Here is a 122,500-nt window from a genome sequence, read left to right as displayed (position 1 = left end):
TCATATATCTTTATTCTCACCTGTAATGCCAATCTTCCTACTCTATTAGCGTCTCCATACTTCCTAACGTCTTTCATCCTATATTCTTGTTTTGTATCTGTTTTTCTTATGGTGAGACTACGGTCTCTCTCTCTCTCTCTCTCTCTCTCTCTCTCTCTCTCTCTCTCTCTCTCTCTCTCTCTCTCTCTTTAAGGGTCAATCTCTAATGCATTTATACTCTTATCGTTTCAATCCTTCTATTTCTAACAATCCCCTTAATTTGTCTATTGTTTTTTATATAACAATAACTAAACTTCTGAGGATTGGTGTTAAGTTCTTCCATACTACGGCACTTGCTTAAGGCTTTCACTTCTTTATATCTGTTATTACTGGAGGAAATAAGTTAAGCCAGTAACATATATCAGGGCTTCTATTCTGATGTTTTTTATAATGGTTATCAACTTTCCACATTTGGGCCAAAATTTGTACCCTGTCCTACATTTCCTTCAGTCCTAATTTCCTCAACACAGCTGACTGGACTATTAATTGTAACTTTGTCCTTCACATTTAATTTGCATATCAATTGGGCACCATCTGTACTTATCTGCCATTTTACCCTGTTCTTTAATACAATCCTTCAAGCTTAACTTATTGAAACCCTTTTTAAGGTATTCCAAAATCAAAATAAAGTGTAGGCCCCTAATTAATTATTATAGTCAATTACAGTGTTTAGTATCATAGTATGATTTGCTATTGGATCTATACCCGCCATCCCTTGTCACTGAAATAGACTAACCATATCGCTAATATCATTCATAATTTTTACTAGTCGTAATTTCTCAAACATCTCACTCGAATCGCAATAAACAGTCTTCTTCTGTTGTGTATATCTAATCTGATCCCTTCAGAATTGTCCACCAATAATACAGTATTTCAATTCATCCCATTTATCTGGTAACATCTCATTTGTCTTTTATTTGATTTATAATTTCTCTAACGTCATTTTTAAGTTGGGCCAAGATTTTCAACATTTTGTAGCTCATCTCTTGTCCTTCTCTCGTATTCCTATTTCTCGGGAATTGAATTATTATATCTTCATAATTTATAATTTTTTGTTTACTCTTTTTCATCATCCAATTCGACATCAAATAATTAATTTTTTTTTTCACCTTGTTCTCCAATATTTGTTTTTATCTATTTCCAACTTAAATCTGTATGATGATATTCAAATTCTTTCCAAAATCTCAACATCTTTATTTCTGATGGAAATCAAAGTACTGTACAAGCATTATGTCCGGGTATATATATTTTTTAAAGTCCTAGAAGGCTGCTCCTTTCACTCCACCTTTTCTTTTGATCTCATCTACGGTCTTCATTGTCTTATTTGCATTTTAACATATTTTTATAATAAATTATATTTAATTTTTATGGTCTTTTTTCCTTTTTTTTTATCTTAATTGATATTCTTACTCTTTTTAAATATCTTACTGAATTTCTTATTTATCCTATTAACTTTATCTTGCCGTATATTATACTTCTATTTTACAGTTCAGCTACCTTGAATGATTATGAAAAATTCTGCAGCATCAGACTCCTCTTTAAACCTTTTCAAATCAGAATCCTTTTTTTCTAGAAGTTTTATTCCAGCTGTGACCAAGTTGTCGAATAATCTTCCCAATCAGGTAGTTGAATCAGTGGAACTTCAAACGCTAAAATTTGCAGCAAATGTGTTTATGTCTGTCTTTATAGTTTATATATATGAAAGATCTGTTATAATGTTGTTACTGTTCTTAAAGTATTGTGTTTTAACTGCTCATTACTCCTCTTGTAGTTTATTTAGTTCCTTTCCACATTGGGCTATTTTTTCCCTGTTGGAGCCCTCGGGCTTACAGCATCCTGCTTTTCCAACTAAATTTGTAGCTCAGTTAATAATAATGATAATAATAATAATAATAATAATAATAATAATAATAATAATAATAATAATAATAGGGTGTTACTAGTCATTACAGACGGTCCATCATCTTTCTTTTGAGTCCGTAATTTATGATTGTCAGCATCCATTTTTTACTTCTTGCCCCTTTCCCATATATTTTTCACTTTTTTTACAATTTCTAATATACTTTTCACGTCTTGTCCATTTTCCAATGTACATTTTCCCTTCTTGTCCATTTTCCCATATACTTTTCTTGAGTAGTAGTAGTAGTAGTAGTAGTAGTAGTAGTAGTAGTAGTAGTAGTAGTAATTTTAATGAGGCCCCTAGAAATTTGTTGTTAAGTTCATTACCTCCGCCAACGAAGTTGAAAGGAGGTTATGTTTTCGCTCCTATTTGTGATTGTAATTTTTGTGCGTGTTTGTTTAATCGTAGAGTAATGAAATTTGCAGGGATTGACTGTTATGTAAAAAGCAGGACATGACTAAATTTTGGAAGGTCAAAGTTACGGTCAAGCAAAATGTCCAATTCACGTAATCAGCCATAAGTTTGGACATCGTTGTCACAGAGACTTCAAACTTGATTCATATTTGAGTATGAAAATACACGCCAATTAATACATGTTGAGGTCAAAGGTCAAGGTCATGGTCAAGAAATCAGCTGCCGCGGCAGAGGTCTGCTCTCTATTGAGTGCCCCTCCAATTAAGCGAACCATTGTCTCTTTTGACCCTGTCTTATTCTCTTCCTTGCTGTCTTAGTATATATAAGTAACTTGTTAAATCTAATCAAATAAAACTCCGCCAGACTATGGTTTACTATAGGTTGATGAAAATATTTTCCTTTAAATATGCGGAAATAAAAAGCAACAGGAATCAGACGTGTGTACCAACGCGTTTCTGTGGTTACTAGAAACGTACGAAGCCCACCTCGGTGAGACCGTGAGTATATAAACAGACTCTGGCAACAAACTGTTGTATACTCACAGTCTCCTTGGTCACTCTCAGCCATCAGCTAAAAGGTAAAGCATTACTTTCGTTAAGGAAGCAAAATATGATTAATTAAGTGTTGTTTCTAAGTGCTCCCAACTAGTGACTTAAGTGTAATCATAGGTATGTGCATTAACATGTTTTAAGTGTTATCGTTCAGTGTTTTGTTATAATCTGGTCAGCGGATATGAAAACGTCTCATAATGGTGAATCATATTTATAGAATAGGATCAGTTGAGGGTCTGTGATTAAAAAATACAACTTGTTTAAATTCAACTTATACTGGGTTTAGATTTGACGTCGTAAGACGAAGGAGGTGCTAACTTTATTAATCTATTATTTCATTATATTAGGTTCATGATTGACGCTTTGCTATGGGACTTTAGGTTCTTCTGTATTGTACTTTTCCCTAGTCTCATGTGTTCCGTTAATTCATCTTATGTCTTCCCCATTTTCAATACATAGTCCAGCTCTTATTTTTTTACTCGAAATTAGTATACTTACTGCTGCATGTCGCTTTTGTCTTCATACTACTGTTGCAGTTCGAACATTCAGTTTTCTATTTTAAACTCTGAGCCAGTGATGAAAGAAGTTGTTGCAAATTAGGCCTATATACATTTTCACATTAACAACACCTACATTTTCCTGTATATTTCCTCATAGTTTGATTTGAGTATTATTTCCTGCGCTGAATTCTGTCAGAGATACATATGTATTGTTGTCTACATAGGCTATTCATCTTCGACCTGCCCTTTCTATTTTTAGTAGTTCCTTTATTGATCTAAATCTAGCTCTTACTTGCACTGAGTTATTAGTGGCCATCGTTTCACTACATATTCCCACCGGTCCAGAAGTATCTTTTTCATAATTTATTTTTTTATTCCAAATAGAGTACTATCTATGTATTTTCAATCTCTATTTACGCTTCCTTCCTTCCATCCATCCATTTGTTCAACCTCTTTACTTTGACTTCATATAGTAACTGCCATGGGCGTAGGATTAAAGGGGGGGGGGGGGGGTGAGTGTTGGCGGTTGCTATAGGGACCCTCCTCCCACTTATTGCCGAAATTTTATTTTTTTACCTTTTACTTCAGAAAAGATTAAAAGATAATAAACTGCATAAATTTAATAACTCAGAAAAGATTCAAACATTTTAAATTACATAAATTTAGTAACTCACTCTTCATAAGAATTATCCTTCAAAATCAATTTCTCCAATAGAAGGGTTTTGTTTACGTTCATTTCCATGGTAAAGTATGGCATTATTCTATATATATATATATATATATATATATATGTGTGTGTGTGTGTGTGTGTGTATTTATATATATTCATATATATATATATATATATATATATATATATATATATATATATATATATTTCTAAGCTCGTGAATCCATCATCTTCTCTCCCTTCCCTTGCTCAGTTTGTAATCTCTAGAGATCCATTCTGTTATTCTAATAGTCCATATATCATCTAACAATATCGTTATATGTCCTGCTCACGACCATTTCTTTCTCTTACATGCTGTTAAAATATCCTCTACTTTGATTTATTCTCGAATCCATGCTGCTCTTTTTCTGTCTCCTAGATGTATTCCCATCATTACTCTTTCTATAGCTGAGTTGTAACTACCTTATGTTCTAAGTTAGTAGACTTTAAGTTTCTGATGCATAAGTTAATACTGGTATGACCATCTAATTGAATTATTTTGTTTTTAGAGAAAGTGGAATTTTACTTTCCATAATCTCTTTTTGTTTACCAGCAACTCTCAATTCCATGATAATCCATCATTTAATTTCGGTCTTATGTCCATGGGAAACCCTCAGTGTATGTCCTAAGTACGTATATTCATTAACAATCTATCGGTTCGTCCTTAACACTTTTTGTTGTCTGCGTTTTCATTGAACATTATCTTAGTTTTACTCTTCTTCAGTTTCAGTCCTACATTTTTGCTTTCTCTATTCAAATTTTTACCATCTTTTTCAATTCCTCCCATGATTCACTAAATAGAACTAAATCATCTGCAAATCTCAAGTTGTTAAGGTATTCCAAATAATGTCAATTCCTACAATTTCTCAATCTATATTCCTAAAAATCTAGAAACTCTGTGAATTATTAAGGAGAGATAGGGTCTCTTTGTCGAACTCTTCTCAACTGGGATTTTTCTCTAAATTTATATATTTTTAGGATTGCTTAACTATCCATAGAGACATCTTCAAGTGTTCTAGCATAAGAAGTATCTATTATTCGTCTTTGAAGTGCTTTCATTACTGTTGAAGTTTTGACAGAATCAAAAGCTTTCTCATAGTCTTTAAATGCCTTACATAGTGATTTTGTCGTACTCGGTTGATTTTTTCATTAGATGGTTAATGTACTCTCTTGGTTGATTGAAGTCTACTTTCTTTCCTTTTTGTCTAATATGATCTTGGTAAAAATTCATATATTACTGAGATTAAACTTATTTGGCGGTAATTTTTCAGGTCTGTTGTGTGTCTCTTTTTTTTAATTAATAAAATTAGATTTTTCCAAGATGAAAATATAGAGCAGTATTGCAAACATTTTGTGTAAAGTTCGGCGAGATTTAGTATTGTGTAATATTCTCCATTTATTATTAAATCATGTGTTAGGCTTTCTTCTGCTTTGTATGTTTTCATTTCTTTTATTTTCTTATTTTTTTTTTTTTTACTTTCGGTACCGGTGTTTCATTATTTCTATTAGAAAAGATTTTTTTTTTATAGCACTGTTGTATATTAGTGTATAGAAATCCTATACCATTTTGTTTCACTCAAGCTCTTGTTATAACTATTTTCATCCGTTAAAGCAAATATCTTGGCACTCTGTTCCAAGTCTTCTTTTCATTAACTTGATCTTTCTTCCTCTCTTTAGTTTTTCGTCTCATTCTGCTTGCAAATGTCTTGTGTTTTTTGTTTGTTTATGTTTCTAGATAATTCTGCCAATTCTACTTTATCTCATTTGGGTTTTACCCTCATCTCCAGTCTACTTTATTAGATTTTTGTTGGTTTTTGGCAACTATCCTTTTTCTTGTTAAAAAAACTTTTCTAGCTATCTCTTGGACTGATTCAAATACCAATTTTGTTAAATTACTATTAATTTCTTATCTATTTTCTTTCATCTTGGTATGTAGCTAGGAGCACCTATTTTGTATTCCTAAACTAAACTCGTCATGTTTTTGTTTTATTACTGGATTATTTATTTTCGTTCTTTCTTTCTTTCCTCAGATCTACACAAATTTTGCTTCTTACAATTCTATGGTCACTTGAATTTAATTTTTTTTAGCACTTGTAAATCTTTAAGTAGATTATTTTTTTTACACTGATAATAAGATTTATATCGTTTTTCGTTTCTTCGTATAGTTGGTTTCTCCATGTCTATTTTATATAATAAAACGTAAGTAAAAACATAGTACAATTCAGAAATTGAAAGCCCTAACTTCGTCGATATTGGGATTGAGTTTATAGCAAAGGATAAACATCATTAGTGTGTTTTTGGTAAATTCATCAGGTATGCCTACCGGTATTTCATTATAGTCCAAATATTTTATTTTGTTGTTGCTACAAGCTGCTCTCAAATGCCAGGAAATCGCATCTAAAGGTGTTTCCTCGTAAAAGATTTCTGGGGTAGGACCACCAGACCAACCCCGTCAGTACCTTTCCAAACTTTATGCCCCCCCCCCCCCGAAAAAAAAAACGCTCTTATGCCTCTGACTGCTCCTTATGTTCTGTATGGAAACTGAATGGCCTTCCGGCCCCTAGTTTTTGGTTTGGTGGCTCAGAATCAGAAATCCTATCACCATCATTCTTTCGTAGAAGAATGCTTATGCTATTCCGTAACAGAACTGATTATTATTATTATTATTATTATTATTATTATTATTATTATTATTATTATTATTATTATTATTATTATTATTATTATTTGCTAAGGTGCAACCCTAATTGGAAAAGCAGGAAAAGCAGGATGCTATAAGCCCAGGGGCTCCAACATGGAAAGTAGCCCAGTGAGGATAGGATACAAGGAAAATACAAAATATTTTAAGAACAGTAACAACATTATTATAAATATTTCCTTTATAAACTATAAAAAACTTGAAAAAAAAAACAATAGGAAGGTAAATAAGATAGAATAGTGTGGTCGAGTGTACCCTCAAGTAAGAGAACTCTAACCAATGACAGTGGAAGACCATGGTACAGAGGCTATGGCACAACCCAAAACTAGAATCAGAAATATTATTATTATTATTATTATTATTATTATTTTCCTAGTAGGAAAAGCAGGATGCTATAAGCCCAGGGGCCCCAGCATGGAAAATAGCCTAGTGAGGAAAGGAAATAAGGAAAAATAAACTATTTTAAGAATAGTAACAACATCAAAATAAATATTTCCTGTATAAACTATAAAAACTTTAACAAAACAAAAGGAAGAGAAGCTAGATAGAACAGTGTGCCCGAGTGTACCCCCAAGCAAGAGAACTCTTTCGTAGAAGAATTCTTATGCTATTCAGTAACAGAACTGATTATATAACAATATTCTCACAATGATAGCATGTTACTTATTATATCACGCATTATTTCCATCTTTTCCTTTTAAATGCAATCCCTTCATTTTCTAAGTTGATGAATCAAGAAGTGATATTCTATTCCTTATTACTTTAATTCCATGTCATGCGTTTTGTTTTGCATATTATCTTAATAGCACTATGCCGCACTTTGCTCTTATCTATTAGGAATTTAATATTTTGGTTTTTCCTCATGTTAATTATCGGCGAGGAATGTACAGTAGGATAGACAAAATCAATAATGACCTTGGGAAATTCGCAGAATTTCCATAAACAATTTTGCAAGCTTCCCTGTGTCATTATTGATTTTGTCTATCATACATACAAATATTTTAGAATCCTGAGCAATTGTAGTTTGTGGTATAATTTCAATATGTTTTCATCATTTCTTTTAATATTTTATTTCCAAGTAATAGTTTCTTATTGAAGTTTGATGCTGTCACCAATAAAATTTTAATTTTGTTATTTAAACTCATATTCTACACACTTGTAAAATAGAGGCCTTTTGCGTCAATAATTGTTGGAGGAGATGATGATGATGATGATGATTGTAAAATGAAACTATCTCCTATTCTACTGTAAAACTGTCATGGTAATCCTTATCTTCATTCGTTCTCAATAGTTTTCAGTTCCCTCTTTATCGTCATCATAAGTAATCTATATGATATACTTAATGAATTTATATGTCAAATTTTTTGCCCTTAGTGTTTATTTTCCTTTTTTTTTTTTTTTTTTTTTATAATAGTAAGGTTCATTGGTGCTTAACAGAATTCACGTAGGCAATTTGTCACAGCTGATTTCTCTGCTTTCAGTGTTTATAGGCATTTCTTGATTTCCAAGTTAATTTGTGCTTTCAACCTAGGGCTTATTTTCCTCAGTGTTTTCATAAGCTAAAAGTGCCAATATATACCTCCAGAGATGTTACATCCTGCTATATCCATCCTCGTAGTTTGTCATCCAACTCTGCCATCTTATTTCTTTGTTCAAACTTCTTTTATACGTTCACGTCTTTGTCTTTTTATTATTATTATTATTATTATTATTATTATTATTATTATTATTATTATTATTATTATTATAATTATTATTATTATTATTATTATTATTATTATTATTATCATAGTCCCAATGCATGGTTCACATGTACAGTAGTACGAGTATATTGATTTATTTGCCATTAACTTCTTTTATACTTGGATTATTTCCTTTTTCATAGTAGAATTTCATAAAATTTTTAACAGTTTTTGGCTTTTCGTTATATACATATTTTTCCAGTTTTCATTCTTATGAAAATTTCAGATTGTTTATGCATATTTCCTTCTTTACTCCTATTAAGTGTATTTTAATTCTCTTAATTACCCATCACTTTTCTGCCTGTTTCAGTTCCTCCCTATCCTCTTTTAATCTTGGTAAGGGTAGAAGAGACTCTTTAGCTATGGCAAGCAGCTCTTCTAGGAGAAGGACACTCCAAAATCACACCATTGTTTTCTTGACTTTGGTAGTGCCATAGCCTCTGTACCATGGTCTCCCACTGTCTTGGGTTAGAGTTCTCTTGCTTCAGGGTACACTCGGGCACACTATTCTATCTCGTTTCTCTTCCTTTTGCTTTGTTAAAGTTTTCATAGTTTATATAGGAAATATTTATTTAAATGTCATTGTTCTTAAAATATATTATTTTTCCTTGTTTCCTTTCCTCACTGGGCTATTTTCCCTGTTGGGGCCCCTGGGCTTATAGCATCTTGCTTTTCCAACTAGGGTTGTAGCTTAGAAGTAATAATAATGATCATATCATTATTCACCCAAAGTTGTTCCTATAATTTTGATTCATATAGTATCTTCCTCTTCTATATCTTCAATAACTTCACAATGTTTTTCAATCTCCATTTTAGAATCTATTATGTTAATCCATACATCTCCTTCAATTATATATTTAATTATATATTTTTTTCTTCAAACTCTTTACACCTGGTCTTTAGTCTCTCGCTACTTACCCTCTCTCTCTGAAAATGGGCGCGTTCGATTTTACAGTTTTTTCTCGATTTTATATCTAGAGTGAATAGATTTTATAGATGTAATTGACAATTACATAATCAATTCCAACTTTCTGTTGTATTCATCAACTCTTTTGTTTCTATTATTATTATTATTATTATTATTATTATTATTATTATTATTATTATTATTATTATTATTATTATTATTATTATTATTATTATCATTAGCCGAGCTACAATCCTATTTGGAAAAGCTGGATGCTATAAGCTAGAGGGCTCCAACGAGGAAAAATAGGCCAGTGAGGAACGGAAATAGATAAAGGAATAAACTACTAAAGAGGTAATGAACAATTAATATAAGTTATTTTAAGAACAGTAACAACATTAAAATACATCTTTCATATATAAACTATAAAAAGAGACTTACGTCAGCCTGTTCAACTTAAAAACATTCGATGCAAGTTTGAACTTCAGAATTTCCAACGATTCAACTGCCTGATTAGGAAGATCATTCCACAGCTTGGTCGCAACTGGAATAAAACTTCTAGAATACTGTGTAGTATTGAGTCTCATGACGGAGAAGGCATAACTGTTAGAGATTACTGCATACCTAGTATTACGAGCAGGATAGTGCTGTCTGGGAAGATTCGGTAAAAAAAAAAAAGGATAGATTCAGTCTCATTGTCCCATGTTACCCTAATATTCCTTAGATATTCCACCTCTACTTCATTATTATCTCTGTTTAAATCTTATCTTTATTTCGGTTTAAAGGGAATTAATCTTATTACCCCTATACTTTTTATCTCAAATCCTCTATATTCAGTAAACTGAATTTTAAATTTTCCTCCTCTATTATTGGTTTGACGTTTTTTTTACACACACACACACACACACACACACACACACACACACACACACACACACACCCCATGGTACCTGTAACTTCTTTTCGCACTGGCTTGCTTCTCCATTCTATAGTAACCTCTCAGGTTCTCTCTTTGCTTGTTGAATATGGTGTATTGAAAATTTTTCTTATTCGTCTGTAACTTGAGTAACTGATATTTTCGGCTTTTCGCAGTTTTGTCTGAATTTCCTCTTGTAGTGTCTATATCCTACTGTATTCTCTTATTTATATTCCTAAAATCTAAACTCTTCTTTTTATATCCCCTCTTTGCCCACCGTCTCTATTTTTATTCCATGCTTTCCTCCACAATATAAATTTCTAAGTAGTTTTTCCTTTTTAATATTTTTCATTTGCGTTTCTTATCTCCTCCATTAGTCATATCTGATGTCCTTTACGTGCATTGGTGTTTTTTTTCTACGTTTGTTGCTCATATTTCAGCCCAATTTATACCACAGCTTACTTTGCCATATCTATCTTACTCATTTATATGTAATTCAACTCCTTTGGTTGTTTATATACTACCTTCTTATATTTTGATGTACCTGTGTGCCCTCTCCTCCACTACATAGCTTATACTTAAAGCTTTCAATGTGGAACTGTTATTCGCAGTAGTTGCACGCAACCCTAAGTTTGTTTGTTAGTTCATATTCATATGATATGCAAACATATATCCTTTTTTTTAGGGAAATGGTTGTACCAGTAGAAATACCAAAAGATAATCTAGAACCAAATGCGGCACCTTCCGTCGAACCAGAGGAAAGAGGAACGATGATGCACAAATCTGCAAATACTTTAAAGCAGCAGAATGCCCCCAATGTTCAAAAGGAGAATCAGAATGCCCCCAATGTTCAAAAGAAGAATCAGAATGCCCCCAATGTTCAAAAGAAGAAGCAGAATGCAAACGAGACCACAAAAGGAAGTAAGATGAAGGGTTTGACGCCGTATCAAGGAAGCCGCCGCGCCTGCGGGATGTTCTATTGCGAAAAATGCAAAAAAGGCTGGTTCTCCGCCAATTCTTGGGCAGATTGCTACCAGAATTGTAAAGGATGCAACGGGGAGATTTACCCTTACGCGCAAGTAAGCTGCTGTAGATTTTTTCGAAGGTTTCTATCCCTTGCTTCTGTGAGTTTGAATTGAATTTGTGTAACTGTCTAGATTGCTTTGTGCAGGTTTTTATTTCTGTGTTATTTTAAGTTTCTATCAATAAGTCATACATTTATTTGCAGTTGATGGAGGCTTGTGTTTTTGAGTTTTGCAGGATTATGCAGGTTTAAATTTTCCAGTTATGTGGGGTTGTAAAATGAGCTTTATAAAGCCTTTTGATTAATCCTTCTGGTTGATAAAGGTTTATGTCCGTTACTGGAGGTTTCTATTTCAGATAGAATTTGAGCTATGTGCAGCTCACTGTTTCAACAACACTGCTATTTAGAATCATCTGTTGCACTAATACTCAAATTAGATTCGTCCTATGAAGAAGTCTGAACTTTCCATCTTCGTCTCAGTAGGGTAATATGTAATATTCATTGAGGGGCATTTGTCATTTGATGGGTCAACTTTAGACAATAGGATATTTCCCATTCAATTGACATTAACTTGGTATTGCTTGAACGTAATTTTCCTATTCGCCTTGGCATATTTGTGCATGTTTTGCATTAAATCTTGAGGAGTAATGAGAAATTTTCTAAGTTAATTGAATTTATGAAATGATGAAATAAGGGAACATATATAGTATGTACAGTTGGCTACATTAATTCCGGTACACTTTGCTGGAAAATATGGAGACAGCTAACGGCTGCAATTTATAGTAGGTAACTATGTGTTTAACAAAAGAGAATCTGTCGGCAACACTGCCTGTAAAATGAGTTGTTGAGGTTGTAAATAGATGGTCAAAATTGTTTTTTTTTTCTATCAATTTCACGAAGTGCTGTAAAACAAATAATAATTTTCTATACAGAACTTCGTAAAATGAATGAAAATGCTTTTGATCACACGATTACATCGGCGACTTTGTTTTACAGGCAACGTTGCCAACAGTTTCTCTTTTGCTAAACACAAAGTTGCTTTCTACAATGCACGGCTGTCAGATGTCTCTTTAGCATCCTACGAAATGTATCGGAATTAATGAAGCCAACTGTACGCATTAAAGTATGCGTATGCATAAGTGATTGACATCTGTTATAACAATGTTCTTGGTGGGACACTCCTCGGTAATTTGTCTGTTATCAAAATTAAGAATGTATCAGCATTTTTATTATAAAACGTTAATAATTTACAACAGATTCATATTCCCGCTATGATTACTATTCGGTGTGTGTATACATCTGAATGACTAATTACTTCCGTTCAATATTAGCGACCTCTTACTTATCGTAACGAAGGTCCAGTAATACTCGAGCAAATTTCAAGTCGAGCCAAGTTAAGAAATTCAATCACTTTAGATGATGTTATTATATAAACTTCTTTAATTGGTAAATGCTAATTAGAGAAAAGGGATGTATTAGATGCATCACTAAATTTTCCTTGTCTGTTTTTCCCATAAAGTGGTCTAGTTTTTAGAGATATTTTTGTTGCATAGCGTGAGAGATTGATTGTGCTTTTGTGGACTTCACTAATCGAAATAACGCAAATTTTATGATATAATCTGTGATACTGGAAGTTTCTAAACAGAGTAATGACAACTTAGTGAGATGGCTTTGCATGGCAGTAATACTTGCAAATACTACTCGGCTGTCAATGTGCAAAAAAAAAAAAAAAAATCTCGTTTAAGGAGGCTGGTGCCTGAAGAATTAAGGTTTATATAGAGAGGGTAATTTGAAATATGAGTATTTGTTTTATTTTAGTATGAAATATAATCATTTATTCTTATTAATCAAGGATTATTTAATTTAGAATTTCATATATATTCCACCCTCGTCTTCTCATTGTCAGGTAAATGTTGATTCAGGTTTTGTCTATGAATGATTTTATTAATACTCTAAAAAAGTTTAAGCTAAATAAAAGTTTGAGTAGGATGATAGAATATACTGATAAATTACTATAGTTAAAAGCAAATGAAACTGATTTCTCAAAATCTGTTATCCGAAAATTAACGGTTAAATTTCTCCGGTTTACCTTCATTGTAATGCAATTTCAGTTTCCACCCGAGGTATCCGGAGGGGCAAGAAGGAACGTTCCCCCTCATCCACAGGACATGTGTCAAAAGTGCAAGCAGCTACGCCGCTCTTGTGTAAACCTTTACCAAAGTGACGTTTTCCCGGAAAGAGAGGAATGAGGATCGCAAGGAAGAACACTTTCTTCTCAGCACAAGAAGGAAAATACTTTACTGCCGTCATTTGAATTGTGTATAAAAAAAAAAAAAGGTTGCTTATTATGTTAATACAAGTGTGCGCGGACCTTCAAAAATGATGGCTAAATATTTAGATAGATATGCACACACACACACACACACAGATTCAGCACTTCCTATCCTCTCCCCCTTTCCTCTTGGGGTACCCTGTCTCTCCTCGGGTAGGGGAGCGCTACCCGAGGGACGGGGAGAGACCGAGTATTTATACGTCTGGTAATGCCGCTTTGCGTGACGGGCAATATATATATATATATATATATATATATATATATATATATATATATATATATATATATATATATTTAGCCAGGCACTTGCTCTTTATTACATAGGGAAAGTGTATGGCAGTTCATGACATTTACACGTTTACTGTGTGAATTTATGATGTTCCAAACATCCTACTTGAAGAGAGTGAGGTTTTTATTTCCTGCGTTATAGGAAATCCCACGATTGCAGTTTCTTATTACTTCAGCATTAATTATCCAGACACTGTTACCGATGACACAAGACTCATTAATGGAGCACGATGCCCATGAATGTAAACTTAAGATCTATATACAAAGTACTTTTTACTTTATATTTCTAAGCACACGTTTGATTTCTCTGTATAATGCCTATAAATAATCAATACTCAAATATATCAATGATGTTTGATAAAAAAAAAATTGTTTTTTTGAGTTTGTGAAATTGTCTTTCTAGAGTTCCATACACATGTTAATCTCTTACTAAAACGGATACAATTTTATTTAATCGAATGTGCCCTTTGAAGAAATACAGTTCGTTGGTTTTATTTAGAAATAGAGGACGTTGTTTTGTTACAATTAGTAGTCCACCAAATTGTTCAGACTGTTTTCTGTATATTCAATTTTTTCTTTAAATGCATATCTATATAAGTTTACAAATGTAAAGCCAGTTTATTTATACATGAAAATAAAATATTTTTCTACGTAATGTGGTCTTTTAATAATACTAGATGCCTGTCATTGTGAATAGCCTAACTCGGGCTAGGTCATCTTGAACATAAAGTACGTTACTTAGAAAAGATTGAATTAAAGATGATAGCGGAAGAGTTAGTGACGACAGTGCACCTCATGGGGTGGGGTGTAAAACTAGGATAATTTCCGTTGGAATATTAAATGCCAGAAAGAAATGAGCAATAAGAGGTTTTGAGAATAAATATTAAACCTGAAAACATATTTTAACAAGAAAGCTTCATTCATTATAAAAAGGAAGTGAGAGATGTGCAAATGATGAATAGCATAGTGATAGAATAAGATCTCTCTGGAGGGCCACTGCACAGCCTTGGTCATGCATTCATTTTGCTAAAACGAAAAGACGACGAGCAGTAGAAATTACTCCACCTGAAAAAATGAACCATGACAATTCCTACTAGCTTTGTCAGACAAGAAACTTGAGGAAAATGAAGGAGATCGAATCAAAGAAATTGAAAGAGCTACAGTGATGTCTCATGAAAGGTGTGTTTGATTGATTGATTAGGAGTTATCTGGGATCACCTGAAGATAAGCGACCCCAGATAGTTCTGAAGATAATGGACCCCAACTCCACTCACTTGAAGAAGAGAGATCCTGATTTTCTTCACCTGAATATAAGCGACCCCAACTTATTGATGTCTCCAATTTTTTCCACCTGAAGATAAGCGACCCCAGCGAGTGTTGGGGTCCCCAACCTTCAGGTGATCCTTTATATATATATATATATATATATATATATATATATATATATATATATATGTATGTATATATATATATATATATATATATATATATATATATATATGCAGATTTCTCTGATAAAATATATATAAATATCAATCATTTTTTTTTAGATGTTTAGAATATTATCCTGAATCCACTTATGCAGTGGAAGTTTAGATTTAGCAAAGAATGAGTCCTTACAAATAGAAACTTTGCTTTTAAATTTAGTATACTCTTTAAATTGGAATTTCTACACATAATTAACTTGCACAGAAGACAGTTTAGTCTCTTAGCCATTAAAGAAAAATAAGAATTTTTCTTTTTTAAATACCGTCAATTTAAAAAAAAATCTATTTGCTACCCTATAAATAAGTTTGTTAGCACTTTTATTGGTTAGTCTCACTCATGTCGTTACACTAATAATAATTAACTCATAAATTGGTTAGCTAGTTTGTTAGTCCCATTCTTTTTTTAAATTCCTCACCTGAAGGAAAAAGACCCCATTTTTTTCCACCTGAAGATAGGCGACCCCAGCGAGTGTTGGGGTCCCCAATCTTCAGGTGATCCGTTATATGGTATCCTGAAGTAGAGTTTGTACATATATCGACTACATTATAGTTTCCATAATACGCTAAAAAGGGTGTGTGAAAAGTGATGGCCCAACTCAAAAATAAAAGAAAGCATATTTTAGTAACAATTTAAAAGCATAACATATACAATAAAATTAAAATATGACAGAAATATGAAAAAAATAATAGGCCTACTTTTGTCTATCTGCTAAACTAAAAAACATTTGCATCAGATTAAGGTTTCTCAAGTTCCATAGTTTTGACCAAAATATTACAATTTTACGAGCTGTGGGTAGCGTGTCGCCGTGTCAGCATCCCAAAACATGGAACCTTATTCCTCTAACTAGCACCACACAATAGTCCTCAAGACGCTACTAATATTCTTCTATGAAATATTGCTAATGAAAACTACAAATCACGATTTTTCCACGTCGTAGGTTTGATCTATATTGCTACTTTGAAATGATTGCCTAAAACGCATTAGGCTACTAAAGGGACTTTGCACAATCCTTTTGAGTCCTAACTATACCCAAATTTTAGCCTTTAATTTATTTCACCCAGATTTATTTCGTTCCATTTGATATCCAACTGATTTCAAGGTGCAACAGAAGCGATCCTCCCAGAGATGCACAACGGAACTGAATGGCTCCGTGTCGCCAGCACCAACGCCGTGGCTAAAATTCATAAATCCACCACTCTATATTGAATTTTAATAACCGGAATAGGTAGGCTATGTAGCCTGTAGGAAAACAGAGAAAATGCCATATAAAGTAATAAAGTGGATATTAAGTCATAAGGGATAAGCAGCCATGCAAAGGCAACCCACTAATCACTACTTTTAATGCGATCATATATATTATTGAAACAGTTTACACACACACACACACACACACACACACACACACACACACACACACACACACACACACACCGTGAAGGTGAAGTGATAGCAAATTTTGTACTTTTCACTTTTTGTACTGAGGACAGGAAAGACTACAAGCATCTTTAAGTTCTGAATTTTAATGTCCAGGGCCTCCCAAACGTAAACTCTAAGTAAAGTAATAAGATCATTGGAATTAACAATATATGAAGAAAATATACTATAGATGAAAACCACACATAAAGGGATAAAAAACATTAAGGAAACAGACAGGATTCAGTTCTAATTTTTAAAGCACGCACCAACACAAGATAGTAGATCTGCAGTGGAAGAAGAAATTTGAAAGGCTGATTCAGGATGCAAATTATATGATGAAGAAGAAACTTTGACACACTTATTAGACTGTAAATAAAAAAAAAAAGAAAAAAAAAACAATACCATAAGAAATTATTGCATTTTACTGATGCAAAAAAAAAAAAGACAATAAAAACCTGTTGCCTGAAATAGAAAATGAGGAAAACATATTTGAAATTAGAAATATTATTTGCAAGTTGTCGAAAGCAAGAAAAAAAATTGTTAAATGAACTAAAACAACATTGGAAAAAGTGAAATCAAAACAAAGAAAAACCATACAGGGTCGCCGTTACAGAGACTATAACCTGACACAACGCTGAACTGGTCTGGAGTGGACTTAATATGTTTATAGCAAGTGTATTAGTAGCTGACTACATTTAAGATGAATGTTCTTTTAAAGAAAACCATGCCATTACCGAGAGCTGAGTTAATTTTGATACAAATCCACAAAAGGCTTAAAAGGGTGAGTTTTCTTTGTCAATGGAATATTTATCCCATGTTAGTACATAGTAATCGTTGGACACCGGTAGTCGAGCTCCGGTGTTTATAACCTAATTTACCTACCTTTCTATTGTGTCATAATCATTATTTGGTACTTGTTTGATTATTGGCTGTAGTGAGTTTCATCTCTATAGATATACTTACGATGTGGTTAGACCCAACATATGAATAAGTCCAGAAAATTGTTTAAATGGATCCGTTTGCCTTCCCTGGTCTTACGCCTTGATTAGTGCACTTTGCCTGCCAATTCTCTGTTATATCGCTGATTAATCCTTTAGAAGCCCTTGTAGTTTGTTGGGACAGACTGGCCGTAAAACGTGAATTGTTATGACTGGAACACCACCTAACTTAAGGTTTCCCACCTAACCTAACCTAGGATCCTTATCCTTAACCAACTGGTGTGGGTAGGGTGCTACACCCCCATCCTGGTATTATTGTACTGTATTACAGTGTAATGTAACCTAGGGAAAAAACTACTCTTTTCTATAGAAAAAGGTTCGTTCTTTTTGAAAATGAATAGTTATAGAAATATATATATATATATCTATATCCACCGTTTGGGGACCCCCAGTGGGAACTTGGGGAAGGTCAAATTCGTTTAAATCACATTATTTACTACAGGAAAACATATATTTTCTGTTCGAAATGATACCCTGTAATACTGTACAGTGGAACTTTACCACCATCCTTAGACTTCCATATTTTTAGCTTAACTTAAGACTAAGTCTCAACCCTGTGTTTGCTTCCCAACCAGCTTTACTCCTGGCAAGGGAACGCTAGATAAATCATATTTCGTAAATCATTTAAAACTATCTTCATAAAGAAAATCAATTTGATATAATAAGAGTTGACACCTGTCCCAACAAACTTCATCCACCCGAGCTTGGAGGCCTATGAAGAAAGTAAAGGTAGAAATATACTACAACAAAATTGTGGAGGATTTTCCTGAATACTACTTTATTGTTTGACGCAAATTGTAATTTGTTGCCAGTGGACTTATAGCCTAGACCCTAGTATGTTATAAAGCCAATAGTATAAGCCAAGAAACAAGAGCTATGCTACTATTATAGGATTATTTATATGATTATTATAATTATTTCAAATATGTTGTTGTCATTCTGCAAAATTTATTGTGGCTGATAATATCCAACTTGATTATAGTATAGTCTTCCATTCCTAAAGTAAATTAATATAAAGGTAGAATTTATTCTTTGTATTTCAAATTGCAAAGATAACATACCACCTCCCTTATTTACTTTTTTTTTGCCTTCAAACTGAAGAAACCCCTTGAGAGATTAGACCATGTAGCCTAAGCTAATACTTGTAACAATTTGTCCCAAGTATCAAAATCATGATCCTTACTAATATTTTCTTTATACATAAATTTGAAAAAGGGAAAAGTAATTACTTGAAATTCATATATGAAATGCTTATTATTTTATCATTAGATTATGCTCTGCATAATTTTACTTTGTTCCGTAACTGGAATACAGTACAAACCTACGCTATTTATTTAGGGGTATTACTTTCTGCTAAGCTGAAGTGACGAGCCATTAAAATTTAGTGAGGGTTAACTACCCACACCACTAGTTAGTGGGATGGGGCGTCGCTTGCTACCGCTCCCACTCACACACCGGTGATTTAGCTCACTTTACTTCTGGCTTGGATGGAGACCGGTTGTATCTGCTCATCCTCCTCGCCTATTTTGGACTGCCATTAATTTTTCTCTTTTAACTTACTTTTTCTTAGATGTACAGTATATATGAAAACATTCTTAATGTTTTTGTATAAATATATAGAAATGTTGTAAGTTTCCTTTTCAGTGTTTGTGCTGTATGTGTGATACGTATACGACAGGTTCTCAAGACACTTGCGCAAGGCCGGGGAGCCTTCCTTTCCAACCTCTCCCCCCCTTGTCCAGCGGTCTTCCCGTTGGCGGATAACCTACCGTCAACTCGGCCGCCGCCGCTGGGGAATCGTCATCCTTTGGACCCTCCTCGTTCAACCGTTGTCTTTGCCTTTCCCTCTTTCTACTGGAAACATGGATTACTGAGCGAAGGGAGTGCGACCTCTCAGAGATTGACTATGGTCTTTCTCTTCTCAATGCCGTTCACCTTTCATGGGCCTCCAACAGTGTACTAACGGGGGGGAGCACCTTTCCCGTTTGTGGGTTAGGTTGCGCTTCCGATTGTTCTCTCAATTATTTAAGTGAAATTATAATTGTTTGTAATTTAACTTTTCAGCTTCTTCTCCGTGGGGAACACTTCCCTTCGGAGGATCATTGGTTCTTCCTATTTGTGAATATTTTTATCTGATTTAAATAATTGTAATTCTTGTTTTATTACAGTTACTCTCCGGTCCCCTTCTCCCGTCGATGTCGACTGGGGAAGGGAGGGCGCAGTACTTATTTTATGTTTGTTCCCTCGGTGGTCTCCCTTCTCGTCGCGAACTAGGTGTTCCTCCCGAGAAAGTTTTCTGTTATATAATTTATTTCATTTTTCCTCAGTTAGCGATGCAGTTGTTCCTTAACTGGAATACAAACCACGCTTTGTTCCGTAACTGAAATACAAACCACGCTATTTGATATGGGTTATTACTTTGGCCCCACCGCTAGTTAGCGGGGGGTAGGGAGCTCCCCCCCCTCCCTCATACACACCTGTGAATACTTCACTTTGCTTTTGGCTCGGGTGATGAACAGACGTGTCTGCTCTCACCCTCACTTAACTGCCATTACAGTAATCTGTTTTTGCTTTCTCTTTTTCTACAGAGTGTGTGAAGTTGGCCTCTATTAATAATGTGTATGTGTCCTGGTTTACCTGACCGCCCTTGTGGGACTTTTATGTCGGCGGTCGACACAGATCCTCACACCTTGTGTCCTCATTGTAGGGGCCAACGGTGTGATAGGGGTAATGTATGCGGTGAGTGTAGGGAGTGTTCTACCTCCCAGTGGGAGAGGTTTGCCTGGCGCCGGAAAAAGTCCAAAAGGGATATTTCTCCTTCAAAGGCTTCTTTGAAGAGAGAAAATCCCAAGGCCTCTTCTTCCGTAGCCCAAACCTCCTCCGAAGCTCCCACTCGATCGGTCTCTTCCGAGAGGCCGTCGAGGGGTAGCGTAGGCCATGGTTCTGTTGACCGATCCCGGGGTGCGGGAGAGGTAGTTGCCTCCCATAGCAAGGCAGCTGCCCCTCCTCCCCCGGAGAAGGATATTGATTTCTCTGTAAATGATAATGATTTGTTACAGCTTTGGGCTTCCTTGGGGCTTCAGGGTTCGCCCTCCAAGGAAGCCCTGTTTGACATGATCAAACTGGGAGCAGCTGTTAAGCAATCGCCGGCGATAGCAGACGTAGATCCTCTGTCTATCGTCGACGTTGTTATAACGGAGGCCTCCGGTGTGTCTGATCAAACTCCTGCTCCTGTTGTTGCTGAGGTAGCTGAAGGCTCTGATTCCCCCTCTGAACATCCTTCGAGGGTGGATCTTAGTCCCACGGTCTCTCCTGCTGGTGATTCTCCCCCTCAGGGGAGTTCATTTACAGAGACTCCTCTGCGGAGGCCTTATGATGGTCAGCTTACTGATCCCACGGCCCCTAGAGGGCATATAAGGCGGAAGGCTCGTCCTCCCCTTCGCCGTAGAGGACTTCCGTCTCCTCACAATGGAATTAGGAGGTGCCTCTTCGGCTCGTCATCTCCGCAGTCCTCTGCGGAGGAGACTCGCTGTTCACCGATCCTGCCAGCTACCACCTTAGACCTCTCCGGATATCGTTCGCGATCTCCTTCGGTGGAAGGTCGTTATTCGGGACCCCCTGACCTGTCACCCTCCAGACCTGCTGACCTGCCGTCACCCTTCAAGGCTGCTGATGCGCTATATGCGCCTTCTAATCCTGTCATTGCACAGGCACCGGTCCCTTCGGGGCACAAGGGACTTGAGCGCAAAACTGCGCCTCAGTCCCTTAAGCGCTAGGCACCCCTTGGGCGCCATCACGCTGCTGCTGTTCCTGACTTAGCGCCCCTGCGCTCACCTGCGTGTGTGTGCGCGCCTGTTCCTGTTCCTACGCACCAGGGTTCCCCTGCGCGCCCACGATCTCCTGCGCGCCAGCGCCCACCTGCAGTTCTTGCTATAGCGCGCCAGCGCTCACCTGCGTGCAAGCGCTCGTCTGTTCCTGCTACAGCACTCAAGCGCTCTCCTACTCGTCAGCGCTCTCCAGTGCCTCAGCGCACTTCTGGAGTTAAGCGCGTAGTTGCAGTCGTTCCTGATACAGTGCGCAAGCGCTCACCGCGCCCCAGCCCACCCTTACGTCCCAGCGCACAGTCCAGGAGGTACCTAAGTTAGCGCACGGGCGCTCACAGGTACCCCTGCCCTCTTCCAAAATGCGCACTCCTGTGCGCCCGAATCCTGTTGCGCGCCCATCGCAGCAGCGCACTCCTGTGCGCCTGCATCCTGATGCACGCCATGCGCGCCCAGCTCGCCCACGATCTCCTCAGGGGACCAGTTCCTGCACCACCTGCGCACCAGCGCGCAAATTCGTCTTTGCGCAATCGCACCCTCGCCCCATGCTTCCAGATAAGCGCGCTCACGCGCTAGAGACATTTCTCCTGCGCACGCGCGCCCAACAGTCTCGCCCGCACGAGCTCCTCAGCAGGTTCCTGCGCGCCCCGCGCGCGCGATCAAAGGATTGCTCACGCGCCAGCTGCCATCCAGCCTTCAATCCCTCCCCACGTTCCATCTCCTGCGCGCCGCACGCCCTCACCATCACCTATGCGCGCCCGTGGCCTCCCGCGCGCACGCGCGATATTCCTACCACTCATGATCCTCCCGCGCGCGATCCATGGCAGGGCTCATCGTCGACCACCAGCGCGATTTGCGCCGCGATCGCCATTGCGATCGCTCGATTTCACGGGGCTTGAGGCGGACAGGTCATCGTCTCGTTCCCCTTCTCGCAAGTGCAGAACAGCGCGCTCGCCGGAGGAGGGGAGGTTTCCGGACAGGTCTAGGGACTCTTTTCCTTCAGCTTCGTTTCAGGCGAACCCTCGTTTGTCGACTCCTCCTAGGGATCAATCGATCCCCTTCCCTCCAGAGAGAGTGTCTGACAGCGCGACTGTCAGCCAGCAGCCTGGTTTGGGACCATAGTCAGAGCTCTCATGCAGGCTTTTAAGCCTGTGTTCTCTGAACTGGGTCACAAAGCAGTGGCGACTTCTCCCCTGAAGAGGAAGAGAGGAGTCCCCTCCGTAGTGACTTCTTCGAGGGCTAAGCTGTCTCCTCGGAAATCCTTGCGCAAGGCTCCCTCTCCCCCCCAGACTTTCTCTCCTTCCCCTGCGGATGAGGATTTCCCATCCTCGGGGGAGTCGGACGAGCCGGTCCGTTCCCCCATTGCACCAATGGGGGAAACTCTGCCTCACCCTGAGAAGTCTTCTCGCACAGGGGTGGAGAAGAGCCTGCATCCATCGTTACTAGAGTCCTGTATCCCTCCCAGGAGGGAGTCGAAGGACTCGAAGACTTTACCTAAGTCTTCGGCAAGGATCAGACAGGAGCCAGCTAGACCTTCGGAGAATGTCCACGAGTCCCCCCAGGAAGAGCCACTGGGGACGGGAGACTTTGCTGCTAGCCCTTTGGGAGGAGAGCTTCAAGAGTCAGAACATGCGTTCTGGCAAGTTCTGACCCTCATGAGAAATCTCAACGGGTTTCCGGACCCAGAGATTCCTCCTCGTGAGGGTAAGGACAGGGTCTTGGACCGAGTCTACGGCACCCAGAAACCCTCTAGGGCCAGTGCAGCTTTGCCCTGGTCACAAGGGATGAAGAGTGCCAGAGACAAAGTCGAAGGCCAGCTCTCTGAGCTTGCCTCCTCCAACAGATCCAGCGCCGGTAACAAGCTCCTCCCTCCTCCTCGAGTCCACCAGAGGAGGTATTTCGAGATCTTAGAGGAGACTTGTTTGGGTCTTCCTGTTCACCATTCTGTGGAAGAACTCACTGGGGAGTCCCTCTAGAGAGACTCTCCAACCGGCAGGTTTCGTATTCTGGTACAAGTACTGAGATTCTAAGCCAGGAGAAGGTGGCGAAGTGTGCCATGCAGGCAACCTCGTGGCTTGACATCTGGCTGGGGTCTCTGGGCATCCTGGTGCAGTCTGAGGATCTGTCTTAGGAAAGCACCAGGAAGGCACTGGAGATATTCTTACTCTCAGGCACGCGGACCATCGAGTTTCTGGCCCACCAAGTCTCGAGCTTGTTGGCCAATACGATCCTGAATCGTCGAGACGCAGTGGTTGAGAGATTTCACCAGAAGGTCCCCAGTTCCGACGTTAGCAGGCTCAGACACTCTTCTGTACTCGGTAAGAGTTTGTTCGAGCCTAAGGACGTGGAGCTAGCTGCTGAGAGGTGGAGAAAGTCCAACAGGATTCCCTGCTCCATAGGGCCCTGACATTGAGGCCCTAAAAACCTCCAGCAACCCAACAGCCCCGTCCAGCCAAGAATGCGAAGAAGACAACAGCAGCAAAGCCAAAGGTGTCTAAGCCCTTTCCTGTCAAGGACAGGAAGGGCAGAAAGTCCTCCAGGGGAGGTAAAAATCCTAGAGGGAGCGGCCGAGGCCGTAAACGCTTGGATTGGAAGTCCCCCTGCATGTCCACGTGTGGGAGGATGCCTACAAAGTTGCGTGACAAGGTGGCAGCAACTCGGGGCAGATACCTGGACGATTTCCGTGATCGGTCAGGGATATCGCGTCCCGTTCACATCATATCTACCTCCCCTGACAGCGAAACCAGTGTCTTAGAGCTCCCTTACCATGGGATCGGTAAGGGGGCAAGCCTTCCGGGCAGAAGTCGAGACCATGTTGAAGAAGGACGCTCTCCAAGAGGTGGCAGATGGGTCCCCAGGCTTCTACAGTCGACTCTTTCTTGTAAAGAAGGCGTCTGGAGGCTGGAGACCAGTCATCGACCTCTCAACCCTGAACGGGTTTGTCAAACAGACACCGTTCAGCATGGAGACGGCAGACACAGTCAGACTTGCAGTAAGACCACAAGACTTCATGTGTACACTGGACCTGAAGGACGCGTACTTCCAGATCCCAGTCCACCCGTCTTCAAGGAAGTACTTAAGATTTTGTCTAGACAACAAGATCTACCAGTTCAAGGTGCTGTGCTTCGGTCTCTCCACAGCTCCTCAAGTGTTCACCAGAGTGTTCACCCTGATATCATCTTGGGCTCACAGGATCGGTATCCGTCTCCTCCGTTACCTGGACGACTGGCTGATCCTAGCAGACTCGGAGGCAGCCCTTTTTCACCACCGAGACAAACTTCTCGAACTTTGCCAGGATCTGGGGATCATGGTAAATCTCGAGAAGTCCTCTCTGCAGCCCTCTCAGAAACTGGTATACCTAGGCATGGTCATAGACACCAATCTCCACCAAGCCTTCCCATCAGACGACAGGATAGCAAGGCTGAGGAAGGTCGCAAGGCCTTTCCTCAAACGAGAAGAACTTCCAGCCCAATCGTGGTTACGTCTCCTCGGCCACCTCTCTTCCCTGGCCCATCTGGTTCCCAATGGTCGCCTCAGAATGAGATCTCTCCAGTGGCGACTCAAGTCTCGGTGGAATCAAGGACATGATTCCCTGGACACTCTGATCCCTATGGGTCCTACGGAACAGACGGACCTTCAGTGGTGAGTGGCAGACGAGAACCTATGAAAGGGAGTGGATTTTCTCGTCCTTCCCCCGGATTTGATGTTGTTTTCGGACGCATCAAAGAAAGGGTGGGGGGCCCACGTTCTGAACCACAGGACCTCAGGCCTGTGGTCAGAATCAGAAAGGTACTGTACCTCCACATAAACCTGCTAGAAATAAAGGCCGTATTCCTGGCACTTCAGAAGTTCCATCAGGTCCTGGCGGGCCACTCTGTGGTGGTGATGAGCGACAACACCACAGTGGTGGCTTATATCAACAAGCAGGGAGGTACCTTTTCAGAACAGCTATCCCATCTTGCAGTAGAGGTACTGAGATGGTCCGAAGTCCACTCGGTCACACTATCGGCTCGCTTCATTCCAGGCCAGAGGAATTTGCTCGCCGACAGTCTGAGCAGAGCGACGCAGATAGTGAGTACCGAATGGTCTTTGGATCTTCAAGTAGCCAACAAAGTCCTGACTTTGTGGGGTTCCCCGACTCTGGATCTGTTCGCTACAGCACTGAACTTCAAGCTCCCGCTGTACTGCTCCCCAGTCCCGGACCCCAAGGCTCTTTGGCAAGATGCCTTCCAACATCGGTGGGACAACATCGATGTTTACGCCTTTCCCCCGTTCTGTCTGATGAGGAGGGTGCTTAACAAGACCAGAATATCAGTCAATCTATCGATGACCGAGATAGCTCCGCAATGGCATCACGGAGAGTGGTTTCTGGACCTTCTGCAACTCCTTATGGAGCTTCCGAGGGAACTCCCTCCACGTCACGAGCTACTCAAACAACCACACGCCAACATCTTCCACAAAGCCGTAGCTTCGCTTCGACTTCACGCCTGGAGACTATCCAGCACCTCCTCGCTGAGAGAGGATTTTCACAGCAAGTTGCGAATAGGATGTCTGGACACCTGCGCAGGTCATCTGCAGGGGTCTACCAGGCGAAGTGGCAAGTTTTCTGTGGTTGGTGTCGTTGAAGGGGTATCTCTCCACTCGATGCCACTATTCCAGCAATAGCGGAGTTCTTCGTGCATTTGCGGGAAGAAATCCGCCTTTCAGTCTCGGCAGTGAAAGGCTATCGCTCAGCCTTAAGTCTAGCCTTCAGGCTCAAAGGAGTGGACATTTCTTCCTCACTGGAACTTTCTCTACTCATACAGAGTTATGAACTTACCTACCCTCAGTCGGAAGTGAGACCTCCTCCATGGAACGTGGTTCGAGTTCTCAGGTCTTTGAAGAGACCTCCCTACGAACCATTACGCCAGGCTTCAGATCGCCACCTTACTTGGAAGACGGTGTTCCTGCTAGCTTTGGCTTCGGCCAAACGAGTCGGCGAACTTCATGGTCTCTCATACGACATCGCCCATTCAAGGGGATGGGGGGAAGTAACGTTCAGGTTCGTCCCTGAGTTTGTTGCCAAGACTCAGAATCTGGGAGTGCCGGACCCTAGGTTCGACTCTTTCCAGGTTTCGAGTCTTCGTTCTGTAACAGATGACCCAGACCATCTCCCACTGTGCCCAGTAAGGAGTTTGAGGTTGTATCTTAAAAGAACAGCTGCAGTTCGTCCGCAGGTGCAAGCCTTGTTTGTGAGCACTGGGAAAACGAAGAGGAGGGTCACTAGGAATACCATCTCGGCCTGGATTCGCAAGGTAATACACCTAGCCCTGAATCCTGACCCTCCTCCGTCATGTCGCCCTAGAGCACATGATGTCGGGCATAGCTACGTCCCTGGCCTTCAAGAAAAACTATTTAGTGACGCAGGTCCTGCAAGCTGGGGTGTGGAAGCGTCAGACGACCTTTACAGACCTCTACCTGCAAGACGTGACACACAGGAGACTCGATACGTTCTCTATCGGCCCTGTGGTGGCTGCACAACAGCCGGTCTAACCTCAGGCTCCTTAATGGACAGGTAGCAGAAGGTTGAGGGCATTGTTACCCGGTTTTAGTCTGCATGAATGAAAAGGTTTGTCTGGCCCTTATTCTTTTCTACAGTACATCCTCTCCTCCCTTGGAGAAAGCAGCATCCTGGGTTCTCTGCACAGCTGACCTCAAACCACTGCAGGTAAACCATGCTTCCTTGTGTTCCTAGTATTAAGGTTAATACTGTCACGTCCCCATACCCTGACGAGGTGGTATTGGGAGAGTCCTAGCCTAGAATTCCATCTGAAGAACTCTAGGTCAACTTCCTAGGACGAGTCACGCTTCTCACCTTCACACACAGCTTATGTAGGCCGCAGCAGTTGCACAGCAATGCTAGCGAGGTGCAGGGACTCCTTATTTCTTGAGTACTTATACACTCAAATATTGTGTCCCCGGGCAAAGCCAAAGCCAGTATGGCAGGGACTTACCACTCTTCCTAAGGGTTGAGTCACCCATATTACAGTAAATAGCGTGGTTTGTATTTCAGTTACGGAACAAATGACAAATTTGTAGATGATTTTTATTTTTCCTAACTATACAAATCTTAGCTATTTAATCAAACTTGCCCACCAGCCCTGTCCTCCATGAAGTCCTACCTCTAAGCAAAGTGAAGTATTCACAGGTGTGTGTGAGGGGGGAGGGGGTAGCAAGCTACCCCTCCCTACCCCTCGCTAACTAGCGGTGGGGTAGTAAACCCTCGTTAAAATTCTAATGGCTCGTCATTTCAGCTACGTCGAAGTAATAACCCATATTAAATAGCTAAGGTTTGTATAGTTAGGAAAAATACAATTGTTCCATAACCGAAATACAAACCACGCTATTTACATAGGGTTTACTTTCGGCGTAGCTGAAATGACGAGCCATTAAGTTTTTAACGAGGGTTAACTACCCCCCGCTAGTTAGCAGGGGATAGGGAAGGGGTAGCTTGCTACCCCTCCCCCCCCACACACCTGTGAGTTGTCTCACTTCACTTTATGGCTCGGACGAAGACAGACGTTGCTGTTTTTCGTCCTCGTTAATGACAGCCTTAATTTGTTTTTTGACTTTTTCTAGTTCTGTGTGCTTGGAAGTTGGCCTCGACCATTGTCATCGTTATGCGCAAGTGCCCTGGACTCGCTGGCCGCCCTTGTGGGACCTTCATGTCAGTGGAGGACACCGATCCTCACACCCTTTGCCCGCAGTGCCGAGGCCGACGGTGTGATAGAGAGAATACGTGCAGGGAGTGGTCTGCCTCCCAGTGGGAGAAGTTCGGCCGCCGGCGTAAGAAGAAGTCGAAGAGAGACTGTTCTCCTTCAGGGGCAACCTTGAAGAAGGAAGGCTCCAATGACTCCTCTTCCGCCGCCCGAACCTCCTCCGAAGCTCCCACTTGATCAGTCTCTCGTGAGAGGCTGCCGAGTGGTAGCGCAGGCCCTAGTGGTGTTTCCCGACCTCGGGGTGCGGGAGAGGGCGTTGCCTCCCTTAGCGTGGCAGCTGAGGATAATTTGGATTTTGAGGAATTTGATCAAACTGTTGCTAATAATGATTTTTTTCAGCTTTGGGCTTCCTTGGGGCTTAAGGGCATGCCCTCCAAGGAAGCCCTGTTTGACCTGATCCAGTTGGGGGCTGCTGTCAAACAGTCGCCGGTAATACCGGAGGTATTCCCTTCGGATTTTGTCGACACTGTTTTGGCCAAGCCTTCCGACGGGTCTGGTCAAACCCTTGATACTGCTGTTGCGGACGTTGCTGATGGCTCTCCTCCTCCCTCCGAATATCCTCCAAGGGGGGAGGTGAGTCCCACGGTCTCTCCTGCGGGCGGGTCTCCCCCTCGGGGGAGCGCGCTGACAGAGACTCCTTTTCGGAGGACTGATGACCCGGACGCCCTTCCTCGGGGTCGTATTCGACGTAAGGCCCGTCAGCCTCTTCGCAGCAGAGGGCTTCCTTCTCCCTATAAAGGAGTTAGGAGGCGCCTCTTTGGGTCGTCTTCTCCTGATCCTCCCCCTAAGGAGGAGCCCCCCCGTCAGGAGCAGCCCTTCACAGCAGCGCCCCTTGACCTCTCCGCGGATCGTTCGCGATCCCCTACGCCTGCCAGACCTTCCGAACTGCCTTCTCCGTTCCTGGCAGCAGATGCGGTTTGGGCGCCTTCTCACCCTGTTATCCAACAGGCACCGATCCCTTCGGGGTTAATGGACTCTACTCACGGTGTGGGTAAGTCCCTTGCGCGTCAGGGTTCCCCTGCGCGTTTGCGTGCAGTAGCGCTCAAGCGCTCCCCAGAGTTAAAGTCTTCGGACTTAACTCGCCAGCGCTCTCCTGTTCGGCAGCGATCACCTGCTCGCCAGCGCTCCCCTGCGCGGCAGCGATCACCTGCTTACCAGCGCTCTCCTTCTCGCAGGTCTCCTGCGAAGCAGCGCCCTCATGTTCCTGATGTGCTCATTGCGCACCCACGTTCTCCTGAGCGCCATCGTTCTACTGTGCGCAGCCACGCTATTGCTCAACCTGTGCCTGATGTGCACCTAGCGCGCCAACGATCATCATCTCGTCCACGATCACCTGATCTGGACTTAGGCAAGGGTACTTACCCGTCGCCTCGCCCACGCGCCCCTGCGCGCCCTTCTGCTCCGGCGCAACAACGAGCTAAAGCTCCTGTTTGCGAGCGTTCGTCTACCTCTTCAGATGTGCGCAGTAATCTTACTGCGCGCCAACGTTCTCCTGCGCGTTCACGCGATCACTCGCCTGTGCGCAAGCGCTCTCCTGAGCGCCCTCGACCTCTTCAGTCTGATCGCCCCAGGTCTCCGACTCGCCCGCGCGATAAATCGCCTGCGCGCAGTCGTTCGCCTGTTCGTGGTACGTGCCATCGTTCTCCGGAACGCACGCAACATCGCTCGCCATCGCACCAGCGTTCTCCAACGCGCCAGCGCTCTCCACCTGGCAAGCGCTCGCCGAGTCGCTCGCGACTTTTTTCGTGTTCTCCTACGCGCCGCCGTCGATCGCTTAGTGCTCAGCGCACACCTTCACCCCCGCGGTCTCGTGCTCCTTCACGTGCGCGCCAACGCAATCGCTTGCCATTGTGTCCTTTCGCCCACGCGCCATATTGTCCACGCGCCCCCTCGCCCGCGAGCGAACGCACCCACACGCGGCATTACGCCCGCGTGCGATTCCTTGAATGCCTTTTCGCGTGAGAACCACCGTGATTCCCATTCCCGCAGGGAACATCAGCGCGGCCAACCGACAGGGACACGGACTTCCAGATCAGCCTCTGGATCGCCTCCGTGCAAGCGTAGGTTTACCGACCAGGACCAGGAAGGATCTACGGAGAGGTCCTTGCAACACTTTTTCCTCTTCTTTTCAGGCAGGCCCCGTGGTGTCCACTCCGAAGGATCAGGAGATCCCCTTCCCTCCAGCGGGAATAACTGACATTGCGTCAGTTACCCATCAGCCTTGGTTCCGTCACATTATGAACGCAATGGTTCAGGCTGTGAAGCCCGCCCTCGTTGATATGGGACTTAAACCAACGGCAGGCTCTCCCCCGCTGAAGAGAAGGAGAGGAGTGGACTTCGTGGTGACTTCTCCTCGGGCGAAGTTGGCTCCCAAGAGGTCGGTTAGGAGGACTCCTACGCCTTCTCCTACACGTGCTGTTTCTCCTTCTCCTGTGGACGAGTTATCTCCTTACTCAGGAGAGTCCAGCGAGGCAGGGTTGTCTCCCACGGCACCAATGGGAGGAACCCCTCCTCTTCGGAGAGAAGCTGCTCGCGAGGAAGCCCCCTTCCGGACCTCTTTGCTGGAGTCCTGTATTCCTCCTAGGAGGGAGCCCAAGGACTCCAAGACGATTCCTAAATCGTCATCCAGGATACGTCCAGAGCCAACTAAACCCCGGGAGGACGTCCACGTATCTCCCCAAGATGAGCCTTTGGGGACCGGAGACTTAGCTGCCAGTCCGCAAGGAGGAGACCAGTTCGAGTCGGAACACGCTTTCTGGCAGGTCCTAGGCTTGATGAGGCAGCTCAACAAGTTTAAGGACCCGGAGACTGCCCCTCGTGAGGGCAAGGACACGGTGCTAGACGAAGTCTACGGCACCCAGAAACCCCTAAGTCCAGCGCAGCTTTGCCTTGGTCCAAAGGGGTGAAAGGGGCCAGGGACAGAGTCGAAGCCCAGCTCTCCGAGCTCGCCTCCTCCGGTCGTTCTTCTGCCGGGTTCAAACTCCTCCCACCTCCTCGAGTACATCAGAGGAGGTACTTTGAGATCATGGAAGAGTCCAGTATGGCCCTTCCGCTCCACCATTCCGTGGAAGAGCTGACCAGGGGAACTCCTCTCGAGAAGCTCTCCGCCCGGCAGGTGACGTTCTCGGCTTCGGAGGTCCTGAACCTTGAGAAGGTCGCGAAGAGTGCCATGCAGGCAACTTCGTGGCTGGATGTTTGGCTGGGATCTCTGGGCATCCTATTGCGCTCTGAGGATCTGTCCAAGGAGAGCAATAGGAAGGCTTTGGAGACCTTCCTCCTCTCGGGCACGCGTTCGATCGAGTGCCTCGCTCATCAGGTGGCTAACCTGTGGGCTAACTTGATCCTCAAGCGTCGTGACGCAGTGGCCGAGAGGTTCCATCCGAAGGTCCCCGCCGTGGACGTCTGCAGGCTCAGGCACTCCTCCATTACTGGGAGGGATCTGCCCGAGCCCAAGGACATAGAACGAACAGCCGAGAGGTGGAGGAGATCAAATCAAGATTCTCTCCTCCAGAGGGCCCTGACATCTCGGCCCTACAAGCCTCCGGCACTTCAACAGCAACAGCAGCCTCGCAAGACACCGAAGCAGGCTCCGGCAGCTAAGACAGGGGTGTCTAAGCCGCAGCCCTTTCAGACCAAGGACAGAAGGCGCGGCTAGTCCTCTAGGGGAGGTAAGAATCCTAGAGGCAGCGGCCGAGGCCGCAAGCGCTAGGATTGGCAATCCCCCCGCGTGTCCACCTGTGGGGGGGATGCCTGAAAAGTTGCGTGCACAGGTGGCAGCAACTTGGGGCCGATTCTTGGACGGTCTCTGTGATCGGCCAAGGTTATCGCGTCCCATTCACGACATCTCCACCTCCCCTGACAGTGAATCCAGTGCCGCTGAACTCCTATGCCATGGGATCGGCAAAGGGGTTAGCCCTTCGGGCGGAAGTCGAGACCATGCTCAAGAAGGATGCTCTCCAGGAGGTCGACGGCGGCTCCCCAGGCTTCTTCAGTCGACTCTTTCTTGTAAAGAAGGCGTCTGGAGGCTGGAGACCGGTCATCGACCTCTCAGCCCTGAACAATTTTGTCAAGCAAACTTCGTTCAGCATGGAGACAGCAGACACGGTCAGACTTGCAGTGAGACCGCAAGACTTCATGTGCACACTGGATCTGAAGGACGCGTACTTCCAGATCCCAATCCATCCGTCTTCCAGGAAGTACTTGAGATTCAGCCTAGACAGCAAGATCTACCAGTTCAAGGTGCTGTGTTTCGGTCTCTCCACAGCTCCTCAGGTGTTCACCAGAGTGTTCGCTCTGATTTCGTCTTGGGCGCACAGGAACGGCATACGTCTCCTCCGTTATCTGGACGACTGGCTGGTCCTGGCAGACTCGGAGTCGACCCTTCTTCGACACCGAGACAGGCTTCTGGAGGTTTGCCGAGACCTGGGGGTTGTGGTAAACCTCGAGAAGTCCTCTCTGCTTCCGACAAAACGACTGGTATATCTAGGCATGATATTAGACACCGATCTCCACAAATCCTTTCCATCAGACGACAGGATAGCAAGGCTGAGGAGGGTCGCAGAACCTTTCCTCCCTGGCACATCTAGTTCCGAACGGCCGCCTCAGGATAAGATCCCTGCAATGGCGGCTAAAGTCCCGGTGGAATCAAGGCTCCGATTCTCCGGACTTTCTGGTTCCTATAGGATCCACGGAACTGATGGACCTTCGGTGGTGGCTGAACGACGTGAACCTTCGGAAGGGAGTGGATCTTCTCGTCCTCCCCCCGGAATTGACTCTGTTTTCGGACGTGTCAAAAGAAGGGTGGGGGACCCACATTCTGAACCAAAGGATCTCAGGCCTCTGGTCAGAATCAGAAAAGTACCTACACATCAACCTGCTAGAAATGAAGGCCGTTTTCCTGGCTCTTCAACAGTTCCAACGGACCCTGGCAGGCCACTCCGTAGTGGTGATGAGCGACAACACTACGGTAGTGGCTTACATCAACAAGCAGGGAGGTACCTTTTCTTGACAGCTATCCCATCTTGCAGTAGAGATTCTGAGGTGGTCCGAAGTCCACTCGGTCACACTTTCGGCTCGCTTCATTCCAGGCAAGAGGAATGTGCTCGTCGACAGTCTGAGCAGAGCGACGCAGATAGTGAGTACCGAGTGGTCTTTGGATCCTCAGATAGCCAACAAAGTCCTGACTTTGTGGAGTTCCCCGACAGTAGATCTGTTCGTGACAGCCTTGAACTCCAAGCTGCCCCTGTACTGCTCTCCAGTCCCGGACCCCAAGGCTCTTTGGCAAGATGCTTTTCAGCAGAGGTGGGACAACATCGACGTTTACGCCTTCCCACCATTCTGTCTGATGAGAAGGGTGCTCAACAAGACCAGACTATCGGTCAATCTCTCCATGACACTTGTAGCTCCGCTGTGGCATTACGCGGAATGGTTCCCGGACCTTCTGCAGCTCCTGACGGAGCTTCCGAGGGAACTCCCCCCACGACACGAGCTACTCAGACAACCACACTGCAACATCTTCCACAAGGCCGTAGCGTCGCTTCGGCTTCACGCCTGGAGACTATCCAGCGTCTCCTCACGGAGAGAGGATTTTCGCAACAGGTTGCGGACAGGATGTCTCGCCACCTAAGCAAGTCCTCTATCAGAGTCTACCAGGCGAAGTGGAAAGTCTTCTGTGGTTGGTGTCGTGGGAGGGGTATCTCTCCACTCGATGCCACTATTCCAGCAATAGCGGAGTTTCTTGTGTATTTACGAGAGGAAATGCGCCTTTCAGTTCCAGCGGTGAAAGGCTATCGCTCAGCCTTAAGCCTGGCGTTTAGGCTGAAAGGAGTGGACATTTCCTCTTCGTTAGAACTCTCTCTACTCATACGCAGCTATGAGCTTACCTGCCCTCAGTCAGAAGTAGGACCTCCTCCTTGGAACATAGTTCAGGTCCTCAGGGCTCTGAAGAGAGCCCCATTTGAACCATTACGCCAGGCGTCTGATCGCCACCAGTCTTGGAAGACGGCTTTCCTGCTCGCTTTGGCCTCGGCCAAGCGGGTCAGTGAACTTCATGGTCTCTCTTACGACGTCGCCCATTCAAGGGGATGGGGGGAGGTAACGTTCAGGTTCGTCCCTGAGTTTGTTGCCAAGACTCAGAACCCTGGGGTGTCAGACCCTAGGTTCGACTCCTTCAGGGTAACGAGTCTTCGTTCTGTAACAAGTGACCCAGACCATCTGTTACTTTGCCCAGTAAGGAGTCTGAGGCATTACTTGAAGAGAACAGCTGCAGTCCGTCCTCAGGTGCATGCGTTATTCGTAAGCACAGGAAGGACAAAGAGGAGGGTCACCAAGAACACCATCTCGGTCTGGATCCGGAAGGTTATTCAACATACCTTGGATCCTGACCCTCCTCCGTCACGCCGCCCTAGAGCGCACGATGTCAGAGGCATCGCTACGTCCCTGGCATTCAAGAGAAATTTCTCTGTGACGCAGGTTTTGCAAGCTGGGGTGTGGAAGCGCCAGACGACGTTCACAGCCCACTACCTGCAGGACGTGACCCACAGGAGCTTCGATACATTCTCTATTGGCCCTGTGGTGGCTGCACAACAGCTGGTCTAACCTTAGGCTCCTTAATGGACAGGTAGCAGAAGGTTGGGGGCATTGTTACCCGGTTTTAGTCTGCGTGATTGAAAGAGTATGTCTGGCCCTTACTTCTTTCTTCATTCTCCCCTCCCTTGGGGAAAGCAGCATCCTGGTCTCTGCATAGCTGACCTCAACCTCTGCAGGTAAACCATGCTCCCTTGTGCTCCTAGTATTAACTATAATACTGTTTGCGTCCCCCATACCCTGACGAGGTGGTATTGGGAACGTCCTAGCCTAGATTTCTATCTAAAGAACTCTAGGTCAACTTCCTAGGACGAGTCACAACTTCCTCCACACACAACTTATGTAGGCTGCACGTCCGCAGCAAGCTTCGGAGAGTGCGAGGTGCAGGAACCCCCTTTCTCGAGTACTGCTCACTCGGTTTTTGGGTCCCCGGGTAAAGCCAAAAGCCAGTAAGGCTGGGGACTTTCCGCCCTTCCTAAGGGGTAAGTCACCCTATGTAAATAGTGTGGTTTGTATTTCGGTTACGGAACAAATGACAAATTCGGAGATAATTTGTATTTTTCCTAACCATACAAACCTTAGCTATTTACACATATTTGCCCGCCAGCCCTGTCCCCCAAGTCAAGTCCTACCTCTAAGTGAAGTGAGACACTCTCAGGTGTGTGGGGGGGAAGGGGTAGCAAGCTACCCCTTCCCTACCCCCTGCTAACTAGCGGGGGGTAGTTAACCCTCGTTAAAAACTTAATGGCTCGTCATTTCAGCTATGCCGAAAGTAAACCCTATGTAAATAGCTAAGGTTTGTATGGTTAGGAAAAATACAAATTATCTCCGAATTTGTCATTTATTAGTTACTCCGATAGACTTCTGCCAAATTCAGAGAGGAGCCAAAGAGACAGACTATGCAACATCAAATGTCTCTCTTTTGGGAGAGGGAGGCTATTGTCCGGTCCTGGATGTAACTGCTCTCAACGCTTTCGTTCAGAAGTCAAAGTTCTCCATGGAGACATCGAAATCAGTCCTTACAGCAGTAGGAAAGGTCCACTGGATGGTCTCTTTAGACCTCCAGGATGCTTACTTCCACATCCTCATCCATCCGAACTTCAAGCAATTCCTGAAGGTTCGTGTATAGGAGGAAGTTGTCCAGTTTTGGGTTCTTTGTTTCGGCCTAAGCACCACCCCTCAAATAGGTGGTGCGTCTGCTAGGACCTGTCTTTCTTCTCTCCCTAAACCCTGGGAGAAGGAATGTCGAACGTTCTAACCATAGACCTCTTCCAAGGAATGTTGACCATAGACCTCTTCCAAGATCCCCAACCCCCCTGGGAGAAGGAATGTCGAACGACAAAAAGAAACCAGAGGCTTTAGCTCCTGAGCAGACGCCTCCTCGAGCATACCTTTTGACGCTTCCCAGGACGCCCACCTTCATCATAGGAAAGGTGAGGTAAAAGTTTTATCGTCATCTTCAGATAACACAGCGCCCAGACGAGGCTGGCATTAAGCTTCCAGACCTCTGAAGAGGAAGGTGTACACGGTCAATCAGCGTCCTATCATGACACCGCAAGCTTCTGGTTGTAGGCTTTGGAGCAGTCCTGAGCGTTTTTCATTGTACCGAAGGAAGCTCTCCTGCCAAGCGTCCTTTAAGGATGTCAGCAACTGTCAAGAAATGTCCAACTCACCCAGTTGCAGGACAGTTGTCTGAGCCTGGCTTGACCTAGGTTCATGCTCCTCCTCCTCCATCAGTCTGGCTCGCATCCTCTGGACGCTCTGCGCGCTCTTTAAAACGGCGTAGAAAGCGAGCTTGTGGTAGATGTGACGTCTCCTGTACCACAACAAGTGGACCCTAATTTTAATATGCTGCAAGATATACAACAGAAACTCTCTTCGCTCGTGCAAGTTTATCAGCCTGCGGACAACAAGAGAATAGCAGGCCTGGACCCTGAGCGTCAGGTAGCTCCACACCTGGACGCCAAGCATCGTAAGGCTTTTAGTTGAGGTTCATGACGACGAACGTCTTTACAACTCCATTGTTAAATGGCGTGTTTTAGCCGCTTTAACCTAAGACGTCAAGCAGCCAGACGTGATGTCGAGCGTCCAGCTAACGTGACGTCGAGCGTTCAGCAGGACGTGACGTTGAACGACTTGCTTTAACGTGACGTCGAGCATCTAGCAAGATGTGACGTTGAGCGTCCTGCAAAACGTGACGGTTCATTCCAGGCAAGAGGAATGTGGTCGCCAACAACCTGAACAGAGCATCTCAGATAGTAAGTACCTACTGGTCTTTGGATCATCTAGTAGCCAACAAAGTCCTGACTTTGTGGGGTTCTCAGACTGTGGATCTCTTCGCAACGGCCTTGAACTTCAGGCTCCCGTTGTACTGCTCCCTAGTCTCAGACCCCAAGGCTTTCTGGCAAGATGCATTCCAACAACGGTGGGACAACATCGACGTTTACACCTTTCCTCCCGTTCTGTCTGATGAGGAGGGTACTCAATAAGGCTAGAACATCGGTCAACCTCTCAGTGACTCTCATAGCTCCGCTATGGCATCATGCGGAATGGTTTCCGAACCTTGTGCAACTCCTGACGGAGTCTCCAAAAGAACTCCCTCCATGACACGATCTACTCAAACAACATCTTCCACAAAGCCGTAGCTTCGCTACGACTTCACGCTTGGAGACTATTCAACATCTCACTCAGAGAAGATTTTCACAACATGTTGCGAGCAGGGTGTCTGGATACCTGCGCAATTCATCAGCAGCAGTCTACCAGGCAAAGTGGAAGGTCTTCTGCGGTTGGTGTCGTGGAAGGGGTATCTCTCCTCTCGATGACACTATTCCAGCAATAGTGGAGTTCCTTATGTATTTGTATGAGGAAATACGCTTTTCAGTCTCTGCGTTTAAAGGCTATCACTCAGCCTTAAGCCTAGCCCTTAGTCTCAACGGAATGGATATATCCTCATTGCTAGAACTTTCCTTACTCATACCGAGTTACAAACTTACCTGTCCTCACTCTGAAGTGAGACCTCCCCCATGGAACGGGGTTCGAGTTCTTAGGTCTCTAAAGAGACCTCCCTATGAACCATCACACCAGGCAACAGATCGTCACCTCACTTGGAAGACGGTGTTCCTACTAGCTTTGGCTTCATCCAAGCGAGTTAGTGAACTTCATGGTCTCTCATACGACATAGCCCATTCGGGGGGAGAATAGGTAACATTCAGCATCATCCCTGAGTTTGTAGCCAAGACTCAGAATCCGGTAGTAGGGGATCCCCAATTCGACTCCATTTGGATTTCGAGTTTCCGCTCTGTAACTGATGACCCTGATCATATCTTACTCTGCCCAGTGAGGAGTTTGAGGCTGTACCTCAAGAGAACAGGCGCAGCCCGTCCCCATTGTCTGCACTATTTGTCAGCACAGGGAGGAACAAGAGGAGGATCACTAAGAACACCATCTCTGCCTGGATTCACAAGGTCATAGACCATGCCCTGAATCCGAACCTTCCTTCACGTTGCCCCAGAGCCCATGATGTCAGGGTGTAGCTACGTCTCTGGCATTCAAAAGAAACTTCTCTTTGACCCAGGTTCTACAGGCTGGGGTGTGGGAACGTCAAAATACGTTCACAGCCCACTACCTGCCAGACGTGACCCACAGGTGGCTCGATACGTTCTCTGTCGACCCTGTGGTGGCTGCATAACAGCTGGTAATACCTCAAGATCCTTATTGGACAAGTAGCAGAAGTTTGAGGGCACTGTTACTCGGTTTTAGTCTGCGTGAATAAAACCGTTTGACTGGCTCTTATTCTTTTCTTCATTCTCCCCTCTCTTGGGGAAAGCAGCATCCTGGGTTCTCTGCATAAGCTGACTACAAACCACTACAGGTAAACTAAGCTTCCTTTTGTTCCTAGTATTAAGCTAATGCTGTTGCATCCCCATACCCGGGCAAGGTGGTATTGGGAAAGTCTTGGTTACAGCAGTTTTTCTACAAAGACTTGGAATAACTTTACCTGGACAGTCACTCTTCTAAACATCTCAATATACACCTTGCGTAGGCCGCGGACCTTGCGTTAGCGTGCAGGGACTCCTTATTTTTAGTACAAACCTATTCAAAATAAGGAGGCCCCGGGTAAAGCCAAAAGCATTTTGGCAGGGACGTCCACCCTCCTAATGGGTGAGTCAGCCCTGATGAATACCGTAGGTTTGTATTCCAGTTATGGAACAATTGACAAATTCGTAGATAATTTGTATTTTTCCTAACGATACAAACCTTTAGCTATCTATACAAACTTACCCGCCAGCCCGATCCCCCTTGAAGTACTACCTCCAAGCAAAGTGAGCTAAATTACCGGTGTGTGGTGTGAGTGGGAGCGGTAGCAAGCTACCTCCCCCTACTCCTGCTAACTAGCGGAATGGGTAGTTAACCCTCGCTAAAATTTTAATGGCTCGTCCTTTCGGCTTCGCTAAAAGTAATAACCCCTAATGAATAGCTAAAGGTTTGTCTCGTTAGGAAAAATACAAATTATCTATGAATTTTTCATATTGGCAGGGACTTCCACCCGTCTAATGATTGAGTCACCCCTAATAAATAGTGCAGGTTTGTATTGGAGTTACGGAACAAATGACAAATTCGGAGATAATTTGTATTTTTCCTAACGATACAAACCTTTAGCTATTTATACAAATTTACCCACTGACCCTGCCCTCCTTGAAGTGAAGCACAGTCACAGGTGTGACAGTGAAAGCCCCCCTAACCCCTGCTAACTAGCGGGATGGGTAGTTAACCCTTGCTAAATTTTGATGGCTTGTCCTTTCAGCTTCGCCATAAGTAATACCCCTAATAAATATTTAAAGGTTTGTATCAATAGGAAAAATACAAATTATCTCTGAATTTGTCATTTTTATGCTAGTTAATATTTTAGTATTTAATTTTTGTGACGTTCTTGCTCGCAAGTCGCTGTATATAGACTCAATGATTGTTTAATAAAGTTCAGTTGCATACATCCTGCCTTTCAGTTACAACCTAACTGTGCTCGCTCGCACAGAGTCAGCAAATCCCATGGGCCTCTTTCAATGTCTCTCACTCATGACAATGGGTAATACTCCACTTTGCTCCTGACACCTCTGAATCTAGATTTGAGCCCTTCGGATTGGGAGTTTTTCAATATTAATCTTACCCGATAATCATGTAGCTGTCAACTCTGTTGCCCGACAGAAATCTACGGTCGGGATACGCCAGCGATCGCTATACAGGTGGGGGTGTACACAACAGCGCCATCTGTGGTCAGGTACTCCAGTACTTCTTGTCAACACCACCTCAATTTTTCCTCTGTCGTGCCACCGGCTAGACCTACATGGATACGCTGTTGATTCTGGAGTTATTGTTCACGATTTGGTGATGTATTTGCTCTAGAGTTTAGCCTTCGCTATTCAGGAAGCTTTATCATTAGCTTAGCAAGTTTTTGGAATTAATTTGATTTAATTTTGGTGACGAAGAGAGTATGAACTCTCTTTCACTTTTAAATGGCCGACCCTTCCCTTAGACGGAAGTGTTGGTGTCGAAGAGAGTATAGACTCTCTTTCTTAATTTTTCCTTTTATTATAAACTTATTAAAATTAATTTTTATGTTTGTTTATATGCGACCTTTCCTAATAGTAGGCGGTCTTTTCTTGGAACCGAAGTTAATTAACATTGAGCCCGTCATTTCGTTTTTACCTGTTAACATATTATGCTATTTTAATGTTTTTGAAAGAATTTCTTTGATAGTCTCGTACTGTTTTCAAAGTTGAACTAACGTTTTGTTTTGTCTCTGCAGTTGTTGACGTTCAGAACGTTCAACTTGCGCTCTATCGTTACGATAGAGAGAGAGTATTCACGGTTTCACGTTGCAGTAAGAGTAAACCGATTCTAGCGTTTTGTTCATTCTTTCTTAGCTTAAATGGTTTTAATTCTAATAAAGGAACTTTTTATTTGGGAAATCTTTCAGTTTTTTTCCTTTAACAATAATATGTTTTAACGATATATATAATTGGGCTCATCTCTCAGGTTCTAAGTCAAGAGAGAGAGAGAGAGAGATAGAGACGGAGGGAGAGAGAGGAGGATAAACGTTTCGTTCAAGCGGGTAACGTTGTTATCGTTTTTGCTCTTCTCCCTAGTCTCTTTAGGGGAAGAAGGTAAACGTTTCTAGAGTTTTATTCTTGTTCCCAGGCTTTATGCGGTGAGAGATTTTAAACGTAGTTTATTTGATCTAGTGTTTAGTCTCTTTTCCAGCCACTGAATTATTTATCTTTCATTATGTTTTTCTGTTACATTGTAATACTGTTTTCGCAATTACTAACTTTTAATGAAGGATAGAATTGCGTGTTTCAGGTACAAACCACTTAAAGTTTCGAGTTCAGTGAAATAAGTGCAAACAGAAAATCAAAAGTGATAAAGTGATAAGCGCAAAGTGTTACAGTGTTGCGTTCGAGGGTTCGTCTGTTCGTGCCAGTTGTTCGCCTAGTCTGGGACCTCTTACAAGCTCCCAAGCCCAGGGGAGAAGTAACGTCGAAGGACTTATGGGTTCATCAGGCCTTGATCGACGAACAGACGTTTCCCTCCGTGGTTTCGGGTGTAACCAACTCACGTAGCCGACGTGATCACCCCACCCACACAAAGACGAGAGAGCCCATTTATTCCTCGTCTGCGGAAGAGGTTTCTCGCAGAAACCATGGACCAAATCTTGCAGCTTTTAAGTGCAAGTCGGTCCCTTCCGCGCAAGTCCAACTCCTAGGTGTAGCCATTAGCACTGGGTCAGTTCGGACTTGCTGCAGTACGACAACTGCACACCTCCCAGAGAGGCAAGGTGGTACCGCAACAGGCAGTAACTCCGTCTGTTGCCGCACCAGCTGTTTTAGACCCTCAGTCTCAAAGGACAGTAGCTCCGTTTGTTGTTGTCTTTCATAGACCCTAGTGGTCCATGCTGCAGACTATACAGTCTCAGCTTGCTCCTTCATACAGGAGTATCATGCTGGAAGGTTGACAATGTAGCCTGTTAACCTACAACCCGCCGAGGTTGTGCGCTCAGCAGATACTGCGGCTGCCTGCTCCCACCCTCCACCTGTGAGAGCTCCACCTCCGATGCGCAGTCCACCCTGCCAGACGCATGTTCTTGCTGCGCCTCCTGCTTTCATGCGTGAGTTGCCGCATCGGGAGTTGCCGGGTTCCAGCACTATGAGGCAACCTCCTCAACCCATGAGGCAGGAGCCTCATGCTATGCGGCAACCTCCTCTACCCATGAGGCAGGAGCCTCATGCTATGAGGAGCCTCATGCTATGCGGCATCCTCCTCAACCCATGAGGCAGGAGCCTCTTGCTATGCGGCAACCTCCTCTACCCATGAGGCAGGAGCCTCATGCTATGCGGCATCCTCCTCAAACCATGAGGCAGGAGCCTCATGCTATGCGGCATCCTCCTCAACCCATGAGGCAGGAGCCTCATGCTATGAGGAGCCTCATGCTATGCGGCATCCTCCTCAACCCATGAGGCAGGAGCCTCATGCTATGAGGAGCCTCATGCTATGCGGCATCCTCCTCAATCCATGAGGCAGGAGCCTCATGCTATGCGGCAACCTCCTCTACCCATGAGGCAGGAGCCTCATGCTATGCGGCATCCTCCTCAACCCATGAGGCAGGAGCCTCATGCTATGCGGCATCCTCCTCAACCCATGAGGCAGGAGCCTCATGCTATGCGGCTTCCTCCTCAAACCATGAGGCAGGAGCCTCATGCTATGCGGCAACCTCCTCAACCCATAAGGCAGGAGCCTCATACTATGCGGCATCCTCCTCAACACATGCGGCATGAGCCTCATCCCTTGCAGCATGAGCCTCATCCCATGCAGCATGAGCCTCATACCATGCAGCATGAGCCTCATCCCATGCAGCATGAGCCTCATCCCATGCAGCATAAGCCGCACGCCATGCAACATGCTCTGCATACCGTACAGCATGCTCTACATACAGCATGCTCTGCATACAGCATGCTCTGCATACCTTACCGCATGCTCCTCAGTCACACATCTTTGGTTGTTGCCAACTCACAAGACTGTCAAGCAGTTTCATAACGTTGCCTTCTGGTCTGCTGCTTTTGCACCAGTGAAACCCTCACTGAGAGAACTTAGCTTTTCTCGGATATGGTTCCTGTAGATGAGAAAGTGCTATTCTCCCTCCTTCTGATATTCCCTTGAGGACTCTGTCATTTGGAGAGGAGCCTTTAGCTGCTTAGCCTCCTATGGACTTTTATTTAAGCATAACATGCTTCCAGGGAGGGTAATGGTTCCGCTTCAGTCGCTAACCCCGTCTGTTACCACACCTGCTCCCATAGACCTTGAGCTTTGTTGCAAGACATGCAGTCCAAGCTTAGTCCTTGTTAGAGGATTTTTTTGTTTACGGAGTCAGTGTGTCACTGGGAAGACGTTCAACAACCAGCAGAAGTGACTTGTTGTGACGCAGTGCGGCAACCTCAGCAACCCGATAAGGAGTTGTCTGTACGACCCAGACAGTCTAGACAGTTTCGGGTTGTCGCTGTACTTCCTCGCTTCCCCATGGTTGACAGTTCACAGACTGTGCAGCAGTACCATGATCTTGTGTCCGGCTCCGTCAGACGACTGGCTTTTAAGAGCTCCCACAAGTCGTCGCTGTCTGGAGATTCTCAGATGGACTATGGATCTGACCAAGGAACTGGGCCTCCTGGTCAATTTTGAGGAGTCCCAGCTCGTCCCATCCCAGACCATTGTCTACCTGGGTATGGAGCTTCAGAGTCGAGCTTTTCGGGCTTTTCCGTCGGCCCCAAGGATCTACCAAGCCCTAGAATGCATCCAGAGCATGCTGAGAAGGAACCGATGCTCAGTCAGGTAGTGGATGAGTCTAACAGGGACACTTTCATCGCTGGCCCTGTTCATCGAGTTAGGGAGACGCCACCTCCGCCCCCTTCAGTATCATCTAGCTGCTCACTGGATAAAGGACATGACGCTAGAGACGGTCTCAGTTCCTGTTTCCGAAGAGAGGAGGTCTACTCTCACGTGGTGAAAGAACAGCTTTCTTCTCAAGGAAGTCTACCTTTGGCTGTTCAGAAACCCGACCGCCGTCTCTTCTCGGACGCATCAGACACGGGCTGGGGTGCGACTTTGGACGGACAGGAATGCTCGGGAACATGGAATCAGGAGCAAAGGACACTTCACATCAATTGCAAGGAGCTGTTGGCGGTTCATCTGGCCTTGATAAACTTCAAGTCCCTCCAGCTTAACAAGGTGGTGGAGGTGGACTCTGACAACACCACAGCCTTGGCTTACATCTCCAAGCAGGGAGGGACTCATTCGTGGAAGTTGTTCTAGATCGCAAGGGACCTCCTCATCTGGTCAAAAGATCGAAAGCTCACGCTGGTAACGAGGTTCATTCAGGGCGATATGAATGTCATGGCAGATCGCCTCAGCCGGAAGGGTCAGGTCATCCCCACAGAGTGGACCCTTCACAAGAATGTTTGCAGCAGACTTTGGGCCCTGTGGGGTCAGCCAACCATAGATCTGTTCGCTACCTCGATAACCTAGAGGCTCCCGTTGTATTGTTCTCCGATTCCAGACCCAGCAGCAGTTCATGTGGATGCTTTTCTGCTGGATTGGTCCCATCTCGACCTGTATGCATTCCCGCCGTTCAAGATTGTCAACAGGGTACTTCAGAAGTTCGCCTCTCGCAAAGGGACACGGCTGACGTTGGTTGGCTCCGCTCTGGCCCGCGAGAGAATGGTTCATAGAGGTACTGCAATGGCTGGTCGACATTCCCAGGACTCTTCCTCTAGGAGTGGACCTTCTACGTCTACCTCACGTAAAGAAGGTACACCCAAACCTCCACGCTCTTCGTCTGACTGCCTTCAGACTTTCGAAAGACTCTCAAGAGCTAGGGGCTTTTCGAAGGAGGCAGCCAGAGCGATTGCCAGAGCAAGGAGGACATCCACTCTCAGAGTCTATCAGTCTAAAGGGGAAGTCTTCCGAAGCTGGTACAAGGCCAATGCAGTTTCCTCAACCAGTACCACTGTAACCCAGATTGCTGACTTCCTGTTACATCTAAGGAACGTAAGATCCCTTTCAGCTCCTACGATCAAGGGTTACAGAAGTATGTTGGCAGCGGTTTTCCGCCACAGAGGCTTGGATCTTTCCACCAACAAAGATCTACAGGACCTCCTTAGGTCTTTTGAGACCTCAAAGGAACGTCGGTTGTCCACTCCAGGCTGGAATCTAGACGTGGTCCTAAGGTTCCTTATGTCATCAAGATTTGAACCTATCCAATCAGCCTCTTTTAAGGACCTCACATTAAAAACTCTTTTCCTCGTGTGCTTGACAACAGCTAAAAGAGTAAGTGAGATCCACGCCTTCAGCAGGAACATAGTTTTCACATCTGAAACAGCTACATGTTCCTTGCAGCTCGGTTTTTTGCTAAAACGAGCTTCCTTCACGTCCTTGGCCTAAGTCGTTCGAGATCCCAAGCCTGTCCAACTTGGTGGGGAACGAACTGGAGAGAGTACTTTGCCCAGTTAGAGCTCTTAGGTACTATCTAAAAAGGTCATAACCTTTACGAGGACAATCAGAAGCCTTATGGTGTGCTATCAAGAAGCCTTCTCTTCCAAGGTCTAAGAACTCAGTTTCTTACTAATTCAGGCTCCTGATTAGGGAAGCACATTCTCATCTGAAGGAAGAAGACCTTGCTTTGCTGAAGGTAAGGACACATGAAGTGAGAGCTGTGGCTACTTCAGTGGCCTTCAAACAGAACCGTTCTCTGCAGAGTGTTATGGATGCAACCTATTGGAGAAGCAAGTCAGTGTTCGCATCATTCTATCTCAAAGATGTCCAGTCTCTTTACGAGAACTGCTACACCCTGGGACCGTTCGTAGCAACGAATGCAGTAGTAGGCGGGGGCTCAGCCACTACATTCCCATAATCCCATAACCTTTTTAACCTTTCTCTTGAATACTTTTTATGGGTTGTACGGTCGGCTAAGAAGCCTTCCACATCCTTGTTGATTTGGCGGGTGGTCAATTCTTTCTTGAGAAGCGCCGAGGTTAAAGGTTGTGATGAGGTCCTTTAGTATGGGTTGCAGCCCTTTATACTTCAGCACCTAAGAGTCGTTCAGCATCCTAAGAGGACCGCTACGCTCAGTAAGGAAGACGTACTTAATAAAGGCAGAGTAATGGTTCAAGTCGTCTTCCTTACCAGGTACTTATTTATTTTATGTTATTTTTGAATAACTAATAAAATAAAATACGGGATACTTAGCTTCTTTGTTAACATGTATGCTGGTCTCCACCCACCACCCTGGGTGTGAATCAGCTACATGATTATCGGGTAAGATTAATATTGAAAAATGTTATTTTCATTAGTAAAATAAATTTTTGAATATACTTACCCGATAATCATGATTTAATTGACCCACCCTTCCTCCCCATAGAGAACCAGTGGACCGAGGAAAAAATTGAGGTGGTGTTGACAAGAAGTACTGGAGTACCTGACCACAGATGGCGCTGTTGTGTACACCCCCACCTGTATAGCGATCGCTGGCGTATCCCGACCGTAGATTTCTGTCGGGCAACAGAGTTGACAGCTACATGATTATCGGGTAAGTATATTCAAAAATTTATTTTACTAATGAAAATAACATTTTTCATAGTGTGACCAATGATCCAGATCAATGGCTACTATGTAAGGGAGGAACTTGAGGTGCTACCTCAAGAGAACTACAGGAGCTCTCCCCAAAGTGTCAGTCAGCCTCTTCGTCAGCTCTAGGAAGGTCAAGAGAAGGATCACCAAGAACGTTCTTGGCTTTGATTCACAAGGTCAGGGACTGAGCATTGAATCCTGATCCTCCTCCTGGTAGAAGAGACCTAAAGCTCATAACGTTGAGGGTAGGAGTACGCACCTAGCCTTAATGAAAAAGTACTCTGTGATGTAGGCCTTGTTGGCGGGCTTGTGGAAGCGTCAAATAACCTTCACCGCCCAGTTCCTGCTAGATGTGACCCACAGAAACATGAAAATTTCTCCATTAACAGGGTAGCTAAATAATAAATGGTTTAAACACCTCAAGCTCCCTGATGGACAAGTAGCAGACGGTGAAGGGCAGACTTTAACCATGGTTAAGTCTGGGATGAATGACAAAGAATGACTGGCTCTTTCTTTCTTTCTTTCATTTTCCCCCATGGGATAATAGTACTTCCGGTACTCTGCAAAGATGGTCTTCGTTGTCTGGAGGAAAAACCATTTCCCCTGTGTAACCTGGTATAGAGAGATATAGTATACTATTATGTCCCCATAACCCCTGGTGTGGTGGGATTGGGTAATGTCTATGGTTGATTCTAAGATTCTTACATATCTGAGAATTCTTACCTAGACTAGTCACACTGCTAGTACTGTATCCCACAATCACACAGATTCCTCAGGCCGCTAACCGTGCCTTGCACCAGGGTTTCTCCCTGTTACATGCGGAGCACGTATGGGAAAACCCCTGGTCAAAGACCAGCCAGTTGGCTCAGACTTCCACCCTCCTAAGGGATGAGTCAATCTCTATAAATAGCGAGGATTTTTATTTAGTGTCTGAACAAATGACAAATTTGAAAGTAATTTGGGTTTTTCCTAACAATACAAACCTGTAGCTATTTAGGCCTATACTGTACAAATTGGCCCGCCATCACCTAGCCCCCCGATAAGTCCTGCCTGCAATAAAAAGTGACAAGATAACACAGATGTATGTGTGAGAGCGGGGTAGCTGTCTACCACTCCTACCCCCCTCTGCTATTTAGCGGTAGGGTAGTTACACCTCGCTAAAAGTCTCTTGGCTAGTCTTCCAACTTTGTTGAAAGTATAATCCCTTTAAATACTACAGATTTGTATTGTTATGAAAAATAAAAATTGCTTTCAAATTTGTCATTTTACAATTAAAGGTCCCCACTATGCAAGCCCGCACTTTTTGGTACAGACAGTATGGCAAAGTAAAACGGCAACAGAAGCATGGTACTACCAGCTTACAGTGATAGTCAGGTTTGGATCTTCTTTTAGAGTGTCTGAAGTAGCTGGTAGCTACAGGAAAGGCATTTGTAAATTAATTAGTATTTCATAATTTGGTAAACTATTGTTTCTAATGTATTTTTTTTCCTTCTCAGACTAAGACTCCAAAGGTGTTAAATACACAGCGGGCATTGGAATATTTTGATATTGCATATCCACCTATTTATGGATCTCGATGGCCATCAATCAGACTTGCTCTGCTCTCAAAACCAAAATACATATCAGTTGTGAACAACTTTACAGATTATAAAGGCACCATCCAAAAGTTAGAGGTAAGTCAGTCAGTTTTCTTGAATACATTCTAAACTAGAGTTGAGGACCAAGCCTCAATTGTATTGGGTTCTCTTTATATTTATTCGCTCCACTCAAGACAACAACTCTGGGAGCGAACGAAGACAGAAGACATCAAGGCAGGAACAGAAAATTCAGGATGTAAACAAACCACCATTAACAATGCTCACCTTTATTTCGTTAAGTCAAATACAAAATTTCCCAGATAGCTCTTGGTAAATAAGTATCAGTTATTTAAACATAAATAATCATATTTTACACCCAAATTAATATAAGCAAAGAATGAAAAAATAAAGAAAATCATTTACAAACAAATTAATCAAATAGGAGGTTTACTCATATCCAACAATATTAATGGTTTGATCGGTCATTGATCATCTAGTTACAGTGGTGTTCTGTGATGATACAGTATTGGCTGTTCAACTAGTACTAAAATTGCTAATTGTTCCTGTGTAAAGAATCATTTTATTCTTTATGGGTGTGGTGGCCTGTTGGAAATGTCCCTGCCTGGTGATTTACTGAACTGAAGTATGAGTCCCACTGTTGATAGTTTCTTGTAGTGTCTGCAAACTCACCATCCTTGTGAGCTAGAGATGGGAGTTTTTGGAAAAGCCTATAGGTTGCTGATGACTCAGCAGGTATACTGAGTCATCAGCAACCATTGTCTTGCCCTCCCTGGTCCTAGCTTGGGTGGAGAGGGTCTTGGGCAATGGTCATATGTATATATGGTCAGTCTCTAGGTCATTGTCATGCTACCTAGGGAATTGTCAACCCCATGCCATTTATGAGTAGCCTTCAAACACTTAAAGGTACACAGATCATCCCCATTAAAATAATGTTAATTTGGGATTATTATTATTATCATTATTTCTTGCTAAGCTATGATCTTAGTTATAAAAGCAGGATGCTATAAGCCCAGGGGGCCCAACAGGGATAAAGCCCAATGAGGAAAGGAAACAAGAAAAAATATTTTAAGAAAGTAAAATGAAAATACTGTGAATATTTCCTATATAAATTGTAAAACATTAACGAAATAAAAGGAAGGGAAATTAGATAGAATAGTGTGCCCGATTGTACCCTCAAGCAAAAGAACTGTAGCTCAAGACAGTGGAAGACCATGGTATTGAGGCTTTGGCACCACGCAAGACTAGAGAAGAATGGTTGGATTTTGGAGTGTCCTTCTCCTTGAAGAGTTGCTTACCATAGCTAAAGAGTCTCTTCTACCCTTACTAAGAGGAAAGTAGCCAGAGAACAATTATAGTGCAGTAGTTAACCCCTTGGGTGAAGAAGAATTGTTTGGTAATCTCAATGTTGTCAGAAGTATGAGGACAGAGGAGAATCTGAAGAATAGGCCCGACTTTTCGGTGTATGTATAGGCAGAGGGAAAGTGAACTCCTACTAATTTTGTTTTCTGATCAGTTTTTTCATTTTAAAACTATTTGAAAGGGAATTTTATGCACTGAAATTTTTACTTTTGAAATTTACATGGCAGCTATCCTGGAGGGTACTTAGCCTTGCATGGTATGTCACCAATTGTTCCGTCACTAACAAACCTAACGCTATATTTATTAGGGATTATCTTTTGGTGAAGCTAGAAGACTAGCCATTAAAACTTTATTGTGAGGTGGCAACCACCCAACCACTAGTTAGTGGGAGGATGGAGGGGGTATCCAGGGTAATGCGGTACCCCCACTCACTCACACTTCAGTGATTTTTCAATATTAAACTTACCCGATAATCATGTAGCTGTCAACTCCGTTGCCCGACAGAATTCTACGGGAGGGATACGCCAGCTATCACAATACTAGAAGGGGGTGTACTCACCAGCGCCACCTGTGGCCAGGTACTACAGTACTTCTTGTTGACACCTCCTCAATTTTTCCTCTGTCGTGCTTCCGGCAAGACGTTCTGGGATACGCTTATGATCTTGGAGTATTTTCACGGCTTTTGGTGAAGTATTTCTCTCAGATTTCGGCTGTCGCTTTACTGGAAAACTTCTATATTAGCTTAGATAGCTATTATTTAGTTCTGATTAATGGTTAACGATCTTTTTGCTTGATTTGGAATCCCCACTTGGCTAACTCTTTGATTCAAGATGTCTGACATTTCACAATCCCCACCCCATAGACGATGTAGGTCTTGTAATAGGCGTATTCCGAAGGCCTCGGTAGATCCTCACACCGCTTGTTCTGACTGTAGGGAAAGACCCTGTCAGTTGGAAGATCGATGTGAGGAATGCGCCGGACTTTCGGAACTTGATTTTGTCCGATTTCTTAAGTATTCAACCAAGTTAGAGAGAGAGAGAGTTAGGAGGAGTTCTTCTCGCTCTTCACTTTTTTCCTCACCTCATGATCCCCTACCTTTTCCTCCCCCTGTAGTGGCTACCCCCGAACCTACTATTTGCCCTCAACCTGATATGTCTGTTGTTTTGCGTGCCATTCAGGCTTTAGGTGACAAAGTGGAGTCGGTGGTTAGTGATCATAAGTCTCTTATGGCCGAAGTCAAGGAACTTAAGGTCAAGAGTGCAGTGGGTGGTAATAGTGCCAGTGCTGTGACGAGTGCTAGTGTCAGTGCAGTGCCAAGTGCTAGTGTCAGTGTCAGTGTGGTGCGTGAGGGTACTTCTGTGCGTGCCAGTCGTCCTCCCAGTCCGGGACCTCTTGCAAGCTCCCAAGCCCAGGGGAGAAGCAATGTCGAAGGGCAAAAGGGTTCGGCAGGCCTTGATCGGCGCACAGAAGTATCCTCGGTGGTTGCGGGCGTGTCTTCCAGAGACCGTCACTCCCACCCGCAGACGATTGAGCCCGTCTTTTACTCGTCTGCTGAAGAATTGTCAGGGAGGAAACGTTGGACTCAGGTCTCAAGACCACTCAAACGCAGAGTCCAGACCTCAAGAGCTCTACAACCTGGCTGCAGTCATTGGATCAGCTCTGACTCGCCGCAGTCATCAGTTGAATGCACACCTCCTAAGAGGAGTAAGGTGCTACCGCAACAGATCTCTTCTGTTAAGGCTTTGCCTCAGCAGACCTTAGTGTCTGCCGACCCCAAGTTGACTCTACTGCAGTCCATGCAGTCACAACTTGCGGTCTTGATGCGTGAGTGTCAGGCTGAGAAGGTTACACCTCCTCCTGCGATCGCTCCGCCTAACCGCAGTCCTGTCTGCCAGGCGTACGATGTTGAGGCTCCTCAGGATACCTTACCACGTACTGAGTTGCCAGTTTCCAGCGGTGTGCAGCTACCTCCGCCTTCCTTAAGGCAACCTCAGCAATGGGAACAGGAAGCTTATACCTTACTTCCTCCGCTTCCACTTGCGGTTCCACCAGTGAGGCAACACTCTCTTGAGGTACAACAACCTCTCCCATCCATGAGGCAGACTCCTCAGCTCTCGCTGCAGCGACCTCAACCCTCCTCAAGGCGAGAGCCTCAACACCTTAGCCTTGCGCCTCAGGAACCTCAACTCGCGAGACAATTACTGCGTTCTGCGCAGCCACTACCTCAACGCTCGCAGCTCACACCTCAGGAACCTCAACTCGTTCCTCAGGAACCTGCTACTGCGCATCCACCAACCTTACAGCAAGCGCAACTCTTGAGTCAAGACACTCATGCCAGGAGTCAGCCTCCTCCACCCATGCGCCTACCTTCTGCTACTTCTTTTGACCAGCCTTTGCAGCCTGAGCCTCAGGTGTTGCCTCAACAGAGACTTGAGGATGAAACCACAAGCGTTTTTGCTCCCGCTCTTGCAGATTCTGCTGTTCAGCATACCTTACCTCTCACTTCGCTACACTCTGGTGATGAGGTTTCTGATGATGAGGCTGCACACCTGGATCCCTCATCAGACGTGGATGAATCCAAGTCTTCTCCGCCTCCTATTGACTTTCGTAAGGTCTTGGCTCTTTTCAGAGAGGTATACCCAGACCATTACCCCCCGCTCTCCGCCATCTGAGTTTTCGCTGGGCATGCAGCCAGCCAAGTCAACTTATACTAAGCTCGTCTTTGCAAGGTCCTCTAAGAGAGCGTTAAGAATTTTAGGGGAGTGGTTGCAGTCTAAGCAGCAACTAGGAAAGACTTCCTTTATGTTTCCTCCGACTAAGCTCACTTCTAAAGCGGGCGTTTGGTATGCCACAGGAGAGGAACCAGGCTTGGGAGTACCTGCCTCTGCCCAGGCTGACTTCTCAAGTTTGGTAGACTCTCCTCGTAGAACAGCAATGAGGCGCTCTAAGGTTTGCTGGACCTTCTCCGATCTAGATCACTTCCTAAAGGGTGTATTTAGAGCCTTTGAGATGTTCAATTTCCTAGACTGGTGCCTGGGGGCCCTTAGCAAGAAGACCTCCCCTGCGGACAAGGACTCAGCCATGCTCTTAATGTCCTGCATGGATAAGGCTATTAGGGATGGATCTGGCGAGCTTGCTTCAATGTTTGTGTCAGGAGTGCTTAAGAAAAGGGAGCAGCTTTGTTCCTTCCTTTCCTCCAGCATCACACCTTGTCAAAGGTCTCAACTCCTTTTCGCTCCGCTCTCTAAGTTCCTGTTTCCTGAAGAGCTTGTTAAGGACTTGTCTGCGGCCCTGATACAAAAGGACACCCATGATCTTATGGCCTCATCAGCTCGTAAGACTAAGGTTGCTACCTCAGTCCCCAGGACTTATCGCACCCCAGTGGCTGATACTCCTGCTACGAGGTTTATTCCGCCCTTTCGTGGTAGAGCCCCCAGCCGAGGAAGCTCCCGTCCAGACTCTTCCAGGAGCAAGTCTAGGAAAGGTTCCAAGGCTTCTAAAGGCAAAAACTGACTCTCCTCCTCTCCAGACAGCAGTAGGAGCCAGACTCAAGATCTTCTGGCAAGCCTGGGAAAAGAGAGGTGCAGACGCCCAGTCTGTCAGTTGGCTGAGGGAGGGTTACAGGATACCATTCTGCCGCAAACCCCCTCTGACCACATCTCCCATCAACCTCTCTCCCAACTACAAAGAAAAGGACAAGAGGCTAGCGTTGCACCAGGAGGTGTCGCTCCTGTTACAGAAGAAGGCAGTGGTTATAGTCCGGGACCATCAATCCCCGGGCTTCTACAACCGTCTCTTTCTGGTGGCCAAGAAGACAGGAGGTTGGAGACCGGTGCTGGACGTCAGCGCGCTCAATGCTTATGTCACCAAGCAGACGTTCACGATGGAGACGACGAAGTCGGTCCTAGCAGCGGTCAGGCAGGAGGACTGGATGGTCTCGTTGGACCTGAAAGATGCTTACTTTCACGTTCCTATTCATCCAGACTCCCAACCTTTCCTGAGATTCGTTTTTGGAAAGGTTGTCTACCAATTCCAAGCCCTGTGTTTTGGCCTAAGCACAGCTCCTATGGTGTTTACGCATCTGATGAGGAATATAGCAAAATTCCTCCACTTATCGGACATCAGAGCCTCCCTTTATTTAGACGACTGGCTGTTGAGAGCCTCCACGAGTCGTCGCTGTCTGGAGAGTCTCAACTGGACTTTGGACTTGATCAAAGAACTGGGTCTGTTAGTCAATCTAGAAAAGTCCCAGCTCATTCCCTCCCAATCCATTGTGTACCTGGGAATGGAGATTCGGAGTCAGGATTTTCGGGCTTTTCCATCGGCCCCAAGGATAAGCCAAGCCCTAGATTGCATCCTGAGCATGCTGAAGAGGAGCAGTTGCTCGGTGAGACAGTGGATGAGTCTCACAGGGACCCTTTCATCGTTGGCCCTGTTCGTCGAGCTAGGGAGACTCCACCTCCGCCCTCTTCAATTCCATCTAGCAGCTCATTGGGACAAGGGTTTGACTCTCGAAGCAGTCTCTATCCCAGTCACCAAAGAGATGAAGACCACTCTCTTGTGGTGGAAGACCAATCTCCTTCTCAGGGAGGGCCTATCGTTGGCGATTCAGACCCCCAATCTTCATCTCTTCTCGGATGCATCGGACTCGGGCTGGGGCGCGACCTTGAACGGACGGGAGTGCTCGGGAACGTGGAACGAGGAACAGGAAACGCTCCACATCAACTGCAAGGAGCTACTAGCAGTTCATTTAGCCCTATTGAACTTCAAGTCCCTCCTGCTAGGCAAGGTGGTGGAGGTGAACTCCGACAACACCACAGCCTTGGCTTACATCTCCAAGCAAGGAGGGACCCATTCTAGGAGCTTATACGAGATAGCAAGGGACCTCCTCATTTGGTCAAGAAGTCTAAACCTCACCCTAGTTACGAGGTTCATTCAGGGCAACATGAACGTCTCAGCAGATCGCCTAAGCAGAAGGGATCAGGTCATCCCCACGGAATGGACCCTCCACAAGAGCGTGTGCAACAGACTTTGGACCTTGTGGGGTCAGCCGACAATAGATCTGTTTGCCACCTTCATGACCAAGAGACTTCCTTTGTACTGTTCCCCAGTTCCAGACCCAGCAGCAGTTCATGTGGATGCTTTTCTGCTGAACTGGTCCCATCTCGACCTTTACGCATTCCCACCGTTCAAGATCATAAACAAAGTCCTTCAGAAGTTCATCTCGCACGAAGGGACACGGCTGACGCTGGTTGCTCCCCTTTGGCCTGCAAGAGAATGGTTCACAGAGGTACTACAATGGCTGGTCGACGTCCCCAGGACTCTCCCTCTAAGAGTGGACCTTCTACGTCAACCTCACGTAGACAGGTTGCACCCAAACCTCCACGCTCTTCGGCTGACTGCCTTCAGACTGTCGAAAGATTCGCTAGAGCTAGAGGCTTTTCGAAGGAGGCAGCCAGTGCGATTGCCAGAGCAAGGAGGGTATCCACTCGTAGAGTCTACCAATCCAAGTGGGAAGTCTTCCGGAGCTGGTGTAGAGCCAATGCAGTTTCCTCTACCAATACCTCTGTGACCCAAATAGCTGACTTCCTATTACATCTTAGGAATGAGAGATCCCTTTCAGCTCCTACGATTAAAGGGTACAGGAGTATGTTGGCTTCAGTTCTCCGCCACAGAGGTTTGGACCTTTCTTCCAACAAGGACCTTCAAGACATCCTTAAGTCTTTTGAGACTTCTAAAGAACGTCGTCTACCCACTCCAGGCTGGAATCTAGACGTAGTCTTAAGGTTCCTTATGTCACCTAGGTTCGAACCTCTCCAGTCAGCTTCCTTCAAGGACCTTACCCTCAAGACTCTTTTTCTCGTCTGCCTTGCAACAGCTAAAAGAGTCAGTGAGGTTCATGCCTTCAGCAAGAACATTGGGTTCACATCCGAATCTGCAACATGTTCTTTACAGCTCGGATTCTTAGCTAAGAATGAACTTCCTTCACGTCCTTGGCCTAGATCGTTTGAAATACCTAGCCTCTCCAACATGGTAGGTAACGAGCTAGAAAGAGTTCTTTGCCCTGTCAGAGCTCTGAAATATTATCTTAATAGGTCAAAACCTATTCGAGGACAGTCAGAAGCCTTATGGTGTGCAATCAAGAAACCTTCGAGGCCCATGTCCAAAAACGGGGTTTCGTATTATATAAGGCTTCTGATTAGAGAAGCCCATTCTCACTTAAAGGAGGAAGACCTTGCTTTGCTGAAGGTAAGGACCCACGAAGTGAGAGCCGTAGCTACTTCGATGGCCTTTAATAAAAACCGTTCTCTGCAGAGCATAATGGATGCAACCTATTGGAGGAGCAAGTCAGTGTTTGCATCATTTTATCTTAAAGATGTCCAGTCTCTTTACGAGAACTGCTACACCCTGGGACCATTCGTAGCAGCGAGTGCAGTAGTAGGTGAGGGCTCAGCCACTACATTCCCTTAATCCCATAACCTTTTTTAACCTTTCTCTTGAATGCTTTTATTGTTGTTTTTATGGTTGTTACGGTAGGCTAAGAAGCCTTCCGCATCCTTTTGATTTGGCGGGTGGTCAATTCATTCTTGAGAAGCGCCTGGGTTAGAGGTTGTGTAGAGGTCCTTTAGTAGGGGTTGCAGCCCTATATACTTTAGCACCTTAGAGTTGATTCAGCCTCCTAAGAGGAACGCTGCGCTCAGTAAGGAAGACGAACTTAAAAAAAGGCAGAGTAACGATTCAAGTCGACTTCCTTACCAGGTACTTATTATTTCATTGTTATTTTGAGATAACTGATTATATGAAATACGGGATACTTAGCTATCCTTTAATCTTGTACACTGGTTTTCACCCACCCCCCTGGGTGTGAATCAGCTACATGATTATCGGGTAAGTTTAATATTGAAAAATGTTATTTTTATTAGTAAAATAAATTTTTGAATATACTTACCCGATAATCATGATTTAATTGACCCTCCCTTCCTCCCCATAGAGAACCAGTGGACCGAGGAAAAATTGAGGAGGTGTCAACAAGAAGTACTGTAGTACCTGGCCACAGGTGGCGCTGGTGAGTACACCCCCTTCTAGTATTGTGATAGCTGGCGTATCCCTCCCGTAGAATTCTGTCGGGCAACGGAGTTGACAGCTACATGATTATCGGGTAAGTATATTCAAAAATTTATTTTACTAATAAAAATAACATATTTCACCACCTTTTCTTTTGGCTCTGGATTTAACGAATGTTTCCGCTCTCTGCTCCCGCAAATACTTTGCCATACAGACCATTGCTTTAAAACTGCTTTCTCTCTTTCAGGTGTAATTGACTTCTTCTCACCCTGTAACCTCTTCCTGAAGCTCCTCCTCGATCCGACCCTTCCGAGGGCCGGTCGAGTAGGATCGTAGACCGTATTTGATAAAAAGGTTAGACAGGGAGACCCCATCTCTCCTGAATTATTCACAGCATGCCTAGAAGAAGTTTTTAAGAATTTAGATTGGGAAAATGTAGGAATTAATATTAATTGGGAATACCTTAACAATTTGACATTTGCAGATGACATAGTTGTGTTTAGTGAATCATGGGAGGAATTACAAAAGATGATCGAAGATTTGAGTAGAGAAAGCAGAAATTTAGGTTTGAATATGAATGAGTAAAATTAAGATGATGTTCAATGAAAATGCTGAGACAACAATTAAGAGTTATGGAGGAACCTCTAGCGATTGTTAATGAATAAAAGTACTTAGACAGACAGTAAGTGTTTCCCCAGGACACGAGACTGAAATTAAAAAAAAGGATAAGCATGGGATTGAGAACATTTGGTAAACAAAATGAGATTATGAGAAGTAGAATGCCACTTTCTCTAAAAAGGAAAGTATATAATGAGATGGTCCTACCACTAATAACTTATGCATCAGAAACTTGGAACATAAGCTAGTTGCAACTCTCTTGGGCTCGAGCCATGTTATCCTGATAGAAGTTCCTGTAAGTAGCTTTCTACTTGGGGTATTTGTACGAGTGATATACCAGAGAATTTTACCTGTTGAGGTATCATGGGGTTACTATCTCTGGAGCAAGTATCCCGAAAGATATCGTGTAGGTAACAGGGACGTGTTTAAGTACAACTCGGGCTCTCCTTCCCCGAATAGAGTTAACGTTGTCCGGAAGGATATTAGTTAGGATAGGTAACGTGGGAGAGCCGTTACAACTCTGATTCCAGTTTGTTAATGTAAATACGTACGCTGGTTTCCATTCCTTTTTGCAGTGCCATTTTAATGATAGAGCCCTGGGAGTTTCTGCTTTGTTTTTTGCAAAGTTCTTGTGGTTTTTGATCATGGCTGCTTCTACTTCTGCTTCTCCACTTAAGTTGAGTACAGGTACTTGGTGGCTTTTTTTTATTGATAATTTCTTTTCTCTCCCTTTTACTTTTCGCTATGCGTACGTTTTTTTATTTGCTTCCATTGTGTGGCTGAAGCTGGGAGCTCATGATTTCAAATTCCTCAGTGTTTTATTTAAATTTCTTAGCTAGCCCGTTTTAAATGTTTTTTTTTATATATACCTTAACACTTTTTTCATTATTCTAGGTTAGACATTTGCTTTGTTGCATGCTTGTCTTTACTAGTCTATGCCTTAGGCTAGCTTCTCCCCCCCCCTCCCCTTCTTGCCATGTAACCGTATGGTTCTTGTGGCGGATGGCACACCTCCCTTGCTATCGATGTGTCATAGCTGGGAACTGCCGGCTTGAAAGGGATCACTTTGGGAGTTTTTAGATGGTCGGATCACTGTCGAATTAGGTCGGCAATGTTCCATTTTTATCTCTTCTGAACCTTAGTTTTTGGATAGGCGGCACTGGTTGAGGGAATTTGTTCCCTTTGCCTACTTACTGTTGGTCCCTTAGAACAAATTCAGTTTGGTTCTAATATCAACAGGTAAGCCTTCCTTTCCTACCGCCTTACCCTTCTTCTAGGCTACTGTCCTTAGTTTTTGGTTAAGTGGTAGCTGGTTGGGAAAATTCGTTCTCTTTGCCTACTTACTGTAGATCCCGTGAACAAATTTGCTTTTGTTCTAATTAGGTCTTCTTTTCCTGATGCCTTACCACCTTCTAAGGTTATCAATCTCTCTTTTCACTATTAGGCTATGTCCCCCTTGCTGTGGAACTTTGGTTCCTTTGCCTAGTCTGGTTTTTCCCTGGCATCTGAGGTTTGCTCGGTTGCTATATGCCTACACGTGCTGGCTTGGTGTGGCTGTTAGCCTAATATGTAGGTAGGTAAGAGAATAATCCTAGATGTATTTTTGTTCTCTTTGTCACCTCAGCTGCCATCTCGTCAGGTCGGCTGCTTCTTCCCCTTCCCTGCCAGGCTACGTCTTCCTGGCCGTGGAACTTCAGTTCCTTATTACTAGTCTAATTTTCCCTGGCATTTGAGGACTCCACGGTTGCTTTATGTCTAGACTTGCTGGCTTGGAGTTTCTGTTAGCCTACACTTAGGTAGGCAAAGGAATAGATCTCAGTTTATAAATCGTTCTTTTTGCTGCCTTAGCAGCCATCTTATATCTGGCCGGCAGCTTCTTACACTTTTAAGCTGTTTCTCTTGCCAAGGAATTTTGGTTCCTTTGCCTAGTCTAGATTTCCCTGGCTTTTGTGGATACCTCATTTGCCATATATTTTAGACTTCTGGCTTGAGTGCTGTAAGCGTAAAATATGGGTAGGCTGGGGAGTACCCAATTTTTATCATAAAGGATCATTCCCTATGCCGCCTTAGCTGCCGCCATACTCTTGTCGGCTGCGCCCCCCCCCCCTCCTTAGTTCCAGGTCTGGCTTCTTGGGTTCCTGGCACGATTAACCCTAAGTGGTTTTTTAGCCGCGTTCCACCCTAGCCTAGATCTTTAAGTTTCTGTCACTGGCGTAGGGTTAGGTTTACCCTAACCTGTTATGCTGAGTTGGTTTAGTCATTAGGCTATTCATAGCCTAACGTCTTAAACAAAAAGACTGCCTCTCCTGCCTTATTCTAGTTAGAAATTTTCTTTGTTATACTGGAGTAGTTTAATGAATTCTGAAAAATCTTTTATTCATACACGGCATATTTTTTGACTATCCTATACAGTATGTGAGCTATTGTTATGTAATATCTCTTCCAATCATATCTGAGGAACATTATCCTCTAAATTGATCGATTGGATACCACCTAGTTGTCAGGATTTTCATTGAATTCTTGAATTCTTTGTATCCTGCCCGTTTCATACAGCTCTCATTAAGCTTATGGGCAGGGCTCCCCCCTCCCTTTTATGATACTTGATGTTAACAACTAGGTAGGTAGAAGCTGACAATTTATCTAGCCTACCTCCTTCCTTTTATCCATTGACTATTTCCCTTTGGGATTGTCTGTTAGTTGCCGACTTAGCAGCGCTTCTGTGCCGTGTTACGTCGGTGTACCTGCCGGGTAGAGAAAGATTAGGCCATGGGTCCATGTCGGCAATACACAGCTGCCACTTTAGGCATAGCTGTGTGCCGCCTTAGGTCGGCAGTGTTCTATTGGTATGAATTTTCTTTCCATTACTTCTACCATACTATTGGAATTCATCTAAAATTCTGAGCTGTTTGGCATGAGCTCCCATTGTAGTGTGGCCTTAGCCTTAGCTAGTAGTACATGTAGGTAGAATTATATATTTGGTGTGTATATTTTCAATATATTTACTATTTTGAGAAAATAAATTTCATATTTCCATTGTGAAGATAAATAAAAAAATTTATGACTAACACACTCATTGAAATATTTCTATCTTTACATGTTGCCTATGGCATGGAGTGCTTGATGATAACCTACACCAGGCGGGTCGAGGCGGCTTGTGGCCACAAGACCTGCTGGAAACATGCTAATTGCCATGTTTTGAAGGTATCCATTCCTATCTGGGAACCATCCAACTGCAGTATATGCAAGGAACTCCTTCATTCTGGATTCCGTGCTACCAACAATTCTCAAGATGAGAAAGCTTGGAGCCACAAAACCACCAGGACCTGGGTTTGAGGATTCCAGAATACTGTATCTCTCAGCAATATGCCTCCTATCTTCCTTCAGTGGAAATGAGGGATCTCCTATTTCCCAGGGCTGATTTGACCTTGGTGTATTGTCATCAGATGCAGTACCGGCGGGGGCACTACCGACGGTACAGCTGGAGGTTGCAAATCAAAACACGAATCTGGACGTTGATGACATATTGACAACTTCTTCCGTTTCGTCTGACAAGGAAAAAATCTTACTGACAATGGAAGCCTCGGAGAACTCTAAAGATAGTCAGAAGGTTATTACTACTCCAAGTTCTAACCCCTTGCCTGTCCCTGTCTTTGATTCTGCTACACTGGCTTTGTCTTCGACTCCTCTTCCGACTCCGACTGCCCCTTTGTTCTCAGGGCATTGGTGAAGGACTAGGCTCTTAACCAGTTTTAGATTTGGAGTTTTATTCCTCTATGGATAATTACCCTTGCTGTTATGTGCGGTTGAATTCCGAGGCGTATATTAGGGATACAGTATTACCATTCCTAAGGAGACGATCATATTCGATCGTGGTAAGACTCAAACTTTATTGGTGAAGGAGCCAAAGACAGCTGAGTTTATCAACACTCGGCTTTCTGCTTTCGGTAGAAAGCAAGCAACCTTTGTAGCTCTGAAGGACACTGTCTTTCCCTTTGCCTCGAAAAGTCTGGAGGCAGTCAAGAAGGCAGTAATGGAAGGTAAGTCTCTACCTATACAAGAGGAGTGCAAGCCCGTTTCTCTTGCTCTCGTATGATTCCGACAGTTTTGAAGATGTCCAACATACCTTTACATTTGGCAAACTGGATAAAGATATAGGAGGTAAGCATTTTAATGAGGCTGCCCAGAATTCTGGGATATCTTTTGAAATCGGAATTGGAGACCAAACAAAGACTGGCGGCTTCCTTGTCACACCAGTCTTACTTGGAAATGCTCATTGGGAACTATTCCAAATCTGACCTCTTCATGGTTTTAGCCAAGACTCATCTACCTACCTTCCACCGTGATTGCATGCATTCTATATAGCCAGGAGAGCCTGCAGGGAGCACATCCTAGCAGTGGCAGCTATTAGGCATGAGCCTAAAAAGTTGATTGATTGATTCTCACATCTGGGAAAAAGATCTGTTTCCCCAGAGGTTGGTGCAAGAAGTCATGGACAGGGTGGCTCATAAAAACAGGAGCCTTATGCAAAAATGGGGTATGTCCTCTAAGAGGAAATTTACCTCTGGAGAAGGACCTCAGCCCAAGGGTAAGTAGCTTAGGAAACCCACAGACTGTCATAGTTGATGCAATACCACAGACTGTGTACAGTTTCCCAGCAGTGTGTTACATAGTCCCCAGCCTTCAATCCCGTTTACGAAAGGGCCATTACTACATTTCGCCCTGTTGGAGCTCAGGGGAGAAGTGCGAGTGGAAGAGGAAAATCTGGAAGAGGTGGCCAACTTTGGGGCCAAGGAAATAGAGGCAGAACAAATAAAGGAAGAGGGATCAATGGAACTTTGATCCTTTGGGTCAAAGCTTAATCTTAAAAAGACTAGGCTGGAAGTGGAGACAGAAACTGCCAAAGTTCAAGAGATTCTTCTAGCCCACAACACTTTTCTTGGAAGAATATGTACAAGATCTTCTCCAGAGGGGAGTTATCCGTTGCACAAATTTCATGAACTTTCAAGGGCGGCTATTTTGCATGCCAAAGAAAGATACGAACACTCTTCGAACAATACTGGACTTGTCCCCTCTAAAGAAGTTCATTCAGAGCGACAAGTTCCAGATGCTATTTATCTTGCAAATAGGGACCCTACTACCCCAGGGGGCCTACACCGTCTCCATAGATCTTACTGACACCTATTGGTATCTTCCGACATGTTGACAAGAAAGGCCTACGTATTCAAAGCTATGCCCTTCGGCCTTGGCATAGCTCCAAGGATTTTCACATTATTAGCTAAGACCCTTGTCCAACAACTCAGAGACAAAGGTCTTCAAGTTATGGTATACCCCGACGACTGATTGATGTGGGCTGCGACAAAGTCAGCATCTCTTGTAGCAGCTCTGAAAGTCATGAAGTTTCTTCAATCTCTGGGCTTCCTGATCAACCTCACAAAGTCCAGATTGACTCCAGCTCAAGAATTCCAGTGACTAGGTCTGCACTGGGATTTGAAGTCTCGCATTCTTTCTCTCCCTCAGGTCAAGAGGAAGGAAAAAGCAAGATTGGTCAGGTGTCTGCTTTATTCAAAAACGATCACCAGACCTCATCAGGATAGTCTTGGGTTCGCTACAATTTGCTGTAGTTACAAACCCTATTCTGAAAGCGAGACTCAAAGATGCCAACAGAGTTTGGAAAAGAAAGACATCAAATGCTCGAAGAGATTATCGCCACAAAACCCCGGCTTTACTGTACAAACAGCTCAAGCCGTGGTCCACTACCAAGAGGCTGTCGACACATATTCCCCTGCGGTTTCCTCCTTTATCAATGACGATTCATACAGATGTGTCAGAATGAGCTTGGGGATGTTATACTCCCTCCAAGAAAGTACAGGGTCAGTGGTCAGTCTTGTTTTAGCAATTCATATCAACATTCTGGAAGCTATGGCAGTGTTTCTCTGAAGAGGTTGAACCCCAAGAGGAACTCCACATCAGGTTGGTTCTCTACAGCAAGACTAGTCTACTTCATCAACTGACAGGTTTTGAGATCTCCACAGATTAATCACGTAATATTAGCCATGTCACTTTGTCGAAAAGGAGGCATTTGCATCTCTCTGCAGTTCATTTAGAAGGAGTTCGCAATGTGACGGCAAACGCTCTATTAAGATTCAAGCCTGTGGAAACAGAATGGTCTATGGACGTAAAAATATTGTCGTATTGTAGAGCAAGTCCCGGAACTACAAGCAGATCTCTTTCCGGCGAGCTTCAACAAGTAGCTTCCCCGTTAAGTAGCACCGAATTTAGATCCAGAAGCAGTGGGGATAGATGCAATGTCACTAAATTGGAACCATTTGACCCGCATTTATCTTTTCCCACCGTTCAATCTCCTTATGATGGTCCTGGACAAACTACGGACCTTCAAGGAGACTGCAGCATTAGTGGCCCCCAAATGGCCCAAGAGCAATTGGTACCCTCTTGTCTGGAACTCAACCCTTTTCAGATTCCTCTGCTGACGCCAGTGCTGTCCCAGAATGTACAACAGGAAACTGTCTTTGCTTCATCTTGGATAACGAAAAACCTTCAGCTCATGATTTTATCGTCCTAGCTGCTGAATAAAAATACGGAGTTTCGAAGGAAAGGATTGATTTTGATAGGGAAGTACAAGTCCTTTACAACAAGAAGGCAATATCTGATCTTTTGGAAGAAGTGGATGGAGTTTGTTAAGAAAAATAAGCCCACTTCGATTACAGTGGACTTCTGTTTATCCTTCTTCATCACATTACATAACCAAGGTCTGGCTTTCACAACTATTTCCTCGTGTAAATCGGACCTAACCAGACCTATCGCTTATGCTTTCGATATAGAACTCAATAGCGAACTATTCAATAAGATCCCTAAGGCTTGTGCTAAACTGAAACCAAATGCTTCCCCTAAAACCGTCTCTTAGTCTTTGGATAAAGTCTTGCACTTAGCCTCCTCAATAGATAACTACAGTATTCTGCTTCTTTGAGGGATCTTACTTAAAAATCAATCTTTTTACTAGCTATGGCCTTTGGTGCTAGATTCAGCAAGATAGTGGCCCTATCAAGGTACAGTACGATGGTCACATTGAATTCTCAGAATCAGGAGAAGTTAATTTATACCTGGATCTTGCTTTTCTGGCAAAATATGAACTTCCCACTAAACGCTGGGGTACTTCGAAGATCGTATCTCTTAAGGAAGATTCTTCTTTCCCCTGTGGAATGCCTTAATGCTAACCTGTTCAAAAGCATTGTTTTTAAAGGGGAAACAACAGGATCTAATCAATCTTTAAAACAGCTGAGGTCCAAACTCACCTATTTTATCAGAAGGGCAGACCCGGATAGTATGCCATCGGGTCATGATCCTAGGAAAGTTGCCTTTTCCTTTAATTTCTTCCAGTACTTTATGTGTCTTTTGGGGGTTTACAAGCCTATACTGGATGGAAATCTTCAAGAGATTAAACACTCTCTTGTGGGAGCTGGTAGTGGGATTAAACCAGCTTCTTAGTGTTGTGTATGGACTCTTATGGACTGTATAAAACGGGACTATTACTCTGTACATATTGCGGGTTACATGTTTCTTCTAATTTGCATTGTGTTATAAACTAGGGTAGTAGGTTGACCGGGGCACCAGCCACCCGTTGAGATACTACCACTAGAGACTGGCCAGACAGTATTACATTGATCCTTCACTCTAGTTACGGTTAATTTTCCCTTTGCCTACACATACATCAAATAGTGCGACCTATTCTTTACATATTCTTCTCTGTCCTCATACACCTGAAAACACTGAGGTTACCAAATATTTCTTCTTCTCTCAAGGGGTTAACTATTGCACTATAATTTTTCAGTGGCCACTTTCCTCTTGGTAAGAGTAGAAGAGACTCTTCAGCTATGGTAAGCAGCTCTTGTAGGAGAAGGACACTCCAAAATCAAACTATTGTTCTCTAGCCTTGGATAGTGCTATAGCCTTTGTCCCATGGTCTTTCACTCTCTTGGGGTAGAGTTCTCTAGCTTAAGAGTACACTCGGGCACACTATTCTATGTTATTTTTCTTCCTCTTGTTTTGTTAAAGTTTTTATAGTACTGTATATAGGAAATATACATCTTAATGTTACTGTACTGTTAAAATATATTTTATCTTTGTTTCCTTTTCTCACTGGGCTATTTTCCCTGTTGGAATCACTGGGCTTGTATATATATATATATATATATATACTGTATATTATATATATATATATATATATATATATATATATATATATATATATATATATATATATATACATTGGAACCTCTACACACGAACGTATCTACATCCGAATTTTCCAACATCCGAAGTAAAATTCGAGCAAATTTTTTACTCTACACCCGAATTTTATTTCGACACACGATGTAAACATTACGCCATTGAGCATCGAGTGCTCAGTTCTCTATTCTTGTGTGTATCGTGTGGTTGTCCTCTGTTTGGTCTGTTATTAACAGTGCTTATTTTCTTCCTTTTCTCACATTTCATTTTTGATTTTACCTATAATCATGGTGCCTAAGAAGCTAAGTTTCAGTACAGGAAGAAGGCAATTCTTTCATTAGAAATGAAGCAAGAAATTATAGAAAAAAATGAGAGCAGTGTGCATGTGAGTGATACTGTATGGCTAAACAATATGGCCGGAATAGGCCTATGATCTCGAGGATCATCAAGCTGAAGGCAGCCATTAAAGCAAATAACCATCGAAGGGGATCACCATTATTACAAAACATCTTAGCAATAGCCTGGAAGAGATAGAACGCCTTTTGTTGATAGGGATAAAGGACAAAGAGATTGTTGGCAACGATCATTTGTGAGAAGGGCCAGCATGATGAACAGAAAGAAAGAAAAAAGTGAAGCAAAGAAAACCATGATAGCATTAACAAGCTCTTTTAAATAAGGCTTCTCTCTTTTTCTGTTTCTCTCTAAACATAGCATTAACATGTTCTTTAGATAAAATATCTCTCTCTCTCTCTCTCTCTCTCTCTCTCTCTCTCTCTCTCTCTCTCTCTCTCTCTCTCTCTCTCTCTCTCTCTCTCGTTCTTCTTCGCTGTTATAGTGTTAGATACGTCTATTATTTTTTTTCCCAGAGAGAGAGAGAGAGAGAGAGAGAGAGAGAGAGAGAGAGAGAGAGAGAGAGAGAGTAAACAAAAATGTGTTTAGAGTACATTTGATTTTTGATAGTCAACGAGTTAAAAAAACAATTAAATGTAACTAAGAAAGTAATAACAGCTAATCTGAATTCCTTTATTAACTAAAACAAATATTGATACAAACACACTCGTGTGCGTATGCACAAACACACACACAGGTGCAAAAATTGCTACGCAGTAAGAGAGACGGTGGGGGGGAGGTAGAGATGGTGACTGCGATAACATACCGTAACTCGTCACTGAAAGTGATGAAAATAAAAAATCAAAAGAAAAAAAATGTAAATAATATGAAATATAAAAATAAAAAAAAAATAAATAAGCTTAGTTAGATTAAAACTTCCGTAGTGTAAGTTACAGTATGTTATCGCAGTCACCATCTCTACCTCCTCGCCGATCGTGTCTCCTCGAGCGTGTGTGTGTGTTTGCGCATACGCACACGAGCGTGTTTGTATCTATATTTGTTTTAGTTAATAAAGGAATTCAGATTTGCTGATATTGTTTTTTTAGTTACATTTAACTGTCTTTCATTTCGTTAACGCTGTTAAAAATCATATGTACACAACACATTTTTGTTTAATCTCTCATTTTTGTTTAATCTCTCTCTCTCTCTCTCTCTCTCTCTCTCTCTCTCTCTCTCTCTCTCTCTCTCTCTCTCTCTCAGAAAAAATTAATAGACGTCTCTAACACTAACAGTGAAGAAGAACAAGAGAGAGAGAGAGAGAGAGAGAGAGAGAGAGAGAGAGAGAGAGAGAGAGAGAGAGAGAGAGTATTTATTTAAAGAACATGTTAACACCATGTCTACCTTCTCGCTGATCGTCCGTCTCATCCTGGCGTAGCAAATCCTACACCTGCGTTGGCCTGTCTCTAAGGTAAAGTGGCAATAAAACACATTTTTTATTTATTATTACTTTATAATTATCTTTTTTACATGCTTCTTTCATATTATGCAGTTATGTTATTGTTATGTGTAATTATGTGTAGCCATTTATTAAAGATTTATTATGGGTTTTTAGGCTGAGGAACGAATTAAATGAATTACCATGTATTTTTATGGGAAAATTCGTTTCTACATCCGAACATTTTCTACATCCGAAAATGGTTGTGGAACGAATTAAATTCGTATGTAGAGGTACCACTGTATATATATATATATATATATATATATATATATATATATATATATATATATATATATATATATATATATTTGGGCTCAGGCCATGTCATCCTGATGGAAGTTCCTTTGTTAGTAGCTTCCTAGGTATAGTTGACTACAGTGATATATCCCAGAGAATTTACCAAATGTATCCAGAATTCTAACTCATGGAGTGAATATCCCTTAAAAATTTTAAAAGGGATATCGCGTAATATCAGAGGACGTATTCTTGACACGTCGCATAGCTATCTACATCCCTAATAGCGTTTTCGCTTCAAGGGGAAAAGTGGCAAGAATTATAGGAGAGTCGGTAAAAAGGCAACGCTCCTACTACCATACTGTAAATAGTGCGCCAATCCGCCACCGCGCGGCGCCACCTAATCATTCTTTCTCTCGTAGCTTTGCTGACCGGTGTTTATCCCGTATTATCTCTCGCTATTTTGGAGTTATTTAGTCGCTATGATGTCTTCACCAGCCTCATCTGCTTCTGGAAAGTTAAGTAATATCTGTGAATTGTGTAAATGTAAGCTCTTGCCAGTTTTACTCTTTGATTGAGATCATAATTAACGTGACAAGAGCTGTTGCCAGCCGGATGGCGTCATGGACGTGGTCGTTCTTTCTTGTACATTCAGTTAACCAGAACGACTTTCCCGGCGTTATTTGCTTTAATAACTTTAGCTCTTTAGAAATTTAGCTAGGGATTTTTATATTATGTCATTGTTGTCGTGGATTTGGCTATTTTTGGTCGAGCCTCACGAGTGCTAGGCTTCCTAGCCTAGGCACCTACACACTTCATGTATGATATAACCTTCCTGGTAAAGTTTTATTGAAGCTCAGGCAATATTTTATACAATTAAGATATTACTGCATAAAATTTTCCTCTTCCAAGATAGTATACGAGAGAGTCTCGGTGAATGATTCTCACTGCTCCTAGGCTACTAGCCTAGGGGCTTTAGTATACTTTCATGCAAGTCCCCAATTGCTCTTGTATTGTCTTTTAAGGGGAGACTGACACCTCCTATACCTTTCAAGTTGATACTAATCTCCTGGTGAGATTTAAGCGCAATTCCCCTTCCCTCTGATTAGCGTAGGCTATCCTCGGTTAGCTCGCCTTGAACTGAGTTCTGGCAAATCTTTACTGGGGTGTTCCGTTTCTTTCTCTTAACCACTGAGTTGGTTTTTGAGCTTAGAACGGGACGTCAGAGTAGATGTGTTAGGCAACCGACTGTCTTGGTGAAATGATTTCCCAAATCAGCTTAGGCTAGACCTCCCTAGACTATACCTTGGAGGTTTTATATGACAATTCCTCCTCCCATGGCCCAGCAGACAGTCCTGTGCTGGTAGATTTTAGGCCGAAGAAATGATTTCTTCCACTGCCTAAGATCTCTGGTACGAGATTCTGTTCTCTTGTGAGACTGCGTCCTGTGTGCCGCCTTCTCACTTAACTAACCCAACCTGGGGAATTGAATTCCCCAACTTTGAGGTTACCTTTATATGAGATCAGAATCGATCAGGTTAGGTAGTGCCTTCGGGTATTACCTCACCTATAGGACCCTTGCCCCTCCCCCGCTGTCCCTTTTGTGTTGGCTGAGCCATCACACACCCTGGCCGTCATTCTACATTCGATCCTATGGGTAGTCTGAAGAATTGGCCTGAGGTTCCCTGTCTGTTGCCGGCTGAGTCGGCTGCCGGCAGGAACCCTCATCTTCCTTAGAGTGTTCTTCAGTCCTCCCTTGGACTGCCTTCCATATCCTATATGGATGGTATATGGTTGGATGGAAGTCCGAATATAATTCCCCCTTCTATTTGAACCCTTATTCCGGATGTAGGCCGGCAAGGCTGAGCCTTTGCCTTCCTCCATCTTCTCTTTTTCTCTGCCTTTCCTTATCCTGGGCCGGCCGCCGGCAGCTAGTAGCTGCCAGCGGCCATGTTGGTCGTCTGTCTGCCGGCAGTTAGCTCTGCCGCCATTTGCCGTGGGTGTCGCTGATCGACGACCCAACGGCAGTAGGCATACTATGACCGGCCACCGGCAACTAGGTTGTCTGCCGGCGGCCAGCCACCCAAAGTCTAGACATTCGCCGCCGGCTGCCGCCGGGTCCTACTTGATAGAGGGATCCTTCGGCTGCCGGCGACCTGCCGCCCATTATTCTGAAGACAGTACCTGCCTTCAATAGCCCAGAACATGCCGGCATATGCCGGCAGGCCCGGCAGGACTGGCGGCATGCCGCCGGCAGTCAGTGCTGTAGCCCATACAATTTTTTCCAACCTACAAGGTGCTTCATGGGCAGCGTATTGTGAGACTAACACATCTAAGAGAGCGATTCTCTCTACCATTTAGTGGTTAACAACCATTACTAAAATCCCCAATATTGAACCTAGAAGATAGTGTTAAGAAGACACTTTATATCAATAGATATTATCTTCCCTTAAATTCATTAAGAATTTAGTGTTCAATATTGAAGGAGGTCATAGCAATGGGCTGTACAAAAAACACATGTAGGTGTCTTTCCTATTTTCTAGCTTACTCTATCCTAAGCTAAATCATATTCAAAATATGTATGTTGAAATCTGAGAATTTCACTGAATACTTACATGCTAAAAACCCGTTTCTTATTTATTATTTCTTAATTATTCTATTTTTCATGTCTATTATCTAATTTAGTGTGCATTATTGTCATGTGTAATTATGTGTAGTAATTTATTAAGGAATTATCATAGGTTTTTGGGTTCAACCACGGATTAATCCTATTTCAATGTATTCTTATATATATATAATTACTGCTGACATTTCAGGTATTATTCCATTTTCAAAGCTAAAATAACATAAAACATATAAGAAAACACTCGTTAAAAAACACAGTTCATTATAAGAACAAAAAATAAACATTTAAATGAAAGTTATGTAAACAGATCAATGTTAAAATCAAAGAGAAAATAAATGAAGTTAACTATTATCAAACCATTCAGAGGTGGCCGCTGAGAAGAGCTCTTTGCCCAAAAGTATTGTGTCCGATTGTAAATTCTTAGTTCATTTTCCCTCGAAGCAAGCACTCTTTAGAGACAACTCAAAATCCTTTGAAAACAACATTAAAGGCAGATTAAGAGGATAACAGTTATTTAGGAACAAGTATACTATTTTCTCTCATTCTTTCTTTACAACTATACTTGCTGGAACAAGATCACCTAAATGACATCATCATATCATCTTAACAATATCTTGATTATTGTATTTTCCATCTGGCACACACACCGCCTAGCAAGGCGTGTGTATGTATGTATGTATGTGTATATATATATATATATATATATATATATATATATATATATATATATATATATATATATATATCTATATATATATCATACATACATACATACATACATACATACATACACCTTGCTAGGCGGTGGTTTGCTAACGGTTATATAAGCGGATTAATAACTTTAATTAGAATTTTGGGTGTGGAGGAAATGGCCCGCTAAATCTTGATTAAGTCACTGGAAGCAGGGTGATGGATTGGGTTTAAGGCAATAGACAAATTGTTTCTTCGGCTTCTCCTGATGCCTGGTGGTTAATCTTACTGGAATTAGTATGTGCTGGCAGGGGTCACTTTAGTTAGATATGCACTGCACATCACAAGGAACTGGCTATCCTTTGATGAATTTAGCCAATGAATCCTCTATGGATTTAGTGAGTCTATAGAAAATAAAGATAACAGAATGTCCCCTAGTCCCGGGCGTAGCAGGGTGCTAAGAATCTCCTGGTTTATAAACACTAAAGAAAAATTTAAAATTGGTAATCGGAATGTTAGAACAATGAATCAGATTGGTAAGTTAGAGCAAGTGGATAATGAATTTATGAAATACAGTATTGTTTGGAAAATACACACTTTAAGGGGATTGGTAAAGAAATCTTAGACCAAGGCAATATCTATATCTAGTCAGGAATAACAGATGGAGTTGGAAGAGAAGGGGTGGGTATGATGTTGACACCAAGAACAAAAAAGTCGTTAATGGAATGGAGAGCTTTAAATAGTAGATTGTTACTTGCAAAGTGTAAATCAAAGCAGTGCAACATAGAGAGAGAGAGAGAGAGAGAGAGAGAGAGAGAGAGAGAGAGAGAGAGAGAGAGAGAGAGAGAGAGAGAGAATATATTTGGAATGTATATTAATTTATTTATTTATTAAGCCTACAAAGAAGGCTTTGTATAAAAAAAACAAAGTGAATATGTTTTATTTTTGTTATCTGTTATTATCTTTTACAGGATTTAGGTGCTATGGATATTAGGCCAAGGTACAATGTAGGAGTTGAACAGCTGAAGTTAAGAATTCAGAATTTAAAGAATAAGACATTGCCTGATTGTGAAAGTGAAAGTCAGACCATCGAAAATAATCTTCCAGAAGCTGTTCGGCCTTCCTTGATAGAGGTAAGATATATTTCTTGCTGTGCAAATAGTAACCTTCGTCCATTACGTTGGGAAAAAATATGAAAGCTGGAGAATATGGTAGTTCAAATTTTATAATGAGGTGTAGGTAATTGGCTAGTGGTTACTGGCGGGAGGCTTGCCTCCCCCCTCCCTGTTGGCTCACTGGGTGTCACTTTGATAGCAGCTGTCAGTGGAGACAATTTCTTCCACTGGCTGGAGATTTTGGCAGATTTTCAAGCTTATTCCAGCATTTCACTTCAGTACTCTTGGACTTTGTTCCCAGTATGTCGCTATAGCGTCTTGGGATATTGTCCTTGAATTTGAGACATGCATACAACTTGATTGGTTGGCCAAAGGTGAAATCAGGATCCTCACCCTTGCAGCCTTTGAGTTAGGCTTCCCTGAATTTGAAGGAACAAGCTTCTTCCCTGAGGAATTCTGTTTCCTTCTTTGTTTACACACACAAGCAATAGGCACATGAAGCAGAGAGCGCCCCTTGGAGTAATCCTGGCGATGATGGGAGCCGCCACATCTGCTACCGCTGCCGACATCTTGGCGTTGGGGTAGAGGAGGGTGCACATCTCCTCCGCCAGAATATATGGCTGCTTAGCCTTTACATTACGGCCAAAGCCATCGACCCAGGTCTCGAGGGTTGTAAGGGAAGTGCTCTTGATGGCTTGAGTGGTCTGAAAGAGACATTCCCGTTTAGAACGTAAACCATAAAAGGAATTTTGGTAAAGTAAAAACTTTAATACTTGAATTCCGTTATGTACAATAATTATTTCCTACAATAAAAGGATCTGACAAAGGGAAAATTTCATACCAAATTTGTAATATGTACAACAAATATTTCCAACATTTCCAATTTAGTCAATAATTATCATTAGAGGAAAGGATATAGTACATACCGAGTCACTCGTAAGGTCAGACACCAGAGCGTAACAAATCTCACATCCATCCAGATGCCAGATCAAAAGATCGGCCACTTGGACTGCACACCCGGCAGGAGAACGACAGACCTCATGCCCGCACGATTGCTGCAACACAGCAGTGCAAGCTGTCTCCTGACAGCGTACCACCTGTAAGATAATTTGATATATGAGTATCGAATTAACTTGCGCCGGAAAACCTGGCGATATATATATGAAAATAAAATCCGCTGCATAGATCTCAACGGGAATGCATGCTGACTTAAGAACTAAACAATAATAATATGCAATGGTACTCTATATATGTTTTCTTTCCTCCGTCACTTAATGTCATTCAATAAATTGTAATCATAAAAATCCGGAACACTCGGAAACGATGGTTGGATTAACCGTGAACCAGTCCGCCTATGAAAACAAACACGTCTGGCTATCACTGGTGCTAGAAAGGAATGAGGGAAGAAGCGTGGGTAGTGGTAGGGATGGGGTGGGTAGTCGTAGTAGCGGGCAGTAGTTGGATGTAGAACAGCACCTCGTAGTATCGGGGGATATTGAGGAAGGAGAGGACTAATTGGTAAGGGACCTCTGGTAGCGATTCTAACACGCCCCAGTTACTATACCGACACTCTATAAGAGTGAGCGAGCTGGGTTTATTCCTGGCATTCCATGCAACTTTTTTCTCTGGTATATCTAGCAGTATTTGTACCTTAGAAATGGTGCTATAAGGAGCATTTCGTGGAGCGACACAGGTCAAGCCCAGTAAAGATCCATTTAGTCTCTGCCAAAGACAGATAAAAAACGGATCTATTTTTGGGTGAGATAGCCATGTCGTCCTGATGGAAGGTTCCTATAAGTAGCTTCCTAAGGGATATTTGACTACAGTGATATTCCCAGAGAATTTACCTTTAGGTCTCCAGAATTCTAACTCCTGGCGCGAATATCCTTAAAATTTCTCCTAAGGATATCGCATAAATCAGGGGACATATATCTTGATACGACACATGGCAATCTTTACCCCGAATAGCGTTTTCGCGTCGAGGGGGAATGTTGCAAAATTTGAAGGGGAGCTGATATCAAGGTTACCCTTCCTCCCTTACTACTACGAGTATCTAGATGGCGCTGTACGTCAACCCCACGCACTATTCCTTGTAGCGTTGAGCATGGTGCTACAGATATAGTAGTTTTGGGAGGGATCCTGCCAAGGCTTTTTCTATAGAAAAGGAGGGCGGGTCCATCAGGACGACATGGCTATGGCACCCAAAAATAGATTTTTACCCTCCTTATCACCCGTTTGCTCAAAAGTTCTCGGGTGTATTCTTCCAGGACGGGGGTGGAGTGTTGGAAGAATTGAGGAAATGATGGTGGAGCTGTCCTCCAGCTCCATCCTAGTCCGTTCTTGATTAGGCTGTGGGCCCAAGGATCGAAGGTCCAGCAATCCTGAAATTGTTGGAGTCTTCGTCGTACCGGAAGCATCTCATTGCTTCGACTGTCCGTAGGGCTTGCCTCCTTGACCGCATCCTCCCTTACCCCCTCTTCCTCTTGGAGGGTATCTAGAGGAGCCCCTTTTCGACCCTCTACCTTTAGGACGAAAGGTAGTGGTCTGCCTCTCATACGCAGGATTAAATGCTGGTGACTAGGCAACCAGCTGCTGAGGCACCATCTGGTAAGTTGGTTGGGGTAGTGCCACCATCTTGGGCACCGCGGTCATGGGAACTGCGGGAAGTTGTTGCTGCTGTTGTCTGACAGGGCGAGAGGGCAACCTGGGTCTTTTCGTCTTCCTTTTAGGTTGGGGACCCTCATCCGGGGAAGACTTCCTCTTCGCCGACATACCCCTCTTCTGGAGAAGATTTCTATTCTCCGTGGTGGCCTTGTCTACTACTTCTTCGACCACCTCGCTCGGGAAGAGGTCTTTTCCCCAGTTATTGGAGGCTATCAGCTTCCTGGGTTCGTGTTTTACTGCACCCGAAGCAAACACGAACTCCCTACATGCGCGTCTGGCTCTAATGAAGCCATATAGGTCCTTGACCAGAGTAGCCAAATGTGATTTGGCCATAACCATATTCATGTCTGGGGTTCTGCTATTGCTTGCCGTTGCCTCCAAAAAAATCTGGAGGGACAGGGATGCGGCAAGTCTTTCCTTTGTCTCTTGCTCCCTACGCAAGAGAAAGTCAGACAGCTTAGGGAGGTTTTCGCTGAACTGGTGCCCAGCAATATCTGCCTCCAACTTCCCAACTGAGAAGGTAAGGTGGATTTCCTTCCAGTCCTTATCCTCCGTAGGCAGGGCTAGGGATAAGGGTCTACACTCCTCGAGTGTAGGGCAAGGTTTGCCTGCCTCTATTGCCTTCATAACTGCCTTAAAACCTTTTGCAGTAAAGGGAAAAGCTAGGTTGGCTGGAGCGAGAAAGGTGGGGTGTTTCTTGCTAAGGGCTGACACTTTCGAGTTAGTGAAGCCCTTGTCTTTCAGGCTACTTGACAATAGAGCCTGAGCTTTTTCATGGTCAAGAACTATGACCTCCTTTAGTTCTGTCTCCTCTTTGGACGTAGGTTCCGCCTTCAAGCGGACGAAGCAGTCTGGGTAAGACTTGAAGCTGGGCCAGAAGTCGACTTCCTCTATAAGGGCAGCCCCCAGCTTTTCTGATATGAATATCTTACTGTTGGTAATAGGCATGCATTCTGCATGCCTCCAAGGGTTCACATCAGAGCAAGGTGGAAGATCTTTCACGTTGAGTCTTCTCTGAGACCCACGGGACGCGGCGAGATGGTCTCTTCAGTTCAGTGTCCCTTTCTTCGTTCTGCTTACGAAGATTCTCCATCATGGCCATGAGACTGACCAATGCCTTATTCATGTCATCTGATGGAGGAGCAGAAGACATAGAGGGTAATGGTTCTGGGGCCGGAACCGATGAAACGGACTCTCGACGTCTTCTTCCTCATCTTCAGGAGCCAGGGTACACTCCTCTTCTAGACCTTCCGCTAGAAGGTCTTTCTCAGTGTCCTCAGACAGCTCCGACATCCTCTCATCTAGGTGGATGTCCTTCATCGCGTCGGAGACGTCCGTATCTACGGAAATCAGGACGCAAGGAATCTCAGGTCGAGGCTGCGGTATGACAGTTTCCACACCCGCCTTAGGGAACAGCAAGGCGCGCATCCGTTCACTCGGAAGGTAAGGTCCCGTGGCATTCTTTTGAAAGCCACGAACCCATCTGCGCAGTTGACTTCGTGCTGTCTTGGGGTCATCAAAAGCCTCGGTAACCAAGGCCTTGCAAACATTGCAGTCCTTGGGGTCCCAGTACTTCAGAGGTCCCTTGGAGATGGAGCAGAGAGAATGAGCCTTGCACTCTTCATATGGCCACAGAAGTCCTTGCTCCTCACGTTGCATAAGATTCTAAGGCACTTGGGATGGTCCTCCTGTAAAGAGAGGAAAAATAAATGAGTATGTAGTAGTTCATCTCACCTGACAAACTACAAAAAATATTAATATTTTTGCATATATTTTTGCATATAACTTAGGGTAGACAAGCTAGAAAGGAATTAGAAAAGACACATACTTGTGTTTCCTGTTCAGCCAATTGTTGCGACCTCCCCCATAATTAAAACCTAGAGTTTTCCTATTCAGGAAACCCAGTGAAAGAACTTTAACCTGTAAGGATAGATAAGTGTAACTTAACACTGACTTTCCAAAGGTTTTAATAATGTGGGTAAATAGTAACTGATCATCTATCAGTATGTTGAAAGAAATCTTTTCTTTCCATATATAATTGGTCTCAACAATAGACTGTGCAAGGATACACAGGGTATGTTGGAAAATAACTACTGTATAATTTATACTATAGTTTTATGTCTGTAGTATGATCTATACTGCAAATATACTGGCTACTGTATAATCATATACTGTAGTTTTAGCCGGCTAGGCTAGCACCTGGCGGCACCGCCGGCTGGGGTAGTGGCCGGCGGCATCGACCCGGCCAACATCTGCCGGCTAGGTTAGTAGCCGGCGGCACTGGCCGATAGAGAGAAGAGAAAGTAAGGAGTGAAGGGTACCTTATTAAATGTGTATTAACAATAAATAAGGATGTAAGTACTCAATCTTACTGCCTTCCTCCAGAATGAGGGTTCAAATGGAAGGGGGAGAATGTATCATTCAAGCTTCCATCCAAACACAAACCATTGCCGGTCACTGCCGGTTACTGGTATGTGGACGGCAGTCCAAGAGAGGACTGAAAAACACTCTACAGTATAAGGGTCTCCCACCGGCAGTCGGCACAGCTTTTCCCGGAGCCTTGCGTCCATAAGGTAAGGCTGAGCGACTAAATAGCTGCTATGTAGGAGCCCCGGCTGGCCCCACAACCCGCCGGCAAGCGGTGAGATTGTAGGACGACGGCCAAAGGGTTGCGATGGCTAGGCCAGCACTAAAGGACAGAGGGGGTAGGGAAAAGGGTCCTGTATGAAGTGTGGGAGGAGCCAGTAGGGTTGCCGGTCCTACCACACCCCGAAGAAACTCTGTTGCAATATCGGTGCCGTCCTAGGCGGCAGAAGAGTATCTATTCTTCAACCTAGGGTCTGCCAATATAGTTTAGGGGACGGCGGCAGTCTTGCCGCCCCCTCTCAACATAGGAGAAACAGTTTCAGTGCCGGCGCCATCCTAGGCGGCAGAAGAATATCTCTTCTTCAGCCTAGGGTCTGCGAGCACAGGACTAGTCTTCTAGACCGCAGGGAGAAGGTGGCGGCATCATACAACCACTTCAAGTGCAGCCTAGGGAGGTCTAGCCTCCTATGCCGGCGGCTTAGTCCTGCAGGGGAATGACTATTCACCCTGCCGGCTGGCCGCCGGCAAAAGACTATATACTCTGAGGTTCTGACCGAAACCCAAAGCCTGCTATCTGCCAGCCAAGGGAAGAGACAGAAAACACTAGCCCAGTCAAGCCTGAGTGTGTACTCGATGGCAAGACTAAGATAGAGTTGTAGCCTAAGGCTACAATGTCATGCAATCTCTATGGCAGTACAAGTTGGCTCCAAAAACTGCATGCTCATCCTTGATATTGTAGTGGTTTGCAGACTGCTCAGTGTCCAAATGCCGACCCCAATCCAACTTTTCACGACACCAAAAGCAATATGGTGAAATGCCCAGAGATCTGGGCAAAAACTAAGCAAACAGTTAAGAATGAACTGGGCACTCAAGTTTATACTGGGTAAGGGGACCCAGCTAGAATCTTAGAACTTCCCTTTTAATTTTTCTTGTCTTGAGTTCGCCAAATAAACAGGTTGTATGACCATTGGTTTAATCCTGGGGAAAATCAACAATATACATGATAAATAGCTTGAATCTTGGGTAAGATTTTAGAAAGGAAGCAAATAACACATTTAAATGAAGATTGGTGTCTGAGGAGAAAACAGATTATGCATGGAAAAGAAATGCTTACTAATGTTTACAAAAATAAGAAATATTTATTTGATAAAGAAAAAAATAGATACAACAATGAGAAAATACAGGTCTTCAAATATTGAATGAACTTGACCAGCAATAAATAGACTAAAAATGAAAGAGAAAAATCATTTGACAAAAAAAAACTAACTGCCCACACATTGGGCACACTCCCTTACCAATACCATTACCCAATCTCCTCAGTACACACCCAATAAATAGAGGGGTAATAATCACATGTCAAATTAAAAAAAAAAAAGCTAATATAAAAGAATAAAAGGACATATCCCTTGCTGCCAACTTCCAAGGGTAGAATCAGGCATTCTAGTGTAACCTTATAACTATCTGCCATTAGTACTTAGCTTCACAGTACTTTCCTTCATTGTTCTGTATATACACGTCATAAAGTACATAAAGCTTCTATTCCTTTTATTACAGATCCCTTTTACTAAAAAAATGCACGTCCTGAGATATTAATACTTTTATTTATTCTGGATCAGTCCCTTCTCTGCTTTTATATAAAAGCCTTCTTCAGTTTCTCCATGAAGTACTCAGTCTTTAGGATATTCCATATCCATGAACAACAGTTTTTTAAATATTAAACTTAGCCGGTGAATATATAAATAGCTGACGTCTCCGACGGCCCGACAGATTCCAAAAAACTCGCGAGCGATCGCCATGAAGGTTGCGGGTGTGCCCACCAGCGCCGACTATCGGCCAGATACCGCATATACTTCTCAACCACTCCAGTTCTTCTCTGTCGGTGTCACCGACAACATTGGTTCCGCTCGCTCTAGACCTCGAGTTTTCTACCGAATTGGTGAAGTACTTTGTTTTGGGTTTTATTGGCTTTCGCTGTGTTGGTGTGTTCCTTCAATAAAACTCTTGAAACCTTTTTTGCTTTTAGTTTTTTGTTGATGAACTTGGCTTTCCTTTGGATTTTCTCTGGTTTTTCCTAATGGCTGACCCTTCTCCTGTATATCGCAAATGTGCGAAAGATTGTAACAAACGTCTTCCGAAAGCCTCTATCGACCCTCATACTGTTTGTGCTAATTACCGGGGTAAATCCTGCCAATTAGGAGATCGGTGTGAGGAGTGCGTGGTTTTATTGGAATTCGAGTGGTTAGAGTATGAAAAGTATACTCGTAAGCTCGAAAGAGATAGGGTGAGGAGAAGCTCATCTAGATCTTTAGAATTTTCCTCCTCCCATGCCCCTGAACCTAATCCTTCCCCTGTAGTGGTAGTTTCTGAACCCCCTATTAGCACTCATGAACCTTCAATCCGCGATATGTTTTTAGCTATTCAAGCATTAGGTGAGAAGGTTGAAACCTTAGCCTCGGACAGGAACCAGCTTATGTCCGATGTTAAGTTGTTAAAAGAGTCAAAGTGGTAAAGTAGAAAATCAAAGTGGTAAAGTGGAAAGTGCGCAAAATGTGTTTAGTGTTGCGACCGAGGGTTCGTCTGTTCGTGCTTGTCGCTCCCCTAGTCCGAGACCTCTTTCAGGCTCCCCTGCACCAGGGAGAAGGAATGTCGTAGGACTTAAGGGAGCGAGAGGTGTAAACCGACGTACAGACGTTCCTTCTATGGTATCAGACGTTTCTCATCAAGAACGTCCTTACCATAAGACGGGGGAGACTAAGTTCTCCTCGTCTTCCGACGACTTGCCGCATAAGAAACCTTGGCGTAAGGTTTCTAGACCCTTAAAGCGCAAGTCAGTCCCTTCAGGACAGGTCCAGCGTCCTGGCTATAGCCATTGGGGCAGCTCTGACCACTTTCAGTCATCGGATGGCTGTTCGCTTGTTAAGCGAAAGCGTGACACGGAGTCCGAGGGTCTCGTTAGGTGCGATGATTTGCATGCACAGACGTTGCCGACGTCACGGCCCGTTCCGACTCCCGTTGACCCGAAGTGGATTGTCCTGCAGGACATGCAGTCTAAACTTTCATCTTTAATGGAGGTTTACGAGCATGAGCAGGTTCGTAAAGATCCTTTGCTTGCGGTTCGCCAGTCCGACAAGCGTGACTCTGGCCTTCAGCCGCCTAAACGAGTGTTTTCTCGTCCTTTTGATGTTAGTGCTAACGTTTCCAGTGCTGTTAAACGCGATTCTGATCGTGTTCCTCGTCATTCACGTCAGTCACGTGACGTGGAACCCCTTTTGCCGCAGTCTCAAGGTGACGTTCAGCAGCTGTTGCCGCAGCCCCATACTGACGTTCGTCGGCCGACTCCGTTGCCTCGAAGTGACGTTGAACGTCTGTCACCGCAGTCGGGTGTTGTTTTTCCTGCTCAGACCCTGCAGTCAATGCAGTCCCGACGTGATGTCGAACGGCAATCTTCTCAGGCTGTTGTTGTTTGTCAGTCACAAGACTTTCAGTCTTTGCAGCCTCGGCGTGACGTCGTTACCTCAGCTGTTGCTGCGGCTCCGTCGCATGTTGACATAGCCTGTCAAGCGTTGCCTCCTCGGCATGTCTCTCCGTTTCGCGAGACTCGGCAGTTGTCGGATGAAGTTCCGTCGGATGAGGAAGTCGTTGATCCCCTTCCAACTGATGTTCCTTTGGGGACTCTTTCGGATGGAGAGGAGCCTAAGGTTGCTCAGCCCTCTCTTGATTTTAAGAAGATCATGCTAATTTTTAAGGACCTTTTTCCTGATCATTTTGTGTCTGCTGCTCCTCGTTCGCCCCCATCGGAGTTCATGCTGGGCCTAGCGTCTTCGACTCCGTCGTTCACAAAGTTAATGCTCTCTCGCTCTTCTAAGAGAGCTTTGTGTTTATTGGGCGACTGGTTAATGACCAGGAGGAATTTGGGGAAGTCAGCTTTTGCTTTTCCCCCTTTCAAACTGGCTTCTCGTGCGAGCGTCTGGTATGACACGGGAGAAGTTCTCGGCTTGGGAGTGCCTGCCTCTGCCCAGGGAGACTTCTCAAGCCTCGTAGACTCTCCTCGTCGTCTGGCCATGAGACGCTCGAAGGTTTGCTGGTCCTCTTCAGACCTAGATCATCTCCTCAAAGGAATTTATCGGGCCTTTGAAGTTTTCAACTTTTTCGATTGGTCGCTGGGAGCCTTGAGTAGGAAGATCTCGTCAGCAGACCGTGATATCTCTGTTCAAATTATGTCCTGCATGGACAAGGCTATTAGAGATGGCTCTAATGAACTCGCTGCTACTTTTACAGCAGGAGTTCTTAAGAAGAGAGAGATTCTTTGTTCTTTCCTGTCTGCAGGTGTCACTCCTTGTCAAAGGTCAGAACTACTCTTTGCGCCATTGTCTTCTGCCCTGTTCCCGCAGCAGCTTATTAGAGATATCGCAGCGTCTCTTGTACAGAAGGATACTCGTGATTTGATGGCCACGTCTGCTCGTAAGGCTGTACCTTCGTCCTCTTATGTCAACAGACCTAAATTTGATACTCCAGCAACAAGGTTTATCCCACCCTTTCGTGGCAGAGCTCCCAGTAAGGGAGGCTCTCGTGCCGATAGTAAGAGGGGTAAGAGGAGAGGATCTAAGTCCTCCCGTGGCAGAGTCTGACTGTCCACGTCCTCAGACAGCAGTAGGGGCCAGATTGACCAACTTCTGGCAGGCCTGGGAGAAGAGGGGTGCAGACCGGGAGTCTGTTTTGTTGCTAAAGGAGGGTTACAAAATCCCTTTTGTACGGAGACCTCCTCTAGTAAACGATCCGATAGACCTCTCTCCCAGGTATCGAGAGGAGTCGAAGAGACAGGCATTACATCTGCAGGTGTCTCAGTTGTTAGAGAAGGGGGCGGTGGTGAAAGTCTCGGACCTTCAATCCCCAGGTTTTTACAACCGTCTCTTCCTAGTTCCAAAGCACACAGGAGGTTGGAGACCAGTGCTGGATGTCAGTGCTCTCAACGTTTTTGTTGTCAAAACAAAGTTTACGATGGAGACCACCAAATCCGTTCTAGCAGCAGTCAGAGAGGGGGACTGGATGGTCTCTCTCGACTTGCAGGATGCGTACTTCCACATTCTGATACATCCAGACTCTCAACCTTATCTAAGGTTTGTATACAGGAATGTGGTGTACCAATTCCGAGCACTGTGCTTCGGCCTCAGCCCTACTCCTCTTGTTTTTACGAGGCTCATGAGAAATGTAGCAAAGTTCCTACATTTGTCGGGGATCAGAGCCTCCCTGTACCTGGACGACTGGTTACTCAGAGCGTCGTCCCGTCATCGCTGTCTGCAGGACCTACAGTGTACTTTGGATCTTGCGAAGGAGTTGGGCCTCTTGGTGAACATAGAGAAGTCTCAGCTGACTCCCTCCCAAATGATTCTCTATTTGGGGATGGAGATACAGAGTCTAGCTTTTCGGGCTTTTCCGTCTGCCAACAGGATCGAGCAGGCTTTGCTCAAAGTCCGTCTCGTGCTAGAGAAAGACCGTTGCTCTGTGAGAAGCTGGATGAGCCTCCTAGGGACGCTTTCATCCCTGGAACAGTTTATCTCTCTAGGGAGACTTCACCTACGCCCTCTCCAGTTCCACCTAGACTCCCATTGGAACAAGGAGAAAACTTTGGAGGCGGTCTCGATTCCGATCTCTGAACCAGTCAAGACTTGCCTGGCCTGGTGGGACAGCAATATAAGACTTCGAGAAGGTCTGTCTCTGGCAGTCAAGAACCCAAACCATGTGTTATTTTCAGACGCGTCGGATTTGGGTTGGGGGGCGACTCTGGACAGTCTGGAATGCTCGGGTCTTTGGGTGGCAGACCAGAGGAGCCTTCACATCAACTGCAAGGAGCTGTTGGCAGTCCATTTAGCACTGACGAGTTTCGAGAGTCTGCTTCGAAACAAGGTGGTAGAAGTGAATGCGGACAATACCACGGCCTTGGCTTACATCTCCAAGCAAGGAGGCACTCACTCCCATGCTCTTTTCGTCATCGCAAGGGACCTCCTCATCTGGTCAAAAGATCGAAACATCTCGCTTTTGACGAGGTTAGTCCAAGGGAAGTTGAACGTCTTGGCGGACTGTCTCAGTCGAAGAGGTCAGGTGATCCCTACAGAGTGGACGCTCCACAAGGATGTGTGCAAGAGTCTTTGGATGACTTGGGGTCAACCCACCATTGATCTCTTTGCGACCTCACTGACCAAAAGGCTCCCGACTTATTGCTCTCCAGTCCCAGATCCAGAGGCGGCCCACATAGATGCCTTTCTGTTGGACTGGTCTCACCTGGACGCTTACGCCTTTCCACCGTTCAAGATCCTCAACAAGGTGTTGCAGAAGTTCGCCTCTCCCGAAGGGACCAGGTTGACGTTGGTTGCTCCCCTCTGGCCCGCGAGAGAGTGGTTCACAGAGGTACTTCTATGGCTGGTAGACGTTCCAAGGAGTCTGCCTTTGCGGATGGATCTCTTACGGCAGCCTCACGTAAAGAGACTTCATCAAAGCCTCCCCGCGCTTCGTCTGACTGCCTTCAGACTATCGAAAGACTCTCAAGAGCCCGAGGATTTTCGAAGGAGGCAGCTAGAGCGATCGCGAGGGCTAGAAGATCCTCTACCATCAAGATCTACCAGTCAAAGTGGGAGGTATTTAGAGATTGGTGCAAGTCCTCCTCTATTTCATCCTCCAGTACCTCTGTAGCGCAGATTGCGGATTTTCTCCTATATCTGAGAAACGGTCGCTCCCTCTCTGCATCCACCATTAAAGGCTACAGAAGCATGTTAGCTTCTGTTTTCAGGCATAGAGGCTTGGATCTTTCGAATAGCAAAGATCTCCAAGACCTCCTTAAGTCTTTCGAGACCTCTAAGGAGCGTCGTATTTCAACTCCTGCTTGGTACTTTGACGTGGTCCTACAGTTCCTAATGTCAGACAGGTTTGAGCCTTTAAATTCAGCCTCCCTGAAGGATCTTACCCTCAAGACCCTTTTCTTGGTTAGCTTGGCTTCGGCTAAAAGGGTCAGTGAGATCCATGCTTTTAGTAAGAACATCGGCTTCTCGACAAATAAAGCAATATGTTCTCTTCAACTTGGTTTTTTGGCCAAGAATGAACTGCCGTCTCGTCCTTGGCCTAAATCTTTTGGAATACCTAGTCTTTCGGAGATCGTAGGTAATGAAGTTGAAAGAGTGCTGTGCCCCGTTAGAGCTCTTAAGTTTTACTTATCTAGAACTAAACCAATACGAGGTTGTTCTGAGGCTTTATGGTGCTCCGTTAAGAAGCCCTCATTGCCCATGTCTAAGAATGCGTTATCTTACTTTGTTAGACTTTTAATCCGGGAGGCACATTCTCATTTAAGTGAGAAGGATCGTAGTTTGCTTAAGGTCAAGGCTCACGAAGTGAGAGCGATAGCGACTTCGGTGGCATTTAAGCAAAATAGATCCCTTCGAAGTATTATGGACGCGACCTTTTGGAGGAGCAAGTCGGTGTTCGCTTCATTTTACTTGAAAGACGTCCAGACTCTTTATGAGGACTGCTACACACTGGGTCCATTCGTTGCAGAGAGTGCAGTAGTGGGTGAGGGTTCTACCACTACATTCCCTTAATCCCAATATCCTTTTAATCTTCTCTTGAAATGTTTTAATCTTGTCTTGGGTTGTACGGAAGACTAGGAAGTCTTTCGCAATCTTTTTGGTTTGGCGGGTGGTCAAAATGTTGTTTCTTGAGAGCGCCCAGATTAAGGGTATTGATGAGGTCCTGTTATAGGGGTGTTCGCCCTGGATATAACAGCTCCTAGGAGTCTTTCAGCATCCTGAGAGGATGGCTGGGCTTCGTGAAGAAAGCGGACTAATGAGGCAGAGTAATCATCAGAGTCAGCTTCCTTACCAGGTACCTATACTTAAGTTTGTTTTTATGAAATATTTGTCAAAAACTCTTGAGCATATACGCCTTTATTGTGATAATACTGGTCTCTACCCACCACCATGTGTGTGAATCAGCTATTTATATATTCACCGGCTAAGTTTAATATTTAAAAATGATATTTTCATTATAAAATAAATTTTTTAATATACTTACCCGGTGAATATATAATATTAAAGGCCCTCCCTTTCTCCCCGATAGAGACCCTGCGGACTGAGAAGAACTGGAGTGGTTGAGAAGTAAATGCGGTATCTGGCCGATAGTCATCGCTGGTGCGCACACCCGCAACCTTCATGGCGATCGCTCGCGAGTTTTTTGGAATCTGTCGGGCCGTCGGAGACGTCAGCTATTTATATATTCACCGGGTAAGTATATTAAAAAATTTATTTTATAATGAAAATATCATATTTCCAAGATAAGATTCATTATTTGTCTTCCAAAATCTGAATACAGTGAACCCTCGCTACTTCGCGGTTCGACAATCGCGGATTCACCACTTCGCGGGGTTTTTCCATAACCCATATATATATACATATCGCGGATTTTCCGGAAAATTCGAAAATACCGCGAAATCTGAAGACAACCAAATACGATATTTTGTTACCTGTAATTCCATTAATACTGTAATTAGTAATATCTGCTCTTACTGATTGTTCATTGCATTACATATGATATATAATTCAGCACAGAAAGAAATAAAACACGAAAAGAGAATGTGATCATACGATAATTCAGTACGTAGTAAAATTAAATCGAACATGAAACGCAAATCAGATGCAGTCATACCATATTAGAATGGTGTGTACTGTAATGGATGTGCTTCTTTTCCATGAATCTTTTGTATGTATACGTACGTAGTACAGTACTGCATCCAATAATATTCTTTGTTGCAAAAATCACATTTCGAATAAGCGTACGAGAGAGAGAGAGAGAGAGAGAGAGAGAGAGAGAGAGAGAGAGAGAGGCGTAAAATAGCGTACGTAAATTTTTATTATTATTGTTATTATTATTATTATTGTTGTTGTTGTTAATAAAATTATTATTGTTATTATTATTATCATTATTATTATTATTATTACTGTACAGTATTATTATCATTATTTATTATTATTACGGTATTGTACTTAATCTACGTACGTTCAGTATGCGCGGGGCATCTTCTATGAGTAACCAACGCATCATAGTACTGTAAGACGGGTTGTGATTGGTTCAAGCGCTGATAGATGACGAATCAGAACTCAAGTTTTGTTATCTAGCCTGTGATTGGTGTTTTGCCCGCATCTTCTACCCGCAGCATCAAAGTTCTCGCGGGGCTGGATCGTTCACTTTCTCTTACCGCGTATCGCTGAGTAGACGTTCTTAAGTTTGTGAAGTTTAATCTGTGCTGTGTGCGACCTTTTTAAGTTGAACTTTTTGTTACAGTACTGTACGTAAATCCTACTGTAATGGCTCCCAAGCGTTCTGCTTCTCTTAAGGCTGGTAGTGAGCCTAAACGCCACCGAAGGATGATGACGATAGCTGAGAAGGTTACGCTTCTCGACATGTTAAAAGATGGTAGAAGTTACGCGGCCGCCGGCCGCCATTTTGGCATCAACGAATCCACCGTTCGCTATATCAAAAAGGACGAGGCGAACATTAGAAAGACGGCTGCAATCACCTTTAGCAGATCAGCGAAGCGAGTCGTTACAACGCGTAATAAAACGATCGTACGCATGGAAGGTGCTTTAGCTGTGTGGATTGCCGACTGCCGGAAGAAGAACATAGCGTTGGATACGAACACCATCCAAACAAAGGCTTTGAGTTTATATGAGAATTTTGCTGCAAAGGAACCTAAAGACGACGACGGCAACCGTGCTGAAGATGATGATGATGCAGATGATCCTCAACCAGGAACATCCACTGATTCCCAGCCTCAGAAACGTTTTTCCGCAAGCAAAGGATGGTTTGCGAAGTTTCAGAAACGCTTCGCCCTGAAAAGCGTTTCCCTGCATGGGGAGTCTGCTTCCGCTGACACTGCCGCTGCTGAAACTTACGTGAACCAGACGTTCAAGAATATTATCGCCGAAGGTGGATACAAGCCGGAACAAGTCTTTAATATGGATGAGACTGGCTTGTTTTGGAAGAGAATGCCGTCGCGAACTTTCCTCTTCAAAGAGGAAGCCAAAGCCTCTGGCTTTAAGGCATTCAAGGATCGCGTTACCCTCGTGATGTGTGGCAATGCTGCTGGATTTTTGTTAAAGCCGGGGCTTATTTATAAGTCGAAAAATCCTCGCGCTTTGAAAAATAAAAATAAGAATCTCCTTCCCGTGTACTGGATGCATAATCAAAAAGCATGGATTACGAAGATGCTGACCTCCAACTGGTTCCACCAGTGTTTTATCCCGCAAGTCAGCAAATATCTCGTAGAGAAGGGCTTGCCATTCAAGATCCTTCTCCTTATGGATAACGCTGGTGGACACGCAACTGACCTGTCGCATGAGGGCATTCAGGTTGAGTTCCTGCCACCCAACACCACGTCATTAATTCAACCGATGGACCAGGGGGTTATCAGGGCGTTCAAGGCCCTCTACACGAAGAATACCTTGGCGGACCTCGTTGCGTGTGTGGATGCTGCCCAAGATGACGAGGATGAAGATTTCAACTTGAAGGCGTACTGGCGGCAGTACACCATAGCCACGTGCCTGCAGAATATTCAGAAGGCACTTCAAGAGATGAAACCTGCAACCGTGAATGCGAGCTGGAAGAAGTTGTGGCCCGATATTGTTTACGACGACAAGGGATTTACTCCGTCGGAAATCCAACACTCTGCAATACGGAAATCTGTGCAGTTGGCTGCCATAATTGGAGGTGACGGGTTTGGCGACATGACGACTGAAGACGTCGACGAGTTGTTGGACTGCCATTCCCAGCCCCTAACTGACGCAGACCTCGAAGACCTGACGAAATCGGCAAGTGAGGAAGAGAGTGATACCCAGGAAGAGACCCAAGAAAATGTCGAAGAAACGGGCTTAACATTAGAACGGCTTGCCAAGTTCTGCAACCATATCAAGGAGGCGAAAGAAATGTTACAAGAGTGGGACGAGGATATGGTTCGCTCGATGCAATTCTCCAACAAGGTCGATGACATCATGACTCCCTACAGGATGCTCTTAGAGCGAAAAAAGAAGCAGCGGCAGCAACTTCCGTTCACAATGTTTTTCCAGCCTCGCAAAAAAGAGCCAGTTCCTCCTGCTAGTACGCCTTCGGAAGAAATTGAAGAAGTTGAAGAGGTGTCCCAGGAAAAGACACCTCCGTCTGAAGAGACGTAAAATACTATCATTGACTGCACAGTAGAACACATCATCAGCTTCATCATCATCATTTCTACTGTGCAGCAAATTCATCGCCATCACCATTCAAGTTTTTCTTCAACTTCTTTCGTGGTGAGTACAGTAACAATCTTTATTTTTTACTTTAATATTCTTACTGCCTGTTTTATAGTTTAGTAATGTACGTACTGTATGCATTAAGTTAAAGGGAAGGTTTTAAAAGTCTACATGTTGTAACCTATCATATTTTTTTTGTTTAAAATTTACATTTACGTACGTAAAACAATATCTCTCTCTCTCTCTCTCTCTCTCTCTCTCTCTCTCTCTCTCTCTCTCTCTCTCTCTCTCTCTCTCTCTCTCTCTCTCTCTCTCTCTCTCTCTCGTAAATTGTTTTCCTGCTTTGCTACGTACAATACTGTATAATTTATATTTGTAAGGTAACATATTTTGTAAATGCTTTTACTGTAAATACTGTATGTACTGTATCATTATTTATCACTATCATCATGCGCGTTAAATGCCTTGTTTGTTCTGAGCGTGGTTGTTTACTGAGCGTACACGCCGTCGTTTCAGGCGGCGTCATAAAGAAAAAGATTTCATTTGGAAGTCCTAAGAAAAATACGTAAACTAAAACATTGGTAATAAAAAAATCAACATACAGTACTGTATAATCAATATAATCGATGCAAAAACTAACCTATACATATATGTGTACACTAAATGAGTTTGTTTCTTCATTATGATCAGAGATGAACGTAAACAAAACATTGGTTGCCATTTTTTGTCGTGCTTTTTAGGTGTTTAGGAAACGCATGATATAAAATCGCCTTTAATATTTGTGCCTGTTTTAGTTTAGGGTGCTGTAGTACATGCATTAAGTGTTCTGTACATTAAAGGGTGGTTTGTTAACAGTACTACGTACAAGGGAAGGTTTTAAAAGTCCGAATATACATGTTAAATAAATAGGTAAATATGATGTCACTACTTCGCGGATTTTCACCTATCGCGCCCGCGTCTGGAACCTATCTACCGCGATAAACGAGGGTTCACTGTAATCACATAGTTTGTATTATCTTGCCTCACTTTGTGGTTACTTATTTCTGGGGACTAAGATGTGACCCGAATACTGGGACTATTGTGTCACTATATATAAAGAGGCAATTACACTATGACCGGGAAAGGTCTGTTCGGGATACCGGTCACACAATAGAAATCACAGTACAGTACAAATTTGACACCCGCAACAGCAGTCTAGCATGACAAAGCAGAATTCAGGAACCGTAAACTTCAAATTGTCTATCTATCTATATACCAAGGCACTTCCCCCAATTTTGGGGGGTAGCCGACACCAACAATGAAACAAAACAAAAAGGGGACCTCTACTCTCTATGTTCCTTCAGCCTAATCAGGGACCCAACCGAGTTCAGCTGGTACTGCTAGGGTGCCACAGCCCAACCTCCCACATTTCCACCACAGATGAAGCTTCATAATGCTGACTCCCCTACTGCTGCTACCTCCGCGGTCATCTAAGGCCCCGGAGGAAGCAGCAGGGCCTACTGGAACTGCGTCACAATCGCTCGCCATTCATTCCTATTTCTAGCACGCTCTCTTGCCTCTCTCACATCTATCCTCCTATCACCCAGAGCTTTCTTCACACCATCCATCCACCCAAACCTTGGCCTTCCTCTTGTACTTCTCCCATCAACTCTTGCATTCATCACCTTCTTTAGCAGACAACCATTTTCCATTCTCTCAACATGGCCAAACCACCTCAACACATTCATATCCACTCTAGCCGCTAACTCATTTCTTACACCCGTTCTCTCCCTCACCACTTCGTTCCTAACCCTATCTACTCGAGATACACCAGCCATACTCCTCAGACACTTCATCTCAAACACATTCAATTTCTGTCTCTCCATCACTTTCATTCCCCACGACTCCGATCCATACATCACAGTTGGTACAATCACTTTCTCATATAGAACTCTCTTTACATTCATGCCCAACCCTCTATTTTTTACTACTCCCTTAACTGCCCCCAACACTTTGCAACCTTCATTCACTCTCTGACGTACATCTGTTTCCACTCCACCATTTGCTGCAACAACAGACCCCAAGTACTTAAACTGATCCACCTCCTCAAGTAACTCTCCATTCAACTTGAGGAGGTGGATCAGTGAGTGAGCTTATTTCTAATCCTAAAACCCTACTGGGTGTAGGGATTGTTGCCAGCCACCTGCTAATAAAACAAAGAAAGGAATTTTGAAAATGAAGGACGGGCGCTCAACAAATTTGAAAAAAAAAGTACTCAATAACAAAATGATAGAAAGAAGAATTTTAAAAAATTAATTGATTTGTATTTTTCCAATTTTTTTTCTTTTTTTTTTACAAAGATGACCAAACACATCATCATGAAAATAGTTTGTTGCTTCCAGGATAGATGTAGTTTGATTATCCTTAGAGATGCAAAATTTGTTGAAATCTCATTTGTGTGACTTTAGGTGGCAAATAATGCAGTTCATTTGGTAAATCAAACTTTGTGTATTGATAGGGTTCAGTGATGAACGTGCAATCGATTAAATGCGAGTTGCAGTTCTTGGCTTCCTTGATGATCATGGAAAAACAATTTGCAATTCTTCATGCTGACGAACACGTTACAGTAAAGTTGAATTTTAAACATAAGACTTACCTGGTAGTTATATATATATAGCTTACGTCTCTGACGTCACGGTAGAAAATTCAAAACTCGCGCCAATCGCCGATTGGATAGCCAGGTGTACCACCTGCGCACCCTGGCGAGGTACCTGGGAACCATCCCCTGTCCCTTCATATTTTCTCTGCTGCCGCTAGTGGTAACATTGTTGGAGATTCTCCTCGCTTTTTTCCTGATATTATTGCTGTCCCTTTGGTGAAGTATAATAATTTGGTTTTTGACTCTCGCTTGATTGGTTTTTCTATTGGATACTCTTGATTTATGTTGGGATATTGATATTTTGACCCTTGCTTGTTTTGATCTCTCTTATAATTTTCGAAAATGGCCACCCCCTCTGTTACGTTTAGAGTGTGTGTGAATGGGTTTAAGATCCGGTTGCCAAGGCCTCCATTGATCCTCATTCACTCTGTGTTAAATGTAGAGGTAAGGTTTGCAAGCTGAATGATAGATGTGATGAATGCCTTCTATTATCTGATTGTGAGTGGCTTGAATTTGATCGCTATTCGCGAAGGTTAGAAAGAGATAGGTTAAGACGTAGTTCTTCTCGCTCGTCTAGAGATTTTTCCTATTCATATGTCACTGAACCTATTCCTTCCTCTGTAGTGGTATTTCCTAATCCCGCTACGAGTACCGCTGATGAGCCTTCAATTAAAGACATGATGTTGGCTATTCAGGCGTTGGGCGTGAAGGTTGAGTCTATCGCTGCTGATAAGACGCAATTAATGTCCGACGTTAAGCAGCTTGAAAGTGAAAGTGCGAGAAGTGCAGTGAGTGTTATTAGTGCTGTGGAGGGTGCGCCTGCTCGAGCTTGTCGTTCTCCTAGTCCTAGACCTCTTCCAAGCTCCCCAACCCCTGGGACGAAAGGAAAGGAGAGGCTTTAGCTCCCGAGCAGACGTCCCCTCGAACGTTCCTGTTGACGTTTCCCAGGACGTTCGCCCTCACCATAGGTGTTTTATTCATCCTCGGATGACGACGTTCCTAAAAGAGGCTGGCGTCAAACCTCTTAAGAGGAAGTTTGATAATGGCAACCAGCGTCCTTCCAGGACATCTCAAGGTTCAAGCTGTAGCCATTGGAGTAGCCCAGAATGCTTTCCTTCCACAGAAGAGAGCTCGCCTGCCAAGCGTCCTGCTAGGACGTTAGGTCCTGTTAAGAATCGTCCTGTTGTTGAACAGTTGGCTGAACCAGGCATGCCATCGGTTCATGCTCCTCCGCCTCCTTCAGATTGGCTCTCGCCCTCTGGATGCTCTAGGCGGTCTTTGAGCGGTGTAGAAGACGAGCCTGACATTGATGTTTCGTCACCTGTTTCGCTGGTAGACCCAAATCTTTCTATGTTGAAAGAGATGTAGCAAAAGCTTTCATCCTTTATGCAAAGCTATCAAGCTAAGGAAGCTTCCACTCTGGACTCCAAGCGACGCAAGGCGGCGGGTCGCGAGACTCTAGCAGACGAGCGGCAAGTTTCTGGACGCTCAGTGTCCAGCGTCCTGGTGAACGTGATGTTAAACGCCCTTCATCACGCGACGTTGAACATCCTGCCTTCTAGGAAGTCAAGCGGTCCTTTTAAACGAAGCGCCGAGCTTCCTATTAGGAGTGATAGTGAACGTCCTTCAGCAAGTGCTTTAGAGCGTCCAGCAAGACGCGATGCAGAGCGTCCTCCATGACACGACGTCGAGCGTCCTCCAGGACGCGACAACAAGCGTCCTCCAGGACGCAACGTCGAGCGTCCTCCAGGAGGCGGCGTCGAGCGTCCTCCAGGAGGCGGCGTCGAGCGTCCTCCAGGACGCGACGCTGAGCGTCCTCGTACAACGAGCTCCCAGACAAGACGTCGAGCAAGATACAGAACTCCTTAGGTCTGATCGCGTGGACCGCGAGCGTGTCACAGAGCGTCAAGGGGCTTTATCAGAGGAAGAAGTTGATGTTCTCCTTTCTCCTGTCGAACCTTTTGAAGAATTATCTGAAGAGGAAGACTCTAAATATTTTCGTCAGTCAGTGGACTTAAAGAAACTCATGAAGGTTTTCAATGATGAGTTCCCGGAGTCTTTTGTTCCCGTTGCTCCTCGTTCTTCTCCATCAGAATTAACGCTTGGGAAACCGAAGAAGAAGTCGCTGTTTACTAAAATGGTAGGAAACTGGATGGGTTCCAAGAAGGACCAAGGGAAGGCAGCCTTCGCTTTTCCCCCAACTAGATTGGCTTCTGGGTCCAGTATATGGTACAATACGGGAGAAGTTCTCGGCTTGGGAGTTCCTGCCTCTGCCCAGGGAGATTTCTCAAGCCTGGTAGACTCTCCTCGTAGATCGGCCATGAGGAATACTAAGGTTCTCTGGTCCACTTCAGACTTGGACCATCTGCTCAAGAGTGTCTTTAGAGCCTTTGAGGTATTTAACTTCCTTGATTGGACTCTGGGAGCCTTGGACAAGAAAGTCGCGGCACTTAAGGAAGGGGACTCTTCCAGTTTGATCCATGTTATGTCCTGCATGGATAAGCCATTGCGGGACGGCTCGAATGAGTTGGCTGCGATTTTTACTTGTCTCTGGTAGGGGTTACTCCCTTCCAGAAATCTGAGTTGCTATATGCTCCGCTGTCTTCATCTCTTTTCCCGCAGAATCTTGTTAGGGAGATTTCTTCCGCTTTGACACAGAAGGCCACACAAGACCTGGTCTTTAAGACGGCAAGAAAAGTCTTACCATCGTCTTTTTCTAGCCGCAAGCCTAAGGATGATACTCCTTTTCCTAAGTTTTCCCAGCCCTTTCGTGGAAAGTCTTCCAGTAAGGGTAACACTAGACCATATGGAAGGGGAGCTAAGAGGAGAGGAGCTAGGACAGGGCGAAGCAGAGTCTGACTGCTTTCGCCTTCAGGTCATAGGGGCCAGGCTTCACACCTTTTGGCAGGCATGGGAGAAGAGGGGGGCAGACCTATGGTCGGTCCAACTTTTGAAGGAAGGTTACAAGATCCCTTTTATAAGGCAACCTCCTTTGAGTTTAACACCAGTGGATCTCTCTCCCAGGTACAGCGAGGAGTTAAAGAAGCAAGCATTACAGCTTCAAGTGTCTCGTTTGTTGGAGAAGGGGGCTATAGAAAGGGTGCCGGACTTGCAGTCACCGGGATTTTACAACTGCCTTTTCCTGGTTCCCAAGAACTTGGGGGATGGCGTCCAGTTCTGGACCTAAGTGTTCTCAACACCTTTATCCAAAAGAAAAAGTTCTCGATGGAGACATCGAAGTCAGTGCTTGCAGCAGTAAGGAAAGGTGACTGGATGGTCTCACTGGACCTCCAGGACGCTTATTTCCACATCCCTATTCATCCGAGCTTCAAACATTACCTGAGGTTCGTTTTCCAGGGAGATGTTTTTCAGTTTCGAGCCCTGTGTTTCGGCCTCAACACCACCCCTCAGACTTTTACGAGGCTTATGCTCAATGTGGCAAGGTTTCTCCACTCAAGAGGAATCAGAGCCTCTCTGTACTTAGACGATTGGCTTCTCAGAGCTCGCTCTCACGCTCTCTGCCTGAAGGATCTTCAGACAACGTTGAAGTTGACAGAGGAATTGGGTCTTCTGGTCAACAAGGACAAATCTTCTCTGACACCATCACAAGAGATTCTCTATTTGGGGATGGTGATTCGGAGTTGAGTTTTTTGGGCTTTTCCGTCTCCCTTCAGGACGGAGCAAGCCCTCCGGAAAATACAATCGTTTCTAGGAGAGCAGAAGTGTTCTGCGAGGAAGTGGATGAGTCTGGTGGGAACCCTCTCCTCGTTAGAACAGTTCATCTCTCTAGGAAGACTGAATCTTCAACCTCTCCAGTTTCACCTCAATGCTCATTGGAACAGGAAGAAGGATTTGGACACGATGTGTATTCCAGTCACGGAGTTAATAAGAAGTTACCTTCAGTGGTGGAGTGATCCAGTCAAGTTCCAAGAAGGTTACCCATTAGATCTGAAGAACCCAGACCTTGTGTTGTGTTCCAATGCCTCGGACTCGGGGTGGGGAGCAACACTGGGCAAGCTGGAAGTATCGGCGCTGTGGACGGAGGCTCAAAAGTCCTTCCACATAAAGCAAAAGGAACTGCTAGCAGTCCTCTTGGCCCTAGAAAGCTTCGAATGGTCAGTCCGGAACAAGGTAGTACAAGTCAATGCCGACAACACCACGGCATTGGCTTACATTGCCAAGCAAGGAGGAACTCACTCGATCTCCCTTTACGAGACAGCGAGGAATCTGCTCATCTGGGCAATGGAAAGAAAGGTAATTCTGATTACAAGATTCATCCAAGGTGAGAAGAATGTTTTGGCAGACAGTCTCAGCAGGAGAGGGCAAGTCCTACCCACAGAGTGGACACTCCACCCGGAAGTATGCAAAAGGCTGTGGAAACTTTGGGGTCGCCCTTGCATAGACCTTTTTGCAACCTCAAAGACCAAGAGGCTAGAGATGTATTGCTCTCCAGTGCCAGATCCCGAAGCAGTACACATGGACGCGTTCCTACTAGATTGGTCAAATCTAGACGTGTACGTTTTTCCACCTTTCGAGATCCTTTACAAGGTGCTGCAGAATTTTGTGTCAAGCGAAGGTACCAGAATGATCCCAGTAGCCCCCTTCTGGCCCTCAAGGGAATGGTTCACAGAGGTACTGGAATGGATGGTGGACACTCCCAGAAGCCTTCCACTGAGAATAGACTTACTCAAACAACCCCACTTGGAAAGACACCATCAAAGTCTCCAAAATCTTCAGCTGACCGCCTTCAGACTATCGAAAAACTCGCAAGAGCTAGAGGTTTTTCGAAGGAGACAGCTAGAGCGATTGTAAGAGCAAGAAGGTCTTCGACCATCAGAGTCTATCAATCCAAGTGGGAAGTTTTCAGGGAATGGTGTAGAGTCAACTCCATTTCCTCTTCCAGTACCTCTGTGACCCAGATTGCTGACTTCCTGTTATTCCTGAGAAGGAAGCGCAATTTTTCTTCGTCCACTATCAAGGGATACAGGAGCATATTGGCTACCGTTTTCAGGCATAGAGATTTGGATTTATCAAATAATAAAGACTTGTAGGAACTTCTTAAGTCTTTTGAGACATCGAAGCAACGTCACCAGGATTCATCAGCTTGGAATCTGGATATAGTCCTGAAGTTCCTTATGGGTGACAGATTTGAACCCTTGCACTCTACATCTCTGAAGGACCTCACGATGAAAACCCTTTTCTTGGTTAGTCTGGCAACAGCCAAGAGAGTTAGCGAAGTCCATGCATTCAGTAAGAATGTGGGTTTTCAGAATAATAAACTATCTGCTCATTGCAGTTAGGATTTCTCGCCAAGAATGAGCGCCCTTCTCAACCTTGGCCTAAGTCTTTTGAAATTCTGAATCTTTCGGATGTGGTTGGCGATGAGTTAGAGAGAGTCCTATGTCCAGTAAGGGCCCTCAAGTTCTACTTTGACAGAACTAAAAAGTTAAGAGGAAAGTCGGAAGCATTGTGGTGCTCGGTCAAGAAGCCCTCCTTGCAGATGTCTAAGAATGCCCTGTCATTTTTTATTAGACTTTTAATTAAAGAAGCTCATTCACATTGCAGTGAGACAGACTTTAGACTCTTGAAGGTCAAGACTCACGAAGTGAGAGCTGTAGCAACCTCAGTGGCCGTCAAACAAAATCGTTCGTTGCAAAGCATTATGGACACGACATTTTGGAGGAGCAAATCTGTGTTTGCTTCACACTATTTAAAAAGTGTCCAGACTCTATATGAGGACCGATATACTCTGGGACCGTTTGTAGCAGCGAGTACAGTAGTGGGGGAAGGATCCACCACTACATTCCCATAATCCTAATACCTTTTCTTCTCTTGGAACTTTTAATTTGTTTTTTATGGTTGTCTTGTGGGGATTGCAAGTCTTCTGCAATCATTGATTGGTCAGGTGGTCTATTTTGTTCCTTGAGAGCACCCGGAACTGGGTATTAGAGGAAGCGCTGTCACAGAGAGGTGTGGTCACCGGTTTGACAGCTCCTATGGATCTCATAAGGAAAGCGGACATAATGGCAGAGTATCATTGAAGTCAGCTTCCTTATCAGGTACGAACCCTTAAGCTTGTTTTGTATTTAAACTCTTAAGCAGAATTCTAACTATATTGGCTGTTTCTAACCCTCCACCAAAGGTGTTAATCAGCTATATATATAACTACCAGGTAAGTCTTATGTTTAAAGATGTTATTTTCATTATAGAATAAATTTTTGAACATACTTACTTGGTAGTTATATATAATTAAATTCCCACCCTTCTCCCCTCTAGAGACTAGAAGCATGGAAAATATGAAGGGACAGGGGATGGTTCCCAGGTACCTCGCTAGGGTGCGCAGGTGGTAAACCTGGCTATCCAATCAGCGATTGGCGCGAGTTTTGAATTTTCTACTGTGACGTCAGAGACGTAAGCTATATATATAAAACTACCAGGTAAGTATGTTAAAAAATTTATTTCATGATGAAAATAACATTTTGTATACTGTACTCCTTGTAGCATTTATTGGACATATGATAGTAAAAGTCAGTGTATGCTGCCACAAGCTTGATATGTTTCGTCAGAGAGTCATTTCAAATATTGCTTGATTCCCCATATTCGTTTGCATCCATTTGGTGTACTAGTCACGTTTTCTTGTGTCTTCTTTTGGCATATGACACGTTTTGCTCTGTCAAAATTAGCATTCTCGACAGCTGAGAGCTGTAGAGCTTCCATAGTTGATTTTTGACTGCTGTCATCATAGTTTATTGGAAAAGACAGAAAGAAATACATGTTTAGTTATTGCATCCTTTTCATTTGCATATTAATTAGGACATGAAAATCACGTATTTACATGTTTATGGAAGCAGAAGTCATGGAAAACAAGTCATATAGCTTTAATTAAATGTTAAAAATCCTTTTCATTGTCTTTGGCTGTGAATGAATGTTATGTTATACATGTGTATTGTACACAATAAAACTATCGATTTTTATGGTAATTTGCATATTTATGACATCATAATGAATCAAATCAAAGTTATGATATTCATAATCCTTGGTCTCCAAAATATGTAGTTAGACATCTTATTTGTTAAAATCAGATTGGAATTGGAAAAACTGGCAATGAAATAAGATTTTCCAAGGTTCACTTCGTGGGTGTCATGCCCAAACTTCATGGGGGGTTTGCAGTAAAATGTTTAGGGGTTTGGGCTTGATACCCAAACATTTTTAGAAGTACTTGTTATGAACAACAATAAAAAACATTAGGTACTATGTACATTTGAGATGGACACATACTCACCCTAGAGCCTAGACAGCATGTGGACTCTCAAGCAGTGGCAAGAAATGTATCTAGAGTGGAACAGATGGTCATTGACTTATCTGGTCCCACCAACAAGTTGGATTTCAAAGACTTTCCATATCCTTCAGAATTTTTCAAGGACAGCTGTGCTAATAGCACCACTTCGACTTAACAGCCTGTGGTATCCACTCCTTCCTCGTCTGAAACTAAGAGTACATACTCTTCAATCTGTACATCTCTTCAGAAAATGGGAAGGCGTATTACCTTCACTTCCTCCTTTGTAATCCGGAATCCTCACACTTGTATTTTCTCTACTGCATTTAAAAGGTTAAAGGCCGCTCCTTTTAAATACCTGTATGTAAATTTGATTAAGTCTGCTCATGAGCATAGGAAGTGCAAAGTTAATGTTAACGGAGTTCTATCAAATGAATTTCCAGCGGACAGTGGAGTACTCCAAGGGAATGTTTCGTCACTTACATTGTTTATCCTCCTCGTGGATTTTGTGATGCACACAACAGTTGGGAATGGCTAAAAGGAATGGACTGGATTGGTAACAGGAAATTAGCGGACCTAGAGTATGCTGATGACGCTGTCCTTATTAGCAAAACACCTCAGGAATTGCAAAGCTTGCTTATGAGAATACATGAAATATCACATGAGGTTGGGTTCAAGATAAAGAGAAGAAAGACAGATGATGAGAATGGAATATGTAAAGGAGGATGAAATATCATTAGAAGGAGAAAGGATGAATGAAGCGGAATCATTTAAATATTAGAAACTACAGTATTATCTCTAATAAAGGGTCTTTAGAATTGGTGTTTAATGAAAGGTTGAAAAAAGTAAATTAGACAATGGCTAGGTTAAGTAAAATTTGGAAATCAAATCGCCTGAAATTACATATGTAAATTAGGCTATATATATATATATATATATATATATATATATATATATATATATATATATATATATATATATATATATATATATATGTTTAGGGAGATTGGTGTTACTGTATGGACATGAGTCATGTTATGACAATGAAACAATATCCAACAGATTTTGTATATTCGAGAACAAAGCACTCAGAAGAATATTGAAATTTAAATGGCAGGACAGGATTAGAAATGAAACTGTAAGAGAGATTACTCAAGTACCATATATGGATGAGATCATGGTGAGGGGTAGATGTAGATGGTTTGGCCATGCTCTTCACACTCCCAAGAGAGATTAGTTTACCAAACTTTCAACTTGGCTCCACAAAGTACGAGAAGAGTTGAAAGACCCAAGCCTACATGGCTGAGGACTATGAAGCGTGAAGTAGGGGATGAGGAATGTAGAAGTATTGATTTTGAATCTCAAAATAGATACGACTGGTGAAATCTAACCGAGGCCTTTGTGTCAATAGGAGGAGATGATGATGATGATAAAAAAGAATTATATTTGAAATACAAAGAAAGCAATGATTATGATCCTGTTGAAAACATACTAAGTATTATTGAAATTTCATATAGATAGACATAGTAACTAAGGTGAAAAACTTTATGTAAACTTATGACCTTTGTGTAGACTAATTACGATAGGTTTTTACATGACATTTTTTAACCATCTGTATAATGCATATACTGTACAAAAAATAACCCCACATATTTAAAAAGAAATATGAAAAAGATATAGAAAACTCCTATTGTGGATATAAGTAATTAATGACTATATAAAACTCATAAAAAGATTATTATCTCTCTCTCTCTCTCTCTCTCTCTCTCTCTCTCTCTCTCTCTCTCTCTCTCTCTCTCTCTCTCTCTCTCTGTATGCCATTCACAAAAGCTGTCAACCGGGCACAAGGGCACACTACATTCAGCATAGATAGTTGTAACCCAGGTTTGTTTCTTTGGTTGTCGGGAAGTGTTTGCACAGACATAGCAGTTTAGTAGGTTTTTTCTTCTTTAGGCTTCGTCAAATGTTGTGCGTTGGAGATGATGATAGCTTACATAAGATGCTCCCTGCAAGCAATCAGGTATCTCTCTGAGAGGATGTCCACAACATCCGAGTCTACTACTTGTCACAGTGCCATAATTTCCAAGAAGTTGGTATGAAATGTAAATTCATGAAATTTTAATTTCTTGCAAGTTGAGTCAGGTGTCTTTACAAGCCAAATGTTGTATGCATTAAGCATAATGATGTCAATAAGATGAAGAAAGATTTTGTGGTACCGCTTGATGGATTTCCTCATACACTCTTTGCCACTAAGGTGGCAGTCACTCTTACCTACAAGTCGCATATTTTCATTGTAATCAACAGTAACATCTGGCTTGCAGATTTTCTTCTAAGCCCTGTAGTGCACCTTACTTGTGTCCACTATGTCACCTTTATGTATGGTTAATAATACAGTCACGGGCTTTCTATCTATCCACTTGACTGCCAGTATCTTATTAGTTGCTTCCTGTTGTATGGTTTTGACTTTTTATTTCTTTTTTTCTAGTTTTATTACTTATTTTTGTAGTTTTAACCTCATTAGGAGAGTCACTGTCACTAGGATTGTCATAAAAGGTGGATGGGGCACCAAATTTTGGCATATATTTCTGGCGTTTTTATGAGGGAATTTCGCAATGTAGGGCTACTATACCAATTGTCACTATACAATATATGTCCATGACCTGTATATGGTGCTATAATTTGTTTGACTACTGCTCCTGAGAAGCCTAAACCACTACTTTTATCTTCTTTTGCTATATCAATATCTGTACTAGTATATACTAGAATATCAAGTACTATTCTTGTTTCACAATCACATAAAACAAACAGTTTGATCCCAAATCGATGACGCTTGCTTGGGATATATTATATGAAGACAAGGCGCCCTTTGAAAAATATAAGGGACTCATCAATTACAATTTTCTGGAATGGATGAAAGACCCTTTTGAGGTTTGCCACAACTACACTAAGGAATGATCTTACTTTCCAAATGTGACCACTTGAGATTAGTCTCCTGTTGTCAGCAATGTGCATGAAACAGGTTAACAGTAAGAATCTATCCCTTGTCATGAATTTGGGGAAAATTGGGGTAGGAATCAAAGGGTCTTATTTTCAATAGTCTTGTAATAGATGTTTTTTTCATTGGAGGCATCAGTAGTATTAATGCTTAATAAACTTAAATTTGATAGATATCCGTGTCCACCCATTTGTGAACTTTTGAATTGTGTGTGAAAGAGAAATTATCCATTACCCACCGGTAATAATTGTTAGTTTTACAAACAATAAGGTCACCAAATTCTTTGTTGAAAAGTGCAAGAAAATATTGACTTTCTCTTGCAGTGTCATCACAAGGCCACTCATTTGTTATACCAGCACAATTACCACCGAAGGGATGAATGTCGGGGATATAGTTATTGACATCGGACCAAATATAAGACTGAATATTTCCTTCTTGTATTTTGTGTGTTACCTATTTCATTTTTTATATTCTCTTCACTTTCTTCAATGTCCCCTCCATCGTAATGAAATAATCTAGCTTCAAAATCATCTTTGCTATCATCAGAGGTCTCTATCTTACCACTATCACTGTCACCACAGTAGATGTCGTCATCTATGTCTTGTCTTTCTTGTCTTCATAAAATAACATTGGTAAGATTTTGCTCGGTGTCAGATTCTGTAAATGACGTTTTTTTGGGAATCAATGGGGGAGGGGCCGATGTACTAGGTATTGCATCACGTGTGCTTTGATGGTGTCAGTATGATAGAGAAAGCAGTACTTTGGTTTTGCTTCTTTTCTTGAGGTACGTATTTTCCACTAACACTTCTCTTCACACTTCTAACTTCCTCTTGTTGCTGGGTTTTGATTTCCTTTGTGACTTCATATTTGTCTCTTTTGCAAAATAGAATTTCCTTTTAGTTTTGGTGGTTTCGCAGTGCTTACCACAAGAGGTTACAGTTTCCCTTTTCCATGGCGACAAAGTGACATACAAACAAGAATAAAAAAAAGAAGACAGAGTTGTTATTAAAATAGAGCTTTAGACTGCCAATAAAAGAAAACTGCTTATTATTATAGTAACCCAAACTCCTTTTGAACAATCACCCAATAGTTACTTAAAATAAGATCCTACTTTGTAAGCATTCCACTTGCAGATATTCAAAACAAAAAGATTCGGGAATGTTGCCATAATTTACACTAGGCAACCGAGTGCTGAGGTAGGATTTGAGAATTGCCACAGGTTTTATTTCCCTTCCTAAACAGTATATTACATTGTGATATTGTGGGTATGTGTATATATGTATGTTTCCTTTTTCAGTGTTCATGTTTCTAATATGATAATATAAAACAAGTTTTGACTGAAAAGAATTACAATTCACCTTTTTACCTAGCAAAAAAAATCAAATTCCCATAGGAAGGTTTTTTTTATATTATACATAATTTTATAGATAAAATAAATTTATGAAGATTAAAATTTCTACCAGACAAATTGTTTTATCATGATAAAAATAATACAAGTCGAATAATTTCACAAGGGAATTTGTGAGAAGAGATAGAAAATTGCACTCTGAAGAAGCTTATAGCTGTCTCCCATACTGCCACTCAAGAGGTTTGTAGCAGTTCTCGGGTTAAGTGGGAATGTGAGCGTAGATTGGACACGGCATTGGTTATTGCTAAATTGGAAATAGATTGTTTGTAATTATCTCCATTTACCGAGTGTATATTGTGGCCTCCTTGAAATGCAAGCATATTCTTTAAGCAGTGGGAAGTCTAAGTTTTCTCTGATGTCATTATTCTTGTCAGTGCCGGAAGAACAGATTAGGAACTAGTCAAATTTGCTGTTTACTAAAGCCTTTGTGTATAGCAACCGGGCTTGATCCTGGGGAGTATGCTTCAGGAGAAAGGAGAACTTATTATTATTATTATTATTACTTGCTAAGCTACAACCCTAGTTGGAAAAGCAGGATACTATAAGCCTAAGGGCTCCAAGAGGGAAAATAGCTCAGTGAGGAAAGGAAATATACTACAAGAGAAGTTTAAGAATAGTAACAAATTTAAAGTAAATCTTTTATGTAAACTAAAAAAAAAAATTAAAAAATCAAGAGGAAGAGAAATATGATAAAATAGTGTGCTCGAGTGTACCCTCAAGCAAGAGAACTCTACCCCTAGACATAGGAAGACCATACCGCACTACCCAATACTAAGAGAACAATGGTTTGATTTTGGAGTATCCTTCTCTTAGAAAAACTGCTTACCACATCTGAAGAGTCTCTTCTACCCTTACTAAGAGGAAAGTAGCCACTGAACAATTACATTGCATTAGTTAACCCCTTGAGTGAAGAAGAATTGCTTGGTAATCTCAGTGTTGTCAGGTGCATGAGGACAGAGGAGAATGGGGAAAGAATAGGCCAGACTCTTTGGTGTATGTGTAGGCAAAGGAAAAATGAGCCATAACCAGAGAGAGGGATACAATGTGCTACTGTCTGGCCAGTCAAAGGACGCCATAACTCTCTAGCGGTAGTATCACAACAGGTGGCTGGTGCCCTGGCCAACCTACTATCATGTTGGTGGAGTGTGAGGTGATTGCCTTACAAGTACCCATACATCAGTGCTCACAGAAATACATTCACTTCTTCCTCAACTGAACAGTTTACCAGTTCTAGATCCAGTGGTTAGACTGAGCACTACTCTTTCTATGTTCACAAGAAGTGTTAACACTGATGACAGCTTATCTCTCATACTATGACAATTGGTTGATCCTGGCCTCCTGAGAGAGGCAGTTGCTACATAGTAGTGATATCCTTTTCAATAGAATTAGTATTATAATAAGGCTAGAAATTTTCTATATCTTTCCTTCATGACCCACCTCCATCAGAATTTGGGAATCAGCAATATAAACATTAGGGGAAATTTATAGAAGTAAACAGTTTTGATAATAGTATTTCTGTTTTAATACTCACTTGATTTTCATGTGCATGCCCACCCTCCTCCTGACTGACTAATGGTCAGGAGGATTGACTTCAAAACTGAAGCCAAGGTACAGTAGGAGTGGACCAGATACCGGGGTTATTGCCGTTAGTCACTAGATGGCTCATTGGTGGACCAGAAGTGTAAGCCTCTTCAAGGGAAGAAAACAAGAGACTGATTATTTTTTTGCGGGGCGGTAAAGTGAATATGAGTTGGTTTTGAGAACAAAGTAATATGAACATCAGAGAGACTCATAGAAATAATACCACCTTAACAAGTTATTTAGTTCTGTTACCACAAGAAAAAGTTCTAGTTGAAGTCTGGGCAATGGACAGGACTCTCCCTCTCACCTGCATAACCACCATTAACTAGCTTGTTTACTAGTCTCAACGACTATCTACTTTTCAGTGAAGATACAATACTTCTAAATTAAGTAACTTGTTTGTATTTGTATATCTCGGCAAACTACCAATTGCTTAAACAACTTTTTAGATTAAGTTTTTTTCCTTGGGTAATGTCTGAAAATTTATAAATACTGTATATCCAGTTACAGATTATATTAGTCTTATGCTTCTCATTGAGTATGTAAATAAACTGCAAATCTTTTTGGATTTGCAAATACCGGTAACTGTTTGTGAAGATTGTTATTAATTGTTTTACATAATATGCAATGATGTCACAAATTGTATTCATATAATTTATTTGATAGGAGAAAATTATTCAATACGGTAATCTGCTGTATATCTGATGACTTTCATTTTAACTGATACATGAACTGCAGTTGGATGATGATGAGTTGGCAGCCAGAGCAGCAAAGAAGGAAATGGAGCGTTACCCTGAGGAATACAGGCAACGTGTACAGGCCCATGGGAGTTCTTTGGATGTACTGGATGTTGATTTTAGTAATCGTATTATAAAGTCATCTCTGGTAGGTGCAGAGGCAGGACTCTTAATGGATTATGTGCCTCCTACAAAACTGAAAGGTTTAGAGAATTGGGTTGAGGAAACAGATGTTTTTCTTAATACTAGTCAAGAAGATAGTGATATTGGAATGAAGAAAGAAATACAAGAGGAACCATTAGAACTTCCAGAAATGTTAAGAATATATTATTTTCTGAAAGGAGATATTTCTGATTTCCCCCATCCAAGAAGTGACAATGTTATGGGTGTACTAGATCAGTACATTCTTGATGGTGCTTCATTATTACCAGTATTAGCTTTAGACATCAAACAAGATGATAAAGTATTAGACCTATGTGCTGCTCCAGGAGGGAAATCTCTTATTGCTATGCAGACCTGGCTTCCCAAATTAATTGTATGTAATGATGTGAGGTTAGGTAGATTAAAACGCTTGCATGAGGTGATGTGGCAGTATGTTCCTAAATCGTTAACCAATATAAGAGATCGGGTAGTGGTCACGATGGAAAATGGTTGTGAATATCCAGAGAAGGATGCATATGACAAGGTTCTTGTTGATGTTCCATGTTTAACTGATCGTCATTCTTTGGAGGAAAGTGATAATAATATTTTTGCTGTTGCAAGAGTTAAAGACAGATTAAAATTACCAGAGATTCAGGGCCAACTTTTAGTATCAGCTCTACAAGCTGTTCGTCCTGGCGGATGCGTTGTATATTCAACATGTACATTATCACCATTGCAAAATGATGGAGCTGTGCACCTGGCTCTAAGCAAAATTTGGCAGGAGACAACTATTGAGTATTCCATCGTAGATTTGACTTATGCTATTCAGCCTTTAAAGTTTCTTTACAGATTTGGAAATAATCTAGGTTTACGATATGGTCAAATTGTATTGCCCTCATTGGCTAACAATTTTGGTCCTATGTATATCTGTAAGATTAAACGATTAAGATAAATTCCTGTGTATTTTGTAATTTTGATTTTCATGTAAATTATATACTGTATGAAATAAATATATGATATTAAATTTATTATTATTATTATTAGCCACTCTGTAATTCAATCCCAGTTGGAAAAGTACAATGCTATAAACCCATGAGCTCCAATAGATAAAGCAGTTGTAATACAAATAAAACAGAAAAAATAGTGAAACAGATGGATTATATGAGACTCATGCTCAAATCTGTTCAACAAGAAAGAATTGTCACCCATTTTAAACTTCTGAATCCCAATATTTCAACTAGTACATGAATAGGAAGGATATCCCATAATTTTGTTACAGGTGGAAGAAAACTTCTATAAACTGTTAAAAGTAACTGAATATTTTTTACTATATAGTAGATGGCATAATCTGGGGAAGATTTAAATGCAAAGGATAATGAAAATAATGAAATATTTTATGAAATGGACTTAATAAGCTGATTAAATAATGGTGCCAGAGATGAGAATGAATACAGAACAATAAAAGTATTTGAACTCTTTACCTCTTATTTTGAGATGTCATTCAGCTGCCGAAGACTAAATCCAGTAACAATATTCAGAACGAAGCAAAATAATGGATTATCCATTAAAACATTTCCTCTCGATACACAGATCTCGAAAGTTTAAAACTTGTTCACCATAACAGGATTTTGTGCAATTGAAGAAGAGATTGACCTAATATTTTTCTCGAAATTGAATTTGCAGTCTAGGGTGACACCTAAAATCTTATCTAATTTGAATGTAATTATGCAAACATTGACAATGATTATATCTGGAGAGGGAGGGATTCATTGGCTTGGAGCTACTAGCAATCATGCCTTGTTCCTATGCAAGATGATAGAATTTCAGAAATGTGAACTGAAACACAGGATGACACCAAATATTAAATGGAAAAATATAAATACTTGTAAATTGTTTGCCCGCTTCATGAGAATATGCCTTAACTCAGGGGTGGCCAACCTTTTGTTTCCCCATGCACCAATTTTTTTTCACGTCTAATTCACATGCACCACACAAACTTTAACCCCTTTCAATCCTCTAAGTATGGTGATTTGGACATATTTGGCAGTTATACATATACTCTCTCTCTCTCTCTCTCTCTCTCTCTCTCTCTCTCTCTCTCTCTCTCTCTCTCTCTCTCTCTCTCTCTCTATATATATATATATATATATATATATATATATTTCTGGGTCGACCTGTGGCGGCCGGTAAAAAGGAGTCCTTCTAATATACTTTTCTGATAAAACTTCCAATTATACCAGAGAAAGATAAAAGCATGGAATGCAGAGGTTACTACCCTTGCGCGAGCACCTTGTGGGTGTCGTGTATAAAGCAAAGGCGCGTGAAAGCCACTATTCACAGGCTGTCTTCCATTTAGTTAATTCCTTCGTCAAAGGGATGGGCCGATACAGAGGCACCAGCCAAACTACCAGAGTCCCGCCACCCACGCCACGATGCGAGCGCCATCTGAACAACATCCTTCTTTTTGGACTGCTCGAATTGTGTGTAATTTGTTGTGCTCTCGGCGTTTTTTCACACTCGTGGATTTATTTCGTCATGACCGAAGCTCCATCTTCACCCATTCCAATGTTAAGTACCATAGTTTGTTTTGACAGCTTTTTGTAGTACCGGGCTTTTGTCTTCTAACCAGTATAGTCTGTTTTATCATTACCGTCTGGGCCCGTCCGTCGGCGGCCATTGTTTGTTTCCGTGTCTTGCTGGGAGTTCATTTTAGCTTGCCCGTTTGGTACTCTGTCACTTAGGTTCTTGGTTAAGTCCCTGGCCTTATGCCTTTTGAACCATCATTATTATTATCGTTATTATTCCCATGGTACTTTTTTGCTAGCAGTCCAGTCTGCAAACAAGAATAGCGTTCTAGCTTTATTATAGTTTAGTATGCGCCCCACCGGGGCGTTCGTCAGTCGACTATTTCCCTTTAATTTAGGTTTTAGCAGACGCTATTCTTCGTTCGTAGTCTTATTTTGATGTTTCAATTTTATTATTATACGTTTATAATAGTGTTGTGTGCTTATTAAGTCCTGATTTTGTGACCAAGGGAGCGAGAGATTGGGGTTCCCGTTTTCTGTCCTCAGTCACGAGTTACCCCTTTCTCTCGTTTTCTTTCTTAGCTCAGGTGGGTGAGCGGATTTCCCGTTTTCCGTTTTGTGCGTTCAACGGGTTCTCCCTCCCTCACTCCTCCCTCCACGGGTGTATTATAGCTTACGAGTTATTTAGTTTTTGGTTACATTTCAATAGTTAGCGTTATTTATTAGGTCCCGAGTTCCGTCCTCTCCCCGTTACGGCTTGGGAGTAGTTCTGAACATTTTTCCACTCCGCCTTGAGTTCTACTCCGCTATGAGGGATTCTCAATGACTTTGGAACTATTGTTAGATATATTGTTTACTTACAACCCTCTGGGACGGGCTTCATATTGTTTAGATACGACCCTCCGGTGGCCCTTACTCCGGTCTCAGGCCACGGCCATATCCACACAAATATCCATTGTTATTACAATTGACTTATTATTCACAATAGAATTATTCAGGACCTTTCATCGACCTCCGGCTTTACCGGAGATCGTCAATACGCTTTACTATTATATTAGCCTTAGCCTTTAGCTACGGCTTGTGTTTTATAAATTTCACAATTGAATTATTATTCACAATTGTATTATTCAGGACCTTTCATTGACCTCCGGCTTCACCGGAGATCGCCAATACACTTCACACTTATATTAGCCTGGCCTTTAGCTACGGCTTGTGTTTTATATTTATTTTACGGGCCTGTCACTGCTTCCCCGACCCTCAGAGGTCGGCAGATTGCTTTAGATTATTTATTCTATTTCATTATTATCGCTTTTAAAATGAACAGCCCCATGGCCATTGCTGGTACTTTTATATTTAATGTGTTTTAATATGGAGCTCCGGCTCTCACTGAATTCCCTTAAGCACCAATATTGCATGAAACTAAGATATGTTAGTGGGGTTTTTAACCCCTTACCAGAGTTTCAAGGAACATCAAGACTTATGTCTCCTTTCTTTTACAGAAGGTCCGTTGTACTGCCCAAGGATGCCCTGCCTCGTTCAACGACCCCGTTGGGCATGACCTCTGTCGGTCCCACGCACACTGCGCCATCCCCTTTATCCGGGAACCGGGACAAGCCCAGTATATGGTTTGGTTCCCGGATTTGTGCTCGCTTTGTTACGAGTTGTCCTCAATACTACTGAACGATGATGTAAGTGGTTTTTTCCTGTTGTTCCTTATTTATCTTTGGCAGACAGTAATTTGGCCATTAATATGACATACATGGTATATTTTGGAGAGCAATCCCCCTCCTGCATCACTAATCACTACAAATCTTTCAGGCCGATGATGACTCTCTTCGGTCAGCAAGGGCTACTCTTCGTCCTTGGGTGTCGGGCTTCGGCCGGAATGCCCCGTCTGGCGCACCCTATCTCCTCGATGGAGACATGGCCTCCCGTCTCTTCCCAGGCTCGACTACTGCAGTAGTCTCTCCTGAAGTTGCTGCCCCCTTAATTGAAGAAGTCAGAGCAACCATGTCCGTGGAGGACGAACCCCTCGTACCCCTGGACGTGGCAGATCTAGATATAGACGTAGAACCCATGGGCGAGCAGGTAAGTGGTGCCGAGTTGGTGGAAACCCTTTTCTCTCCTACTCCTTCTTCTACCTCTTCCTTTCTCGGTTTTGATAAGCCTAAGGCTTCTCCTCGGGATCCCTCTGTCCCCGTACGACCCAAGATGAAGCCACTTCGCACTTATAAGTCTTCAGCTTTGCCAGTATCCACGTCACCGGTCCCCGGACCCTCGACGGCTCCTGATATTCATATTGCTCCCCGTAAAACCACAACTCCTAAGAAGTCCAAGCCTACCAAATCCAAGACACCACCAACGGGTGCCTTTCAGGTACCCTGGGGCGATATTTTCCCCATCGAACTGGTCAGGGATATGGTCAGAGAACAAATTCAACATCAGTCTGGGGCGATGACAGAGATTAAGGACATGGTGGCTACTCTGATCCGCTCCGGAACTCAGCTTCCTCCTCCTTCCGCCCCAGACGCATCGAAGCTACCTCCCTTCGATAAAAACAACCCTTGGCGGTTTGCCTTGCATGCCCCATTCTTAGATGGTTCCCTAACTCTGGAGGGCATGGGTACCCGCCCTCTAGAGGATCTGGAGTTCTACCCCCCGGGGCTAGAATTCCCATTCAATGGCTTCGTACGTTTAAAGGAACATGCATTGGTCCGTATGGACAAGGTACCGAAGGAAACAGTGATATTTCCGAAAGAGCAGGCCCAGGCTATCTGGGCCAGAACTCTATCAGAGTGGGGGTGTATTAACTCCAAGCTCACCCCACACAAAGGTGCCTACACTATTTTTACGACAGCGGCCTCCATCTCTTTGCCGCTCATAGACAAAATCACTGAGCTGACAATACAGGCCATCAAGGAAGGCTCTTCCATGCCGGCTCTCAAGGAGATGGACCCCACCTCATTGCTTATTCCGGGTACCTCTGCAACCTGGGATGACGCGTCTTCTACCTTCACAGTGGGGAAGCTAGACCCGGACTGTGCCTCCACTCTTTTCTCTGAGAAGCTCCCCAGATTACTAGAGAGTCTTCTCAAAACTGAGTTCGAGACCCGTAATAGACTAGCTAGGTCCCTCCACTCCATCACCTCCGTGGAGTCCCTAGCATCGGTTTACCCAGAGGAAACGCTGTTCAGAGTCGTCACAAAGAACCTGCTGCTGTCCTACCAAATAGACCTCCATGACTTCTGGTCGGCTCGAGTTAGTTGCAGGAAGTTCGTTCTGTCTGAGGCCTCCATCAGACATGAACCGAACAGGCTGATAGCGTCCTCCTGCTGGGGTAAAAACCTCTTCCCTCAGAACGAAGTTGATAAGGTTCTTCAGGACGCGGCGAGGGCAAACCAAAATTTGCAAGTAAGGTGGGGTCTCTCAGCCAAAAGGAGGATCGAATCCCAGAAACAGACGTTCTTCAAGAAGAAGCAGAGGTTTATTCCTTACAAGACGGTCCGGGGTAACTCGTCGACACAGTCTTCCTCTGCTTCGACGTCTCAACAACCGGCTCCCCCTCAGCAAGTAGCCTACCTCACTGCTCCCCCTGGTACACAGCCCAACCCCTCTTGGATGTCCTCTCCTGCATACAACCCTACCTACGAATCCTCCGGTTCCTTTCGTGGACATCAGAGAGGAAGCTTCAGAGGAAGAGGATAGTTCCGCCAACGAGGCGGACCTAAAGCAAGGGGTGCCCGTGGAGGGAGGGGACCTAGGTTCACTCCCTCCCAATGATGTGATGCCGGTAGGAGGGAGACTTTATCACTTCCGAGACCATTGGACCTTCATTCCATGGGCTCACAGCATAATATCCAAGGGCTTGGGTTGGAAATGGTCACAGGGATCTCCTCCCCCCACCAGTGACCTTCTTCCAGAGACCCACTCCCATCCTGGAAGAGTACACCACAGAGTTACTCAAGAAGAAAGCGATCAAACGGGTTCGATCCCTGAAATTCCAAGGCCGCCTGTTTACAGTCCCGAAGAAAGACTCGTCGGCGTTGAGGGTAGTTCTGGACTTGTCGAAACTAAACTCTTACATCCTTTGCGACAAGTTCCGTATGCTGACTACCCTGTATCTCTCAGGTACGGACCTTACTTCCCCGTGGGGCCGTCACCACCTCTATCGATCTTACCGATGCCTATTATCATGTCCCAGTAGCTCGAAACTTCTCTCCTTACCTAGGCTTCCGTCTCGGCAAGAAATCCTTTGCATTCAAAGTCATGCCCTTCGGTCTCAGCATTGCCCCCAGGATATTCACGAAACTGGGGGAGACGGTGCTCGAACAGCTCAGAAACCAAGGGATACAGATCATCGCCTATCTGGACGATTGGCTCATTTGGGCCCAGTCGACCCAGGAATGCAACAGAGCTACGTCGAAGGTAATTCACTTTCTTACCAAACTGAGCTTCCAAGTCAATCTCCGAAAGTCTCGCCTACAACCATCAAGCCACTTCGAATGGTTAGGCATCCGGTGGGACCTTTCAAAGCACAGGCTCTCCCTTCCTCCCAAGAAGGTAAGGGAGATAGCTTCCAAGGTCAGGAACTTTCTCAAACACAAACAGGTGTCCAGAAGAGCTTTAGAATGAATCCTCGGCCTTCTCCAATTTGCCTCACTGACCGATCTCCTATTAAAAGCCAAACTCAAAGACATCAATCGAGTTTGGAGAAAGAGAGCGACAATACCTTTAAGAGACAAGGTCTCGAAGATCCCCTCTATCTTAAAAATGAGACTACGACCATGGTCCGAACGGAGGAACCTCTCCAAATCGGTTCCTCTACAGTTCCCCTCTCCACAAGTGACAATTCATACCGACGCGTCTCTGAGTGGATGGGGGGGTTACTTCGAACATCAGATGTTTCAGGGCTCTTGGTCACCCGCCATGAAGCAGTTCCATATCAATGTTCTCGAAGCCATGGCAGTGTTCTTGACCCTGAAGAGAATCTCTCCTCCGAGGTCGACCCACATCAGAGTAGTCTCAGACAGCACAGCAGTAGTCCACTGCCTCAACAGAGGGGGATCCAAGTCACCCAACCTGAATCAGATCCTGGTCACTATCTTTGCCTTGGCAGCCGACAAAGACTGGTTCCTGTCAGCAACTCACCTAGCAGGAGTCCAGAATGTGATAGCCGACTCATTATCCAGGACAAAACCACTGGAATCGGAATGGTCCCTGGACATACACTCCTTCCGGTGGATACTCAGGCTGGTTCCAGGTCTCCAGGTAGATCTCTTCGCGACCCAACTCAATCACAAACTCCCATGTTATGTGACCCCGAACCTGGACCCTCAGGCTTATGCCATGGATGCATTAGCCCTGGATTGGAACCATTGGCAGAAGATCTACTTATTCCCTCCAGTGAATCTTCTACTGAAAGTCTTAGACAAACTCCGCTCCTTCCACGGGGCAGTGGCTTTAGTAGCACCTCACTGGCCAAAGGGCAGTTGGTTTCCTCTCCTCCTCGAGTTGAAACTCCGTCCCTTCTGGATCCCATTCCCCAAACTGACCCAAGTGGTCCAAACTCGGACTGTGTCAGATTCCTCAAGGATAGCCAAAACCCTAACTTTGTGGATTTCATGAAGTTTGCGGCTCGTAAGGATGCAAACATCGACCCGGATAATGTCCTCTTCATAGAATCAGACAAAAGGGACTCTACGATTCGCCAATACGATTCGGCAGTTAAGAAACTAGCATATTTCTTAAAGAATTCAGACCATTCAGTTATGACTCCTAATTTAGCCATCTCCTTCTTTAGGTCCATATTTGACAAAGGCCTAGCAGCTAGCACTATAACCACCATTAAGTCAGCTTTGAAGAAAGTCTTCCTGGTTGGATTTAACATTAACCTGGCGGATTCTTATTTCTCGTCTATTCCAAAAGCATGTGCTAGGCTTCGACCTTCGGTTCGCCCACAAAAGGTCTCTTGGTCTCTAAATGATGTCCTCAAACTTGCCTCCGACACGGACAACGAATCCTGCTCCTATATCACTCTTCTTAGGAAGACTTTATTTCTAACAGCTTTGGCCTCGGGTGCTAGAATCTCAGAACTAGCAGCTCTCTCACGAAACTCAGAAAACATAGATTTCCTCCCTTCAGGTGAAGTACTTCTTTCTCCAGACAGGGCGTTCCTAGCTAAAAATGAAGACCCCCAAAATAGGTGGTCCCCTTGGAAGATTATTCCTCTTCTCCAAGATACTTCTCTATGTCCAGTCACTACTCTCAGGGCCTTTTTAGCCAGGACTGCTACCCGATCATCTGGCCCCTTGTTTATCAGAGAACAAGGAGGTACCATTTCCATACAGGGTATTAGGCAACAAATCCTATACTTCATTTAACAAGCCAATCCGGGATCATTTCCCCATGCTCATGATATCCGGTCAGTAGCTACCTCCATCAATTATTTCCAAAATATGGACTTTGATGACCTTAAAAAGTACACGGGTTGGAAATCTCCTATGGTCTTCAAACGCCACTATCTAAAGAACTTACAGGCCCTTAAATACCCAACGGTTGCAGCTGGGAGCCGTATCTCTCCCCAGTAATCTCTTGTTCTTCCTTTCATCCATCTCTTTTCTTCTCCCTCCTACCTGCCACTCGCACCACGACGCCGCTTCCTTGGTGGTTCGTTAGTCCTAGTTTATTACATATTAGGTTAAGATGATTTTCGCTTTTAATGTGTTTACCGTAATTTAGTGTTGGGATATTCTTAGCCATGTCAGTTTTGGTTGCTTGTTGTGCTCTGATACTCGGAGGTTTCCTTGTTATCATGTTTGTTTAGCCTTACGCTTACCATGTCCTGTGACTAGTTTATGATTAATGCTTACTTACCTTAATATAATATATGGTTCTCCTTACATGGTGTTTTTTCTCTCCCCTCATCACTAATTATGTTTGGGCTTGGAAGGCATTCTCTGGTACATTTTCACCGGCCGCCACAGGTCGACCCAGAAAAGGGATTTTGACGAAGGAAAAATCTATTTCTGGGTAGAGACCTGTGGCGCCCGGTGAAACCCTTCCCTATTCTTTTGCACGATCCCACCCTTTCCTTTCCAAGCCATCATGTCCAAAAAGAAGGATGTTGTTCAGATGGCGCTCGCATCGTGGCGTGGGTGGCGGGACTCTGGTAGTTTGGCTGGTGCCTCTGTATCGGCCCATCCCTTTGACGAAGGAATTAACTAAATGGAAGACAGCCTGTGAATAGTGGCTTTCACGCGCCTTTGCTTTATACACGACACCCACAAGGTGCTCGCGCAAGGGTAGTAACCTCTGCATTCCATGCTTTTATCTTTCTCTTGTATAATTGGAAGTTTTATCAGAAAAGTATATTAGAAGGACTCCATTTCACCGGGCGCCACAGGTCTCTCCCCAGAAATAGATTTTTCCTTCGTCAAAATCCCTTATATATATATATATATATATATATATATATATATATATATATATATATGTATATATATATATATATATATATGTATATATATATATATATATATATGTATATATATATATATATATATATATATATATGTATATATATATATATATATATATATATATATGTATATATATATATATATATATATATATATATATATATATATATATATATATATATGTATATATGTATTGGCGTGCTACTGTTATAAGCACACATTGAGTATGAGTTGTTTCAGATGTATGTAAATGGATAACTGAATACATCTTAATAGTTTTAAGTATTTATTCTATAAAAACAACAGAGTTAAACATCTCCATCACTGGAGGAAGCTGGGTTGGTCCAGATAACCAATTGTGGTGAAGTATAGATATGAACTGACTAAACTATCGATATCACAGATATCGTATGCTTAGTTTATTTTAGACACGTCACAAACTCGGAAGACACCTGCATCCGGTGACGTCACAAACTTTCACACGCTGAGACAATGTGTTGACGTTTAAGAAGAATGTCAAATTGCTGAGATTTGCATTGTATGTCCTGTTTACGATTTGAATGACTACAGCAAATCCCAGGGTTAGCTCCTCCAACCAACATGACATATTACGTCATTTGTTTTAAACATGTAATATTAACTATTCTAATCATTACATTAGCTCGGCCAGCTATCTCAATTTTTTTTTACAAAAATTTAACAAGCCAAAACATGGTTATTAGGTGTGACTGGACATACGTATTATTCTTTGTTTAACTTTAGCCATAATCAACCGAGGACGAATGTCCAAATAGGCACATTAAAAAATAATAACAATAATGCATACAAAAAAGATATTACCAAAGCAAAAAGAAAAATGCATGATAAAACCAAGATCATATATATGGTACATTGCTAGCAAATGATTATATGGTACCAAAAAAAAACTTCTGACTTACATATGATTCGGTAACTTGATAAAGAATAATTGTTACCTTTGTCAGAAACAAAATACTCAATTTTTAGTGCACAAACACGAATTCCTGGTACGTACACGTACCACGGTTTCGTACATACATATATATATATTTATATATAGGGCTGATATATTTTATTAGATGCCCATAGATTGTTATATATTTTATTTTTTTTTTTTTCTCTTTTCTTTTTTAACATTCCGGCTTATATATTTTTATTAGATGCCGAGAGAAAAAATGATTTATAACTTTTTTTTTTTTTTTTTTTTTTTTAAATGTTGTTTTAAATGTATTTTTAACAATGCAAATGTAGAAAATTTCTTTAATTACATATTACTAGCGTACTAATAAGCTTTTCATACAAACTCTCCCCGACAAATTACTCCTTTAGCGAATGAGGTGGCCACTCAAACAGCTTTGAACTGAATCAAATAGGGCGTATTGTCGGGGCTAGGCAAATCGTTCCTTTTTAGCTGCTTGCTGTGCCGTAACCTACGCCAAACAAGGATGTTCACGGCGATAAATATCACCACCGTGATACACAAACCAGCTTGTAGTATGGGGTGAAGAATTTTCTTATAAGTCGGTGACAGGTGGTCCATTTCGGTTATTTTCATCAACCGCTTGGCAACTTGTCCGTTGTACGGGAGAGGAAGTGCTGGCATTGTAGAGGTCCACGTGAAGTTCGCGAAGTAGGCTCGTTCTCTGATGATTGTCCGTAGACCAGTCACCATGGAATTCGGGGAAGTCCCGACACAACCATCTGCTGCGACGAAGATATGGGTGAAGGACGTGGATCCGTCAGGGCATGATACATTGAAGCCGTCCTTGTCGTATCGTATCCACGAGCCATTGTTCAGTCTGCAATTGAACTCATTATTGTCAAAGGGATAAAGCTTATCCAGACAATTTTCACTTGTATGGGAGAGAGCACCGTCTAGCACTATACCTAACTCGCATGAATCCATTAAGTTTTTATGGAATTCAAATGAGTCAGCTGTACATATTTTTCTATCCATTGCATCTGAACAGTGAGTTAATTGATTTAAGTCTTTAATGACCGTATATGTTTCCTTGTCTGGGGAAATCAATACGTGTCCTGTCAAACTGGATATTACTGGATTTGAGTGATTCGTCATGAAAGTCGGAAATGGTGATATCCTGTAAGATTGCCAGGCATCAGAAGAATCAAAGGGAATTGTAATCCTAATCTTGTTATTATCTACGTTTACTGTAATTAGGCTGTAATAAAATTCTAACCTATGTTCGTCTAACAAAGGAACATAGCCTAGTTTATCCCTTCCGTTCTTCAGAATTAACTTTAAGTAACGTATAGGCAACAAATGGGGCGACAATACACCTTTAGTTGCTAACGTGATAGCTTCTGCATAATCCTTGGATTTCTCAATGAAATGTGTAATTCTGTTATGTATGTGATCTATCTTTGAATCATAATACGTTAATGTTGCCAACAAATCCTGTACTTCCATAATTTGAACGATATCTGAATGTTCATTTAATAAATCCATAATTTTATTGATTGAAGCTAACTGATTCCTTAGTTCTGACATAATCAATTCATCTTTATGAGTCAAGAACTCAATTTTCTTATTTTGATTACTAATTTTAAGACGATTGGAAATTCCTAAACCTAAACTTGCAACAGACCCAAAGATGCTTAATGCAGCATAAATAAACGGATTCCGTCTTTCTTTATGTTCGTGTCCTAGAGTCCACATCAAAAGGTCATAAGCCAAAGATCCTGTCTCGCCAGTCTTATTTTTCAAGTCATCAGATAGCATCTCTGCAACTTTTAATGTTGATCCAAGCAAACTCTTTGTAGTCAAATGAAAATGTCTTCTATGCAACTCATCCAATGATGCAGAAAACCTTGAAATGGCGGTTCTTAAGCTAATGACATCATTCTCTTGAAGAAAGATTGCTTGCATATTCACTTCTACAATTACGTTGGTTGATGTAATAAAAATGTCTTCTTGTCTTTCAACTATATTGCCATATTTAAAATATATATTTTTAGTCTTAGAGCTCATCCCATACGAGAAAAATGTCTGAGCGAACAATATCACTCCCAACAACAAAAAATTCATCTTGGAAACCTGTAACGAGAAAAAATATATGTAATTGCTCCTGTATTAAAAAGAAAACTTTTAATCACATAAAACAAAATAAAATTTTCCTTCACTTCTTTTCCTCTCTTTTCTTTTTAATTTCTTTTGTGAGCCAATGGTACTATTCTCTCATCCGTGGGTTGGGATACGTTTTGAACTCTAAACCTATTGGCCGTTAATGTTTCCAAAATGTTAAGTGGGCCTTCAAACTTAGGTGTTAGTTTATAATTGAGCCCTTTTCTGACATTGATTTGAATATAGATGTTATCACCCACGGTATATGTTTTAGTTGGTTTCGCTATTTTATCATGATTCCTTTTCATTATGATTTGTGATTCTTCTAAATTCTTTCGAAGGATATCATATCGACTTATACTTGCATTTATACATTCTTTTAAAGGATTTGATAGATTAGTTGTAGGCGTTAATACATGGAAAGGTGTTCTAACTGGGGTACCATACAATGCTTCATGCGGTGACATTTTAATTGATATATGATATGAATGATTCAGAGTACTCAGTGCCGCCGGTATTGCAATATCCCAGTTGGGGTCTGATCCCCCTAGTGTTACCCTCAATATATTTAATATCTTCCTATTTGCTCTTTCCACTAGCCCATTCGACTCTGGGTGATATATCATGGTATTTATTTTCTTTATGTTGAGGAATTCACACAATGAGGTAAGAAAGTGATTATTAAATTCACCACCCGAGTCTGAGATTATCATGTGTGGAATTCCATGTTTACAAATGTAACACTCGTAAAACTTCCTAGCGCATTCAATCGCAGTTTTAGTTTTAAGCGCTATTAGTTCTGTATATCGAGTTAAAGCATCTATAATTACTAAGAGGTGCTTATTTCCTCTGTCTGACTTGTAAAATCCTGTTAACAAATCTAAATGTATTCTTTCAAAGGGTTGATTGGGCACAGGATAAGCTCCTAGGCTGACAGGTGTTTTCGTATGCCCTTTGTTTTCCTGACATGTGCGACAATTAGCTATGTGTCTTTTTATATCTGTAAGCATTGTATGCCAATAAAACAATGATTTGGCTTTCTGTGACATTAATGAGAACCCAGGGTGTCCATGTAATGGATTTGAATGCAACCAATTCAGGACAGTGGAAATAAGTGAGATTGGTACTACTACCTGGTCGTTAGTTACATGTGGTGTATTGCGGGTTTTCCTTGTCACAGTCCTAAACAGAATATTATCTTTGATTATATAATTCTGCTGCTTATACTTTATATATACCTTTTCTTTATGATTGCCTTTCAAAGCATTTATAATTGTTTCTATTTTCTGATCTTTTCTTTGCTCAGTCTGTAACAATTCAGCGCTCCAGCCTAAATCTTCTTGTTCAGATATTGTTTTTACAATAGGCATGGATGTTGATATATCTATTAATTCAGCTAAAGGCTCCGTACAAGATGACACGGGGTTGCGTGATAATGCATCCGCAATGATATTTGCTTTCCCAGGTAAATACCCGATTCTTGCGCCAAAATCTTGAATGATCAAATGCCACCGAGTTCGTTTAGGGCTGTGGTTGAAGCCTTTAAAGAACTCTGTTAGTGGTTTATGGTCAGTCAGAACCTTAACGGGATAACCGTAAATTATGAACTTAAAATGCACTAGCGAATTAACAATAGCTAGTCCTTCCTTGTCTATTACTGCATACTTACTTTCGGAAGTTCTCAATTTTCGAGAATAGAAAGCTATCGGGAAAAACTGTTTATCATATTGCTGAAGCAATACCCCTCCCACTCCTAAGTCTGAGGCGTCTGTTGCAATGAAGAATTCCTTACCGAAGTCAGGAAATTTTAAGATAGGAGAACTACACAGTTCATCTTTCAAAGTATTAAATGCCTGTTGATGTTGCTCAGACCATATGAAATCTACGCCCTTCTTCGTAAGATCAGTTAAAGGAGCGGCTATTATTGAATAGTTGCGTATAAAACGCCTGTAATATCCACTACAACCCAGAAATTGCTGTATTCCCTTGACATTAGTAGGTATGGGAAAATTACGTATAGCCGACTCCTTATCATGGACTACTTTAAGACCTTGGCTTGACACCATGAAACCCAAATATATTAATTCTGTTTTGAAAAATTCACACTTACTAATCTTTACCCTTAAGTTATGTTGTCTTAATCTCTGTAGTACTAGTTCTAACTTACGTAGATGTTCTTCTAAGGTGTTGGAAAAGATTACAAGATCATCCATATAGGCATGCAATATATCCCCTAACAAGTCTCCAAACACTATGTTAATCATTCTTGTAAATGTTATAGGAGCACAACGTAAACCAAAAGGCATCCGTAAAAATTCATAATGTCCCCTGGCTGTGCTGAAGGCTGTGTATGGAATACTATCTTCTTCTAATGATATCTGGTGAAAGCCTTTAAGTAAGTCCAAACTGGTAAAATATTTATTCTGACCTAACAAAGACAAAATATCGTCAGTACATGGCACTGGGAATCGATCAGGGATCGTTTCCTCGTTTAGACGACGAAAGTCGACGCAGATATGCCATGTTCGATCTTTTTTCGGTACAACTATTAAAGGAAAATTATAAGGGCTGTTTGATTTTCTAATGACTCCTTCCTCTAACATTTTACTTACTTCATCATTTATTTCATTCTGGAATTTCATAGGGAGTCTGTACGAGGGTACATATATAATTTTCTGCTTGTCCTTTAACCTTATTTGATGCTCGATCACATCTGTTTTTCCTAAGGATCCATCCGTAGTGGAAAAGACATCTTGATATTTAGTTAAAAGTTCAAAAATTTTCTGCTTAATTTCTTCGTCTTGAATGTCCTTACTGATTTTATTTTTAATAGATCGCAAAAGGGATTCATCCGCAACTGATTGAGAGTGATTGATTTCAGCAACGGTAAGAATACAATGTTTATAAACTTCTACATCCAAGATATGTTGATTTTTGTGAATTACTAAAGTGTTATTTAAATGATTACAGACTTCGATATTACATTGCTGATGTGAGCCTACTGTATAAATAGCTTGTGTGACAGACAATCCGTTAGTTTTCAAAGTATCGGAAAGGATTAATATTTCAGATCCCGGTAGTGTTTTCTTTATTTGCACTATTAAATTCGAAGGTATGTTTGGTTCGATAGATTGCGTGCAAAATGATATTACGGGTGAACGAGAATTCTGCTGGGTCGCGTATATTATTTCTTTATTAGTGAGACAAGTTATTGGTTCTTCAACGTACGTTACGGTTACATTTGTCGTCTCCTTATTATCCAAAACTGATTTTAAGGTATTAGAAGACTTATAGAATTTCCCTTTGATATACACGCCGTGCTTGGCAGGAGCTAAGATAATGTTTTGATTTCCCATAGATGGGTATCCTATAATTACAGCTGGATACATATTAATGTTTTTTACAACAACAAATGTATCGGCAAACGTGCGATTACCGACTCTGAACTGAATATGAGTTATGCCTATGACGTTTAATTCATTATTTCCTATACCTGAAAGTCTAATTCCTGATTTTTCAATCGGAAAGTTAAAAAACAACAAATGATGTGTCTTCAAATCCATAATATTACGTGGACTACCAGAGTCAAAAAATAACGTAAAGGATTTGTGTTCTAAATTTACAGCATACAGTATAAGGTTGGCCGTAACTCATTTTGGCTTATTATTGTATGAATTCGTTGCAAATCTACGGGAGCATGCACTGTTTTACTTAATTCGGCCGTGTGTTTCATAGGAAAATCTATTGTCTCACAATTATCTGATAAAACATTAAATTGATTATTCAATACTATTGATGTTGACATGAATGACCTTGACCCAACATCACTCTCTTCCCCTCTAGAGTTAACTATGTGGTATTTGCTTTGCTCTGCACATTCTGAAAATTAGTCTGACCTTGCGAGGTCTGGTTTGACGGCCCAGGCTCAGCGATATTTGAAGAAGTGTTTGTTTGTTTCGGACTCTGAACTG

General features: G+C 43.0%; 2 protein-coding genes across 3 annotated transcripts in view; both read left to right on the top strand.

The window, feature by feature from the left end:
* Nucleotides 1–13,976, top strand: part of LOC137643262 (uncharacterized) — a 28,135-nt gene extending 14,159 nt beyond the window's left edge. The window contains exons 7-8 of the mRNA XM_068376103.1: nucleotides 11,062–11,455; nucleotides 13,512–13,976. Coding sequence (XP_068232204.1) covers nucleotides 11,062–11,455; nucleotides 13,512–13,649 — 532 coding nt within the window. The 3' untranslated portion in view covers nucleotides 13,650–13,976. The remainder of the gene's footprint in view (nucleotides 1–11,061; nucleotides 11,456–13,511) is intronic.
* Nucleotides 13,977–17,534: 3,558 nt separating this feature from the next.
* On the top strand, nucleotides 17,535–106,454 carry l(2)10685 (5-methylcytosine rRNA methyltransferase l(2)10685). Of its 2 annotated transcripts, XM_068375435.1 has the most exons (4): nucleotides 17,538–17,705; nucleotides 48,253–48,429; nucleotides 71,990–72,151; nucleotides 105,287–106,454. In XM_068375435.1, the coding sequence occupies exons 1-4, from the start codon at nucleotides 17,625–17,627 to the stop codon at nucleotides 106,376–106,378; spliced, it is 1,512 nt and encodes a 503-aa protein (XP_068231536.1). In that variant the 5' UTR covers nucleotides 17,538–17,624; the 3' UTR covers nucleotides 106,379–106,454. The 2 variants fall into 2 exon arrangements, with proteins under 2 accessions (XP_068231537.1, XP_068231536.1); XM_068375436.1 differs by lacking the exon at nucleotides 71,990–72,151 and having other exon boundaries at nucleotides 17,535–17,705.
* Nucleotides 106,455–122,500: the final 16,046 nt, after the last annotated feature.

The sequence above is a fragment of the Palaemon carinicauda genome, chromosome 6 (assembly GCF_036898095.1).
Source record: "Palaemon carinicauda isolate YSFRI2023 chromosome 6, ASM3689809v2, whole genome shotgun sequence".
NCBI classification, from domain to species: domain Eukaryota; kingdom Metazoa; phylum Arthropoda; class Malacostraca; order Decapoda; family Palaemonidae; genus Palaemon; species Palaemon carinicauda.
This window is presented reverse-complemented; position numbering and strand designations above follow the sequence as displayed.